We start from the raw sequence: 144,179 nt of genomic DNA, 5'->3' as shown, positions 1-144,179 counted from the left end.
TTAATAAACTTAAGAAGTAGGAGAATCTTCTCAACACATGAAGGAAGACTTCATCCTTCAGTTTATCACAAACATTCAACATCAACACATCTGGAGATACGTGGTTTTCACTAGACAGGAAGGGGAGGAAAAACTGTCATCTGAGAAGTAACTAAAGCTGTCAGACAAATGTAGCGGAGTAAAGAGTACAATATTTACCTCTGAGATGTAGTGGAGTAGAACTATAACGCTGTATAAAATAGAAATACTCAAGTGTAACTCAAGTACTTAGTTAGATTCCACCACTGTGTGTGTGTGTGTGTGTGTGTGTGTGTGTGTGTGTGTGTGTGTGTGTGTGTGTGTGTGTGTGTGTGTGTGTGTGTGTGTGTGTGTGTGTGTGTGTCAGTGAGTGAATAAGAACAGATGTCCTTCATTTCAGAGATTAACAGTTGAATCAACTGCTTTCTCAGCTGATGATACGCTTTTGAAAATGCAGCTTTATCATGAGTGCACACATGGATCCTTTACAACCAAATCTCTAAGTTGCGAGTTGGAATGGAATCAGCTTGACTCAACTTGTTTCTGAAGGTTTAATTGTGCTTTGACTGCTTTATTGCCGCCTGAGCTCCAGGTACTTGGCTCCCCTTAATTCTCTCAAGTGGTGTGTTGACAGTGAAAACAAGCCGGGGGAACAAGCGCCAGGAGGGATCCAAGGATCTGATTGCACCGCCCGCCTCGAGCCCCCCTAGTCGGCTCAGGCGACAATGAGGGTTTGAAGGGAAAGATGGACGATCATACAAAGAGTTTGGAGTTTTGCCAATGTGTAAGTGCACATGAGGTTTCTTTAAATATGCCCATTGGAATGTCGCCGCAGAGCATTTTCACTTTTATGAGAAAGCGTGGTTTGATTTGATTGGATAGAGTTTGGACTTGTGCCAGTGTGACAGTAATACTTTTAATTTTGAAATGATTTACAAGTAGATAATTCTACACAGAAACTCACACATGTACATGCATGTTTAAATGTGAGGAGGGGGGGGGGTTGTATTGTATTTAAATAATGATTATATTCTATATTTTTGTAATTGTCAACAAATCCACACGCGAGAGCACAATTTGAATTTGCTCAGCGAGTCACTCTGGCATTCAGTAATGATGCTCATTAACTATGCCCCTGTAGCCGAGCTGCACCAATCACATCGGTGTATCTGATATAGGCGGGCCAGAGGTGAGCTAAACAGATGACGACAGTTTCTTCTACCAGTTAGCTCCGCTGGTAGCTAAGCGTATGGGGCTCTGGGCACGTCACCCCGTGTATTGTTGTGACTGGTCGTAGTGTTATCCAATTGCGTGCAGTGATATTTTCAAATGCATGCTTGGTGCCGCCCATCGAGTTGGACCATTTTCATTACTCAGTGCCGGACCCTTAATCTTTCGGATTTGGGTCTGGATTTCCAGGCTACAAAAAAACCAAAACCAACTACGATTTGTTTCCAAAGTTAGATGTCTCAGTGGTGGTATTGAAAGTACATTAACTTAAGTACTGTACTTTAGTACAAATCTGAGGTACTTGTACTTAACATTAGCATTTGCATATTCTGCAACTGTATACTTGTACTACATCTCAGAGGTAAATATTGTACTCTTTACTCCGCTACATTTGTCTGACAGCTTTAGTTACTTCTCAGATGACTCAGTTTTTCCTCCCCTTCCTGTCCAGTTAAAACCCTGTATCTCCAGATGTGTTGATGTTGAATGTTTGTGATAAACTGAAGGATGAAGTGTTCCTTCATGTGTTGAGAAGATTCTCCTACTGCTTAAGCTAATAAATAAAGTCTTTAAAAAGCCTCTCGGATCAGCTGATAAAATGCATCGTCACAAAGCTGAAAACAGGGCTGTTATTCTGACACCATGAAAAGTTTTAAAACTTTTTAGAGCTACGTGGTTCTCACAGGACAGCGACGCTACAAACATATGATGATCTTACAGAAGATGATGCATTGCTGTAGATTAAACTATCCTACAGTGTGACCCTCAAACAATGTATCCAGTGATTTACAGATGTATCTTTCACCATGTACTGTAAGTCTATGGGAAAAGTGTTTTTGGGCCAGAGGGCATCATAATTCCACTGTTTGGCCGCTATGTTTAATTGGCTTCAAAGCCTGGCGCACTTCCTGGGGGCCTGGTTGACTCTGGATTGGCTCCTTCTATTTGTGATGATTTCTCCAACACTCAAATCACAGATTTCTCAAAGAGAGACTGATCATTTTTTTTAAATCCCTTTATTATTTTGAGAAATAAAGAACCTGCGGTGTATCGCCACTCCAAAATTCACAGAATCAGTCCGATAATGCCAAGTTAGTACGCCGGTCAAAACAAGGTCACAATCGTACCCGTTGCATCATCTTTTAATTTGTAATAAAGGGTGCTCCAAAGCACCGTAAAACACAACCCAGATGGAGGACCGGTGACGCCAAGACCTGCAGGGAAATCTAATGATCACTTAGTAAAGACATTTTATTTTGACAGCAGGGAAGCTATAGGAGAGGTTAGGAAGAAGGGGAGGGAATGGGTGAGGAATTAAAGGTTAGGGTGAAGGTGGGGGGGAGAAAGCAAGATAGAGAGGTGGTAGAGGGGAGGTAATAGGGAAAGGAAAAGGGGAAGGGGGGAGAAGCCAAAAGCTCTTAGGGAACAAAGAAGCACTTATACAACCAGCAGCAGCAACAGCTGAAAACATCTTTAAGCTGAGCCGAGCTGGCTAAGAGTTTGGTGTGTGTTTGGTTGTGTGTGTGTGTGTGTGTGTGTGTGTGTGTGTGTGTGTGTGTGTGTGTGTGTGTGTGTGTGTGTGTGTGTGTGTGTGTGTGTACTCTTTGTGCATTTTTCTATTAATGTTTTAAATATTAACAAATGTAATGTGTGTATATGTAACATGTATTTTGCACTGTTGAATCCTATCATTCCAAACTGAGGTAACATCAGTTTTACAACAAGTAGTACATGTAGTTTGTTCTGATGGTGCTGCTGGAAGAAAAGGCCACTGGGTCATCACAATCAAACTGGTTCACCTTTGAATATTATTGTTATTATTTTATCTTGTCTTAATTTTTGTCTAAGGAAGTGTACCTAAGCAGCCTGTTCTCATGAACCATACGTTCATATAGCTACGAAAAGTTAAGCACTGTAATTCGTACACTAACATTCGTAACCCTAACCCTAACACCTAACCCCCTAACCTTAACTTAACTAGTCGTTTTGATGCCTAAACTTAACTTTTGTCGCTGCATGACTCACTTTTTGTGGCCTAAACTTAACTGTAATGTCCACCAAAACGACCAGAAGCTCACGGTGCTCTGTACCCGGCTTAAAGTCACCTATTGTCGGGTTAAGCGAACCACCAACTACCGCTGATACGACGGAGCACCATGCGGAGCACTGTAGCCGGGGTCGCAGAGCATTGTAGCGGCTAAACACATCTTCCAACTGCCGCTGATACAGCCGAGCTGTGACAGAGGTCTGTAGCCGGCATCACAGAGCTCTGTAGTGGCTCAAACAACTAGCAACTGACGTGCAGATAGCAACTTCCCAAATTGGGAGATTTCAGTAATTTCAGTACGGACCCGAAGAAGAAGATACATAATAAAAACTGTTAATCTCAACAACAAGAAAATATTCATCCTGAGGAACTTTCATGATAGTGTGCATATTAGAATATAACACCTGATGATGGTGCAAGAGGAAAACTCATAAATTGCCAAAATTGAAATCCTCTGGGGAGCATGAATGTGTCAGGTACATTTCATGACAAAGTCCCTAATAACTTTGGTCACTTTGGCCTGTTGGTGGTGGTATAACAGTAGGATTCTTCCTCTGGAGACCAGGAACATTCATGTCTACAAGACTGAAGGGAATCTATAAACTAAAATCCTTCCTCTCTCCCCCCCTCCTCTGCATCTCCATACCTCTACCACTCCTCCTCTCCTATCTACTTCCTTCCTTAACTTCTTCACACTCCCTTCCTCTCCTCCTCCTCCCATCTTGCCCTCCCTTATCTCCCACCCTTTCCTCCATGCCAGCTGTTGTTTTGAAGGGTCTGCAGGTCAGGACCCAGTCAGGACCTCGACAGTCTTCAGCCCGGATAAATGCAGGCATTGTGAAGGGAGGAGAAAGATCACTTGTGTGTATTATACAGAGATCATATTAAATGTTTTGTTTATCCGTAATATCTTTGTAATTTTTTTTCTTTTAGATTTCATTTTGCTTTACAGTTAGTTTTTGTTTTTAGTTCAGTTGATGCTTTAACTTTTGTGAGCAATTTGTTAGAGTGCAACCCAAACCAATCAGTAACTATTCATGAATTCTTTATGGGATGGAAGAGGCAATAGCATTTCCAGGGAGTGTTGTTTGTCCCATTCATCCAAAGATGAACTTCATGGTTTCCTCTGTGGATCCGCATTGGCTACAAGCTCATTAATAGTGTTTGATTTCAATTCAAACCTGATTTCTTTTTAGTTCTGACAGAATTATAAAAATTTTCATATTTCATATTTTTCATATTTATTCTCATTATCTGCCCAAGATCTTCCTCGTTGTTGTAATGAGATCTTAAGAACAGATGTTAAAAAATGAAACACCACGCTGTGATTTACATTTTGTACGTCATTGTAATCTGCAGGTGCCTTTATCATGCCAAGTGTTAATAGACTACGATTACACCTTGTATTCACACTGCTGTGGCGTTTCAGAGCCCCTAAACCAGTGACATTTGAAAACACTGAGGCCAACGTTTCTGATTGGAAATCTGATTGGGACTTATCGGTCATGACGTCTCGTTCTCTGAGACTAGGGCTGTGTCTCATTCCGCATACTTCCGTCAGTACACGGCTAATGTGCACTGACCACTTACTGCCCTAATGCCCACTTTCGATGGTTAGTATTGTCCCAAAAGGAGCACTTATGTTAAAGGTCCGATGGCATGAAAATTTCACTTTATGAGGTTTTTTAACATTAATATGCATTTCCCCCAGCCTGCCTATGGTCCCAATAGGCGTAAACCGACCCCTGGGTATCCTGCTCTGCCTTTGAGAAAAGATCTGGAATCTTCTCCTTATGAGGTCATAAGGAGCAAGGTTACCTCCCCTTTCTCTGCTTTGCCCACCCAGAGAATTTGACCCACCCATGAGAGAGAGAGACATCATGGCTTTCAAACGAGCAAAGTGGCAGTTGGTCAAGGCCACACCCCCACCCTCCACCTTTCCCCCCCCTCTCTCCTCCTCAATAGCTACAGACACAGAAATGGCACATCCTAAGGAAAGCTCATTGTGGGACTGGCTCTAGTGGCTGTAATTCTGCTCCAAGGCTGAATATCGCTAAATAGACTTCAGATACAGTATTAGGGGACCACTAAGGTCTATATAAAAGAGACTTCAGATACAGTATTAGGGGACCACTAAGGTCTATATAAAAGAGACTTCAGATACAGTATTAGGGGACCACTAAGGTCTATATAAAAGAGACTTCAGATACAATATTAGGGGACCACTAAGGTCTATATAAAAGCATCCAAAGAGCACCATGTCATGGGACCTTTAAAACACCGGAAATGAGGAGCGGTCAGCTTGGCTCGCCGCCTCTCAAAATCTGACGAAAATCTATTAAACTGACCTATGGCAATCAAAAAAACAGACAGATACAGCAACTGTATGGCCTATTTCGGCTTAAAATGTTTTCAGAAACACGTTTCGGTGAACTATTTTCGTAAAATACGAGATCGTATTCTGAACAAGCCGCCATTATGCTTGGTTGTGAAATCCGGGAGAAGCCAGACCCACTTGACGCTTTCGTCCAATCAGCTGCTGGTCCCTCCCTTTTCCGCTTTGTAGTCAAGATGGCGCCCGTTTAGTGCGCGTAGTGTCCATTGTTCCACACTGAACTTTTTGACCGTTTTTAGGGGGTCATCCGGGTACTTTCAGTGCACTGACTTTTTGCGTTATCTACACTATATACTTAAAACTAAGTGTTTGAAGTGTACAAGTAGGTGGTTTGAGACACAGCCTAGGTACTAATGTTATCAAGGCAACTACCAGCAACGGGAGGAGTAAACATGCTGCCTCCTGCTTACCCCGGCATGCGCATGCCCAGTATATGAGAATGTTCACGAGATATGCGGTTTGGGTGTGAATGCTTTTGGCACAAAAATCTGCTTTAAAACCAAAACATAGCAATGTAAATGTAGCCTCAGTGTGGTCATCTGGTGGAAAGGACAGATAGAGCTGGGTGTCAGAAGCATAGCAGTGGTAAGAACAGCAGTTCTCTGTCCTCTCTGAAAACATACGGTTTATTTTCTTAAAGCTAAAGCTGAGTGGCCCTGACAGACAGACTATGACTAAATCCTGGAGAGACACTTTCGGCTTCCAGGGCCTTGACTCAATGTGAGCTTTGTCCTCAGCGTCTGGGAGGGGAAGGTGAGTCTGGGCTGCCTGAATCTTGACCTTTGAACCTGCAGGTCACATGTCCCTGGAAGCCATTTCTGAGGCCCAAAACGACACAGCGCAGCTGGGAGGTCTCCATCTCAAACAGTAGTGAGAGTACAGAATTGTTACAAAAGCGTTCCTTGGAGGTCTAAAACTGAACAGCTCAAAGTTTTAGTTTCACATGGTCCCAACATTCCCGCCCATCCACCCTCTGCTCCACACTTTCTTCTTCTTTACACAGGCCACATATCCTAATGAGACAGTGGCAGCACAACTATCCTCAAAAAAATCCCATAGTTGCTAAACCTGAACAATACACCACCAAAATGTTGCTCTTCCATCCTTTTTTAAACATCTCATGTTCCGATTGAAACCCTGAACATTAGTATCTGCGGTGTTGGGAAAGTTAACTTTCTACATGAACTAGTTCAAAGTTCAGTTCACAAATTTTAAAATGAACTAGTTCAGTTCATAGTTCATACTTCAACATTTTGAACTAAGTTCACAGTTCCAAAAAATGAACTAGTTCATAGTTCTTTTTTTCCATATGTTGCTGCGAGCAATTATTTTTCAAAATTATTGCCACAGCCCATCCTCACCGACCTTGTCCTAAAACTTGTTTAAATTATCACACGAAGCCTCCTTGCTGCTTCGTCTCCTCCACGCTGCTTTTTGTTTTGATGACTCATGCGGCGGTGAGACACTGGTGGCTGGTGTTGCCAGATTGGGTGTTTTTTCCGCTACATATGAAGGCCTGTTTACGGTGCGTTTTAGCCAGGTTTTGGCCTGGAAGGCTCTATAGAAATCTTGCACCCTATTGGACGAAGTTAAACTGAGGAGGGTGCTGTTCACAGACACCAGAATGAACAAGTTTAGAGTAACGTTCATCAGGCAGTAATACGGTACGTTCAGTTCACGTTCACCCCAAAATATGAACGAGTTCATGAACTATTGTTCAATGAACGCGTTCAGGCACAACACTGAGTATCTGACAATTGAAGTGCATTCAAGTGTGTCAGTTTTTTAGTATGGTAAAATATTTCAACATCCACAGATCCACAGACATTCATGGTTGACAGATGATTATTCCCAATATCTGTTAAAATAATTAATATTGAAGGAAAACATCTATATACGTAACAGCTGATTTTAAACTTTCCATGGTTTTGCTGTTTTTTATTTGAAATGTATAAAATCATTAAGCGTTCCTCTGCCAGTGTTGCTTCTCCTTTTCTTGATCTGGAAGCTTTTGTCTCCGTTGAGCAGAGACAGGTGAGTTTGGTGTGTTTGGCCTTTGACATACACAGAGCTCACAGGTCCCCAGAGGCCCGGAGCTACGCAGTGCAAGTGAACGGACCACAATCCTGCACACTGACCATTACGCAAGCGATGACATCTACACAACTACGCTTAGTTACATTCCACTGCTGCCCGTCAGTCAGGCAAAGGGAGCTAACCCTCGACCTTTAACCCTTAGACAGAAGTCACATGTCCTCATAAGCTAAAGTCCGCCGAAAGAGATTTACTCGTGTCCACAGACACCTGCCTCTGGTAAAGTTTGGTGAATTCATAAAAAAACAGAACTTAAATATATGGCAGAAGGGTTTGACACATCTTTTGTTTTTTAGCAACTAATAGGTTGATTTCATTTCTTCATTAAAACTTAAATACTCTGAAAGTAAGACCTGTTATTTCAGTCATTTTTTCACAAAACAAACCACAGATTTCCTCACAAAAGTATTTCTTCACCTTTACTGATTAAGACACCCAGAGCTGCCCACTGAGATTGTCTTTTGTATGTTTACATGACAAGCAGCCTCTTGCAGCTGTTAAAATAATTAGTGTCCTCTCTCAGTAGCAAAAGACAGACATAATGTGAAAGTTCACATCCGGTTTCCAACCAATAATGACCACTGTTTAATTTTCGCCATGACGTTTTAGAAGCCAAATTGAACCAGACTTTGTTGTTTAGGTATGAGGACTTGTTGGTCCCACTGTTGGCCATGTAAGTGGCTCCACTGTATTAGCTATGATTGCTCAAAATGCACATATGACACATGCACATAAAACCTTTGAGTTTTGAGGCCTGCTTAGAGCAGAAATTACGGAGCACAACAGATCTGATGTCTGGGTGGTCGCAGCATCACAGGTAGGAAGTGACCAGCAGCTCAACGAGCTGTTAAGTCGAGCCACGGGGCTCTAAGTGAACAATGAACAAAACCAAATCCCTCTCAAATCCTCATAATGTTTCACTTCTGTGATGTAACCTTTACGTTCTGACTGGCCTTTCAGTCAGGATATGGCCAAGTCAAGCAGCAAAGCCACACCACTGTGCCCAGTGAGTTAAGTCTAAGCCCCATTCACTCTCAAACTGTAGGCTCAAAAGTCTGTGATAGAAACTTCCTCTCTCTCTGCATCTGTGTACTCACAGAGTTAAGGTGCTTTCAGACCAACAAGTCTGATGTAGGATGTTTATTCCTACCCTCTAAAACGACCCATAGGAGCGTTTTCCATACTCATATCTAAAAAAGAGAATGTAAACGGTGATAGGTTTCAAACACTTTGTGAAAAGGTTGCAGTTTGGTTATAGCCTAGAAATCTAGGCGCACCTTAGCGGCAGCAAATGTAATGTGCAGCCAGGGTCAGTCTAGCAACTCTCCGTTGGCTTGCGAGCTGGAAAAACCAAACTCTAGTCAGGCCATCGTGTATAGAGTCGGTGGGCGGGGCTTAACATAATGACGGCAGAGATGCGACGGTTCCGCGTGAATTCCCTGCTACTTGAAAACAAAAAAGATGGCTGCTGCTGCTGGCGAACTGCGGTCTTTCTGGCCGCGATTCTGGAAGACTTGGAGTTCAGCTTCTCTTTGAGAAAAGAACAAAGAACGGCACTGAAGTCATTATTTAAAAAAGGAAGATGTGTTCGGAGTTTTGCCAGCAAAAGTTTAATCTATCAACTAGCACTGCTCTGGTTGGTTGCTATCCTATTGCATGCAGAGGGAATTTGAAAGACAACCGTTTATCCCGCCCCTCGGATTGAGCTCTGCCAATGGTGAGTTCCCAGACCCAATATCTTGATGTGGGTGTTGCTTGTCAGGCTAGTTTGGTTATGTTTTGGCAGAAAAACTACTTAGTTAAGATAAAAAAAAACAATTGTGGTTTGATATTCAAATAAGATGTTGCGTCACTTCCAGTTACACACGTGACGCTGAACGTGACATAACTTTGTTGCGTTTTTTTTCAATAAAGTTAAAACCTGCCATTTAGTTTTATTTTACAGGACACAGACCCCGGTCTCCTGGGTGAAAGTCCTGTGTTTTGCTTCTCTTCTACTCAACACTCTACCATATACAGTACATAAAGGACATGGAACTTTCTGTTATACTGGTTTTGCACATGCCGATACCAATACCTTTTGCACTAGGGGTGGGTGCAAAAAATAGATAGATTAAAATAGATCTTCATTTGAATGATACGATATTGATTCATAAACTCCCAAGATTAATCTTTCAAGAGGCTTTCATTTTGAAGCTGGAGTGAAGATATTGGTATCATATGAAACTAAGGAATCCATGTCATACTAGGAGAAGAGAGGAAAAATCATTTTAAGGCTGTATGGCTTTGGGTATATTAGTCTCACACTGCCAGACCTTACTTCTTGTAGTAAGGTATCTCTGGCTCGACCAGATATACATTCCAGGATAGGAGAAAAAAAAACGCTCTGCATTGTTTGCATTTCTTCCAGGATGGGAGAAAAATGTGCTCTGGTTTATTGGCATTTCTTTAAACCAATCACAATCCTTTTGGGCGGCGCTACGTCCTGTACGGAACAACGGCGCCTATGCAAAGTAGCCTTTGCTGATGAAGTTGTTTTGGTGGAACGTGTGTACGTTCAAAAGTTGCTTTAGTCGTGCAACAGAAAACTCAGATTGGACAGATAGTCTAGCTAGCTGTCTGGATTTACCCTGCAGAGATCTGAGGAGCAGTTAACCATAGTCCTCACAAATCCACCAGAGTTTAAAATGCCAACACACAGAAAGCCCAAGGTAAGCGACATCCAGTCTAAATGAGTGACATCCGGCAGAATTTCCGGCGGCACCGGAGCAATCCTGGAAGTGGAACGTCGTAGATATAGACTAGGCGGCACAAAGCTCTTGTTTTGGGGGAACATTTGCACCCCGCAAAATAAAACGCCACATACAATATTAAATGAAGTAAACTGTTCACACAATACAGTAACGTGAGCAATTTAAATTAGTTGGATACATCATTTAAACATCGTTAAACATCATTTGCTCTTACCTGTGTACTTCATCCACATAAATCCTTCCACAATCGATGTGAAGAGTAAATGCCAAAAACATATTCTTTCTAAATCTTTACAATCATTCACCAAAAGGACCAAGCAGGCCTGCCTTGTTGCGTGATCCAAATTTTCTTCAAAACGTACCATTTTCAGCATATAGCCTGCTAGCTTGCAAGTTTGTTGTTGTTTCCAAACCCCATTGTGCAACCCTGTGTTGTAAAATGACAAATAAATAAACCTTGCGATCTTAATGTTTCATGTTCAGCTAACTAATATTATTAACATAGTTAATTAGCTAAGAACAAATCATGAAAGTTAGCTGCTAACTCAGCAGCACAGCTGCTGTTATGTTTAATCTGGAACAATGTAGGAAGAATAATGCTGAAACACTGTTAACAACACTTGGTACTTGGTGATATATGTTTCTCATTGCTCTGAATAACTGCCAAATATAGATGATGTGACATCATGTTGAGACATAAACATCAGGTTTTGTTGTCAGTCTTTTAGAGTCAAACACTAAGATGGCAAGTTAGCATTTAACTCAAAGCCACGGTGCCAAAGTACAGCCTGTAGTGAACGGTTCTTGAATCCTCTGGTTTTCTCACCATGTCCTATGCTTTCACCTCACTACTATCCCGCAGTGCAAGCACTCTGAGGCACGTCAGCTTCTGCCTGATGACCATGAAACCAGTATAGACGTCTTTGCTGATGCTGAAACACAAGACTGACATCCTGCTGTGAATAATGTGCTAATTAGATTTGGCCTCTGGTTGTTGCCGTAATCAAATCTATCCGGTGCTGCAGGCCGAGAGGCTGAAACCTGATCCGAAATCCAAAATATGCAATCTGTTTCCTCTCAAGTCCTGGCACGCTGCGCTGTCTGTGCACCCTGTGTGTGTGTGTGTGTGTGTGTGTGTGTGTGTGTGTGTGTGTGTGTGTGTGTGTGTGTGTGTGTGTGTGTGTGTGCGTGTAAAAAAGTATACTGAACATGTGTATTTATTACTGTGTGCATATGGGTCTGTGCTCCTTCCTTTCCTACTGTACTCTATACTGCACAGATGAACTCCACCCATCTTTACTCTGTTTTGTTCTCCTCTACTTTGTCCATTAGAAAACTTTATTTAGCTTGAGTCTTCTCTGCTATGTCTCTCTCTCAGCTCTACACTACTATATTGGTCTGCTTGGCTTTGATCACTTTTGTTTTGTTCTGCTCTACCAATCCTGTCTCCTAAAATAATTACTTTCCCATACAACTAAATTTCATTCTCAATTACTTTTCGAGTAGTCCCGCTTTGCCAGACCTATCTACACAGCGCTGTGGAGTAAGGTCAGGCCTGGTCATGACAGGCAGCGTCTGCAAATGCCGTGCAACGACGAATGCTGTGCAACGAGTAACCACTAACATAGCTCAAGCACGGTGTTTGTCGTTCAACTGGTCATGACTGTTTTCCCAAGATGGCGCCTGCCTGTATACGTGAACGGTACTGTCTTTTTAATAAACTGTCTGTAAACATACAAAGTTCTCAATGCTTCGGTTTACATGTAGGGACCCTCGTTATGCTACCGTAGAAGTGTGGTGCTATTTTGAGCCTTGTTAGTGGTGTAGAAATAGCGATTTCTTTTTAATTTACCCGTGCCCCGACGACTAGCATTATAAGCTAATTAGCGGTTTGCGCTCAAATTGGTCATTCGATTAGCATGAAAACATATCCCAGAGAACGGTCGACTCGGTACACGTGTTATTAACCCCTAGGTTCATTTTGCGCCGGATTTGTCCTTTAATTAGCTAAGAACAAATCATGAAACTTTGCTGCTAACTAATATAATCACAGGAGCTGGGTGTTCGGCGAAATATGATAGGTTATTTGCGGGGGAATTTTTCCTTTACAAATGACAGACATGGCTGATTCATGCGAATAGGACTTAAGTAAGTAAGTTAAAGCTTTGTTGCGTAACTTTTTGATATTAATGAACGTCCGTTACATTCAAGCCATTGCCAAATGAGTTGCTACAAAGCTAATTAAGACTATCCGCGCCACAAAACTCTCTCTGGATTTCTCAGTATGTTCAGGAGATTGTGTCGTCTGGTGACTTTCCCACGCAGAAGCTCGAGTGAACATGATGACCTCTTCTGATGAGTCCATCATGTTTTTTAAATCCTCGGTGTCCTCCTTGGCTACTAGCAACTGCGTGGAGGATGGGTGGGGGCGCTAAGCGATCACAGAAGGCTTGTATCATGTGGACACGCAGACAGTTTTGTTGTCATTACTTAGAATTCTTAATGGGGCGACAGAAACTACGCACTAGCTACATATGTTATGTACGTGACGTAAGTGAAGTCCCGTTTGAAAATAAAAGTAAAAGCCAAGTTTTTTTTCAGTCAACAAACGTCACGTTCAGCATCACATGCACTTCAGGAAGTCAAGTAACGTCTGATTTTAACCCAAAACCACAATATTTAAACTAAACATAACCAAGTGTGACTATTTCACAACATTAAAGATGTGTTTAAAATCGCAACCTTTACGTTAAAAAACGCATAATGTTCTCTGGTTTATATATGAGGTCATATTTCCGCCACCGCTCGTATGTGGCTCGTATTAGAGGGTAGGGAACAAATGACCCCTACCGTTTTATGGTTCGGAGGACTTGACGGTAAGTTTAAATAAGTAAATGTTGACTTTTGATTTCAACTGGGACAAGAACAGCAGCATCCTGGGTGAAAGTCCCGTGATTGTTTGACCCATCTATTCACCCTAACCTCCTCCCTGGGTGGACTTTGAACGCAGACTTTGATTAGAAACATATAAAGGTGGTGCTCATTTTAATTGCTTACATCTTCGAATCTGCAAAGTAACACAAATTTACATCAAGTAAAAAGTACAATATTGGCATCCAAAATGTAGTGGAGTATAAAGTAGCATATAAAGGAAGTACCCAAGTAAAGTAGTACCTTATCTTATTCAAGAACTTAGTAGAGAGTAAACTGGCGTACAGGAGACAACTCTAGTCTTCTCTCTCACCATGCCTTCAGACTCTGTCACAGCCTCCAGCTGACTGTGCTGTGGATCCACCTGTTCCCTGTGCTCAGAGCTGCTTCCTGATCCGGATGTGGGAACGTGAGAATATGGATGACTCCGCAAGGAAAGCAAGTTGTTTTTTTGTAACCGAAGAGTCGGTCTTATTATCCTCCGGATGGGTTTTGTTGTGGAATGTGGCAGGGCTGAAATATCCCGGAACAAAGGACGTGCTCACTGCTTGTGTTTTTGTTGGCTTCGTTTTCTGGTGTTTTGGGGCTTTGTGCCTAGTGGGCACACAAACTCACACACACGCACGCACGCGCACACACAAAAAACACACACACACACAAAAACAGATATAGAGAAGGATTCCACAAACAGCCCTTTCCTCTGCTGTTGCATAACTGTTAGTTCTGAGATCTGTTACTATTACAGGGGTCCGTTTCAGAAAGCAGGTTTAGGGAAAACTCTGAGTTTGTTAACCCTGAGATGAGGAAAATTTGGGTTTTCCGTTTCAGAAAGAGAGGTAACTTAACCTCAGAGTCAGTTACTATGGTAACTGAGCCTGTGAACCTAACCTGGTCGGGAGCAGGTTTTCTTCTCTCAGTCTCTTCCCTCTGACGCAGTGCTCTTTCATTTCCTCATTCATTCATTCATTCATTCAGTCTGTATAGGGCGCATTTTAATGCAGTTTGTTATCGGCATGAATAAAAAAACAGTATAGGTTTATTAACCGTGTCAGGCATTTTCTTTTGTCAATGATCCCGCTGATGAAGAAGCTGTATTACTTCGCAGGGTGTTAGAGATACGTCGGGAGATGATATTAAAGCCCCGATGCATTTTTAATTTCCAGATAACTTCCTATTTGAGCGGTATCGTTTTTCTTCCCAGTCTATCAGTCATGTAGCCTACATAACCTTATCCGTCCTCATATCACGAACGTCACCCATCATGGACATGCTCTACATCCCAGCAGATTCTTTGTGTCACATTAAGTTTTTTGTATTTTTGCAGTTTTCTTTACAACATTGATGCGGAGCATTTTAGTAAAGCCACTGTATAGCAAAGCGCAGTCAGAAGAGATCGCTCTGAAGCGTGTGTTTAAACGTTTTTGCAGTGTTCCCTGGACACAAACCAGTAAGAGCCATTAAAAAGGAGTTCCACAGGACTGCAGGTGAATGATATGAATTATAATTATGTTAATGATGGTGCTGCAGCCTCAGAATGGGATTAGTAGGCCTAGGACTTTTTCGTCCGCAGGATTGCACCTAAACGATATAGATTATACCAATACCATTTCACCAGTAATATTATACTTATGATTAAATACGATATTAATACACTATATTGGAATTTACGCATTTACTCTTGCAGCAATTTTCTTCCTCGCAAATTCTCTCTCTTTTGCAGCAGCCGCTGTGTTGTTTTTTTAACAAAATATATGTTCAGACTCGCTGTATGTGCGCATGAGTATTTCTGCCGACCAGTTTGTTAGTGGTTGTTACCATGGTGAATCGTAGTATCGTGGCTCCATTCAGGCTGCCTTTTTATTGTGGTGGTGCATGCGCTTAACCCTGAGTGAACATACTATGAGTTGATTGAACCAAATCAGCTGTTCTGAAACCGCAAACTCAGAGTTTCCCATCTCAGGGTAAATCAACTCAGAGATCAGGGTTAGACTCAGAGTTTGTTAAACCTCCTTCCTGAAACGGACCCCTGAAGTCGCCTCATTCGGTCTTTTAACAGCCGAAAACACAAACACAGGCAGGGTGTCGTTGAGAAAATATTAAGGCTGTGTTCACACTTGCCGTCTTTTTTGACAAGAAAAAGTTGACTAGGGTGCTTTTGTAGTGAAAAAAAAGCTGCCAGTGTTTTTATTTCAAAAAGCAGCTGAGCGCATCTTTTGTTGCTAAAGCAACAGCTGCTGTATCCTAGCTAGAGCGCTATGCAGTGGCGAAGAAAAACTTCCTTTTAGGCAGAAACCTTGAGTGGTGCGGAAGACCCAGGCTCTTGGTAGGCGGTGTCTGACGGTGCCGGTTGGGGGTATGATGACCAGCGGCAATTATAGTCACAATAAAGATAATGGAACTAAGACTAGAAATAGTAGTTGTCGTAGAGAGATCTGGGAACACTGCGACATCTCTCCTGTACAAAGAAGTCTGTTGTAAGAAACGTGAGTCAGACGGTCGAACAGGTTACAGCTGTCGGCTTCTTTACCATGTCGGACCTCTCTGGCTTGTTGTTCCCAGATCTCAGCAGTGAAGAGTACAATGTTTTCATAACTGATGGAAATGATGGACAATAAATCAGCATAATCGTTATTACCCGACCATGTAGTCGAGTGTAAAGATGCTGTAGATAAGATATGACGAGTCTTTAGTGATTTGTTGGAAGTGCTCGGTCGAGAACCAGATGTTGCCAGGCCTTAAGACAGAGAGACGAAGAGGGACAGACAGAGGGCTGGAGAGGGAGTGGTGTTGCTGTTTTTTACACTGGTGGTGGTGGTGGTGGTGGTGGAGGGAGGAACAGATTATGCAGAAAACCACTTGCAGAGGAAGTGTGTTTTAATGCTGACAGCGTTCCTGCGGAGGCTGTTATGCTAATCTGCCCCCTAGAATGGCCGCAGTGGAATACACAATGTCGACCTACAGCACCGGCCAGCAGCGAGAGAGAGAGAGAAAGAGAGGAGCAGAAATAGAGAGAGGGGGATAGTGCAGTGGAAGCACACAGGAAGCAAACAGTTTTTTTTTTATCCCTCCAGTGCCAACGCTGCTGCACTCTTAATCCACTCATCTTTTTCTTCTTTTTTTAAGATTATTTTTTTGGGCATTTTAGGCCTTTATTGATAGGACAGCTTAGACATGAGAGGGGAGAGAGAGAGGGGGAATGACATGCAGCAAAGGGCCGCAGGTCGGAACTGAACCCCGCAGCCGCTGCGGCGAGGAATGAGCCTCTGTACATGGGGCTCACGCTCTACCAGGTGAGCTACCCAGGCGCCCCAACACTCTTGACGTCTTGTTTTCAGAGTGGACTGAATCCGCCCACCACACCACAGACACACACACACACACACACACACACCAGATTTTACAGCTGGATGAAGAGCTTCAATGGGAGCAGTGAGCGAGCGGCCAGACAATGGACGCGGCGTCCAGGCCGGCACGCCAGCCCAGGATTTCCTGGCTTACATCACTCACACACACACAAAAAAAAAGTCAGACCCTTCCGGCTGCACAATAAAGAATGAAACTCTTGTATGTACCAGGAAAAAAAAAAAAAGAGCATGTTGGTTAATCTCAGACAATCCAATCCAGACAAGTGGTGTTAGTATCAGTTGGCGGTGCAGATATCAGGTGGTTTGTTTGTGACTGTCATTGTGAGTTACTGGCATGGTCCGCCTGCCCGGGCAGCTCAGTCAGTCTGACACAACGCAGCTTAAAAAAGCTAACACGGGCGAAATGAGCGGTGCCTTCAAACGTGAGCGCCACCCCGACATCAAACGCTCTGAATCTGACCCGATCCTCCCTTTCACTGTCGCATGAGCCTGCATGGAAGCTGTCAGGCCTCGTTAGCGGAGAGACGCCCACCGCCAGCCTGTCTGCCGTCCCAACCGTCCGACCGCCTGACTGTCGGCTGGTCTGTGCAGCTCTCCGTCTGAAATCTCAAACCCTCTCTGTCTGACTGTCTGTCGCCGGCTTTCTGTTCGTCTGCTCCTCCGCACACAGCTTGTCCCTAAGGTTTTCGAAGGAGTGGGGCAAAGAGAGCATTAAGGTTAACTCCAGGGCTGTAAATACGGGGGAGCTACGTGAGAAGAAGAAAGAAAGAGAGAGAAGCTTTTCCCAGAAAGCTTCATTTAGGGGGAGCTCTAAAATATCGTAACTTGGTGCCACTGTTTTTCTGAATGAATGTATATTTTCCTGTATATGTAGGTTCCTGCAATAAATATAAGGCTAATGGTAGTCTATATCGACGACTTTCCACTTTCCACACCGGATGTCCTTGACCTTTTCGGCTGGATGTCCGTTACTTTCCTCTGTCTTTGTGTTGTAATTCTAAACTCCGGTGGACTTATGATAATTATGGTTAACTGCTCCTCAGATCTCTGCAGGGTAAGTCGAGAGAGCTAAACTATCTGTCTAATCAAAACTTTCTGTTGCACGACTAAAACAACTTTTTAACGTACATGTTCCACCAAAACAAGTTTCTTACGGAGGCTATTTTGCAGAGGCACCGTTGCTCCATCGGCACTAAGCACCGCCCATGACAATTGGGATTGGTTTAATGAAATGCCAATAAACCAGAGCACGTTTCTCTCCCATCCCAGAATGCTGTGTGGACTAGCCAAACCCTCCTCCACAGCGCTGTGGAGGAAGGTCTGGCAATGCGAAACTAGCTAATGGTAAAGCAATTCGGTGTTTCCCCTAAGTTGACTGCTTTAGCCTTGCGGATGGGTCAGCATCACCGATCTGTTTTAACCACACAGTTTATGGTTTTAACCGAATATTCTCTGGTCCGGCTCAGTTAAAAACACAATCCATAACACGTTAGCTTGTCGTTCCCTATCGAGCCTGTATGTAAGCGTTAGGCTACAGGCAACGTTTCACCCGACTTTAGCTAATAACACACTTGACTGGTCTGATGTTACAGACGTGAACTAACCATAGGCGGTTGCCTTGTTTATGGACTCAACGGCCGTGCATCGCTTCTGTTTATGGTGTGCAGAATGAATATAGGTGAAACACAATGGATATTTGGCGTTATTTTCGGCATTAAATAAAAGCTTTTTCTGGCCTGGCGGGGGAAAAAAAAAATCAACCTGCTGGTGGTGCTAGAGGAAAGGACAGAGGATCAACAAAGTCAGTTGGATTAATCCTCTGGGCACCATGAATATCTGAAACAAATTTCATGGCAGTCCAATTCAGTAGTAGTTGAGAAATTTTAGTCCAAAGTTGTGAACCGACATGGAGCTGCTAGCATGGCTAATAAAATACAGTTCTTACTAAGTGGAGTTTGTGTGCATCTTTCTGCATTCTGAATGTCGGAAACACCTCTTCAAGTGCTGCTCAATACATTATTAATTAAACTGTGACATATAATAAAGAAACTCACTGTTCCACCCACCTTTGATTTCCTGTAATCCCGCTCTGAGTCCTGTGATCTCCTGATGAGCGGAGCATCGGGGATTCCCTCATCCTTCCTGCCCCCCCTTCCTCTCTGCATCCCATCATCCTTTACTTCCTCCTCCTCTTTGCAGGGGGACATAAGCCTCTTATCGACAGGCTCCAGGGAAGCTGAGTGGCTCACAAAATGTTTTTAAAATGTTTCAAACTCATGGTTTTTGAAGGCAGCAATAGGTAGGAATATAGAGATGCTTTTTGGTTATTGTGTAAATTACACAATCCTTATATCTTTTCCCCCAAAATTTTGAGAAATAAAACTACAGTACAACCTGAAAGATATTCTTTGATAATCATATCAAAGGAACCACAACGACCATCTACCACTGCTGTTAAAGTTGAAAAGAAAACAGCCGTCCTCCTGGAGAATAAATCCAGCCTTACAGGTGGCTCAGTCTCGCCCCGGGGAGGTCGCCACTCTCCCTCGGAGAGTAACGGAGGCAGACAGAGGAGGTTTTTGTGCAAGAGGGAAACGAGAGAAGCCGCTGATTATCAGCACCAAAGGCAAAAGATCCCTTCATTCTTATAACCCCCGCGAGCAAGGCTCTGATGCCTAACATGCTCTTTTATCCCTCCTGATTTGAAACACAAAAGATCCTCATGAGCATGACTCTGACGGGGAGGTGGAGATCATCTTAAATCTCTCTCCTAATTGCTCGGTACAAAAACCGAAAATCTTCCGATTCATTTCAGTGGTGTCAAGTATTTTCACGTAAGCGCTGCCAACAATTTCAAGACAAAATTATCGGTGAAAAGTTTTTTCCACTGCTGAACGACTGAGACCACGACTGTTTACCTTTATTATGGCCTGAACGGAAACATCCTGCTCTGTAAATACAATGAAAACGTGAGGAAGAACAAGAGCTTGTTCACACTATATAACTTTTCGAAGTCGTCAGATGCTGTTCACACTACATAACTTGCCGCCTCGTTATCTGGATTCTTGAAGTCGTAGTGGTTTTCGCACTGCATGACTGACGGGCGACGGGGGTCACACATCAAGATCTTTCACCAGGAGGAATATGAGTATGTCTCGTCTCCAATCTATGTTTTGTCACGAAAACACAGTGACATGGAACAGGATGTGATATCATGAGCCTGACGTTTTGTTCACGCAATCCGCTGTTGGCGTTGGCACACGTGTTCACAAAATAGCCTGTTTCCTCTCGGTGCAACCACAACTTTGCAAAAGTAAAGCTTGATTTATTCTTCTGCGTAAAATCTACACCGTGGCTTAGTACATAGGTACGTGGAGATACAAACCCACGGCGGACCCTACACCGTAGCCTGGCGTGCTCCTCTCGAAAAATGTAACTACACATCGCGACGACGCACGTTGCTCGGCCGTAGCGGTAGCATTGCATTTCCTCCCGACTCATTTCCTGGTTCTCCTTCTCCATAAACAACATGAAATCAAGGAGAGGGTTAACTTTTCCTGCTACAGATTTCCCACCGTGGTCAGAAAGCACAGGGGAGACATTTTATTTCTTTTTGTTGGAGCTACTCGCTCCAAACCTAATCGCCTTCACTCTCTCACTCTCTCCCTCGCTCTACCACACATCCCCACACACACACACACACACACACACACACACATGCCGGCTCGACACACACCAATGCAGAAGTATAAACTTCAGGGCATTTACGCAGGCTACGGCGAAAGTTCTGCGTGGAGCCTCCACAGGACCATAAATCAAGCTTTACACATACAGGTTTCCACTTAGCCCGTGTCTTGATCTCTCATTGGCTGTAGCCCCCCCTCGACAGACTCCCCAACAGGTCCAGATATTTAGCCTGCTAGATATCTGGCACGCGTCTGCGATGCGTCGGCGTCTTTGAACAGTTCACACATAGCATTCGAGCGCCGATTTGCCTCCGTACTGGAGCTTTTGTCGGGGAGCTCCAAATGCTGTCATCGAGTGGAACGTGAAAAGTGTGTGGCTGTTAGAGACCAACAGGGGTCCCAAACAAAGAAATTGCAAATGATTGCTTCCGGGTCAAACCCATTTCTCTCTTTTTACGTTTTAATGCAGCAGATGTCTCGACTTCACTGACTCTATTCACTATTTTTGGCATTCATGTCATCAAAATGGTGTTGAAACTATTTTATGATCCTACACTTTGTCTCCATCACAATTTGTTTCCCAAATTAGCTTAAAGATAGTTTTCATCCTGTATTCATTTATCCTACCTTCACGTTGTACTTGTTATTTTTTTTATGAATTTGAATGGACTATATTTACAACCCAGGTTGTGAATAAAATGTCTTTGTCCTGAATAATAAACCTGCAGGCTTTGCTTAATGAGTGTTGTCTTCAGGTATTTATCAAACTGTGTAATCCTACTTCCTGGAACCTCGTACCCTCCACCCCCCAGGTGAGTGCGAGATGCCCAGCACAGCAAGTGGACATCCGCAGAACATCATCCAGAGAGGAGGGGGGGGGGGGGAGAGGGCAGTGACCCGTGCCTCCTTAAACGTCCAGAGGTCAGCCAAAACAGAGGTGTTGAATTCGCTGGGCTCCGACCTGCTGCCTGCTCAAAGGAAGTCATTGTACTGTGTGACTCTGGAAATCTCCATCCCTCTCGGTCTTCCTGTTTTCACTTTCACTCCAAGCTAATTGTTTTGAGGAAAGAAATTCAACGATGCAGACGACTCTACTGCATATTGAAGTCTGAAACTATGTTGAATGTGCTGCACTATTTTTTGCTCTTGATTCTGATGATTTTATTTCAGTAAATACTGTTACTGACACTATGAGAGCGCTGAGAGTGAACCAGAACAGTAAAGTTGCAGCCGGCCTGAAAAACAATGAGCTAAAACCAAGCGGCAACTTCCGGGTCTGAAAAGTGAAGCCAATGCTAAGGTGACTTAACCCTGCATTATATCTAATTTTCTTTATATCTAATCAGGGGGCAACTTCACTGGCCCTAAAAAGAAGTCTGCTTGTATCAGGGGCGTCGGACTGGGGGGGGAAAGGGGACTGAGTACCCAAAACGATGCTAGAATGAATAGCTGTGGATGCGGGGAGGGGCCCATAGAAAAAGGCCTTTCTACAGGGCCCAGAATTTTGTGCTACGCCCCTGGTTTGTATAAAAAGTCTATGGGAAAATGACCCTACTTCTCACTTGATGCATTACCTCAGTAAACATTTTCATAATGAGTTTATGTTCTCAATCGCTAGTTTCAAGTCTTCTTCAATACAGCATGATGTTCATTTTGTAAGTGATTGTCTCATCTATTTTAAAATAGACAACAAATCAGGAGATGCTTTAGGGACGTGGCTACACACCAGTGGTGGTGGAAAAGGTATTCAGATCCTTTACTTAAGTAAAAGTACTAATACCACAATGTAGAAATGTTACAAGTAGAACTCCTGCATTGAAAATGTTACTTAAGTAAAAGTATGTAAGTATCATCAGGAAAATGTACTTAAAGTATTAAAAGTAAAAGTACTCAGTGCTCAACTGCTGAAACTGGAAACGATCCAAACTGTTGTGTGTTTAATGGTCTAATCGTTTCAGCTCTACTTGTAGGCCGTTATACTGTATTGTTGTGTAGTTAAATTTATAATAAAACATCGTAATTTATAAACTACATGTGTTTTGTGTGCAAAAATCTTAATTTGTAAAAGAACTAGTAACTAAAGCTGTCAGATGAATGTAGTGGAGTAAAAAGTTTTAAAAAATTCTGACTTTTCAATCAGGACAGAGGCTTGGCAATGCTAGTCTCGCTTTGCAAGACCATGTGGCTAGTCCACACAGCATTCTGGGATGGGAGAAAAACGTGCTCTGGTTTATTGGCATTTCTTTAAACCAATCCCAATCGTCTTGGGTGGCGCTAAGCTCCACACGGTGCCTCTGTAAAATAGCCTCGGGAAGGAACTTGTTTTGGTGGAACGTGTGTACGTTCAAATGTTGTTTTAGTCGTGCAACAGCACATGGTTGATGAAGTTAGTATCTCTGCCCCCCCCCTCCATCCACAGACACTTTCACATACTCTCCCTCTCTCCTGCTGTCTCCTCTGAGCCAGGCTGGCCATATTAACTGCAGTTCAGCCTGCGATCTGCTTCACATTGAGAGGATCAAAGCCTGGAGGGGGGGAGAGCTGTGAGGCAGTAATGTGTTTCCACAGGGGAGTCCTCTCCCTGGGAAAGTGCAATAGGTTAGAATATCAATGAGACGTGCCTGAGAGCGTAACCGCTCACCTGTTGTCTGACTGCGGCTTTGGCACTGTGTCCGTGCGGTCAGGAGGCCGCCTCGGCTTCCTCTCAACTCGGTTTCCCAGCAAAACGTTTTGACACTGAATAAATCCTGAAAACATTAAAGTACAGTAAGTCTGCAGGCAGGAAGGCTGTAAGAAAGCTCTGACATGTTCATCATCACTGTTTTACATTTAGGCAGTGGTGGAAGAAGAATTTAGATCCTTTTTTTTATTATAAAGTTGCAGGTCTACGTTCATTTCTGCAGTTTACTGCTCTGAGATTTATTTTTGCAGGTCTGCCAATATACACGCTATGGAGAACGAAAAATGACTTAAGTAATAATAAATACACAGGAATAAAAATGAAATGAAAAATATGTAAATTGAAAAAATAAATGTTTAAATAAATACAGAAATAAATAAACAGAAAATAATGAATACATGTATAAAAAAATACTGAAAAAAGTAAATAAAAGAATAAATAAATGCTGAAATAACTACAGAAATAAATATAATAACGCATAAATGAATACAAGTTGATAATTATACATAAAATAAATAAATGTCGTACATTTATTTTTACATTTTTGTTGAACTACATTTATGTATTTTTGTATTTGTGTTTCTGTATGTTAATGATGTAGAAGGTCCTAACCTCAATCAGATTTTTATTTATATATTTAATTATTTACTTCTATAATTATTTATTACTCTGTTTATATCTGTGTTTATTTATGCATTTATTTTGTATCATTTATTATTTTTCATCCTCCACAAGATGCTGATACTGAAATATTAAAATGTATCTATTGGGCTCTGCTGTTGACTATTTCAAATTAGGCAGAACTCACTCACTCACTTTAAAAGCAAACGTAGTTCGGTTAAAGCCAAGATGTGTTTCTACTTTCGAATAACAAAAAAATGATCATAAGGACTTTGCTTATAAAAATGAATTTAATGATTTATGGGTCCAAAAAAACCTTCCATGACTGATTTACAGCTTACATTCATAACTCCTACTTAAATTTCCAAAGTCACATCTATAATCATTTACTTTCTCGTACATATTCAGTGGATACACTTACATTTTGTGACTTTTTAGTCAAAATCGAAAGCTTTCTGCATCAGGTAAAATAAACCAATCACAGCATGTCAGAGATAATCACCAACAATTTAGTGTTCAGTGTTACAGATTTGCCCTTTAAAGACTCTTGGGTCTGTGCTCAAAGCAAATCTGAGATAGGAAACAGAAAAGGGAACCATTCGGTTGATCCAGACTTTCTCCCCTACCTCCTCTATCTGTTTCTGTCTCAGCCACGTTCCCCCCCTCTCTCCCCTCTCTCTCTCCCTCTCCCACATATCGAGTGTCCGGGGGAGTAGAGGGAGGGGGGGGGGGGAATTCAAACAGGTGTCTGACTGTCCCAGCAGCATGTTGGTTGGTCTGCTACAGGTTTTACCTCGTGCTCCCAGCTGCTCTCTCATGCATGCACATACACACATATACATATACACACACACACACACACACACACACACACAACACACACACACACACACACACACACACACACACCATTTGTCCATCTGTCACAAGAATTTAAAGTAATCCATAAGAATTTTCAGATGTCATGGTAGGAAGGAGGTGTGTGTGTGTGTGTGTGTGTGTGTGTGTGTGTGTGTGTGTGTGTGTGTGTGTGTGTGTGTGTGTGCATTTTCATTGGGGTTGTAACCTGACCGCCCGGCCACCTGCAGCAGACTCTCTCTCTCTCTCTCTCTCTCTCTCTCTCTCTCTCTCTCTCTGTTATTGACATGTCTACTAAAGCAATGTACAGAATGTACAGGGGATAGACAAAATAATGTAAACACCTCATGGGAAAGACTTACACTGACATAACTTCATTTGAGATACATACACTACTGTTCAGAAGTTTGGAATCAGCTGCAAGAATAACGCCGGAAAATTAAATAGATAGTTCCAGTCCTTGATTGTGATTCACTGAGCCGCTTTCAAAGCCGTTGTAAAATATTACATAATATATGGTGTAATTATTACGTCAGGACGTGACAAGTATTTGAAGCTATTATTGGTTGCCTCGTCATTATTTAAATCTTTTCACAAATAACAGTTTCCACATCAAAACCGCGGCGGGCTCGTAGAGGATTTAGGAAAATGCACACAGAGACGGACACACACGTAGAGACATGACTGATGAGACAAAGGGAGGAAACTGTCAATGAACAGACAGAACTACACACACACACACACACTAAGCCAACACACACCTATACAGCCATCAGGTAGCACAGGAGGCAGATGTTGGTGTTCCCCACCTGGCCTCCTGTCAGTAACAGAGTGGCTTGCTGACTGATGGCTGATGGGAAATGAGCCTGTTGCATGCTGGGGAACAAGCTGATGACAGCCTGATCTGCCTGCCTGCTTTGATTGGCTGTTTCTTCCCTGCAGTCTGCCGTGTTAGGGCCCCTCACACTGGCAGTAGAAAAACATAGATTTCTCACTGTGTGAGTGTTTGTTGCGGCTGTAAGCAGTCCAACAAAGTGCTGCCGCAAGGGACTGAACACTGAGACATGCATAAACACACTGTGACGCGCTCAAGATTGTATTGCAATGATTTATTCCTCCACACGTAAAATACAACTAGCACTGCAGTTACCAAATGTAAAGTTACTTTTTGAGTCAAAATAAGTGCGTTCAACAGAAAGTGTTCGCTCCCAGGTTCACCCCCTCTCTGTCAAAGCCCATAAAACCCAGGTGAACAGATGGAGCAAACAAATATGTTATCACCACCCACCATATACCACCTACAATATAATAATCAATAAATAGTATAAATGAGACCATAAACAACATACAATATGTGGCTCCTACAGTGGTTGTAAACGCTTGTAGTATTAGCATCTTCCAACATTGTGCTAATTTGCTAAATAGCTCATCATTAAAAGAGTTGAATCATCTCTCTGAACAAATTACAAGATTGAAGCTCATTACAGTGTTGGGTAAAACCTAGTCTATGTCAACGACGTTTCACTTCCGGGATTGCTCTTACTGTATATCTGATTTCCCTCTTTTCGGTCGGAAGATCTCTGCAGGGTAAATCCAGACAGCTAGCTAGACTATCTGTCCAATCTGAGTTTCCTGTTGCACGACTAAAACAACTTTTGAACGTACACACGTTCCACCAAAACAAGTTCCTTCCCGAGGCTATTTAGCAGAGGCACCGTGGCTCCGTCCGACGCTTAGCGCCGCCCAAGACAATTGTGATTGGTTTAAATTTTTTTACAATAAACCAGGGCACATTTTCCTCCCATCCCAAAATGCTGTGTGGACTAGCCAGACTGGCAATGCGAGACTAGGTAAAACCAAATGTGCTTGGCTAATGTGTGTGTGTTTTTTTGCAGTGTGCAGCTCAGCCACCTGTGCCTCCATGTGAGGAGGGGAGGAGAAGTCTGGACGGTGCATGGCGGGAGAGAGGAGGAGGAGGAGGAGGAGGAGGGAGGAGGATGATGCCTTGGCCTCCGGATGTGTCCATTTCAAGACAATGATCTCCCCGAAAGCTGTCACAGACTGAAGACCTGCAAAAAACATCACACTGGGCCTCTCTGTCTCTCTCTGTTTTGATCCTCTCTCCTTCTTTCTGTCACAATTTTACCGGCAAATCTGAATAATCACTGACCACGAAAGGCAGGAGGCAAATAAATCGAACCAAACCAGCACACCATTTTCACATGTATTTCATGACCACAGCATCTTTTTTTAATAGTGTTTTTTTATTGACTTTTACTAGATTAGCACTTTACAACGCACATCATTATGCAATGCATTGCCATGCATTTATTATATTTATTCGTATTTGTACCTTGTCTGTGAACTGTCCTTTTATGTGCTACTCTTCTTGCCTCTTAATTGCCTCTCGAGGACAAATAGTTATTTGAATTGAAATGACAACATTGGTTAAGAAGTTCATTCTGTTACTAGTGCAGGTTATATATATATATATATATATATATATATATATATATATATATATATATACAGTACTGTGCAAACATTTTAGGCAGGTATGAAAAAATGCTGTAAACTAAGAATGCTTTCAAAAATGAAAGTGTTAATAGTTGAATGAACAGAAGAGAAATCTAAATCAAATCAATATTTGGTGTGACCACCCATTGCCTTCAAGACAGCATCAATTCTTCTAGGTACGCTTGCACAAAGTTTTTGAAGGAACTCGGCTGGTAGGTTGTTCCAAACATCTTGGAGAACTAACCACAGATCTTCTGTGGATGTAGGCTTCCTCAAATCCTTCTGTCTCTTCATGTGATCCCAGACAGACTGGATGATGCTGAGATCAGGGCTCTGTGGGGGCCATGCCATCACTTCCAGGACTTCTTGTTCTTCTTTACGCTAAAGATAGTTCTTAAAGACCTTGGCTGTATGTTTGGGGACGTTGTCCTGCTGCAGAATACATTTGGGACCAATCATACGCCTCCCTGATGGTATTGCATGATGGATAAGTATCTACCTGTAATTCTCAGCATTGAGGGCACCATTAATCCTGACCAAATCTCCAACACCATTTGCAGAAATGCAGCCCCAAACTTGCAAGGAACCTCCACCATGCTTCACTGTTGCCTGCAGACACTCATTATTGTACCGCTCTACAGCCCTTCGGCGAACAACCTGCCTTCTGCTATAGCCAAATATTTCAATCTTTTGACTCATCAGTCCAGAGCACCTGCTGCCATTTTTCTGCTCACCAGTTCCTATGTTTTCGTGTATAGTTGAGTTGCTTGGCCTTGTTTCAGTGTCGGAGGTATGGCTTTTTGGCCGCAACTCTTCCACGAAGACCACTTCTGGCCAGACTTCTCTGGACAGTAGATGGGTGTACCTGGGTCCCACTGGTTTCTGTCAGTTCTGAGCTGATGGCACTGCTGGACATCTTCAGATTTCGAAGGGAAATAAGCTTGATGTGTTTTTCATCTGCTGCACTAAGTTCCCTTGGCCGACCATTGGGTCTACGATCCTCAACGTTCCCTGACTTTTTGCAAGTGTACCTATAAGAATGATGAAGAAGATGCTGGTTTGAAGGCAAAGGGTAGTAACACCAAATATTGATGTGATTTAGATGTTTTTTTGGTCACTCACTTTGCATTTTGTAAATTGATAAAAATAAACAATCATTTATATTTTTGAAAGCATTCTTAGTTTACAGCATTTTTCCCAACATTTTCCCCTGGTCTAAGATGGTACGACTATTACATTATTCGTTTTCCATTTCTTGGCTATACATTTTTTTGTTTTTTTTTTTTTAGGAAGGGGTATTTTTTTTCTTTTAGGTTTGACATGTGAATGAGATGTGCAGGCATACGGGGCAAAGACCAGACGCCATAAAAACCGTCAGCAATTTCATGGGATTGATTTTTCTTTTGATCCGTTAAACACATGAGCTACATGGTACAGGAAATGGAACGAGACACCAGGGGGAAGAAAAGCCATGTACTGTACTGTGTTCCCGTGACCTGCAGCCACCAAAAAAACGGATGATGTAGAAGAAGTGATCGCCATTCAATGAAGATCTAAGTATTCAGACGCTTTACTGCAGTAAAAGTACTAATTCTACACTGTAAAAACAACTTTGTTACAGTTTATGTAATCATCAAAATTGTATTTCAGTAAAAGTATATAATCATGAAAATGTAGATAAAGTATTAAAAGTATAAAAATGTCCCCTGTGACTGTTATACTATTATATATTCTATCATTAGGTAATTAGGTAACACTTTACTTGAAGGTATCTACATAAGAGTGACATGACAGTGTCATGGACACATGAACCCTAACCCTAACCATAACCATAACCCTAAACATAACTCTAACCCTAACCATAACCATAATTTGTCATGACAATAACCGAATGACACTTCCTAAAAGAAGTGTTGTGTCATAAACGTTTATGACTTGTTTATAATGTTTATGACACGTTCATGACCGTTCATGTCCCTCTTATGTAGATACCTTCAACTAAAGTGTAACTGTGTTATTATTACTCAGCATTAATGTAAAAGCAGGATTTTACTGTTGGAGTTGGTTGAGCTGGAGCTCATTATAAAACTATTAACTAATGATTATTTTCCGGCCGGGAAGCTACGATACCCGTTAGCAGCATTAGCAGCACCTGTGAGTTGATCATGTGACAGCGAAAACGCGAAAGGCGGAGCAGTATGTCCTGTATGTCCCTTACCGGCTACCGTATTTCAAGATGGAGCATGAATATGGAGCATCTACCCCAGGTCATGCAAATGCAAATGTAAAATTTCAAGCTAAAAGGAATATTTGGAATTGATGGTGGTGGTAAATATTCATGAAAAAGGACAAGTTTGTGAACGGGCAACACAGACTTTGATAATGAACAACTAAACACGTTACACACTGGGTCTTTAAAAAAAAACTTGCAGTATATTTTATTTTCAAAGTCCTGTGTTAGTTTGAACCATCCACCACCTCAACCTAAATTTGGCATTCTTATTTTTCCTCGCCTTATTTTCTGCTTTGCTACCGTCATAATTACTACGTTACAGTCTCGTCAATTTTCATTTCTGATTCAAGCAGCAAGTAGGTGACGCTCTGCGCCGCCAACTCGATGACTGAATAGAAGACGGTTCAACAACCCAACAAGCGTTTGAATGAACATGACGCGTTTACCAGCTGTTGATCCAACGCGGCCCTTTTCCTCTGAGCATGAGATAGGCAGAAAAGAACACCTGGATACAACATCTGCATTTATAATGCATATCATTACAAATCAGCATTCAGACAATGACAAATATAGAGGTCCATGACAGTTTACTAAGTGTCTCACAAACACACTGTGGCAACCAAAGCATTTTAAACTGACAATAAAAGACAATGTTTTCAGGCTGGTCCTTTTAATGTAATTACAATAACGGTGCAGCCCATTCAGCCTGCAGGGGACCAAGACAAATTGTCCTGTCTGGTTGCTCTCACAGAGTATCCTGATGTCACCCAGCGTGCTTTGAATACTCTGTTACTGGACACACACACATATACAGTATATACACTGAACAAAATTATAAAGCAACACTATTGTTTTTGCCCCCAATTTTTCATGAGCTGAACTCAAAGATCTAAGACTTTTTCTATGTACATAAAAGGCTTATTTCTCTCAAATTTTGTTCACAAAACTGTCTAAATCTGTGTTAGTGAGCACTTCTCCTTTGCCGAGGTAATCCATCCACCTCACAGGTGTGGCATATATCAATATGCTGATTAGACAGCAGGATTATTGCACAGGTGTGCCTTAGGCTGGACACAATAAAAGGCCACTCTAAAATGTGCAGTTTTACTGTATTGGGGGGATCCGGGGGGGTCCGAAAACCAGTCAGTATCTGGTGTTAGGGTTCATCCCTCCCTCTCTCTCTCTCTCTCTCTTGACCTGATTGCAGTTTGTCTCATACCCGACTTGAGTGGGCAAATGCTCACATTCAATGGCGTCTGGCACTTTGGGGAGGTGTTCTCTTCACGGATGAACCCTAACCCTAACACCAGATAATGACTGGTTTTCAGACCCCCCCATACAGTAAAACTGCACATTTTAGAGTGATCTTTTATTGTGTCCAGCCTAAGACACACCTGTGCAATAATCCTGCTGTCTAATCAGCATCTTGATATATGCCACACCTGTGAGGTGGATGGATTATCTCGGCAAAGGAGAAGTGCTCGCTAACACAGATTTAGACAGATTTGTGAACAATATTTGAGAGAAATAGTTCTTTTGTGTACATAGAAAAAGTCTTAGATCTTTGAGTTCACCTCATGAAAAATGGGGTCAAAAACAAAAGTGTTGTGCTTATAATTTTGTTCAGTATATATATATATATACACACTCACCTAAAGGATTATTAGGAACACCTGTAAGATTTCTCATTAATGCAATTATCTAATCAACCAATCACATGGCAGCTGCTTCAATGCATTTAGGGGTGTCGTCCAGGTCTAGACAATCTCCTGAACTCCAAACTGAATGTCAGAATGGGAAAGAAAGGTGATCTAAGCAACTTTTAGTTGTGGCATGGCATGGTTTGAGTATTTCACAATCTGCTCTGTTACTGGGATTTTCACGCACAACCATTTCTCGGGTTTACAAAGAATGGTCTGAAAAAGGAAAAACATCCAGTAAGCTGCAGTCCTGGGGGGCAAACATGCCTTGTTGATGCTAGAGGTCAGAGGAGAATGGGCCGACTGATTCCAGCTGATACAAGATCAACTTTGTCTCAAATAACCTCTTGTTACAACCGAGGTATGCAGCAAAGCATTTGTGAAGCCACGACACGAACAACCTTGAGGCAGATGGGCTACACCAGCAGAAGACCCCACCGGGTACCACTCATCTCCACTAAAAATAGGAAAATTAGGCTACAATTTGCATGAGCGCACCAAAATTGGACAGTTGAAGACTGTAAAAATGTTGCCTGGTCTGATGAGTCTCGATTTCTGTTGAGACATTCAGATGGTAGAGTCAGAATTTGGCGTAAACAGAATGAGAACATGGATCCGTCATGCCTTGTTACCACTGGGCAGGCTGGTGGTGGGGGTGGTGGTGTAATGATATGGGGGATGTTTTCTTGGCACACTTTAGGCCCCGTAGTACCAATTGGGCATCATTTAAATGCCACTGCCTACTTGAGCATTGCACCTGACCATGTCCATCCCTTTATGACCACCATGGACCCATCCTATGATGGCTACTTCCAGCAGGATAATGCACCATGTCACAAAACTCTGATCATTTCAAATTGGTTTCTTGAACATGCCACTGAGTTCACTGTACTAAAATGGCCCCCACAGTCACCAGATCTCACCCCAATAGAATAGATCTTTGGGATGTGGTGGAACGGGAGCTTCGTGTCCTGGATGTGCATCCCACAAATCTCCATCAACTGCAAGATGCTATCCTCTCAATATGGGCCAACATTTCTAAAGAATGCTTCCAGCACCTTGTTGAATCAATGAAACAAAGAATTAAGACAGTTCTGAAGACGAAAGGGGGTAAAACACGGTATTAGTAGGGTGTTCCTAAATATATATATATATATATTCTCCTCACATCCTGTGTGGAGAAACTTCCTGAAGGACAACCATTACTGCGACATTCCGACGATCTGAGCTTCATGGCAGAGTGGCAACACATGAAAGCCCACTTGAAGTTTGCACACACACTCTTCAGAGGATCTGCAGAGAAGAATGGCAGAAAATCCAGGTGTGCAAAGCTCGTCGTACCGAAGACTTTTATGTGAACGATATTTGTGCAGGTTTTTTTTTTCCTTTTCCTTTTTTAAAAAAAAAAAAAAAATCCTGTTTCTGCTTTGTCATTATGGGGTATTGAGTGAAGACAACATGTGAACAAAGTAAAGGGGTTTCTGAATACCCCGGGGGGAATTCATACTGCTATATACTAAGATCAGACTCACATTTGTAAGATTTCATTAGTCAGACAAGCATCCGTACACACACCACACAACTGAAGGAGGGAAAGTGACAAATGAACAAACAGAAGCAAACTCTTCTGACATGCTTGTCTTTAAATCTCATTAAGATTGATGGTCATTTTCTTTTTATTCCTGGTTTGATATTTAGTCTGATCCCACGGAGTGGAACAAGATCTTTTCAAGCCAGTTTCAATCAGGGTTTTAATAGATTCTGATACTGAATTGGTGGCACTAACCTTGAAACTGTGGTGATTGTAAAGATCTGTAAACTGGATGTAAACTGCAACTCCAGTGGTTGGCGGATGCAACACCACACCGCACGGTGGAAATTCTGCATTTTCTTTTTTTGACTTTAAATTCAGCTCACGTGTGTAAAATATTTTTTTGAAACTTTTAATTTAGTACAAGTTTAGATTTACAAGTAAATCAATTTCGATACTTACTCTAGTTTTAATCCTTTTACCATCTTTACATTCTCTGCTCTGTGTTCTTAGATTTAGCGTGTGTTTTTATGTTTGCACCATTAGAGTAGCACTTTTAATTCCGCTGTATGTTCTTACAATGACAATAAAAAGTCAATTGTGATTCGGATTTTTGTTCTGCAAGTGCTCACGTCAAGTCAACAAGCTCTTGCACGTTGCACCATATTTACCTGCATAGGAACACACCTGTGCAATTTGCCAGCACAAACACTTTTATTTATGACAGACTGGGCTCACTGACCTCCACTGTGAAGATAAAGAGGGAACAAGCTGTCTTTGCGTGTGAAAAACTACAGGTTGCGCACACGCACACGCACACGCACACGCACACACACACACACACACACACATGGTAAAATATACACAAACTTCATCATTGCCAACAACGCCTGATCTTATTCTGAGCACAGAGACTTTGTTCCTACAATGCCCTGTAAATGCTGAATTTACATATATATATATATACATACATGATTTATTTACACACACACACACACACACACACACACACAGTATCCTACGGAGTCCCCTGTTAGTGCTGTTGCACCTGTTAGGGCGGTACAAATGACAGCTTTACCATTGTTATTGGTAGAAAGAAAGTGTGACCTAATTTTCAACCTTCACTTTCAACCTGAGCAGAGTCTAATCAGCCAGAATAACTGAAATCACACATCTGGATGATAAACCTGTCATTTGTCCTTAACAGGAGCAACACAGCTAACAAGAGACTTAGGAAGATGTCAATCAATCAGTCTAGACACACCCCACACAGTCCTGAGCAGAGGACCAATCAGCCAGGTTAACTGAAAACAGCTGTGTGGGTGCCTTTAAGGCTGTCGGGGGGGGGTCAACGGCAGTGAAATCTCAGCCGGGGGAATTCACGTTGACTGACTCAACGCTGTGTTGAGTTCAGAACAGCCTGCGTGTGTTTTTGAAAATGCATTCATCTTTGTATTAGCTGTGGATAAACACACACACTGACAACAGCAGAGTGAAGGGAAATGCACTGTTTAAAGGCCTCAGTGTGTTTCAAAAGACGTGCTTGTCCTCACGTCTCCACCTCCACACACTGAGGCCATAAACGCCTATTTTCTCAATCAGCTTCTGACTATGAGCAGTGGGCTCTTACATGAACACAGACTCTCCTGTTCAAGTTAGAACACTTACAGTTAAGCCTTTTTTTTTTACTTTAGCTTTGATTTGTTGTTTATCTAGTCATAAATATGTAACATTATAGACTTACAATAAGTGATTGTTTGTCCACTTGTTTTCAGGAGAAACAAACTGTAAACACAACATTAACATATTTAAAGTTGATATGCTGTAATGGAGTATTTCTAGACTGTGGTATTTCTACTTTTACTTAAGTAGTAAAGTACACTGCTAGGCTAACACCAATATCAATAATAATGTGAAACGAAAAAGGCAATTGGTTTGGTTTGCATGTGTGCATGTATGAGCTCATTGGTGACAGGAGGAAAATCTAACTTGAGGCTGAACCAATGACTGTTTTTGATACAGTCTATGGGCTGAAGCCTCATAGATATATACTGAACCCTGAGCTGATGCAGCACCAGCGAAGAGTAAGATCACCACCATGTGGTGAAGCTCAAGCTTTGGTCTGCTGTGAAAAAGGTCCATTGTGTCAGTTTCTTCCCCTTGTTTTTGTCTTCACAAGCAAAGAATGTTGAGACACTTCAACAACATTTAGTCAGTGTATCCACAGTGTTGCATGATGGGAGAATAATGTTGGAACTGGTATGATGAATTAGTTTTCCAGACCAGAAAAGTGTAAGTGACCCTTGATTAAATATTGAAGCCCAACGGTGCAATGTGGCTCTAAATGTTGAGTTGTTGTGTTTTTCATTGGGCCCTCTGCAGTCTACTCAGTGGTTAGATTGGAGATGTTTAAACTGTGATGGGTCAGTCTATAGTATGTTCAGCTGATATTCCCACAGTGCTAACACTAGACTAACCTTCTGTTTCTGTTGTGACGTTTGAAGAAGAGCTTTGCTAAAGCAACATGTCGCCTGTTAACTCCAGCTTGTTATAGGCTGCAGTATTGTGCACTTGACACTGCAATTCCTGTTTCAGTTGTCCCTATTTAAATCTGCAATCTACATTTTGATGCTAAACTTCTAGATTATTTTACCAATGACTGCTGATTTCTTCTTTTCAACTGTTGCTCAGAAGGGATTTTTGTCTCTTTCTGTTGGGACTTTCATTCTTTGTTTAGACTTTCATTCCATATATTCAAGTTTCATTCAATATGTTCAGATATCATTCAATATATTTAAGTTTCATTCAATATGTTCAGACTTTCATTCAATATATTTAAGTTTCATTCAATATATTCAGACTTTCATTTTATTTAAATATATATATATATATATATATATATATGTATGTACAAATGTACAGTACAGGCCAAAAGTTTGGACACACCTCATTCAATGCGTTTCGTTTATTTTCATGACTATTTACATTGTAGATTCTCACTGAAGGCATCAAAACTATGAATGAACACATGTGGAATTATGTACTTAACAAAAAAGTGTGAAATAACTGAAAACATGTCTTATATTTTAGATTCTTCAAAGTAGCCACCCTTTTTTTTCTGATATCGCTGCAAACCCTTGGTGTTCTCTCAATGAGCTTCATGAGGTAGTCACCTGAAATGGTTTTCACTTCACAGGCGTGCCTTGTCAGGGTTAATTAGTGGAATTTTTTGCCTTACTAATGGGGTTGGGACCATCAGTTGTGTTGTGCAGAAGTCAGGTTGATACACAGCCGACAGCCCTATTGGACAACTGTTAGAATTCATATTATGGCAAGAACCAATCAGCTAAGTAAAGAGAAACGAGTGGCCATCATTACTTTAACAAATGAAGGTCAGTCAGTCTGGAAAATTGTAAAAACTTTAAATGTGTCCCCAAGTGCAGTTGCAAAAACCATCAAGCGCTACAACGAAACTGGCTCACATGAGGACCGCCCCAGGAAAGGAAGACCAAGAGTCACCTCTGCTGCTGAGGATAAGTTCATCCGAGTCACCAGCCTCAGAAATCACAAGTTAACAGCAGCTCAGATTAGAGACCAGATGAATGCCACACAGAGTTCTAGCAGCAGACACATCTCTAGAACAACTGTTAAGAGGAGACTGCACGAATCAGGCCTTCATGGTCAAGTAGCTGCTAGGAAACCACTGCTAAGGAGAGGCAACAAGCAGAAGAGATTTGTTTGGGCCAAGAAACACAAGGAATGGACATTAGACCAGTGGAAATCTGTGCTTTGGTCTGATGAGTCCAAATTTGAGATCTTTTGTTCCAACCCCCGTGTCTTTGTGCGACACAGAAAAGGTGAACGGATGGATTCTACATGCCTGGTTCCCACCGTGAGGCATGGAGGAGGAGGTGTGATGGTGTGGGGGTGCTTTGCTGGTGACACTGTTGAAGGCATACTGAACCAGCATGGCTACCACAGCATCCTGCAGCGACATGCCATCCCATCCAGTTTGCGTTTAGTTGGACCATCATTTATTTTTCAACAGGACAATGACCCCAAACACACCTCCAGGCTGTGTAAGGGCTATTTGACCAAGAAGGAGAGTGATGGAGTGCTGCGCCAGATGACCTGGCCTCCACAGTCACCGGACCTGAACCCAATCGAGATGGTTTGGGGTGAGCTGGACCGCAGAGTGAAGGCAAAAGGGCCAACAAGTGCTAAGCATCTCTGGGAACTCCTTCAAGACTTTTGGAAAACCTTTTCAGGTGACTACCTCTTGAAGCTCATCAAGAGAATGCCAAGAGTGTGCAAAGCAGTAATTAGAGCAAAGGGTGGCTACTTTGAGGAATCTAAAATATAAGACATGTTTTCAGTTATTTCACACTTTTTTGTTAAGTACATAATTCCACGTGTTCATTCATAGTTTTGATGCCTTCAGTGAGAATCTACAATGTAAATAGTCATGAAAATAAAGGAAACTCATTGAATGAGGTGTGTCCAAACTGTGGCCTGTACTGTGTGTGTGTGTGTGTGTGTGTGTGTGTGTGTGTGTGTGTGTGTGTGTGTGTGTGTGTGTGTATATATATATATACGTATGCTATAGTTTTTCACCACCCATCACCCCCTCTCCCACCCTATCCACTCTATAGACTTTATCTCAGACTGACTGTCTAGACTTGTCTGTTTATGTTTTGTCGTCTGTCTTGCAATAAAATTAAATTTAAAAAAGACCATTCAGACATAGAGTAGTCCTCTCAGACATCTGACTGGACCTCATCCAGCAGTTGTGGCAGGAGATTGATAACTTTTTGAACAGGTATGTACATTGATATGATATACACTCACCTAAAGGATTATTAGGAACACCCTACTAATACCGTGTTTGACCCCGTTTCGCCTTCAGAACTGTCTTAATTCTTCGTGGCATTGATTCAACAAGGTGCTGGAAGCATTCTTTAGAAATGTTGGCCCATATTGAGAGGATAGCATCTTACAGTTGATGGAGATTTGTGGGATGCACATCCAGGACACGAAGCTCCCGTTCCACCACATCCCAAAGATCTATTCTATTGGGGTGAGATCTGGTGACTGTGGGGGCCATTTTAGTACAGTGAACTCAGTGGCATGTTCAAGAAACCAATTTGAAATGATTAGAGTTTTGTGACATGGTGCCTTATCCTGCTGGAAGTAGCCATCATAGGATGGGTCCATGGTGGTCATAAAGGGATGGACATGGTCAGGTGCAATGCTCAAGTAGGCAGTGGCATTTAAATGATGCCCAATTGGTACAACGGGGCCTAAAGTGTGCCAAGAAAACATCCCCCACATCATTACACCACCACCAGCCTGCCCAGTGGTAACAAGGCATGACGGATCCATGTTCTCATTCTGTTTACGCCAAATTCTGACTCTACCATCTGAACGTCTCAACAGAAATCAAGACTCATCAGACCAGGCAACATTTTTAGTCTTCAACTGTCCAATTTTGGTGCGCTCGTGCAAATTGTAGCCTAATTTTCCTATTTTTAGTGGAGATGAGTGGTACCCGGTGGGGTCTTCTACTGGTGTAGCCCATCTGCCTCAAGGTTGTTTGTGTTGTGGCTTCACAAATGCTTTGCTGCATACCTCGGTTGTAACGAGAGGTGATATGAGTCAAAGTTGATCTTGTATCAGCTGGAATCAGTCGGCCCATTCTCCTCTGACCTCCAGCATCAACAAGGCATTTTCACCCCCCAGGACTGCAGCTTACTGGATGTTTTTCCTTTTTCAGACCATTCTTTGTAAACCCGAGAAATGGTTGTGCGTGAAAATCCCAGTAACTGAGCAGATTGTAAATTACACAAACCAGCCCATCTGGCACCAACAACCATGCCACACTAAAAGTTGCTTAGATCACCTTTCTTTCCCATTCTGACATTCAGTTTGGAGTTCAGGAGATTGTCTAGACCTGGACCACACCCCTAAATGCATTGAAGCAGCTCCCATGTGATTGGTTGATTAGATAATTGCATTAATGAGAAATCTTACAGGTGTTCCTAATAATCCTTTAGGTGAGCGTACATCTGCAATATTCTGCTATAAACCAATACCTGTGCTCCACTCAAGAGAACCTACACTGGAAACCGTGTTCCCACTAGCGAAGCAGCGCTGAGTCAGGCTCCACCCGATGCTTGGTGTTGAAGGAAAACAAACCAACTCTCTTGAAACACTTCTTTACTTTATGCACATCTTTGCTGCATTTTTACCCTCAGTTATACACAACTCATACATAAACTAGTTCTTAAAATCACAAAACACCTAACACACAAACGATGAGGGGGAAAACAAAAAAGCCCATATCTTTTAATATGTCTTTAATACACCATGAACTATACAGTATGTATGAGCCCTCTTTGTAAAAATGACATCCAAAAAAAAAAAAATCTTTTTTTTTTTTTTTTTTGACAGAATGTTGAAGACACTCATTACTAAAATATTCAACCAATCGTCTTTTCTGAGGACAAACGGGCTAAAAAAAATGTTAGTGTAATATTGACATCACTTTCTAATTTGACATCACTCTGCGGTAAATATTGTAATCTCTGCTATTGACAGTAATTACAGAGCTCAGAAAGCATCTATCGGTCTCTTCTAGAGTTTATAAAGCCCAGAAGGAAAGTATTTAAAAATCTTTCACCCTTCAGTAAACCAAAACTCGACGGTACAAAAAAAAGCTTATACTTTTAACTCACAGCTGTTACAGATCCACTGCATATTCGTATTTTTCATCACATTCCCTTTCATCTCTCCATTTCTGTTATGAACACTGATCAGACTCTTGAAAAAACGGAAACTTTATAAAATGACATCAACCTCTATAAAATGCACACAAATTCTGGTACTTTTCCAAGGAGTAGAGGATCTAATTTAGGCTCTCTGCGATCACAATAACCTTTTTAGCAGCATTAACGATGCCTCCGATACAGATTTACATTCGCACAATATCACTTATAGTGTCCCGTAGGAAAACTATTTACTCCTTTTGTTATGCAACCTACAGACATTATGGAAATAGAATGTCTTCCAGGAATACAACGTCACAATTGGGCAATAATATCTTAATCAAATTGATTTGTTGTCTGTTCACAGTAACAAAACAACAACGGAGCGAACAAGAAGAAGAAAAACGATAGAAAGAATTCTGGGCCACTTGAACAGATATGTCAGCTTTGTGGAGAACATTAAAAGAAGAAAATCACAATCGGATACTCAATGATTTACACAGAACAGCATTTCAATGAGAAACGTCTGGAGATATTTTGGCTTAAAAAAAAAAAAGAAAAGAAAAAATACAAGATACAAGAAACAAAACCGTGAAACAAAAGTTCTCGTAAAAACCGACTGGATCCAGATTCGACGGAAAGGTCTTCTTCCATCTGTCTTGACAGCGATGACGGCATCAAAACTGGCTACAGTGAGCTCTCCTGGTCATGCAAACGTTTGATTGGACTTCTTTATTTTTTTTTTTCAAAGTCTTCGACACCAGATTTAGGAATAATCAAACTTGCAGAAAGCAGAGGAGACGTTTCAATAAATACATTCACTGGAGATGCAAACCAAGCATATGCAGGTGAAGTGAAGAAACGTGACAAGCTTTGACTAGTCCTCGGTTACACGTGGCTCTGGTCTACTGGATGTTAGTATTGGTTAGATGTTGGTAAGGGGGCTTGATGATTACAATACCCGACTGTATCTGACTTGACGTTTCTGGATTTCTCTCCCGGTATGTATTTGATGTATATAGTACAGATATCCCGAGCTGATCCTAAGAATTGGTATCTATATTTTAATAGATCGATATGGGCTAAATAATGCACAACAATCCAATCCTTTCTTGACGCTACTCTACTGTTCTGTCCACCTCAGGCTGCACTGCGCTATCGTAAACTAAAAAAAGAAATAAAAAGGAGTAAAAAAATGTAGTCGTAAACAAAAACTATATCCTTTAAGATAAACTCAAACGATATTGCATGGTTAAAAAATAAACAAAAAATGAAGGTAAAATAATTTTATCATAAGTTTTTTAGCTATAATAAGGAAAAAGGAGACGCCATACATTTCCTTTAAAGGCTCTGGGGACCTTATTTTAACGATCCAAGCGCACAGCTTGAAGCGCTTGGCGCAGGTGCGTTTAGGGCGTGTCCAAATCTACTTTTGCTAGTTTGACGGGGGAAAAAAAGGGTCCGTGCGCCGGGCGCATGGTTCAAAAGGGTTGTACTTATGGCGCTTTTCCATTACATGGTACCTGCTCGCCTCGACTCTACTTTTTTGGTTTTCCATTACGAAAAAAAGTACCTGGTACCTGCTAACAGATACTTTTTTTAGTACCTCCTCAGTCGAGGTTCCAAGCGAGCTGAGGCGAGCCGAAACGGTGACGTGAAACCCTGCAGGCTTCTGATTGGTCGGAAAGAATCGTCACTGATCACTGCATTGCACAGCGAGAGACGGCATTTTTAAATAGTTTAGCCAGCGGTGGTTTTTTGCTGCCGGAGGCTCCACGCAGAGCTTTCTCCATAGCATACAAGTGGCCTGATGTTTATACCTGTGCGCTGGTGTGTGCATGTGTGATGTGTGTGTGTGTGTGTGTGGCTGGTGAGCGAGGGAGAAGTGAGAGAGTGACGGTGATTATCTCCGCATAGGGTAGCGACTCTAGAGTCATATATATGTGAGAGAAACTAAGTGTCTCCCCTGTTCTTTCTGACCACGGTGGGAAATCTGGAGCAGTAAACGCTAACTATCTCTTTGATATCATGTTTACGGAGACGGAGAACCAGGAAATGAATCGAGGAAAAGCCATTAAAGCAACGCTACTAAGCCACGCCCACGGCAGTCGCTAGGATACTAAAATCTGCAATGGAAAACGGACGCACAGCGCGTCGAGGCGAGTAGAGTCGAGGCGAGTCAAGCAGGTACCATGTAATGGAAAAGCGCCATTAGTCTCTTCAATAACTCATAGGTGTGTTTTGGGCGTAACATGCAATAAACCAATCAGAGGGTCAGCTCCCGTTCCCTCTAAAAGCCAGGCGCGTTTGGACCTTGGCTCATTGCTATTATGATGGAGGATTTGCACCGTCATATTTGTATTTGTAATCTTTTGCATGTTTGGGTGTTGAAGAAAATCACATTCATACTCCTATCGCTAAACCTATCCTACATCTTACCTAGAAGGGAGGTACTTCTGAGTATCGACAGCTAGTCCTAATGTACACCGCCACGAGAGAACGGTTTCCGGTCAGTACGCGCGTCCGTAACAGAAGAAGGGGACATTCTTTGCCATTGTTGTGGGTACGAATGACTGAGCCCGCGGTCACTAATGAAGGTGATAACTGCTTTCCATCCTTTCACCTATCCACACATCACAAACAGCGCGTTTCACTGGAGGAGAAAACTTGGGAACACTTTACTTGAAAAAGGTATCTACATTAGAGTGACGTGACACTGTCATGAACACATGAATCCTAACTCTAACTCCAACCATAACTTGTCAAGACAAAAACCGAATGACACTGACAGAAGCGTTTTGTCATAAATGTTTATGACTTGTTTATGATGTTTATGACAGTGTCATGTCACTCTTATGTAGATACCTTCAAGTGACGTGTAACCAAATACTTTAACTGTTTCAGTTGGGAACCCAAAAATGCTAAAATACCACATTGGGGTAGTCCAGGTGACTCTGCTCCAGGGGGAGGAGGGGGGCTACTGAGAAGTGGAGGTTGATGTTAAGGTGTTAAAAAGGAAGGGGAGGAAGGGGGGGGCTGGTTGTTGCGTGTCATTCCAAGTCCTGACTGAAACCTCTGCAGTCCGTACCAGCCCAGCCCTCAAGTAAACTGGTACTCCTCTGAGTACTCCGTGTCCTCGGGAGCGTACTGGTTATCTCCGGCTGCGTACGGCGTGTCATCGGCGGGGGCGTACTGCTCATCGGCGGGGGCGTACTGCTCATCGGCGGGGGCGTACTGCTCATCCACGGGGGCGTACTGCTCGTCGGCTGCGGTGAACTGCTCCTGTCCGCCGGCGTACTGGTTGTCGCCCTCGTACGATTGCTCTGCTGCGTCTTGGTTCTCCGCAGTGTTCAGACCGGATTTCTTCACTCTATTAAAAGACACGTTAAGATTATTTTGAGACTCGCGGGTTTCTCCCAGAAAAGTAGTTTAGAGCGGGTTAAGTGTCTTTTTTCAACGAGGGCCCGACTGGGGCCAGTCACAGACTGATGGCAGCATTAATGTAGAGCCCAATAGTTTCTGTGATAACAGACTCATGGATGGAATCTCAAAATATAGAATATAAAAAAAGCTATAAGACAGATTCCATAGGGCCCTACATTAAGTCGGTGCTAAAAGCTTACTGGAGATTTTAAAAATCAAATTGAGCCGTCTTACTGCACCTGTAGTTTTAAAAAGTTCTTAAAAATACATTTTAAAATGTTTTTCGAGTGGTTTAGGCCGGCCACACACTGGCTGCGTGGCGTGAGCATGGCGTGTCAGCTGCAGAATATTTAGTTCTGTATTGACAGGTGCAACATTTGAAAATCGATAATTATTTTTTTGTTTTTTTAAATTACATTTATATATCTGCATTTATGTCAAAACCTAGAGACTTTCAAACATCATGTCATTTATTAAATGTATTTGTGTCAAAATGACATAAACATCTTTTCCTATTCTATTTTGCCTGGAAACTCTTCCAACACGCTTGCGTGTCATGTGAAAAATAGGCGTCGGTCCTATTTCTAGCATGCACGCGTTTTCGGCATAAAAATGGACACGCCACGCAGCTGACACGCTCACGCCACGCAGCCAGTGAGTGGCCGGCCTTAGGCCTGTTGGGGGGCAACTTAGGCCCGGGGGGCCACCAGGCTTGCAAAACACTGGCGGAAACCCTGGACTTTCTGTTTCTCTAAGGGCTGTTTGTTTGGTTTTCCACTCTTCTGATTCGTTAGTTCAAACTAGTCCTGCTTACCAGATGTACAGTGTGGGTATAAAGTCTGAGGCTACATCTACACTACTACATTTTGGTTTAAAAACACGTTTACGCCTCTACACTACTCTGGTGTTTGAGCCCCTGAAACGGAGACATTTGGAAACACTGCTGCCCCCCGTTTGGTTAGGAAAAACTCGGGGTTGCTTTGTAGTCTGGACGGGCACCAACGGAGACCTTTGGAACAGACACACATATCTCTGCTCGGGGCTTCTCAGGTGCTGCAAGCATATCACTCCGATATAAAAAGTGATTCACCTCTTTAAACCCAGTTAGAAGGGATGTGTGAACTTACTGGTTCTTATGTTTGGCACCACTGATATGAGACTGGTACTGCTCCACAGAGTTCAGCTCAATGGTGCACACGGTGCATTGGTAGCCCTTTAGTGTGGAAGCTGTGGACACACAGAAAAGGAGAGAGGTTCGTTTTCTTGTCCACACAGAAAAAAAAAAAGAATGAATGACTTATCCTCAGAAGGAGTGGCTCTGCACACACAACTACATGACCGGCTGTGGTCTGACCTGGTGCAGTGGAGGGGCCGTACGTCTCCATCAGTTTCAGCTTGGTCATCTGTTTTCTATGCTTCTTGCCCACGTAGTGCTGCTGGGCCATGAGCGGGTTGTTGAACGAGGCCTGGCAGATGGAGCAGAAACGGTCCGGGTTGTTGTTGTTGTTGCCGCCCGGCGCCGGCGCGCCGCTCGAATCGTCTGCTGGTTTCTTCTTCGGCTGGACTGTTGGTGGCGTTTGGGAGGCTACGGCTGGAGAGGAGATACAATAAACACAATTAGCACTAGGGGTGCAAGATATATCGACTCAATGTCGTTATCGCAATATCACGTTGCGCAATATTATATCGAGGGGTGCAAGATATATCGACTCAATATCGTTATCGCAATATATCCAACCAGTAGAACATGTCCTGTTCTCTTTATACATTTTATACTGTCCAACCAGTAAAACATGTCCTGTTCGTTTTATATATTTTATACTGTCCAACCAGTAGAACATGTCCTGTTCTCTTTATATATTTTATACTGTCCAACCAGTAGAACATGTCCTGTTCTCTTTATATATTTTATACTGTCCAACCAGTAAAACATGTCCTGTTCTCTTTATATATTTTATACTGTCCAACCAGTAGAACATGTCCTGTTCTCTTTATATATTTTATACTGTCCAACCAGTAAAACATGTCCTGTTCTCTTTATATATTTTATACTGTCCAACCAGTAGAACATGTCCTGTTCTCTTTATATATTTTATACTGTCCAACCAGTAGAACATGTCCTGTTCTCTTTATATATTTTCCAAATCCTTATATTTTTTTTTTTTTTTTTTTTCTATTTTCTTTTTTTTATTTCCTTTTGTATTACTTTATTCATGTTGGACCAGTCCAATATGACTGTCGGTTGAAATAAACCTTGTGTTGTATTTGTTATGAATCTATTTTGAAGCGTTTTCCCGTAACTTTTGTAATTTTCCATATGTTTAAAAATATCAAAATTAATATCGATATCGCAACATTCATAATTGACATCGCAAATATCACATTTTGTCAATATCGTGCAACCCTAATTAGCACCTTCAGAAGCAACAAGTTACAATGTAAATCATACATTCACGTAGGAAACAGAGCATGTGGAGTGGAGCGATGAGAATTTCTGCTCCTTGCTCACGGAGCGGTCTGCTCCCCCCTCGTTCCCTGCTCCCCCCTCGTTCCCTGCTCCCCCCTCGTTCCCTGCTCCCCCCTCGTTCCCTGCTCCCCCCTCGTTCCCTGCTCCCTCCTCGTTCCCTGCTCCCTCCTCGTTCCCTGCTCCCCCACTGTTGCTCCTCCGTCCCCCTCCTCCCTCGTTCCCCGTCCCTCCTCGCTCCCTGTTCCCTCCTCGTTCCTGCTCCCCCACTGAGCTCCCCCTCGTTCCTGGCCCCCCACTGAGCCGCTCCCTCGCCTTTCTCCCCACCGAAGCTGCCCCCTCGCTCCCTTTCCCCACTGGGCCGCCCCCTCGCTCCCCTGCCCCTCCCTCGCCCTTTTCCCCCACCGAGCTGCCCCCCTTGTTCCCCTGCCCCTCCCTCGCCCCTTTCCCCACCGAGCTGCTCACCCCGCCCCCTCCCTCCCCCCCTTTTCCCCCACTGAGCCGCCCACCCCCCCCCTTCCCCCCTCGTCCCTGCCCCCCTCGCTCGTCCCCGCTCCCCTCGTTCCCTGCCCCTCCTCGTTCCCTGCCCCCCTCGCCTCGTTCCCTACCCCCTCGTTCCCCTGCCCCTCCCTCGTTCCCCTGCTCCCCTCGCCCCTGCCCCTCGCCCCTTGCTCCTCCCTCGCTCCCTGCCCCCTCGCTCCCTGCCCCTCGCTCCTGCCCTCCCCGCTCCCGCCCCCTCGTTCCCTGCTCCCCACTGGGCTGCTCCTCCCTCGTCCCTGCTCCTCCTCGTTCCCTGCCCTCCCTCGTTCCCTGCTCCCTCCCGCTCCCTGCCCCCACCGAGCTGCTCACCCCCGCTTCCCTGCCCCCCTCGTCCCCTGCTCCCCTCGTTCCCTGCTCCCCTCGCCCCGCTCCCTGCTCCCCTCGTCCTGCCCCCCCGTTCCCCCTCCCCCCTCGTTCCCTGCTCCCCCACTGAAAGCTGCTCCCTCCTCGTTCCCTGCTCCCTCCTCGTTCCCTGCTCCCTCCTCGTTCCCTGCTCCCCCCCTGCTCCTGTCTCCCCGCCCTTGCTCCCCGCCCTCGTTCCCCCGCACCCCGCTGAAAGCGGCCCCGCGCCACCTCCCCGATATCGCCTCGCCCATCTCTGATTTCACCCCGCTCCACTTACAGTATATTGCTCACCTCTCGCTCCAAAAGAAATAATAGAGCTGCATTGTATTGATCAGATCAACGGCACCCACCCTCCATTCATTCATTCATTCATGCCCGGGACCTCCGCCAGCATAAAGTCTGCTGGACGACTGGCACTGTGTGGCATGGAGAGAGAGGGCGGGAACCGTTCGTCTGCATGTACTCAGTGCTGCAGTAACACAGAGGCGGGCTCGGGCGAAATTGGAGTGGGGGAGATAAGGGCGATGCTCCAACTTTAAAAAAATTCGCTCTTGCGCTCCATGCAAAATCCTCGCACTCATACATGGGGGGAAAAAAATACACAAAATCGTACAAATAGACGTACACACCTGGGGCCTGGGGGCCAACGGTTTTCAGCCTTAGGTTCTTGGCGTGAACTTTGCCCTGGTAGTGAGACTCGGCCATCACAGCAGAGGAGAAGGTCATGTTACAGACATGACACACCTTCGACCGGTCGGTGTCTCCGTTGTTACAGTCCTGTTTACAAAGACACACACAGCCACATTAATCATTAATGGCTACAAGAGTCTGGTTAAAAAAAAAAAAAAAAGGATTACTTGTCTGAACATCTGTTGTGCGACAAAATAATCGCAAAAGGTCCACTAACGGGCTTCATCTGGGGAAAAGGCTTTTTCAAATTGCATCGACTAAGAGATGCAGCTAACAGATACACCGGTTTATCTTTGTAGTAATTTAACATTAAACTACATTTAACCCTTTTGTTGTCTTCCTGTCAACCTTGCAAAAAACTATTTTTTTGATGCCATTTTTTCACAGTTTGTTTTTGCTTTTTCCAACGTTTTAAATTGTTACATTTTTCTTCTACACATTTTCAGCGCTTATTTCTACGTCCCATATTTTCTGATATAAAACAAAAATTGAAAACGGGTCAATGTGACCTGAAGTCATCACAAGGGTTAATATGCACCACACAGACTCAGTTAGCTTTCATCATCATCATCATCAGTATACATCAATCCATTTTTATTGACGTGTCACACCGAGATATCATTGCCCAATAAAATAATGACAGCAAAAACTTAGATTTGGACTCTGAGACCAAGTTAATCTTGGATTTGAGTTTTTTTATTTAACGCTTACAACAGCCAAGCGGCATCCCTCCTCCTGTGCTGCGTGTGTAAGCTCAATGTGATCCGAGTGCATGTGAAGCGAACAAGACGGTGAATGAGCGTCGGCCTGTTGCTCACAGAAATGAATGGGTGTATTCCAGGATAGGCTATGTGGGTTGTGTTTTGAATTAATGACGCGTTAGTGAACTCACTGGCACACACAGTCAACGGCAGGCTGGTGAGGCAGGAGGCCCAGTGTGTGCAGGGAAAATGCGGCACAAAAAGCAGCGGGAGCATTCAGGGTTGGACATAAAGTGTAATCAGAATAGGTTTACATGGTTTAATAAAAATAAAAATAAAAAACACCATATTTTTGTTGTACTACACATTGCTGCAGCTCCTCTTTTCACCCTGTGTGTTGAGCTCTCTGTTTTAGCTACAGAGTGAGGCATCTCTCTTCTGTTCCATTTTGGTTGGGAGTCGAACATGTGCAGTAGCTAGGTAAGGACTACTAACCAGTCAGAAGCAGAGTATTAGGGCGTGCCCTGACAGTAGCTAGGTAAGGACTACTAGCCAGTCAGAAGCAGAGTATGAGGGCATGCCCTGACAGTAGCTAGGTAAGGACTACTAGCCAGTCAGAAGCAGAGTATGAGGGCGTGCCATGCTAGCAGCTAGGTGAGCATTATAACGTGTGTTACAAAGTGACCAGGTTTGTCTCTGAAGTAAAGGCTGGACTACAATAGAGCTGGGTTTGTGAATAGTTGTTTTCTGTTGGAAGTTTTAGATGGTAAGTTCTTGGCCATCTTTGGGGGCTTTTTCACTTTGTTAACCTATAACGTGCACAAAAAAGAACACTATAAAGGAAGGGAAAAAGCCAAAAAGCATAATATGAGCACCTTTGCTACATGTCATTCTCTCTCTCTCCCTTCATGTCTAAGCTATCCTATAGAAATAAAGACCTAAAATGCCCCAAAAAAAAATAAATAAATAAATAAATAAAAATAAAAAATATCCCGGGAGATCCAACTGCTCACCGTTTTACTCACACTATCGGACGACGACCTGAACTTTTTCAGCGCTGGCTCCTTCTCAGTTCGGATGGAAAGGTAACGCCGCACTTTGTTGGCATGTTTCTTGCTCTGAAAAGACACGAGCACAACAAACAAAACAAAACAAACAAACATCAACGATCCCGATCCACTGCATGAACATTTTTTGATGACTGGTCACACAGGAAAGATGACTGTGCTGCTTTTGAACGGAAAGTGGACAATACGTGAGGAATTGTGTCCTGAACAAGAAAACACAGCTTCATTATGGCTGCACCTCCTACACCTGATCAAATGATTAATGGATTAGTTAAACAACAATATATTTAATTAGTCTAACTTGTGATTGGGACATCATTGGTGCTAACATTTTATAGACCGAAAAGATAAAGTATGAAAACAGGGTACAATTTTGTACCGGCACCGAGACACGGGTATCATCTCAGCCCTGATACAAAAAAAGATTTCCAGCCCTAGTACTCAGTAACTACTTGTTTTTGAAACTTTTTGTCTAGAGTATTCATAAAGATCTCTGTCCACACTGAACTGTCTGAACAGGAAAACAGTTTAATGTCTTCTTCGTCTTCCTCTCGGCTGATTAAACCTCCGCTCCGTCCTATTGTGCTGTCTGTGATCTAACAGCCAAAATCGCACTTTAGTTATTTTCATTTACATATTTTTCTGTTTCTTTTGTCTTGAGAATAAAGTCATGATTTGATAGAATCTCATAAATATTACATACACCTAGTAAAATATAAAAGCATTAATGTGATGTAACGTGCATTACCCAGTCCCTCCAGAAAAACACGATTATGCGATCGCATAATTCAATGCATAATCAGCCAAAGTCCGCATATTTATGCGGGGGCGCATTTTTTCAAATACTTCGCACTTTCGCCGCATAAATTGCCGATTTCCGCGCAAAATATGCGGGGCTTGCATGATTTCATAATCCCCGCATTTTCGTTGCAAAAAAGTCACGTATATCGTAGCAGAAAGTTGAAAGATTTTGCGTTTACTTCACACAAGAGCAGCCATTTTCCCCTGTTGCCATGGGAACGTTATGAAGTGTCGTAATTATGCGACGTGAACATCATCGAAAAGCAGGTGTTGGGGGAATCATAGACATAATATTAGGTCTATTGGGGAAAATCACTTTTTGAATTTTTGCAAGTTCCTGCATAAAACTGTATAAATATCCCACATATTCCATCGCATTTTTTAAGAAAACGTGCCGCATAATCAAGGATTTTTGCACGCAACAATCACCAAAAATTCCGCATTTTTCTGGAAGGACTGATTAGGGCTGCATGATATGAAGAAAATATCTAACTGCTCTTTATTTAAAATTCTTATACTGCACTGTACATTTTATTTTTTGTCTTTTAATGCTTTGAAATGGTTAATTGTTTTCTAACGGTTTTTTAATGTTTCATGTAAAGCACTTTGAATTGCCTTGTTGCTGAAATGTGCTATACAAATAAAGCTGCCTTGCTTTGCCTTGCCTAATTGCGATTATTTTTGACTGATATTGCGATAGGATTCACGATATTGGAGGGAATGAACATTTTTGTATCATTAGTCTCATTTTCCTTAAAATTAAAAAAGTTCAAACGATTATTGTGTGATTTTTGCGAGGATCTGTAGCACACAAAAGGATAGGATAGGATTTGTAGGCCGGGACATCTCTGCAGCACCACAATACTTCATTCAGAATGGTTTGACACATATTTTGCCTTTAACAAATATTTCATTTGGATATTGCACTAGTCCATATTGCGATTTCGATAAAAAAACGCTTATAATTGTGCAGTATTCCCCCATATCTCCAAGTGTAGTAGCACCGTTAAAAATAAGTAAAGTCCCCTGGCATTGAAAAAGCAGCAGCAGACCAAGGGCTCACTGACCTGATAATGAGTTAACTTCTGAGACTCCGAAATGAGGACAGCACTGCAGACTTTACACTGGGAGTCAGAAAACAGGTCACCGTGCTCCTTTATCAGCTTATTTACTGCAGAGAGAAACAGCACATTTCAAATCAGGTCGCATCTTCTGGGAAAATTTAATTTTAACACAACTTAAAAAAAAAAAAAAAAAAGCCCCTTTTAAACAGCTTTCTTTCTCGTAGTAATTCCTGCTCGGTGAACGTAAGACGCTCCCCTTGTGCACATTTTAACAACACATGCAAGTACGCTGACAAAGGCCTGCGCACAAATCTGTAAACCCCAGACACAGACGCAATGTTTTGGGCCTAATTCGGAGTTTGAGTCATTGATCTTTGCTCAAACTATGTATTTATTGTAGGGATGCACCGAATATTCGGCCACCGAAAATTTTCGGCCGAAAATGGCCCAAAAGGGCATTTTCGGTTTTCGGCCGAAATACTTTTATCACCGAAACAATACGGCCGAAATGTTGTGATGACGTAAACAGAAACCGCGACCTGCACGTGTGTCAGTATCCGTTCCACCTGCAAAGCGTCTCCTAAGCAAAGAGGTTGAGACGGACCACGGAGTGAAAACAATGAGAAGTGCTCTTAGAGTCTGTCAGCACACGTTTCAGTGAGATCTATTCGGATCCTCTGCACTTCATCACGACTGGACTTGATCCGCGTTATAAACGCCATTACTTGGATCGGCGGAAATAAAGCAGGGCGCACGAGAAATGATCCAGGCACGCGATGGATGCGGAGAACCCGCGTGGAGACGGAGACGGAGCGCCCGCGCGCAGGAGATCAGAGCGCAGAAAAAAGACTTGTCTCGCTGCACCAGATGGGGGGCATGCACCCTCGTTGTCTGATATGTTCAGTGAAATCCTGCAAGAAAGTGCCTCACTTATTAATAATAATAATAATAATAATAATAACAATAATAGGTAAGCTATTCTGTTCTTAGGCTACTGTATACTGTGACTATCAGATTGTAGCCATATTTCTGCTAGATATTTTTTTAATTAAACTTTAATATTAATTTATACAATTGCAATGCCTTGATTTTAGTAAAGTTAGTACACAGTCATAGCCATAAATGCAATGGTACTAATAATTGGCTTAATTTCTTTCGGTGTTTCGGTTTCGGTTTTCGGTCTTGGTTTCCTCTTTTTTCGGTTTTGGCCAAGAATTTTCATTTCGGTGCATCACTAATTTATTGTGATGCGTCAACTCAAAGACGTGACAAAAAAATAACTGGTGATATATCAGACGGATTGATTAAGCCAAGTACTAAGTCAGGGGATTACATTTGGTTGTCTGTCAAAGTTTTAAAGCTTTTGTCATTCAGACAAAAGTGTCCATAAGGAGTGCATTAAATAAGATTAACAAAGAGTCGACAACAAGACAACAAAATGCAGTTTAGCATCTAACCAGAAGTAGAAAAAGCAGTAAAGTGCAGAGTAATGTACAGAATAAAAATGTAGAACAACCAGTAAGAGTATGAATACATTAGATATATATACTGTATGAACATGGTTGGGTAGAACACTCCTGTTAAAGGAACATGCCGGGACACAGGGATTTTAGCATAGTCACCGTAACCCCCAGAGTTAGATAAGTCCATACATACCCTTCTCATCTCCGTGCGTGTTGTAACTCTGTCTGACGCCCCCACCGCTAGCTTAGCCTAGCACAGATCCTGGAGGTAACCAGCTCCATCTAGTCTACTGCTCCCAATAAGTGACAAAATAACACCAACATGTTCCTATTTACATGTTGTGATTTGTATAGTCGCAGGGTGTACGAATAACAAGGTCACATGAGACACAGCCGTCTTCTAACCGTATATAAACTGGGAACTATATTCTCAGAAAGGCGAAGCACTGCTACTTCTGCTACTTGGGCGGAGTGATTTGCTCGCAGCACCTGAAGCCCTGTGGTGAGGAGCAGGGAGTTCGCCTGGAGTTCGCTCAGAGTTGGAGTAATAGAGCCAACAATTACTAGATAGTAAAAGCATAGTGACCTTGTTTTTTGTACATGCTGTGACTATACAAATCATAACATGTAAATAGGAACATGTTGGCCTCATTTTGTCACTTATTGGGAGCAGTAGGCTGGTTGGAACCGGTTACCTCCAGGATCTGTGCTAGGCTAAGCTAGCGCTGGGGTCGTCAGACAGAGTTACAACACACCCGGAGATGAGAAGGGTATGTATGGACTTATCTAACTCTGGGGGTTACACTGAATAAGCTAAAGTCCCGATAAGTCGACGTGTTCCTTTAAGATTTGACACTATAAATTAGATAAAATTTAATTGAAAGTGAATATAAGTATATAAAAATGACAGGACCTAGACAGAGACACAATGCTCTTTTTATGTTAGAGAGGCTAGTGGTAACAAAGTTATGATATTAAGAAGCGTTCTCTGCTCTCCCACAGGCTGCAGCAGCGATGCACTTCTGACACATCTCATTTTGTTTTTGTATTAATGGTATTTTAAATGTCTCTATTTTTTTGGGGGGGATTTCTTTATTTAAAAAAAAGGGACAACGCACATTAATCAACTTGAGCACAAAGTCCAACATGTAAATGTGCCAGATTTAGCCATGCAGGCTCATTTTCATCTACAGTCCCTAGCAGGTTGAAGGCTTAAAACAATAGATACACTACAATAAAAACAACAAATACACATAAACCAAGAAAGACATAGACAAGTAAATGACACAACCACTATCCCAGATCATGACTACTGGCAGGTTGATGGCATGAGAAAAACATAACACCAGTATCATACACATTAGACACAGGTAAGGGTGCATAGACACACATTAGGACGCATCAACAACACATAAGCACACACACAGACACTGCTGTAGCGATAAAGACAAACACATTATTCTGGATTACGGCGGCATATTTGTGAAGCACTTTGGTCCATACCAGTTGTTGGGTTTCATGTCAGAAAAAAATAAATTAAATTAAATTACACTTCTGTATGGACTGTATGTTTCCACACACTCTTTAGGTTTAAATCTACATTTGCCTGATTACACCTACAGACTTTTACTGAAGGAACATTTTCAAAGCAGGACTTTTATTTGTATCGGAGTATCTTTACAGTGTGGTATTAGTACACTTAGACATCAGTACAATTAGCTAGTATGACTTTAGTATGCAAATACAAACAGGGGATTCGCATTTACCCATTTAACAACGGCGTTCCAGCCTAACAAAGCAGACGGCACCACAAACGCATATATAACAACGATATAAGACACATTTGCTTTTTAAAATTATAGACACTTCATACGAAGTTTAGCAACAAGGCTGTCCATTCAAAAGTTCAAACGTAGCATGCGTCTTGTGTTACTGACGCTAAGTAGCTAACGTTACAAAGGCAAGACCAGGATTATAGACCTTATTAATGGAATTCCATTGCTAGGCAACAGCCTGGCCCCTTGTTAACTCCATGTCAGTTGATGTCATTCACATAACCCTGCTACACTGCAACAGGAAATTAACTCAAACCATTTAGAATGTTTACAACTGCCTTGTGTTACTGACGCTAGCTAAAAGTACAGAGACGCAAGACCAGGGTTATAGGTTAAGTGCAACCTGATGACCTAAAAACACGCATGTCTGTTGACCGAAATCTAAAAAGATGCCTCCCAGTCTCCACTGGTGCACAGGTGGAGGTATTAATCACGATCCGGCTGCACAAACATCGGATGTAGACATGCTCTCCTCGACCTTGGAGCTGAAACGGCTACAGCTAGCTTGGCTAGTTTAGCATTGTTTAGCAAACCTGCTCCGTTCACCCTGCAATGCCGGGCTAACGTTAGCTGGCTAGCTAGCTCGCAGGAAGCTAACGGCAACGTTGGCAAATAAAGCTTGATTAACCGCGACTGTGACTGAGTGCACTGACGCAGTCTTGTTTAGAAATAGACGTGAAATTATTAACAAAAAAAAGGTCATACCCTCCGCCGGCCCCGAAGGCAAGTAAGGAAAATCCTCCGTCTGCATCGCGACGGCCATGGTTTTCACTCAAAAAACAGAGACGCTGTAATGCGCATGCGCAACTGACAGGCAGAGAGGAGGGAGGGTTCAAATAACGAGCTCTCACTCACTATCTATCCAGCCATAGATATACCAGCACAGATGTTGTATTGTTTATAGACAATTGAAATAGTTATTTTGTATCTTTTCCTTTATTGTCCATATTATTCATGTTGATTTGTTATTGTATCATCCTGTTTATGATGTATGTGTATGTTGTGTGTGATGTCTTTAATAATAAATAATAATAATAATAATCAATACTTTTTAATTAACAATAAAAACAAATTCATAATGCAGTATTTAATCTTTATATATGAAATACCCTTACAGATTATATATATATATATATATATATATATATATATATATATATATATATATATATATATATATATATATATATTCTGAATAAAAAGAACGTAACAAAATACACAAGTTCTAAAGAATAATTAAAAAGCACATCTAGTATCACACATGCATGCCATACATATCAACCAGTTATAATGAAAGTATTTATATTAAACGCTTCTCTTTCAAAATGTGACGAAGACGAAGAAATGACCCCATCCATCTACAATGAGATGTAAAGGCATACAATACATCCATGTCCCCTATACTACACTCACGGTCTGTGTCAGCCATGGTGTCAGCTCCTTCAGACAGAAGTATAAAATGCAAAACAAAAGTTTGCATGCACAAACAAATAATGCAATAGTGTTCAAGTACTCAAAACTGTACTTTAATAGGCTTAATCTACTCAGTCTGCCACTACAAATAAAATATCCAAATTTCTAATGCAGAAATCGCATTGATTGGCCTGATGTTGTCACGTGGCTCTTCATGTCCCTCCTCGTTAGTATAGTGGACAGTATCTCCGCCTGTCATTCCCCGGCCAGTCGCATATAGGTGTAGAAGACTTTCTCGTAAACAAGGGAAAGATGGTTTCCTGAGCGGAAGCCTCTCCAAAAGAACAGGGTTCGAATCCCTCCTTACCCAAAAAAATTGTCCTGTATTTAGTTCAGAATATTATGCTACAGCATGTCTGTATTACACAAAACAATTATATATAAAGTTTTTAACCGTTTAATGTTAAATTTAATTCAATATGTTTCTGAAAAATGATGTGGAAACAATATGATAAGACCTTGTGATTTTAAGGTCATGACAATAATACTTTTACATGCTGCTAGTGGTAAAAGTTAAATTGAACTTAATAGTATACTACCATATAATGATACAAAATTCCAAAGCAATGTATATATTTATACGTATAATTTTATTTCATTTTCTATCACTTTTACTTCCTCAATCAAATGACAGTCATAGTAATGCTCCCAAGATATTTCATAAAGAACAACCTCATTTGTAAACACACAATAAAAACTGACATTGACACATTGCTTATTTATATAATTCAAATGTTATATATAAAACAAATTAACAACTAAATATGGGTATACATTTACGGAATAATTTATTAAAATATTACACATTTACACACGTAGAGGGAACACTAGAGTGCATGTAAAGGTGCTGAGAGACTATGTGAGGATGATGATGATGATGATGATGATGATGATGATGATGATGATGATGATGAATGAATCAGACCAGACGTCCAGTAAAGGTGAATACAGTTAAATTAAACTAAAGATCACAATTGCTTGGCTATGAAAACAGAAGAAACAATGCACAGTGGTGTGTCTTGTGTGCGTGAGTGCGTGCGTGCGTGCGTGTACGTGCGAGAGGATATATTTGTCGTTTGGTGGGTTAGCAGTCCATTTGTCTGTCTTCTCTTTGAATTTTTGTGTCTCTCAGCCTCATAGAAGTCCAACAGTTTGAACCCCCAGGTCATCTCCTTCCCCATGCCCTGTGCCTTGTAGGGGAAGAACACTCTGGAGGGGCAGTAGATGTATTTCCCTGGTACCCCGGGGAAGCTGTCATGTACAGTATGTGAGGGCTGTCAGGGCCCTGCTTTAGGGGTTGATGACAGAACCTGCACAGGCGACCTGTTGGAAGCTGCACTGCTGACTTCCTGTTCGCCCTCTCCTCTGACTCCATCTACGACTTCAGCTGACTGTAGGCTAAACAGTTCCTGGTCATCTTTTTCTGCTGCAGCTGCTGATGCGGCTGCTGCTGCTGCTTGATGATGATGATGATGATGATGATGATGATGATGATGATGATGATGATGATATGATGATGATGATGATGATGTTGTTGTTGTTGAACCAGGATGTCTGACCCAATCCGCTCCACTGTAGACCGGCTCAGAGACTCCTCCTAGTGCGGAGCAACAGGTGGAGGGGTTGAGAATGGCACAATCATATATTTATTATATAGTTTCTTACCAAACTCGGACAAAACATGCATCAAAAATTGTTTGTGGATTGTGTGAAGAGTTGTTTGAAATAAATTCAGTTAAAAAAACAGTTCAATTTGTTACATTTATTATATATTATATTCCCCCATAGTCTTGACATTTTGCATAGAGTAACTGATTACTAATTCAACCTTATTAAGCCTATTAAGCCTGACCATTAACTGGTCTGTAGGAGGATGGTAGGTAGGTAATTTGAATGACCTGTATCCATGAAAGACTGCCTCTGGTAGCAGCTGTGTGCTGGGACCGCTGGGACCGGGAAACTGCTTCAGAGCCCTGCTGAAAGACCACTCCAGCTGTGTGATCAGCACCACTCCAACTGGATCTTCACTGGTCTCCTGCAATACAGCATCACATATAGTGATTTAGTCAGTCTAAGCCTACAGATCAAAATATTTTGCATTAATTTGCTATTGGGTCATATTACTCTCAAATGCAATTATACACATGTTCACTGTGTAAATCCCTACATGCTAAATAGAGCAACCAACAATCACAATAACCTGTCACACATAAGATACATAATAGATATGTGACATTTTTTTAAAAGTTGTAAGCTAAATGAGGAACAATTCAATTTCCTCACAATTTTAAACACATTTACACTGCAAGTGTCAGACTGAGCAGAATATGGAGCATGCAGGAGACAGACTGGGGCAACAGCCTCCCCGTGTAAGAAAGGAGGCATGGCAGAGTGCGGCCGGGGGGTGGGGTGAGGAAAGGGCATTAGAGTGCGGGGAAAGGCGACGGCACAGTGAAATATCAAATGAGATAAGGGCAACAATCACACTTTAATCAACCATGGCCTGAGCATGACAGGCTGGGTGGAGAGTACAGCCTCTTTTCTTTTTACCTGCACTTGTACAGCAGTTCCTAATAGTTTTGCTTTTGTATATCTTTTTTTTTTTGTACAAGCTTTCTTTATGTATATTTCCTATGGCTAGTATGTACACACAATGACAAGATACATGTTTTGTTGAAAATATTTTTGTTGACATCAATAGTATTCAGCTGCCTCGATATAAAATGTTAGACTTCGGACAATATTTCATAGTGGGCAACTATCACACTTTCAGATTACACTGTCATTAGACAGGATGTCTTTGCATTTTGACTGTGTTGGTCTAAGCAATAATTAATAATGATTGTTTTGATGCCACTTAGTTATTCATTGATGGATTTATTTACATTTGAAACAGGATTTCATTATTTTGATTGAGTAATCACCTTTTATAGGTCACATAGATTATTGGAATGCTGAATGTGCCATGTGGTGTGAGAGCTGTACTTAGAGTTTTGACAATTGTAAATTTGGTTCAGTAAATGTGCCAAAGAGATTGAGAAAAACTGTAACCTGGATTACCTGAGAGTCTGTGGCCACCACAGCAGCAGGGCAGTGATCCTCGGTCTCCATAGCTACAGCAGCTGGGATGTTGGGTTGTACCCTGTGCTTGTCACAATTTAACACAACATGACGACAGCCTGGCTCCACATGCTGAAGTCCACATATCATCTGAGCTGAGGAGCTAGAAGGGGCTGGCAGCGGGGCCTTCAGCCTGGCTGTAAGAAGATTTTGGTCACAAAAACATTCAGGGCATTCATGATGGTTTAAAGTAAGAAGCAACAAATAATAACCTTTCACAGAAGCAACAATCCCAGAGGAGTCATCAGGCTCGGCAGGTCTGGAAACCGTCGCTGTTGGCTCTGTCCTGTGTGCTGTAAAAACAATTCAGAGTCATTTTCCTCACACAGTCAAGTTAGTTTATTCTTCACAATGTGTCTTTATATGTTTTCTCTCTAACAAACTGTGAATACAGACTGAAAACACCATATTTCCTTAAATTATGAATCATTATTTATTTGTCATGAAAAAAACAATGCTTTTAAGAAAACAGGTAAAGCACAGAAACAATATCAATATATAGTAAGCACACAATCAAAGATGTGGTTTGTTGTGCCTATTGAATATATAAATTTAAAATGCCAAATCCTTGAATGACAGCCTGAGAAAAAAAAACCTGTTGGTGGAGACACAGCCGTGGCTCTTTAGACTGCTGCTGCTGGCCCTGAAAGCACAGCTGACATTAGACTATTATCATGACCAGTAGGAGTAAGAGTTTAAAAATACTCTGGTTATTAAACTAGATCCACCTACTTAGTTCAGTGTCAAATTTAGACTGAGAGAGATTAAGCATCCCCCTCTCCATCGCCACGAGATGACTGTAATGGTAACATTTATTGTGTGTCAGAATATAATTATACTATTATCATAGATCGATAGATAGATAGATAGATAGATAGATAGATAGATAGATAGATAGATAGATAGATAAATAGACAGATAGATAGATAGATAGATAGTAAGACAGACATAGATAGATAGATAGATAGGTAGGTAGATAGGTAGGTTAGATAGATAGATAGATAGACATATAGATAAATAGACAGATAGATAGATAGATAGATAGATAGATAGATAGACAGATAGATAGATAGATATTATAGATAGATAGATAGATAGATAGATAGATAGATAGATGAACAAAATGTTTCACCTATTAATCTTAACAATTTAATATTCTGTTTGGCATAGCAATAAAACCCCATTCCAGACATGCTGTAGTATTTAACGTTACCTATTCAAAATGTACACTTAGCGTTGCGAAATAGGAAGTATTTATGTCTCAGTGATATGATTTTTAAATACAAAAAATGTAGAAGCATGCAGCAAGAGAAAAAAATGAAAATCAGACAGGTCTTCCACAAAGTAACCTTATTACAATTGGTAAACATTACTAAAAAACGCTAAAATATAACGTTATGCATAACGTTAATGTATTAACCTTAATGTTAGCTAACATCATACCATTAACTAAAAACAGTTAGAACCTGTCAATCATAAAACAATAACACTAAACGTAACGTAACACTTTCCCATATAAACAAAGGAGACACATACATTTACTACTTACTTTTGATAAGTTTACCAGCTTCTTAGACGACAGAACAGTGATTAAAACGCCGTACATACCGATATAAAACCTCCGTGGATTATATTCTCTACTGCTGCTGCTGCTGATGATGATGTGAAGGCTGTCACTGTAAACAGGAAACAAAGAAGAAAAGAGTCTCTCCTTAACTTTATCCACAGGGGGAAACAGCGCCCCCGAAATCCAGCTTGTGGCCACAAATATATGACAGCCGTAGTTTAAGACTTACCATAGAGAATGAATGGTAAAAGTTAAGAGAATTAAGCCCTACGATTCCCCGACGGGGAGTAACTTTTCGTTTTTAACTAACAACTAATAATATTCACTACGATTGTGATATAGCTCAATGCTGAGCTGCACATTTGATAGAGAAAAGAAATAGCGACAAAATCAGGAGCTTGTGGTCAAGAGTGAGATGGATCAACGAGGCAAAAACATGCCATATTAACGTGCTGCTTAGATGTGCATTGGTTGTGCAAAATGGTGGTTATTAAAAATTATATTATAAATTACGAACGATTAACGACCCTTGGAGAAAGTAGAAAAAAAATAACTTCAATAAATAAATAAATGAAGGCATTTATAAATACGGAAAAACATGCAATAAATGAATAAAATAGAATAAACAAATACGTAAACATATAATCATGTTTAATATATTTATGCATTTTTGTTCACCTACACTCATTTTATTTTTCATTTCTGTGTCTGTACGTTAACGAGGTAGGAGGGACGTCAGGCTGCCCGGTAGTCCTCCATTACGGTTGTAATTATTAGAATACGGTAGTCTGTGATGTCTGTGTATCACGAGCTAATCTTTTATAATCACCCTTGGCCATCTAATGTTAACATCAAGGTATGAACGTTTAAAATATTTTCTGAAATGTTTTGGTGGCTTCAAGTACCTACAAATTGAAATGTAGCCTACTTCAAATTTCAAGTTATTTATTGCACGTGAACAATTACAAGGATCTTGGATCTTCTCGAGCGATCTCGATTCACCAAAGTCCCTCTAGTGGACAACATTCATTACAGCAAGGTGTTCTTTCTGCTGGGCTTTTGGCCTGTCGCACCTTCAACGGTGCCTGTGGTGGACTGTGCATGGCAGGGGCGTCCTCTTCCCTGAGGCAGGCCTAACCCTGACCGCATACCACAAGGTTTTGCTGCAGGGTCTTCAGCTGGGGACCACCGCTCATTGACGTTTCGCCCCTTAGCCCAGAACGTCTCCTGGTGGCGGGGCAGAGAACAGGGACGTCTCCCTGACACCCCCTGCAGCAAAACCTAATTAGATGTTACTCCCCAAGTTTTGTCTCGTCGTTTCAGCCACAGCCAGTGGCTTGCTTTCTCAGCTTCCTCAACGAGCTCTTTAGTGGATCTGCTCAGTGTGGCTCCACGTAGTCCCAGGTCCTTGATTAGACGTGATGTTGATCTGCCCACAAAGCCTCTGGCTCCCACCTCCACCGGGTACAGCCTCACACTCCATCCACTTTCTCTGCACTCCGCGACCAGATCTGCATATACTTCGCCTTCTTTCTCTGGCTGCTTCCAGACCCTCCTCCCATGGCACTGTCAGCTCGATCAGTACCTATTGCTGACTTCACAGCTGGAGACCACAGCACCACGTCTGGTCTTAAGGTGGTGCTGCATATCTCCTGTGGGAACTGGAGCTGCTTAACCAGGTCCACTTCCATCTTCCACACCGCCCCTGGTGTTAATAGCTTGGCGGGTGGTCTCTTGCTGGTATTCCTTGCGGGTTCCCCCTGCCTGAGGAAGTGGATCCTGCATCGGCTCTCTGATGGACTCTGGATGTTTGCTTCCTGCCGACTTTTCTCCAGCAAGAACAAATGACAGCCCTAGTGACGAGAGTTACCATAGAGAATGAATGTTAAAGCCTATAGGGGCCTCCGCGGATCACCGGTTCGAGACCGGGCCGAAGCGTTATTTGTTTTTCTTGTTTACACTTTATAACACATCAGAACAACTAGCTAAACTTCATATATCATTTTTGATATAAGAATGATTCTTCTTCTTCTTAATTATGTACTGTTCAAATAATTGTACATAATTGAAATAAATTAGACGTAGCCTGTAAAAACCAAAACGGAATTTCAGATGCGGCGCGTAGCATCGCTGCAGCACCTCTTGGTGGAGTTATGTAGGCCTATGTTTAAACACTTCACGGATCATGACCACATACGGTGTGCCAAATGCTTCTGTCAGCCCCAGGACCCTTTTGTTTGCACCCCTAAAAAATAATTGTTAGAGAAGGGGAAAAAAAGTCCGTGTTTGACGAACTCCCGCGAGATCAGATTGTGAGCCACAGCGGACATCCACTAAAAGTGCGCATCCAGCCGAACAGGTAGGTACCACAACATGACCACATTAAGCTAGTATGTTGGAGAAGTGGTCGTAACTTGCCTTCAGAGTCGGCGAAGCTGTTTGAAACCTAAATGGGAATGCTTTATTCTTTTCAAACTGGTCCATTAAACTAAGCCCTCACATCAAGATATATGAATGAGCTGTATTTGGCTTTGCTGAGAGTCTTTTACAGCCATGCCTGACACATGCCAGCTAGCTTTAGCCTAGGTAAGTTAGGTTCAGAGTTCTACAATGCCCTATAACCTCTTTAATGTAAAATTTATGTTTTTTTGTTCATATTACTCTCTCTGTATTTACTGTATTAATTATGTTATTGTGTTCTTACTAAAGCAAATGCGTTTTTTAAGGGTAAAAAAGGTTTAGAGTTCTGCATCAAGTGAAAATAATGATTGAAATGATGTTATTATCACATTTCCCCCCTTCCCTGTTTCTGCATACTGTGGTAGACTACCCAGATAGCAATTTATCTTTGGCCCAAATGTGGCCCAAATGTGTCTGCTATCTGGGTACCTATAAGTCTTGGCATTGTAGAAATGTGGATTTACTAAATACTGATCCTAAGAGCCCAATTCATGTGTGATTATATTGCCTCATAGTAACGATTTCACAGTGTCTCCACAGCATTATTTTGATTATTTGACTTAATAATACTATATGAAGTAATCTATTGTGATTAAAAGGATTTTTGCTTCAGGAAAATCACAGCATAGTAAAACTAAACCCAGAATCTTAGACGCCTAGATCATACAGGAAACTAAATCTGAGCCATTTTCAGAAATTAGTGCTTGTTGGTCATGTGTCAAAATCGCATAAATCTCTAGTTTTCAAAAGTTATTGATACTGCATATTGGAAATGTCTGCTTTTCCATAGATGGATATCCGATTTTCTTTTCAGAAAAAACCTGCCAGTTTCAATTGAGACAGTAAGGTCAAAATGAGGTGACTTCGTTGCCCACAGTATCCCTAATACTTAACTAGAATAATGTCATAAATGGATATGGATCAATATATACCTCGATAATAAAGACTCTTTTTTTTCTTTTTTTTTTATATTTGTCTTTTGGTTGACAGCACACAGACAGAGGAGAGAGGAGGATAGAGAGGGAGAGAAAGCAAGATGGCGTTGGAACAGAGAGAGAGACAGAGCAAGAGCCAGACGAGACAGTGGACAGGTAACGTTATTAAGACCACATAGTTATAATCCCATGCCAGTTTCTACTTGCCTTCTTTCATGGCAGACGACTCCACAATGATTTCACATAACTAAACAGTGTGATATTTTATTATTCAATGTGGATTCTCCCCAGCCTCCTCTTACATGTACATTTACAACATATGTCAGTGGACTTGATTCTTTGATCAGTGAATCTTTTAAGGTCTTGATATTCTTCTTTTTTTTAACCAAGCACTTTAAGATGTGCTGGGTTTTGGGGGTGAGTTGAGCCAATATTAAAATTAGGTTTTTTATTTTTTTTTATTTAACCTTTATTTATCCAGGTAAACTGTTTAAGAACAACTTCTCATTTACAAACATGACCTGAAACATGACCTGAAAGGTGACTTTTAAATGTGTGTCACATTTGATAAAGACTTTTGAAAAAAAATCCAAAACTTAAATGGCTAGGCCGATTTTAGCTATTTTTATTTTCTTGTTAATACATGTTTTTAATTGTTTTAATGTTTTATGTAAAGCACTTTGAATTGCCTTGTTGCGCAAATGTGCTATACAAATAAAGCTCCCTTTGCCTTGTGGTCAAACATAAGAGGTAAATGACCAACAAGGTGTATAAAGTTTCTGCAAGCTAACTTAAACATGTCTTCACAGACTAATATGAGATAAAACACTGTGCACCGTCGTCTTTATGCTGCACTCAATAGTGAAAATGGGCTCTCCTTAAATGGGAAACGACGCCACCAAAATCCCGCTTGTGGCCAAAAATATATTGCACCCGTAGTGACAACAACTACTGTAGAGAATGAATGGCAAACAAATATCTTATCTCTTTAGTTGCATGTCAAATGTAACACTACAGTAGACTAGTGACTGTGAAGGTGAGCACAACTAGAAAAATGAAATTTGATCAAGTGATTTTCATGTCCCTCCTCGTTAGTATAGTGGACAGTATCTCCGCCTGTCACGCGGAAGACCGGGGTTCGATTCCCCGACGGGGAGTTCCTTTTATTTTTTTTATGGCAGTATAATATAAGTATAAAGTACTGCAGAATAGTTGCCCACTGCTGCAAATTACTCACCAACTCACAAAACTGTCTTATTTTCTTTTTTTGCAGTACACTTTCTACTTAAGTCTTCAGTTATCGTCTCCAGAGCACATATCATACAGCTCCCAGCCCTGGAGGACGTCGATAGCACTCACTGCCTCAGAAAAGCCACCAGCATCTGTAAGGAATCCACACACACCCATGCCACCGTCTATTTAAATGCCTTTCATGTAGCAGACGTTATAATGCCTTCTATGAAATAGCTTTCTCCCTAGAGCTGTAACGATAACTGCACTGTTAAGTGCCCCCCATAATCTGTCTCTGCCCAACTACAGCTACAACACAGAGACCGCTGCTTTGACTAACCGTGTAATCAGTGTACATGGACAAACACATTCATCCATAATGTGTTTTCATGTTATGTGTTCTGTTAGTACTGTCTGTGGTGTTAATGCTGCATTGCACTTCTAAGCTATTTGCACTATTTAAATACTGCCGAAAACTGTTTATGTTATATCTTTACTGCCACTTTATTGCCATTTACTCACTTTTTTACTATTCACACTGTGTTAATAAAATTTTGCCGGGTAGTTTACTGTATATGTGACTTTATGTATTATGTTATAACATTACTGTTGCTTTATTGCTATTTCCCCCCCTATTTTTTACGTTGTTTTTTGTATTTACCTTATTAATTTATTTTATAGCAGGGGGTTGCAATCCTAATCTCGTTGTACTTGTACAATGACAATAACGATATTGTATCCTAATATTATTTAATTTACCATCTATCTTTCTGTCTGTCTATTTATCTGTCTGATTGTCTGCTATCGCCATTATGTGCTATCTATGTGCTATCGCTAGCTAATTTTCACAGTCTGTGAAGGCAGCATTGACCGATAGTCCCTGAAGGCAGCGTGTCGGACGCGCCTTACGTAATAATCACGTGATTGCGTCAACAGAAACAAACATGGCGCCGCGAAAGTGAGATAAAGTGATGTGAGTGTTTCTACCGTGATTATCGTTAGGTTCATTGTTGTTTTATGTAGCTGTGGAACAAATAAACACACAAATAGCTCATGCATTTTTAAGTACACGGTAAATTATTCAGAAAGTCGAAATTACGAACTTTATTTGCTGTTTTTAGGGTCTCGTGTGGTCAGAATGTTTGCATGTCAACCGATGTTCTCGCGCCGTGTAAGATACTTTAACTAAAGATATTTTGCTTCAAATACACTTTGAATATGACTTTCTCACTCAGCCCATTTGTTTTAACTTTAAGTCCCAGGTTAGATAGAAGAAGGCATAATTTATCTCCAGGTAACCAACGCCACTGCTGAGAGTGGGCGAGAGGGCGCTCGGTTATTAGCTGTGCTGCAGTTTGGGGTACAAGTTTAACATGTTGCATATTAAAGCTGTGGTAAAAAGTTTATTTTAGGCGTCGTTGGGCACAAATTCCATAATCTTTCAGCATAGTGTTCTGAGATAAAACTGGACTTCTGCACCTCTTCTTGGCTCTGTTATCATGCTTTAGATAATCTAACAGTGACTGGAGACTTTGGTCAGTCACAGGTAATTTTAGAAAGAAATAGAAAGGCTTTTTGACCATGGACAATGAGGAGAGAGGGAGAGCTGCAGGAAGAGGTCTCACTCTACTTCAAATTCTGGCGTTTTTTGTTGTTGCTTGTACCCACTGCAGAGGAGACGTTATGTCTAGTCTTATAAATACAGAAAGGTCGGGACTTGTTTTTGATAGTCTAGAGCAGTGGACTAAAGGCACAATGGATTGGTTCAATCCTGTAACGGACAAGACACTGGTTTAATCTTGGTATGTGTGAATGAGCTGAAATGCCACTTAAAAAGAGATTTGTTCCCTTCTTTTCCAAACTAGTGGCTAGTTTAGAGACTATTTAACAACAGCCATGAATTGGCTGATATGCCACAAATCCAGCATTTGCACACAAAAAGTAAAAAAAATAAATAAAAATAGGCAGGTGAGCTACTTGAGATTTCCACCTTTTTGCTGGCAAGATGGGAAACCAGCAGGGATTTTATTGAAATTGCTAGATAATGTGGTTTTCAGTTGTAACTCTTGAAGCTTTTTTTATGTTTCTGTTGGACCTAGTTTCTCAGGAGAGGACCAGGATGGCTCTAAGGAAGCAAATACTCAAGGATGCCAGCGACGTTCCCTCTGGAAGCCAACAGATTGGCGAAAACACACAGGAGGACGAGGCTCTCGACGACAGAGACGACAATGTAAAGAAATTTGAACGTTAGCTAGAATGAGCCGAGATGAATACACGTTTGTACGTCTGAATCCAGCGTCACTGAAGCTGTGTCTTATTCTAAAGCATGTGTAGCTCGGGCTTTAGTCAGTTTTCATTTGCTATCCAAACAGCAGTTTTTCCCTAGACAGCTTTGTTTTTTTTCTTTCAGGACTTCTCATCATCACTTCAGTCGTCTTCATCAAGACAAAAACGCAAGAGGGAGAGGGTAAACAAATCCAAACCCAAAGGTACATAACTAACATGACATTTAATTCAATTTATTTTATTTATAGTATCAATTTATAACACGAGTTATCTCGAGACACTTTACAGATGGAGTAGGTCTAGACCACACTCTATAAGGCTACGTTCACACCGCAAGTCTTAATGCCTGATTCTGATTTTTTGCTCAGATCCGATTTTTTGTTTGGCTGTTCACATTACCTTTTAAAATGTGTCCTATATCAGATTCCAGTGTGAACTGTTTGCGGTTTTGAACTGACCCGCATGCGCAAAAGAACACTAACAATGACATCAGACGCAGCACGCTGTTGCACTAAAGTTAGGGAGGTTATGGAGGAAATCAGCATTTTCGCTTTTATTTATTTATTTTTATTTTATTTTTATTAAAATGTTTGTGTAATGGCAGCCATAACATTAATGCGCAGATGCTGAGGAGGAGAAGACTGAAGAGAAAGAGAGACAACTTTGCGGGGTTATGGCTGTAAATTCACTACAGAGGTCTGTGTGACCGGACGGCCAATTTGCACGTCAGGACCGCTACGGGCCTCCACCACTCTAGCTTCGCCCTACGCGCCACGCTCACCTCCCGGTGGTGCGGCGACTTGGGCCGGTTGGTGCGCCCGACCCGAGGACCGGGATCCCACCTCAGCCGGCACACCGCGTTTCACTTTCATTGCACCCGCAGGCGACCACTTGCGGCGGTTAAACTCCTTGGTCCGTGTTTACAGACGGGGGGTTGCTGACATCACCTTTTACATGAGTCGATCCCCGCCCTCAAGCGTGCGCGCACGGTTGGGGAACACTGAGGACAGTCCTCCCCGGTTAACAGCCGCACTGGAAGCAGGGGGCCCGCCCCTCCCGCGGGGAGTGGCGCCAGCGAGGGTTTTGAGGTAAAAGTCACATCAAATCCGCCTTGGCTGTTTACACCTCGCGATTGCGTGAAAAAATCAGATCTGGGTCGGATTCAGGACCACATGTGGAAGTGGCCTGAATCTGATCTGAAAAAATCAGATCTGGGCTAGATTTGAGTGTTCACACTACTTCTGAAGAAGCCTGACCTGGTCACTTGACCCCAAAAAAATCGGATTTGGGCCACTTTGGCCTGCAGTCTGAACGTAGCCTAATTTACAAAGCCCCAACAATTCTAATAATTCCCCCAAGAGCAAGCAGAGCGACAGTGGCGAGGAAAAACTCCCTCTTGGAAGAAACCTGGGACAGACCCAGGCTCTTGGTAGGCGGTGTCTGACGGTGCCGGTTGAAGGGGATGAAAGGGTATGGTAGTAAAAACAGAGATTGCAATAGTAGACTTCAAAATTTTAATGGTAGTTGGCGAATGTCACATCAATGCGCTGCAGGGCGTTACAGGATGTAGCGTGGCACAGCAGAGCATGGATGGACGTAGCAGGAAGCTGTAGGGTTCAGCAGGACGCAGCATGACACTGCAGGGCACCGCAGAGCTTGGCAGGGAGTGCAGGGTACCAAATTAATTAGGGTACCAAATTATTACAAAACATTTAATTTTAATGTTTTGTTTTTGGTTTGTGTAGTGTAAACACTCTTTAAGATGGAGTAATACAATATCAGAATCATAAATATAATGAACATAATGAACAATAAATGCAGAAAAAAGCAAACAGTGCTGGAGTAAGGTCTGGCTACAGCGCTTATCTATTCTGGGATAGAGGAAAAAACGCTCTGGTTTGTTTGTATTTCTTTAAACCAATCACAACCGTCCTGGGCGGCGCTAAGCCCCTGATGCAGCAACTGTGCCCCTGCAAAATAAGTAGCGGAGATCAGATCCAGAACTATGTTTAATAAAAACGTGATCCGATTTTTCACATTAATGTGTAATAGCATTATTCATTGGCGCTACTGTAACTACGTTTGAGATAAGTTATTGACGCCATCAAAACTGTCAAGATTATTTAAAACGTAAGGTCTAAAACATGTTACAAATAAATGTTTCTAAAGCTTTAATCTACACTAATTAAGATGATGTCTCATACAGTGGCTTGCATAAGTTTACACACCTACGCTAAAGTTGACTAAAAATAAGAATAAAAAAAATCTTTTGGAAATTGATCTAAATGCCTTAATTAAAAAAATTCTGAAATATCTAACCTTTAAGGACACCAATTTTCTTTGTGAATGAGTAATGTATCGTAAATAAATAAATGTTCTTCCTTAAAACACAGGGGGCATAAGTGAGTACACCCCTATTTTAAATTCCCATAGAAGGCAGGCAGATTTTTATTTTTAAAGGCTAGTTATTTTATGGATCCAGGATACTATGCATCCTGATAAATTAAAATCCCCACATCATCACATACCCTTCACCATACCTAGAGATTGGCATGGTTTTATTTCAGTTAGCCTAATAGCTGGTTTGATTTGCATTGAGAGATGATCTTATGGAAAGTACCCCATGTCAATCGTGATCCATGAAATAACTGGCCTTTTAAAAATAAAAATCTGCCTGCCTCTATGGGAATTTAACATAGGGGTGAGTATACTTATGCACCCTGTATTTTAAGGAAGAAGATTTATTTATTTACGATACATTATTCATTCACAAAGAAAATTGGTGTCCTTAAGGTTAGATTTTTCCTCATTTTTTTAATTAAGGCATCTATCTATAAATTGCAGGAACGTCTGTCTGTGTGTTATGTGCATATCTCTCGAACCGTTAGATCGATGGATTTCAAACTTGACAGGTGTCTTGCTATGGGTACGAGTAAGTGCAGTGCCAATTTTGACATTTGGATTAGAAATGCAAAAGATATCGTTAATCATTATAGGTAAAAGAAGCACACTTTGGCTTTTTCCTCTCTAGCCGCTGGCCTCTCACCCTGAGGACCAGCAGCAGAGCTTTGGCAGCTAAAATGTGGCATGCACCTCAGACCCACACTCTTTTCCTGCTATTTTTTTAAATTGCTGTGAGCTGGCAGAACATAATGTAGCCTAATCTCTGAGATTATTCCTTCAGAGCGCTGTGCAATGCAAGTTGAACCGGGCAGACACATCAGTTTTCATCAGACTCACCCTTTATTAACTATTTAATAATTAAGTCTACTGCTAACTTACAACACTAATAACATTACTGTCGCCAAAATACCCCGCGAATCAAATCCATACTACACTGTTAACAGTCAAGCCACTAAACCTGAATGGAAATGAGCACCTCTGCTGAAGTGTTAAATTCGTTAACAAGCATACAACATGAGACAATGTCTCTCTCTCTCTCTCTCTATCTATCTCGGACACACACATACGGTCCGGTTCTGGTGGTTGATAAACGCAGATATGTGCTGATTAGCTCTCATAAAGGGCAGGGTGGGTAGCACACTGCCATGAGTCCATGAGGCTAATGTCTGGTTACTCCACATTTTCATTGTGATATTTTGTGATTATATTCTGAATCTGCCCTGTTCTCTGTCAGGTAAATACAGTATACAATGTCTTCCTCTGATGTAGACGTAGCCTACACAGTAAGTCAGTAGTAGGGTATACAGGGGAGGTGCATATGAAGTGGTTTGGGGTCCTTCTGTAAGTAATTTTGGGGTACAATTTGGTTTTGAAGAATTCTAAAATCAGCAATACCACAGGCCAAGCAATCGGCCCGTTCCAAACAGGCACATTGTATACATTGTATACATGGTGTGTATACTTATGCAAACCACTGTATATACAACCCTCACTTTTTGGCTTTAAGTAAAAGTGTCACTGTTGTTCTCAGAGATGACAGAGGAGGAGATGATGGACTGGGCTCTGCGTCTGAGTGAACAGGAAGCCAGCGCCTCTGCGTTAAGACAGCAGCAGGAGGAAGAGGCCATGAAGAAAGCCATCCAAGAGAGTGTGAGTACACCCTTCATGATGGTTTTGAAACTGTGTTTAATTGTATTGTCATTTTGGAGGATGCAGAATTGGGTCAATGGGACAATCTGAACCACAGTAATGTCAAAAAACATAAATTGATAGTGCAAAATGTAATATATTGTTACTGTCACTTTTCTTATAAGGCATGGGTCGGGCTCGGGTCGGGGACAGATATTTAGAAATTATGGTCGGATCACATCAGCACGATGAGGCATTTGTTGTAAAATGGTGCTGCAGCACTTTAAGAGAGGTGTGTGTGTGTGTGTGTGTGTGTGTGTGTGTGTGTGTGTGTGTGTGTGTGTGTGTGTGTGTGTGTGTGTGTGTGTGTGTGTGTGTGTGTGTGTGTGGTAAGTGGGCAGAAGAGAGAAAGAGGAAGCAGACGTGTTGTATGCAACCGGAGCAGACTTGGTAGAATAAGTTTTGTACATAGTGTGTCCGAGATAAACCCCAGACTGAAAGCCAAGTTCATTCATTTGCTCACCAGAAACAGGATTTTAAGCCTGACGTTATTCATTTTAGAACGAGCCTCGCCTGGTTTTCTGACCACAGTTGGGAAAAGAAGTGATCAGGAAAGGTTAACACATTAAACATTTTAACAGCTCATCTGTTGACATTTCCGAATGCCTTCCTACTGTTGCTTAATAAAAGCGGGCTTTCCACACAAAAACCGTAGCCTACATGTGTCATTAGTATGAGGAAAAAAAGAGATTTTAACTGTCGGACGCGGGCCGGGCTCGGACAGAAAAATGCGGCCCGATCCGCACTCTATTTTCTTACTTCTATTTGGGATAACATGTGTTAAGGTTTTGAATTTCAGTTCCCATAATGCTTTGTGGGATGCTAGCAGGAAGTATAATAACAATTGTAACTACTATTTATTACTATGACTATTTGCTGTCCCTGTTTGTAACTGTGGCTATAAAAACAACTATGTTACTGTGTTATTTTATTTTGAGTTATGACTCAGAGAAATTGCGATCTTTGACACTAAATGCATCAGTCTGGTTGAAAGAGTTAATACAGTATCTAATGAATTAACCCAGAAGCCATTCGTTTGCTTTTCTCTTGCAGATGGTCAGCCCGACACAACCGTGCCGGCCGGCCCAAAGCCAGAGCCTGCTCACCGCTGCCGAAGCTTCACTCAGGCTCTGCTCTCGACGGAAACTCTTGTACTCAAACGGGAAGACCGCGTCTGCCATCCATCAGGGAGCATCGGAGGATGTCTGCACACCAGAGAAGGGCCTGAACCGAAGTGAGTAACCACGAGACCAGTGAGTCAGTTGAGTTGTTAAATTCTTGTGCTAAGCTCTGCGTTGTGCTTTGTTTTGTTGTTAATCTTTCTGCTTCTGTGATGTTTTGTGCTAAGTTTAGTTTTGCTTGTCTTGTCTAGGGCTGGGTATCGTTCAAAATCTTTCGATCCGGTGCCAATTTCGATACCTCAGTTTCGATGCCGGTTCCTAACGATACTTTTTTCGATACCATAGTTTTTAAATATCCAATCAACAAAAATACGTTAAACACAAAGCTTTTATTTTCCACCTTAATTGTGAATCAAAACAGTTATCAAAATTAAAAAGTTGTGGTAAAACTGCTCACTCAGAGTAACATCATTAAAAGTGCCTTGCCTTGCAAGCTCAGCCTGTCAGTCAGTCATCAGGGCAGAGGAACCACCGTTGTGCCTGCTTGTCTAGTGAAGTGTAACGTCAACAGCACCACGACCGCTTTCGGCTCGCCATTAATATCATATCGCAGCAAGGACAGATCGCTTGCGCTTACGTGCTCAGACGTTTTTCTTTTTTGGAACCGAAATTTGGCACCGAAAGATAAATACATTTTTTTTTCGGTGACATAAAAGTATCGATGTTCGGTACCCAGCCCTAGTCTTGTCTTCCTTTTTTTTTTTTTCCTTTGTATTTAAAAAATCCCTTTTTTTAACATCGAGGGCAGGAGACTAGAGATGAAAAATAGCCTTTTTGCTAATTCTGGCATTTTTAATCCATGTAAAATCATGCGTGTTATTTGCACTGTCCCCTTTCATAAATAAACTGAATTGAATTGAAATATCCTACAATGTTTAGTTTCCCTCTGCACCAACACTGACAAGTAAGAAAGTAAAAATATATCAAAGGGAAAATCTATTATTTGGCGTCAGTAGGGCTGACACCTTCTGGTCGGTTGGTCGATATATACTACCAAATTGTCATTGGTTGGACAATCGCTGTTGTTACTTTTACAAGGCGGTGGGTCGAACAAACTCGTCCCGCTCCTCCTTCACTGTGATTGGACAGCTGTGCAAAAAGTGACACTGATGAGTGCAGCATTTTACCCAAAGTTAAACATATTTACATTTTCGGCAACCAGAAAAAAACACCAAACATGCAACGCTCAGTAAGAATTCAAAATATACATTGACCTCAGGAAAAAAAAACACTTTGGTAAACACACGACACTAGAGTGCACTGTGGCCGATTGAGTTAATCTACAGAGGTGTTCTTTCCCCCACTTACCAATCGATTCTTTTTATTTTTTATGATTTATTGTATTATATGTCAAAGGACACACACACACACACACACACACACACACACACACGGGGAGATAACAATACCATTAGATAAATTAAAATAAAATTGAATTTGAAAGAAGGAGGGGGAAAAAAACAATGATAGAAAGTTTGAAAGAAAGAAGACACTTCCCATTGTAGGGTTGTAAGTATTATTGTTACATCAAAAAATTGCAATATAGGTAATAAGTTTACATGCACATAAAGCACCATTCATACCCATACACATGAACATAACATATGCACATACAAATGCGTACACATACATATATATATATATATATATATATATATATATATATATATATATATATATACACACACACACACACACACACACACACACACACACACACACACACACACACACACACCTATATAAGTATTTGTTTGGTAATAAAAAAATCTATTTGTTTATGAGTTGGTAATATTTCAGTCGACCAAGACTTTCTTTGGTTGACTGCAGCCCTGCCGCAATAAAATCCAACGTAAGACATGCTCTGCTGTATTCCCAGGAGCAAAAGGAACTGGAGATGAAAGTAATAACTGGAATAAAAAGCGGAAAAGGAAAGAAGGAAGTCCTCTGCTGGAGATGCCAGACTCTCAGGCTTCACCCTGCAGCTCCGAGTGCATCTCCGTGCCTCTGGACTCACCTCTGGTTCGTCCAAAACATTTCTGTCTTGTCTTTCCTTTTGATCTGTTGATTATTATTTTTTTGGTTACTTGAATAATTATTTAGTCTATAAAATGTCAGAAAACCCTGCTGGTCACAGTTTCCAAGAGCCCAAGCTGATGCCTTCAAATCCCAAACCCAAAGATATTCCGTTTAGCAACTGATGAGTATTTTCATTGTCTATTAATCTATCGATGATAAAAAATAGTGAAAAATAGCATCACCGCAATTTCTTTAAATGTGTGTAACAAAACCGAAGAAAGAGAGAGAATATTGGACTGACATTCATCACACAAACACCACTCCAAATGAATGATAATGTATGCAATTTGTCTTCTCTCAACAATAAATCAGAGCTCTGACTCGACCCAGATCGAAGACTGTCGGCTCCAGAAATCCCCCGTCTTCCCCTCCGCTGGCTACAGAGCCGAGGTTCACGTCCCCCGGCTGAGCCAGAACCTGCTGGAAACCTACAGAACCTCAGGGTTTGTGTTGTGCTCTCAGGACAGCTGTACCTCGACTCAAAAGTCTCCGCCTGCTCAACCCAAGAACCCGACGTCTCCCAAAAGCCCCAAACGCTCCAATAACCTCACTCTGTCCAAGAGCCCTGTCTTCTCAGAGACTGATCAGGGAGAGGATGAAGAGACTGGGCAGGCTCCCGAGTATTTTATAAGTCCGGTGTTTGGCAGGAATACTCAGCACGAGACGTCTCCAAGTGCCTGCCAACCCCAGGTCAGTGTCTGTAACTCAGGGTTCACGCGCTCTTCTCAGGAGAGTTTAACCTCCTCTGTGAGGTTGGCGTCCTGTCGGCCTAAAAGTCCGGTATTCCCAAGAAGCCCTGGCCTTCCCCGGATCTCCCCTCCCCCTGAAAGATCAGCAACCTGTGAAAGTCCTGTATTCTCAGAGGCTGACGGAGGACAGACGGAGCAGAGTCGTGGGTATTGTACAAGCCCAGTGTTCGGCATGACTGGACGACGACAAAAGAGTCACCTCGATGAGCTGAAACTCTCTGGGAGTCCTTTCGCTGTAGAGCTCATAGGTTCAGACAGTGACGGGGATTCAACCATTACCAGGGATCCATCTCAGAGTCTGGCGCAGGTGAGTTCAGGTGTCAAACAAAGTCCTTATCCAGCATCTGGATTTATGCGTCTTACATTGATATTTGAGAGTCCAGTAATGATCCCTCGGCTACATTTTTGTTGTATTTTTTTACATGAACACAACACAAAAACAAACATTATGTAAAAAAAAGATTGTGACCAAGAAATGTACCGAATGGGACATTTTACAGTGTAAAAATAAACGTTATCAGCTGACATGTTTGGCAATACTAATATAACTCCAAAAAGCTGATATTAAGGCCTACTTGATTTATTAGTGTAACTCTAATCTTGTCTAGGAAGCATCACTTGTTTCTGCGTATATATATATATATATATATATATATATATATATATATATATATATATATATATATATATATATATATATAAAATACTGAGACTTATTTATTTATTTTATTTATATATATATATATATATATATATATATATATATATATATATATATATATCGTTTGTTATTTAAACGACGTGGGCGCTGGAGGGGAAATTGACAACTGCGTCGGTCTTAAACTAGCAAAGACACTTGAGTCGGGCTTTGCGCTGCGCTGGGTGCAAAATATGGCCCAAAGTTTTAATTATTTACTATGAGCAAACTGAACTAATGCTATAATTATACATCATATACTGATGTTCTCTTTTGGTTTGTGGAACCAAAAACTAATGCAGGGCTTGTGTTGATGTCAACAAATTGAAAACTTTAGAAATAGCAAGCAAAAAGTGTTTTTTCTATATATATATATATATATATATATATATATATATGTGTGTGTGTGTATTTTTCTCCTGCAGTAATCCAGTTGTAACACTCAGATATCCTTTCTAATTACCTGTTTATTTTCTCTGTTCTTTCTGCTTTTAAATACAGGGCAGCAAGACTGATCAGAATCAAGACGCCAGCTTTAAGAAGCCATCTGAGTCAGGTACAGTGATAACATTAACAGTTTGTTGTCAGGAGAAGTGTGATCAGAGCCTGTTGATCAGTGGGTCTCTGGGTGTTTTCTGGTTTTAGATGATGCAGAGGAGGAGCTGAATGAAATATCCAAAGACTGGAACTCAGCCGCGACAGAGCTGACCAGCGATATGGTGCTCCACTGGTCTGACGAGGACGAGGACGTCACGGTACAAAGACTTTCTCACTGTTGCGAGACCAGAATATGTTCAACGCAAGAATTTCAATCCTGCAAAATATTTAGGGCCCTATCTTGCACCCAGCGCAGCGCAAAGCAAATCCCAATGCAAGTGTCTTTGCTAGTTTAAGACCGACGCAGTTGTCAATTCCCCGTCCAGCGCCCACGTCGTTTAAATAGCAAATGCACCTGCGCCCTCCTATCTGTGCGCCCATGGCCGTGCTGGTCTTACAGGGAGGTGTGTTCAGGTGCATTCTAGGAGTATTGCTATCTTGAGGCAGCGGGAAGTGATCGCACCATTGACCAACAAAAACCTGGTCTAAAGTCAATAACGAAGCATCTCATTGTTATTTTAACAGAGCATCAGTAAAATGCTCCTAGGCTCGTGCACAGCGCGCGCACACTATGCTTGTTACACACAGGGACACACAGCAGCACACAAACATGCAAAAGATGACAAATAAAAAATATTACGGTGCAAATCTGCCATCATGATAGCAATGAGCCAAGGTCCAAACGCGCCTGGCTTTTAAAGGGAATGGGAGATGATCTCTGATTGGTTTATTGCATGTTACGTCCAAAACACACCTATGAATTAATGAAGACACTAAGTACAACCCTTTTTTTTACTGTGCGCACGGACCCTTTTTTCCGCCGTCAAACTAGCAAAAGTGGATTTGTACAAGCCCTAAACGTACCTCGCCAGGCGCTTCACGCCGCGCGCTTAGATCGTTAAAATAGGGCCCTTAGTTTTATTTAATTTAAGGAATAACACTGATGATATTCTGTTATTATTCTTATTCACAAATCCCTTGTTTGATAAAAACTACAGTGACCAGTTGTTTTAGAAAATCATGAACCTTTTAAAAAAGAAAAATGAAACTATATATTTGTGAGGTGTTTCTAAAGATGCATGTCTTCAGTAGGAACCAATGGGCTTGCAGCTGAGAGCCAAAGACAGGAAGTTGAAAAGCATTGAGAGACAGACTTACACATTGTTGGTTTGTTTGAGTGTATGAGACTTGCATCAGCCTTATCATTTTAGGGACATATTGATGAATCTTTGTAAAGAATTAAAGACATCGCTGGGAACTGTAGTTTTTAACTCACCATTTCCTCCTATTTGACTTAACTTTTGTATAAGGATGTTTAAAAATGTGAATTTATATTTTGTCCTCATGATCCAACTGTAGTTCTCGTTTTATTTACAGTTCAAACTGTAGTTTTCTTTGTAGCATTGGCGCTTCCTATTGTGTGTCATCGTGTACATATGTAGTTAATTCACTATGTTAGAAATAGAAGTAAAATGAATGTTCTGTTTTTATCAGGGGAATTGTATTTTCTGTCTATCTTCACCGTTCCTCCCTCCATCTGTTGCAGCCAGTGGGCTCTCCCAGCCCTGTCTTCCCAGAGGAGAGGCCTGTTCATCAGGCAGGCAGCCAGGCTGCCTCCCTGAACCACGGGACTGCAGCTTCTCCAGAGATGACCTGCAGGTAGAGAAAACACCAACAACATCTTACGATCAGAGTTTCTGTATCAGATAACTGGCTGATAACAGGGAGACTTTTCCACAGTACATTTTTTGATTTATTGGTAAATAACAAGTTGTGAGTTCCATGATTGCAATGGCTAACTTACACTCTTCCCTCCTCCTAATACAACACTGTAAAAATACAGTAACAATCCTGCATTGAAAGTGTTACTGGAGTAAAAGTATGTAAGTGTCATCAGAAAGAAAATATTTTAGGTATTAAAAGTAAAAAAGTGTCCACTGCGACTGTTTTACTGTAATATATTATATCATTGGATTAGTATTACTCACCAGCCCAGCATGACACCTTCACAATGTTTGTTTTGTCCAACCAACAGTCCAAACATCAACGTTGTTAAAATACATTAAAATTATTTAGAGGAAAGCAAATCTTCACATTTGTGAAGCTGGAAGCATGAAATGTTTGAACATGGAAAATAACATGAACAATTGTGGAAATGGGTACCAATTCATTTTCTGTCGATCGATTAATTGACTAACCTTTTGAGCTGTTGGTGTACTTCTAACAAAACATCATATTTTATAAACTCTTAATATGTTTTTATGCAAAAATCTTAAGTATATTAAGTAAAGCTGTTGGATAAATGTAAAACAAACGATATTTCCCTTTTGAAATGTAGAGGAGTACAAGTATAAAGAGGCATGAAAAGAAAATACTTAACTAAAGTACAAGTACCTCAAATTTTTACGTAAGTACAGAACTTGAGTAAATGTACTCAGTTACATTTGACCGCTGCATACTTGTCTATTTAAGGAGTTGAAGGACGTCTCTTTGCTGAGTGCAACTCTCTGTATGTTTCCACACTCAGACCTTCTAACTCTTCCACATCCACCGGCCGACAGCAGCCTTCCCCCACAGAGCGAGAACCACAGCCAATCAGCAGTCAGGGAGCGGCCAGCACGGCGTCTGCCCCGCCTGGGGAGCCTGCAGGCGGGCCGACGGTGCACTACTACTGGGGGGTTCCCTTCTGTCCACGAGGCCTGGACCCAGACAAATACACACAGGTGAAGATTTTTTTCATCTTATTATATTTAACAAATACTTATTCAGTTACAAAGTATTCTGCAGGCTAGTTCCACTTACTGTTTAGAACATTGATTGAACGGTTTTGCTGATCAATTAAGTCATTTATCAAGTAAAAATGCTTCGTTAATCATCTCTGGTTGCCGCTTCTAAAACGTGAGGATTTATTGTTTTTGTCTGTTTTAATGTAACAGTAACCTGAACATCTTTTGGACTGTTGGTCGGACAAAACAAGCTAGGAGAGCAATGGTTTTCCATCGTTTGAGCTTTGACCGGAGCTCTTTTAATGAAGGAATCATCACATAGTGGACCCGTGTGCTGAAATGTACTAACGTGCAAGTGGCACGGTATTTAAGCGTTTCAAGGGTTATAAAATAAAAAAAATACACCCCTCATTCACATAACAGTAGTGCATGGAAATGCACATTAATTAGCATTAAAATGTGTGCTACATTTGGATATAGATAACTCGATAATACAAACAATAAAAATGCAAGAAATGTCATACTGATCACTTTTTCATCTGTCTGTCCATCCATCCATCCATCTGTCCGTCTTTGTCCCTGCGTTCAGGTGATCTTGGCTCAGATGGAGGTGTATGAGAAGAGTCTGAAGCAGGCTCAGAGGTGTCTGCTGAGGAAGGCTGAGTGGGGGGAGGCCATCCTGCCGCAGCCGGAGGTACCAAAATGACTTTAACATGAGTCTGTAACTGGTGGATCTATGGCCTTTATTGTTTTTTGTATTATATTGTATTGTATTTTATAAACTGATATGTTTTTTTATTTAAGTAACTATATCAGTGAAATAAACACAGGGAAGTAAAATTTACAATAAAATTAATGAATGGAGTAGAAGTATAAAGTGCAAGTACATTAAAATGGTACTTAAGTAGTGGAGCAAATGTACTTAGTTACTCTATTATTGCTTCACCAGCAGCCAATGAAGAGAAGTCGGATTATCATAACAGACAAAGTAGTAACTCATAGTAGTACTAACGTGATTCTTTTTGAAATCTTTAATCCTAAACATCTTCACAATCACAACAAGATTGTACAATGTTGAAAACCCATTTTCTTCATCATAGACGGTGAAATATACGTATGTACTGTATGTAGTTCTCCCTGCTGTGAGCATGGGCATAACATTAGCATAAACCAATCTGTTGTAGCAGTAAATTCATTGTAAATCATTTACCAAGCATTATCCATTTACTTCCTAGAAATCTCCTTCACCTGAGTCGCCTGCTGGATCACCTCAACAGTTTGTTCTTCGAAGGTAAAACCTGCAAGAACTTTTCCAGCTCTTCTTCTTCTTCAATGGATAAATGTCTTGTTAGCCTCCTGTTAGCCTTCAACACAGAAACATAAAGTAAGAAAGGGAGGTTGCTCTTGCCAGTCTCAAGCCAGAAAGTTTGTGCTTAAGGAATACATTTTAAAAATCTGCAGTGATAATCAAGATTACAAACACTTTGGGCCCTATTTTAACGATGGAAGCGCCTGGCGCAGGTGCGTTTAGGGTGAATCCAGTTTTGCTGGTTGTACTTAGTGTCTCCATTAATCAAAGGTGCGTTTTGAGCGTAACATGTAGTAAACCAATCAGAGGGTCATCTCCCATTCCCTTTAAAAGCCAGGCGTGTTTGTACCTTGGCTCATTTCTATTATGATGGCAGATTTGGTGAGCAGGAAGGAGAGATTTTCAGGAGAAGAAACTGATCTGCTCGTGCATGAAGTGAAAGCGCGCACGAGCAGATCATAAATGGCATGAACACTATGCCACCAAAACTCTACGAGGTGAAGCAGGCGTTAAAATAACAATGAAATGCTGCGTTATTGACTTTAGACCAGGTTTTTGTTGGTCGATGGCACGACCACTTCCCGCTGCCTCAATATAGCAATACGCCAAGAATGCACCTGAACACACCTCCCTGTAAGACCAGCACGTCCATGGGCGCACAGATGGGCGCAGGTTCGTTTGTTATTTAAACGACGCGATATATATATATTTTTATTAATATATATATATATATATATATATATATATAATGTTATATATTCTACAAATCAAGAGGGAAAGTAAGACAAATATAACACGTACACACTTAAAAAAGAACAAAATTTAAATAAAAAACCAAAGGGAAATGGGTAGGCTATCCACACATTAAATACATTTATTAAATAGATCAATGATAAATACTCAATAGTTTTTACCTCGTCCACAATATTAATTGTGTACAGCTGTAAGCAGCTACAGCAGTATTTCTTCTGTTGCAGTCTGGGTAAATACTGACCAACAGAAACCACAAATCGAATTGTTTAATTTTGCATGCTAGCATTTTAAGCCCTCTTAATCACACCATTTTCCAGTTTTAACACACTTCAGGGTCCAAAACTTTCTGTACAGCGCAGGCTTTGTCTGCATCAACAGTAATGATGTCTTTTTGCCACTAGAGGTCAGTAGTTAATTACAATCAGTAGATAGGACTATACCGCACGCTTGACCATGGAGTTATTGGTTAGATTTGAAGCAGTTTATTTTTCAAAAAGAAAAGCTTAAAATTCCTACAATTAAGAAGCTGGATATTTGGCACATTTGCCTAAAAAGGAATAAAACGATTAATCAATTATCAAAATAGTTGCCAATTTAGCATATTTTCTGCACACAAATGAGATTAAATGAGATTTCTCCGTTTTTTATTTTTGTTCCGTTCAGACATGTAATCTTTCTTGATACGTGCTGTTTATTTATTTAAATACATTTTCAGGCGTGGCCTCAGACTAAGAGGCAAACCGCTGTCTGAAGCAGCTGATTCTCCTCCAGCTGAGGCAAAGGATGATGAAGACAAAAAGGAGGAAGAGGAGGAAAGAGAGAGCAAAAAAGAAGAGAAGAATGAGGACAGGGAAGAAGAAGGACAGGATACCGATGACTGTGAGGTTTGTCCAGGTACTGAAGCTCCACGTTTTTTTGGACTTATTATCATTATTATAGTTATTGAGGTCATCATACCTTTCAAGTCTCACAAATTGGGCGTGAGACAAACGCATTTCAACCCATTCACCACACCACACCTTGTATTTCTCACGCAGAGAAATTACCAGGATAACGCCCACCAAGTTGCAAGTTGCAAGAGTCGTGTGCTCTATGACTTTATATACTACATGTACATAGCGGAAACCCTGTTGTGCGTCTGTCCTATTTCTGATACTGTGGCGGCAGAAATCAACATAGAGGAAACACTGGGTAGCTTTTGCGCCTCCCGGCCCCCATTGTGAAAACCTTTGGCCTAGGCTATTTCATTATATTTTATCCAGACAATGCATAGTATTAATTATTACACACACACACACGCACACACAAAAAGAAATGCTGAATTAAATTTAAGAAAATCCTGCTGCCAAAATCTCACTCTGAACTCTGTTCAAAACTTGAGAGCCCTGGATCGTTGTTGTGAAATGTATTTATGTTTTCTCAACGCGCCTTGTCCACATCAACTTGAGTTTTCTGAATCTGGTTATTTAGCTTAAAATATTAGAAAGCAAAGAGTTTTATATTTTCTAAGCAACCAAGAGCAGATCAGCAGATGATTGCTGTATTAAATTCTCACTAGGCGAAGAAACTGCCTTCTTTTGTGATACAGTTGAATGAAAAACAAAAGTGCTCACAGTGAGTGTGTTTTCTGGTTTGTCACAACAGAAACCCAACTGAGTGACGACGACGACAGGACGCAAGATCTGATGATGGTGACTGACGCTGGAGCAGAGGTGAGTTTAAATACTCCATGTTTATATCTGCAGTCAGTGCTCCAATACAGTAGATCACAAAGGAAATGAGTTCTATGAGGTGGTCTTACAAGTGGACAGAAATCACAGGATGTTAAATTCTGTTTTAAGTAGTATTTAATAGTTTTACCAATGACTTTATTTCTGATTGTTCTTCCATTAGATCAGTGGTTTTCAAATCTACAGTGACACAGGAGATAAAATAGCAAACACAGAAACATAACTGAGATGTTCAGATTTGGTTCATTCACAAGCCCAAAAATATGACGCGGCCGAGTTTACCTGGCAGGTGTCTTTGATGTGCTTTCACACGTGTTTCAAGATAAGATTAACTTCATTGATGCGGGACAGGAACGTGTCACCACAGCGGGTAGAATCGTATAGAATAAATCGACCATAAACGTCAACTATTTTTATCACTTCTTCTTTTTTATGTTGACATTTTCTCCTGTTTTGGATTTCAGTTGGACTGTAAAATGAGTCCAGAGCTGCCAGAGGTCGAGATGATTCTCCCAAATGATTCTCCAGCTGAACGGGAGCTGCAGCCGGAGGAGGAGATGGAGGTGGACGGTAAGACTGCCCGCCTAACGAATAGAACAGAAAGCTGTGTTGGTAGTACTGATGTCCTGATCAGCTTTTTTAACCCCCGATCTGATTTTTTTAAATAATGAATATCTGCTGATACCAAGTCCCGATCCGACACTTGTAATAGATAGATAATAGAGCTGCACACTGTTGTTGTTGTTGTCTAACTGTGTGTCAATCACTGCTCACACACACACATTCATTCTCCCTTGTGGGGTAGGGGCTTAGGAGACTGTTTTGGGCTTTAGCGGAAAGGGGGGAGGGACTGAGAAGTTGTTGATGTTCAAATTTTTTGGCTAAGTCCTGGATCTTCACAATCCTACCTACAGCACCTTTTAAGCTTAATACAGTTAACTTAGTGCAGCAAATTAGTCTTTTCTCTCAACACCTGGCTGGCAAGCTACAAAACAATCTCTGGACGGACACTGGTGAGTGACTGCGCCTTCCTGGTTTGGCGGCATCCAGGCAGTCTGGTGGTGTGTCTGTGGCGCAGGGCGTTTGTGATTAAAGATGGTGATCACTACAAGCTGATGTAAATGATCAGAGTAAGGTAATCGGGGTAAATGCTGATCACCGATCAGTTAAAAAATGCCAAAATCGGCTCTGATCCGGTACTGTGATCAGGATCGGGACATCCCTCATTTGTAGTTTTGTATCTGTTCTGACACAAATTTCACCGGTCTGGTTGTGTGCTAGCTGGAGTTGTAGAAATGATCATTAGGAAATAATCTAAAAAACGAGTTTATGTAACGGTTTTCAGCCCCAGTGGTCAGAAAGACGAAGGGAAACATCCCTGTTAACAGCAGCAATGTTAGAGGACAACACGTGAGAGAAGAGGAGGTAGAGGAGGACGGCGAGGATCCAGATGTGGAGGAGATAGAGGATCGAGGGCTGAAAAGGTCGACGTCTCCTGAACTGGAACCAGCCGGTGTTCCTCAGAGCCCCAAAACCAAAGTGGACTGTCCCATCTGTCAGGGCTCTTACCCGGTGATGGTGATCGAGATGCACGCTGCGTACTGCGATGGGGAGGTGGCCGTCGTGGACCAGAGGAGACAGGAGAAAAACTGCTTCCAAGGTGACAGAAACTTTCTTTTGTTTAAGACTTCGGCCTCTAGTTTTACGGCTGTAAACTGCAAGGTTTGATTTTAGCATTGGTGGGGAAAGTTTTTGTCAAATGACCAAAATTATAAAAATTTTAATTTAAAGTAGCTATATGTAACTTTCAGTTTGTGTTGATACCGCTTTGGAAAAAAGTGGTGTTTTTACCACACCTGCTGTCGTAAAGGTCTTTTCTTTACGGTGCTGTATTAGCCACTGTTAGCCTAGAAATCTAGACGCACCCTAGCGGCAGTGATGTGGGTCTGGCCTGTCAGGCTAAGCCACTGTGTTAATGAGTAAGAGATACAGGGAGGTCGTACAGTTGTGATGAATGTCTGCTCAGACAGAAAATCATTCATTTACAATAAAAGAATACGTTACAGTTAGATCGTTGCATTTCAAGTGTTGCTACAGTATTTTAGCCTAATTTAGATGTATGGTGAGCTAAACCGCGTATCACTGTCACTGTGTCACGAGCCACAGCATTAAGAGATTGTTGTAGCAACCAACATAATAATAACTTCATGAGACCCACGGACGCTTTACAAAAGTAACGTAACAGGTGGACAAGGAAAAAGAAAATAGTAAGCCAACACAAACCCGGATTAAAAGGAATAAAACGTCCACTCTAAATGGAAGAGGGATGTCATTTAATGTTGGCTACTGACGTACAACCACATTGAGCTATCTAAAGTTATTTTATGAATGAAATAGACATATTACATACCTGAGGGCCATTTCGGGGTGGGTTTTGAATCATTTACAATCCCATAGTTGTCTCTGTTGATAGCTCGATCGGGTGTGACTCGCGCTCTCACCTTTTGTCTTTCACTTTCCCTTTTAGCTTTTAGTTCATTTAATTTCCTTCTTTCTGTGATGGTCCTGCCCCAGCGTAGGGTGAGCTGTCTCTGTGATGTTGAAAAACATTTCTAAAGCCAATAAATTGCTGTTTTGGACGAAAAGGAAAATTAGTTTAAATAATGTCAGTGTTGTTGTGTTGCTGGTTTAAAATGACTCCTTCTTTTCCACTGTGTAGTGTCATTGAAGTCTCTCAGGAAGAGAACAAGGAGAGCAGAGGCGACTGCTGAAGAGACCAACGGACCCTCCAACACTTGCATTAAGTAGGTACAACCGGTCGTATTCAACAGGAACAGCTCAGTGTTTTTGGACAGGTTGTTGTTTTAATATGGTTTTATTTTCCACAACAGTTATGAGAAATGTTTCATCTGTCAAAAAGCTGTTCCGCTGAAAGACTACAGCCAACACACCGAGTTCTGCCTCCAACGGCAGAAGTCAAAGACTGCAGCAGTAAGCCTCTTCACACTCAGTAATATACACCAGTAGGGATGTAACAGTATGAAAATTGAACCTCATGGTTATAATGACCAAAATTATCACGGTTTTCGGTATTTTTTTTTGTTCAATATGTTCAGAAAGCACTGATAGGGCTACACAAGCTGAAATAGTTTCAAAAAGTGTAACGGTGTCATTATATTACAAAAATAAAGGCAAAACCTTATCAAGAGTGCAACTTTTAACATCGAATGTCCCTGAGCGCTGTCATCTCCTCCTTCCGCCATGATTCCAACTTCAAGAAACGCACGTTGTAGGCTACGCAGTGCACCTGGGCGGCAACTTCAGGAGACTCCGATGAAGCTGGGAAGGATTAAACACACTGTTTCCACACCGTGGTAATCCACCGTGATAATATTTGAATTAATTGAATTAATAATGATATTTTAAATGAAAACGGTAATTGTTATCGTCAACATTTTCATCGTGGTTTACCGTTATACCGGTAAACCACGTTGCATCCCTACACACCAATAAAAGTGAACACGTCCGCTATGAGTCAGATTTAAATCTACAGACACAAGGTTAAAAACAAGTCAGTTGAATTGACTCTTGGTGATACAAAAACATGCAACTAAACCCTTTTCACGTTTATGCTCTCACTTTTTGGATGTGATCTGTTTTGTTGATGACAAACAATAATTGATTTATATTTCTGATGTCCCAGAAGGGAAATCTGCTGTCCGCTCTGGAGCAAACCGAGAGCAGAGGTCCAGGTGAGTCTAAGTTTTTATTTTTTTGGTGTAACAAATGGCGCTTTTCCATTACATGGTACCTACTCGCCTCGCCTCTACTCGCCTTTTTTGGTTTTCCATTACGAAAAAAAGTACCTGGTACCTGCTAACAGGTACTTTTTTTAGTACCTCCTCAGTCGAGGTTCCAAGCGAGCTGGGGCGAGCCGAAAATGTGACGTGAAAACCTGCAGGCTGCTGATTGGTCGGAAAGAATCGTCACTGATCACTGCATTGCACAGCAAGAGACGGCATTTTTAAATAGTTTAGCCAGCGGTGTTTTTTTGCTGCCGGAGGCTCCACGCAAGTGGCCTGATGTTTATACTTGTGCGCTGGTGTGTGTCGAGTCGCCGTGTGTGTGTGTGTGTGTGTGGGGGGAGCTGGTGAGCGAGGGAGAAGTGAGAGAGTGACGGCGATTTATCTCCGCAGTGAGTAGTGACTCTAGAGTCATATATAGTGAGAGAAACAAAGTGTCTGCCCTGTTCTTTCTGACCACGGTGGGAAAGCAGTAAACGTTAACTATCTTGTTGATTTCATGTTGTTTACGGAGAAGGAGAACCAGGAAATGAGTCCGGGGGGGGGGGGGAAATGCAACGCTATCAAGCCACTCCTACGGCAGTCGCTATGACGACCAGCCACGCTGAGGCGGTACTAAAATCTGCAATTGAAAAGGGACGCACAGTGCGTCGAGGCGAGTCGAGCAGGTACCATGTAATGGAAAAATGCCAAAAGTCTGCAGTGATCCTAGCTGCTCTGTCAATCTGTACTTAGACACGGTGGCGCTTTGAGCGAAATGCTAACATGCTGATGTTTAGCATGTATAACGTTTACCATTTTCACTTTCTTAGTTTAGCGTGTTAGCGTGCTAACAAAAGGGATTTTTACTTTAGTTCCTCTGGTTCCATACTAAAAGGGCTACGTGTTAGATGAAAGAAGCAGGTGTGGCCAGCTGAACTCGCCTAAAGCCCAAATCTTAGACAGAGCTCAGACGTAACGCTGAGCAGACTTTTGAACCATCGTGTTCGATTAATTGTATGGAACGGTTAGTCAACCAATCAATCGATCGATTGACAGAAAATTAATCTGCAACTTGAGTCTTGATCATTGATTAATCATTTCAGTTACTCGTTAAGCAAAAACACTAGAGATTCTGTTTTTATTATCTACTTTTCTCTATTTAATGTCATTAAAAGTTGAACTATCTTTATGGTATCTTTATCTAACAGGCTTATTTCACTCTTTTCTGTCATTTTATAGACTAAATGGTTAATAGTTATTTACAAAACAATCATTTGATTAATTAATATGGAACATGGTCATTAGTTGCAGTCCTTCTTTGTGCCAGTTGGAATTGTGTTGTTATAGTCGAAGAAAAAATGTAGACTAGTAATGTTGATTAACCCTTGATTTTCCCCTTAGATAACTACAGAGTTCTGATTCTGGTTTCAGGTAAAAGTTCCTCAGACACAATGAGATCACCAGATCAACACCCAGACTTGTTTATGATGCCTCAGAATAAAAATATAGTAGTAGTAGACTCAGTTTTCAAAACCTCTCGTCAGTCACTTTCATTGCTTCATATTTGTACTGACTTGTTGTTGTGTGTTCACAGAGGCCGGGCCGTCTGGATCCAAACTCCAGCCAGGGTAAAGACATCTTAGAAATACTGTGACATTATGATTTAATGTTAAAATACTCATTTATTTATCTTTGTGTTCTTTTATTAAACATGTAATAAAATGCACCTTGGCAACGCAAAGTTTAAATGTGACTTCCTGTCAAAAACTACTGAATGTTTAAGTCTAGCTGCAGAAAAACTAAATGGAGTGCTTTTTGTTGACGTTAGCAAATGTCATCGTCAAAACTTCTGGTTTCACAGTAAAGCCCTTTAAAATAATACGTTTGTTGTAAAAATACATGCTGGAATTTGAGAATTATCAGCAGTAGATTTAAGCACAATTAGCTTATTGCTGCAAATGAACAGAGCGGAAGAAAAACTTATTTAATGTGCATTAGTGACGTCTGACTGATCTGATTCAACACTAGTCTCGCATTGCCAGACCTTCCTCCACAGTGCTGCGGATGAGGGTCTGGCTAGTCCACACAGCATTCTGGGATGGTAGAAAAACATGCTCTGGTTTATTGTCATTTCTTTAAACCAATCACAATCGCCTTGGGGGGGACGCGGTGGTTAGCACTGTCGCCTCACAGCAAGAAGGTTGTGGGTTCGTACCCCGGTTGGCCCGGCCTTTCTGTGTGGAGTTTGCATGTTCTCCCCGTGTCTGTGTGGGTTCTCTCCGGGTACTCCGGCTTCCTCCCGCCGACCAAAGACATGCGGGCTAGGTGGTGTCCCTAAATTGTCCGTAGGTGTGCATGTGTGAGTGAGTGGTTGTTTGTCTATGTGTGGCCCTGCGATGGACTGGCGACCTGTCCAGGGTGTACCCCGCCTTTCGCCCGACGTATGCTGGGATTGGCTCCAGCCCCCCCACGACCCTGTGCGCGGGATAAGTGGTTGACGATGGATGGATGGACAATCGCCTTGGGCTGTGCTAAGCAGTGCCTCTGCAAAATAGCCTCGGGAAGGAACTAGTTTTGATTGAACAACAAAAGTAGTTTTAGGGGCCATCCACACGGAGACGCTTTTTGATGCAAATGCACGTTTTGCATCGTTTGGGCCGATCGTCCAAACGGATCCTGTAAACGCACTGCCTGAAAACGCACTTATTTGAAACCTGGTCTCAGGGTGAAAAAATTCAGCCTGGAATATGAAGTAGCGCGTTGAGTCATTTACAAATGGATTCGTTTGGACAAAACTATTCTTGAAACGAATCCAGGGAAGACGGGTAAAAAAAAGATAGTTTTGGTTCGTGTGGACGTGGCCTTAGTCGTGCAACAGAAAACTCCGATTGGACAGGTAGTCTAGCTAGCTGTCTGGATTTACCCTGCAGAGATCTGAGGAGCAGTTAACCATAGTCCTCACAAATCCACCAGAGTTGTGGCCGGGTTGGTTCAGTGGGTAGAGCAGGCACACATATACTGAGAGGTCTATCCCTCAACGCAGAGGTCCAGGGTTCGAATCCGACCTGTGACCATTTCCTGCGTGTCTTCCCCCTCTCTCTGCCCTCTCTCACCTAGCTGTCCTGTCAAATTAAAGTCAGAAAAGCCCCTAAAAATAATCTTAAGAAAAGAAATTCCACCGGAGTTTAATATTCCAACACAAACAACGGGTAAGGTGCTGAAATGAAGCATCCGTACAAATTTCCGGCGGCACCGGAGCAATGAAACGTCGTGGATATAGACTAATTCAACACAAACAGGAGGGAGTCAAACACGTTTAGTACATTATCAGATGAAAACACCAGGCAAATTATCTTTTTATTTACCAATGAAAATCATTTAGGTCCAGTTTGGACAAATGTTTTCTAATTTAACGAGCCTTTTATGTATTTGTCTTCTTGTGTGTTTGTTCAATTTTAGAGAGGTCATTGATCTGCGGGATGATGATGATGAAGAGGACGAGGAAGGCGGCGTTTCAACACTAAGGATCAGTAACTCTCCCATCAGGTCCTTCACTCCGATCTCAGAGGCCAGCGGCTGCCTTATCGACTTCAAGAAACAGCATCGAGCCAAGACGCTGCGCCAAAGACGGAGATGAGGACGACGTCCTGCAGACTGGCGCTGCTGACTGAAATCCTGGAACCAGAGCCTTAACTAAAGACCCCGTCAGGTTGGATGTGACATTACCGTTAGAAAAGACTCGTTCTGAAACACCTTCCTGGTGTCACATATTTATGCAGGTAAACAAGGACCAACTGAGCACTTGAATGTTCAAAGGAAACCACATTCTGACTCTTTTGTGCCACTAAATGTTACGTTTGTTTCTGTTGAAGGTGTTTCAGACTACCTCTTTATGCATTGAACATTTTCTTTTTTGTAACTTTAGTTTAATGTCCGTCTAATGTCTCAACCCTGTCTCAAGTGTAAATCAAATTCATACAAACATTTCACTGGCTCTCTTGAAGTGTGAAAAGTGAAGTTGTTAGTAGTCGTGCTACCTGAGAGGCTACAGAACTGATCCGCCGGTCCACAACTGGGGTCTGAAATATCTCAACAACTACTGGATGGACTGCCATTAAACTTTCAATAACATTCATGTTTTCCATCAGATAAATCCACCTGACTTTGGTGATCCTCGGATCTCTTCTCTAGTGCCACCTGCAGGTCAAAACATTTGACTGAATTCAGCCTTGTGTGTACTTAAATGCCAACACAACATGCCAAATATTAGCTTGCTGACCTGCTAAGTATTAGCATGTGGAAATGCTTACATGAAACATGCTAATGTTAGCATGTAAATGTACTAAATTGTCATCATGCTAATGTTAAATGTTAAACATCAGGATGTTACACTAAAATGTTACAAACCTCATAATATTGGAAATGTGCGATGCTAACTGTACACATGTTCACATGCTAGCTTGTCCGTGCTGATTTTAGCATTTTAGCTAACGATTAGCTCATGCAAATATTACAAGCTATGTGATTCTACCCTGACTCCGGACCTCTGAATCACATCTGATTGATTGGTGGACAAACAACCAGCCAATCAGAGCGCTGTATGTCATCTTCTTGTGTCAGAGCCAGAAAAATGGAAACAAAAATGGCAATAATTTCGAGCTTCAACAAAAAAGTATTTAAATTATCAATTCATCTACAGATTATCTTCTCGATTAATCAGTTTTTGTTTTTGTCTTTAAAATGTCAAAAAGAAATGGTAAATGTTGTAATTTCCTACCAAGAGTCCAAAGATATTAATTTAACAATCATATCATGACAAAGAAGAGCAGAAAAATCTGACATTTCAGAAGCTGGGACCTGGGAAAGTGTCACATTTTTGCGAATAATTGATTATCTAAGTAGTTGCCAACTTATTTTCCAACTGATGTATTAGTTGAAGTATTGTTCCAGCTCTTTATGTTTGAGATGGATGTAGCTTGAAATTATTCCTTCATTCAACATCAGACTGAATAATTAAGTGAACACAGAATAGCAATACAATCTGATTTATAAGGCTAGCTCAAATGTAGCTTTCTAACATGCAAATATCAGATCTTAAGGCACCTTAACATTTAGCATGTTAACAAACCAGCATTAGTGTTCAGGTCAAAGCACAGCTGAGACTCTGAGATGTCCTTAATTGGCCACCGTACGGAGGATAAACCCTTTTTTATTTACATTACAGTACGGCCTTTCTTCTGGCACCACCCTCAGGACAAACATGACTTTTTTTAGAGCTAAGAATAAAGTTGTCTCTCCACTTTCCATTTATCCAACAGGTACAGGTTCTGGTCTGCTAGGAGACACTTACAAATGAGGAGAAATGTCTTTTGTTCAATGCACATCTCCAATTGGATCAGAGAAAATAAAAACTCTCCAGATTTGATACAGTCTAATGTTAGCATTTGTTAGCATATTAAATGGGAATCAAACCCACCTGCTGTGAGATCTCACGTCACCTGTTCTCACTACGACTCCAGCATGCAGGATGCTGAAGCAAGTGCAATGAAGCAATACTGAAACCTCAGAATTTCCCTTTAAGATCATAAACCGCCTGGTGAGGGTCAGAGCTTTGAAAGTGGACGTAACCGGTTTGTGTAATGATCACATTTTCACCCAAGCAACTCAGAAATGTTGTCACTGTACTGTAAAATAATTCTTTTTTCATTTAGAATAGTTCAGTTGAGTGTTTTTTTCTTAACTGTGGACCATTTTTATCAATCAAAAATATTTTCTGCAAAGTTGATAGAAATATCATTTGCTTGTTCTATTTTGTATTTGACTGCTCAATGCTCAGAGTATCGACCATGAATACTGTATTAACATTTTAGAGTTACATTTCCTAGTTGTCTGATTTGATGAAGTAAAGTCACTGTAACGCACTAAACACGTTGGTTCATTGATAGAAGAGATCTGCAGGTGAACTATGCATTTTTTTCTAATGTTGTCCTTCCCCTTTCATACAGATATATTGTTTTTCAATCCTTGTCAGCGTGCGACTGACTGCGGTCTTTACTTTTTGGTTTCATTTCCTGTGAGACCTAGAAGGAGTGCACGGTTTGTAAGATCTTCTCACGATGTTGGTTAGCACCAACCGGGCCGAAGTTTAGGAGGGAAAACTGTTACCTAATTTAAGTTCAAATGAAGTAAAGTAGTATCTTTATACTCTATGGCCAAAAGTACACAGAAACTTAAATGTGATTCTGACACCATGGGCATTAATGTGCTGCCATAACAGCAGTGGTGGAGGAAGTATTCAGACCCTTTACTTAAAGAAGACGTCTAATACCACACAGTAAAAATACTCCATTACAAGTAGAAGTAAAAGATGCGTTATCAGTCCTGTGACTGTTATACCATATGTTATATTAGAAAGATTATTATGGCTCATGCATTAATGTAAAAGCAGGATTTATCTGCTGATTATTTTCTCCATTAATCGATTGATTGACAGATTGTTTTTTAGAAATTCAGAAAAACAGTGACGCTTACTTTCACAATGTTTTTGCAAGTGGATGGAAACAAGCATCCATTCACATTTTTGAATGTTCGCTTTGTGTTAAATTTGGATGAAAACTTGACTGTAGCTTTAAGATTTATCTACACTTGGACTAAAAAGCTATGTAGCCTTTTAAAAAGAAAATAACTAAAAGAAGTATAAAGTAAAAGAAATAAAGATATAAAATCCATCATCCTCAGCAGATGAGTTGATGTTTCAATTTGTGCATTTAAAGGGCTTCATGTCGGCTTAAAAACTGGCCAAACTCAATCTTTTATTCATCAAGTGATCCAGAATAGGACAACACAACTGTTAGGTTTATAACAAGTTAAAGGTGCCCTGCTACATGTATCTCATGACTTTGTGGTAATGTCTGAACTTCTACCATGGACTCTGTAACATCTTTTGTGGAAAAAATGCCTTGGTTACCTTGTTTCAAGCCATTCTAGCGTGGTATAGAAAGCTCGATTTGTGCCAGTTCTCATTAATGTTCAACGAATATTTTTTAAATGTGTTGATTTTTATTTCAAAGTTACTGTCTCCAGACAAGTACAAATCAGAAAACAGAGTGGCTGAAAGAGGATGGGATAATGGAAAAGAGCTTAGAGTTTATGCAAGAGTGCAGAAAAAAAACACAAAAATGGCCAAAAGGAAAACAAATTACATTTTGTATATATGGGTGAAAGACGAATATGGATTTAAAATTTGTAAATAAATGAAAGTGTAAAAAAAAAAGCCAATTCAAGCACTTTCTATTTTTATTATTGTTCTATATACATCACAACAACAGAAATTAAATTTAGAAATGCAATTCAATTTTTTTTTATGAAAGCATATGATTTATTCCATGAAAATGTCCTTCCTGGGACACGAGAATGGATTTAAAAATGATTTTTATGTCTACCTTTTTAGCATATAAATGTTTAGGCAAATTTGTAACACCATTAATATGATATATCTGGGTATTTATAATTAAATGGACTCATCGTTTGATTTTGGTCATGCAATATTCCATGCCAAAAACAGAAACATTATTAAAGATGTCTTAAAATGCTTCACAGTAAAGGTGATCAGGTTTGTATTGTATACTCAACTCAGGAAACCATGATTGTGTAATATACCATGAAAATCTGAGCTAGATTACTTGACTGTGTCATTGTTACTCAGGATGACATCCCGTTAGCCAGCAATGACATAATGCAAAAATGCCTTAACAGATTAAAGAAATGCATATTATGCTATTAATATAATCAAACAACATCAAGGCAATGCTTGAAAAGTGACAAATGTTAATAAAAAATCTATTTTCATTAACATGTCCAATCAGGATAACAGAGGACATGTCCTGGGTAACAGAAGATCTTCCTTATCTCTCTCTCTCTCTTTAAAGGTTTGTGCTAAGTGGCTCTCCATATTTGTATATACAGATTCATTTCTTAATATTATTAATATGGAAACTAATATGGAAAATCTATTATATAATGTTTGTTTGACAATATGTCTTAGTGGAGAAGAACACAGGCAATGAGTGAATGAGACAGACATGAGGTCGGCGATGACATCAAGTAGAGATGAAACCAGTGATGACATGAGGTAGGAGTTCTGTTAGTTAGGCCACACAAAACTAAATGTCCAGAATGGTATGAAGTTCTGTTGACCAACGTATTCACTGTGTCCTTTTTGGGGAAAAATAGTGCAGACAGAGATGGAAAATATAACAATTAGCCAAAATTGCTGCTGCATATCCCTTTGACACTGGGTAGTTGCGCCCCTGTGTGTAGCAGGGCACCTTTAACTTGTTATAAACATAACAGTTGTTATAAGCATTGCCCTATTCTGGATCACTTGATGAATTATGGATTGAGTTTGGCCAGTTTTTAAGCCAACATGAAGCCCTTTAAGTGCACAAATTGAAACATCAACTCATCTGCTGAGTATGATGGATTTTATCTTTTACTTTGTACTTCTTTTAGTTATTTAAAAAAAAAAAGAGGCTACATAGCTTTTTAGTCCAAGTGTAGATACATCTTGAAGCTACAGTCAAGTTTTCATCCAAATTTAACACAAAGCGAACATTCAAAAATGTGAATGGATGCTTGTTTCCATCCACTTGCAAAAACATTGTGAAACTAAGAGTCACTGTTTTTCTGAATTTCTAAAAAACAGTCAATCAATCGATTAATGGAGAAAATAATCAGCAGATTAATCCTGCTTTTACATTAATGCATGAGTCATAATAATCTATCGAATATAACATATGGTATAACAGTCACAGGACTGATGATAATAATTTTTTTACTTAAGTAACATTTTCAGTGCAGGACTTCTACTTGTAAAAGAGTATTTTTACTGACGTCTTTATCTTTAGACGTCTTCTTTAAGTAAAGGGTCTGAATACTTCCTCCACCACTGCTGTTATGGCAGCACATTAAACTAAAGTTACAAAAAAGAAAATGTTCAATACATAAAGAGGTAGTCTGAAACACCTTCAACAGAAACAAACGTAACATTTAGTGGCACAAAAGAGTCAGAATGTGGTTTCCTTTGAACATTCAAGTGCTCCGTTGGTCATTGTTTACCTGCATAAATATGTGACACCAGGAAGGTGTTTCAGAACGAGTCTTTTCTAACGGTAATGTCACATCCAACCTGACGGGGTCTTTAGTTAAGGCTCTGGTTCCAGGATTTCAGTCAGCAGCGCCAGTCTGGCGTAGGACCGTCCTCATCTCCGTCTTTGGCGCAGCGTCTTGGCTCGATGCGGTTTCTTGAAGTCGATAAGGCAGCCGCTGGCCTCTGAGATCGGAGTGAAGGATCTGATGGGAGAGTTACTGATCCTTAGTGTTGAAACGCCGCCTTCCTCGTCCTCTTCATCATCATCATCATCATCATCATCCCGCAGATCAATGACCTCTCTAAAAGTGAACAAACACACAAACGCACAAGAACACAAATACAGGCTCGTTAAATTAGAAAACATTTGTCCAAACTGGACCTAAATGATTTAATTGGTAAATAAAAAGATCCTTTGCCTGGTGTTTTCATCTGATAATGTACTAAACGTGTTTGACTCCCTCCTGTTTGTGTTGAATTAGTCTATATCCACGACATTTCATTTCTGGGATTGCTCCGGTGCCGCCGGAAATTCCTCCGGATGTCTCATATCGGCCGGATGTCCGGCCGATGATTCAATTCTGCGTGATTTTTTAAAATAGACATATAAATCAGAGTTTGCAAATCACTTCCTAGACAAAGTTTAGATTTTGACATATATTTATCACACACAAGTTTTAATGAAATGTTTTGTCTACTGAGGTTTTTATTTTGTAGTCATTCCATGCTTTTAAGCCTTAAACCTGCTCGTGAAAGTCCCCTTCTCTCCCAGTGATCTTCCATGTCAGAGGCTCAGTCATGTTTAAAGGGGGAGAATTGGTTCTTACAACATGAAACATGAGGTGGTCAGATGTCATGTGATAAAGTAGATGAACAGCCTATATGTGTTTTGCCTAATTATTTTATGTATGTCTTATTAGATCATGTGTATAATAAATAGGTCAAAGACGTGGCGTGTCAATTCTGGTGTCCAAAGCATATTCAAATTGTTAAAAATAAAAATATATTTTAAAAGAGTGCATTATATTGCTTTACTCCCCCCTCTTTACTCACTTGTATGAGTATTTATTGCAAGACATGAAAATGTTAAGAGCCATTGAGCTCCAAAGTACCAAACTGTCCCTTCTGGGTAATGTCCCGATTTAAAATCTAAGTATAGAAATATGATAAAAAATGTCAAAAGAATTAATAAAAGCATTATTTTTTACTTGGGCATAATTGTGTGGATGTTTGCAATTATACCTACAAATATAACCCAATACTGAGCTTATTTACTATTCTACACAACAAATACTTTTGTCCAAACATTTGTATTTCCCCAATGTCCCTCCTGGGTAACAGACATTCAAATGCATACATTACCCACAATGCATTTGCCTAGTCATGTAAAATGATATTACATCATAAAGAAGATTTTGGAGGACCCCAAAACATCTGGAGAGTTTAGTAATTCTCTCTTTAAAAAGTTGATATTTTGCTTTTTCGGGTACTGGTGCAAACGTGTCTTTCTGGATAACGCTAATAAAACATATTTAATGTTTTGATATTTAAAAAATGCCTATTTCATGTGAAATCTGGCATTAATGCTTTAAAGGCTAAGATCTATTTTAGCTGAGTAGGTCATGTTTGACAGAGTTTTGGTGGGAAAATCATCTTTTTGTCCTTCCTGGATAAGGAACCCAGGACATGTCCTCTGTTATCCAGATTGAACATGTTAATGAAAATAGATTTTTTATTAGCATTTGTCACTTTTCAAGCATTGCCTTGATGTTGTTTGATTATATTAATAACATATGTATTTCTTTAATCTGTTATGGAATTTTTGCATTATGTCATTCACAGAGGCCGGGCCGTCTGGATCCAAACTCCAGCCAGGGTAAAGACATCTTAGAAACACTGTGACATTAGGATTTGAGTTACAAGACTCGTTTATTTATCTCTGTGGACATTTTGATCCAGAATCTCTCAAAGTGACGTTGGTCGGTCGGTCGGTCGTTCGGTCGGTCGGTCGGTCTCGTAACTCAACCGTCACATTTAAGCTGTCGTGGGAATCAGGTTACATAGACTTTAACTATCTATGAATGTAGTTTATAATGTATGTAGGGAAAAAACACAAAAGCAACACACATTGTTAACATTTTAAACTGGTGTAAAGAAGTTTTATGTCATTTTAAATTCAATAAATTTGGTTTCTTGTCTGTTGATCAGATCAAAGTTTGAAGACATCAGTTTGGGCTCTTGGAGCTTGGGATGAGCATTTATTTATTTTCGCCATTTTTGTGCTTAACGATTGAAAGATTTAGGGACCCTAAACCATTTAGAAAAACTAAATGGAGTGATTTTTGTTGATGTAAGCAAATGCCATCGTCAAAACTTCTGGTTTCACAGTAAAGGCTTTAAAATAAAAATACATTTGTTGTAAAAATACATGCTGGAACTTGAGAAGTATCAGCAGTAGATTTATGCACAATTAGCTTATCGCTGCAAATGAACAGAGCGGAAGAAAAACTTATTTAATGTGCATTAGTGACCAGGGCCGGATTGGGACTCATTTTCATGCCTGGATTTTCATGCCTTAGACCGGCCCACTTTACTTCAGGAATGACTATATTAAAAAAATGTAATCAAAACCTTAGTATATAAGTCTGCAATAGCGCCCTGTTCTCTACATCCTTGTAATTCAGTGTATTTTGTAAAATATCACTATTTCCAAGTGTTGCTTCACAATGTAGATTTATTAGAAAAGTTAACATCTTAACAACAGCCCAATGATGTTGAACAATATCAGAATCTGTTTCTGTGCAAATAAGTAATCACAGATTAAATAAAGAACAAGATACATTGTATTGCACTTTCTAATGACATCTATTTTTTCCTTTGAATATTTCATACAACTTTCATAATGAGTCACAAGTAATATGTGGGCATAAAAAGTGATTATATTGTAGCTAATCTGATCATGTTTGCTTGTTCACACACTGTGATACAACAGCTTACAGTAGATGTGCCATCCACACTGACAGCAGCTATCCCTAATGCACACTACTGGCTCTGCTTCTGACACTAAATCACATTTTATAAATTGTCATAATTCTCAGCACAAATCTCTCCTTTTTACAAAGCTTTCTGATCAAGTCAAGTCAGTGTCATTATGGTAGTTCCGAATCATCTGGCATCATTAATTATCCCAGGGCATTTTTCATATAGAGCAGGTCAACACCACACTCTTATTAATTCTTATAATACTCAGTCAATGATCAACCCTACCTGCCCAAACTGGAGTTCTGGGCTCATATAGCTGCTGCTTGGTAACCTTACTGGCTCTTCATTGTCACTGTTAGCAGCAAACTGGACTAGTAGGCCTACTAGCTGCTGCTGCGGAGCTACAAGAACAAGTTTGATTCATATACATAAACGCTGGTTTGCAGTCACTTCTCCTAACTAACTTAGCTTACCCGTCTCAACGTCTTCATTTGGCGTTTTGCTAAAAATAGAAAAAGTTCATCTGGCCGCGTCACTTTCTAGAGCTCTCCTTTTTTTAAATTGACGCCTTTTCAGTGCCGTTTTGCGCTTTCTATTACCCGTTTAAAACCGCTTCTTTTTGCTCGCGGTGGCATCCTCCAACAAGCACCAGTGACTTGTGTACGCTGACGTATTTTTTATTTTATTTTTCAGCAAGGTGCTGCCGTCGGAGGACTCCGAACATAAATAGGTCATCATTAACAAGGCTGCACTCTGCGAGTGGGCTGCAAGAAAAAATAAATACTGTAAATACAAAAAGTGGGCTGCGAGTGCAGGCAGCATAGGGACAGCATCCATAATATTGAACTATGATTTCAACCCAGTGCCATACCTGAACACCGGCCCTCACAACCAAACAACCAGACCGGCCCACCGGGAATTCTCAGGTGATCAGGGACATCCGGAGGAATTTCCGGCGGCACCGGAGCAATCCCAGAAATGAAACGTCGTGGATATAGACTAATTCAACACAAACAGGAGGGAGTCAAACACGTTTAGTACATTATCAGATGAAAACACCAGGTAAATGATCTTTTTATTTACCAATTAAATCATTTAGGTCCAGTTTGGACAAATGTTTTCTAATTTAGTCTTCTTGTGTGTTTGTTCACAGCATCGAGCCAAGACGCTGCGCCAAAGACGGAGATGAGGACGACGTCCTGCAGACTGGCGCTGCTGACTGAAATCCTGGAACCAGAGCCTTAACTAAAGACCCCGTCAGGTTGGATGTGACATTACCGTTAGAAAAGACTCGTTCTGAAACACCTTCCTGATGTCACATATTTATGCATGTAAACAATGACCAACTGAGCACTTGAATGTTCAAAGGAAACCACATTCTGACTCTTTTGTGCCACTAAATGTTACGTTTGTTTCTGTTGAAGGTGTTTCAGACTACCTCTTTATGCATTTTCTTTTTTGTAACTTTAGTTTAATGTCCGTCTAATGTCTCAACCCTGTCTCAAGTGTAAATCAAATTCATACAAACATTTCACTGGCTCACTTGAAGTGTGAAAAGTGAAGTTGTTAGTAGCCGTGCTACCTGAGAGGCTACAGAACTGATCCGCCGGTCCACAACTGGGGTCTGAAATATCTCAACAACTACTGGATGGACTGCCATTAAACTTTCAATAACATTCATGTTTTCCATCAGATAAATCCACCTGACTTTGGTGATCCTCGGATCTCTTCTCTAGTGCCACCTGCAGGTCAAAACATTTGACAGTTTATGACCTAAAACCGCTAAAGCTACTGACTGAATTTAGCCTTGTGTGTACTTAAATGCCAACACAACATGCCAAATATTAGCTTGCTGACCTGAAGTGTTAGCAAGGCTTACATGAACCATGCTGATCTTAGCATTTAAATTAAATTAAATTGTCATCATGCTAATGTTAAATGTTAAACATCAGCATGCTACACTAAAAATGTGTTACAAACCTCATAATATTGGAAATGTGCGATGCTAACTGTACACATGTTCACATGCTAGCTTGTCCGTGCTGATTTTAGCATTTTAGCTAACATTTAGCTCATGCAAATATTACAAGCTATGTGATTCTACCCTGATTCGGGACCTCTGAATCACATCTGATTGATTGGTGGACAAACAACCAGCCAATCAGAGCGCTGTATGTCATCTTCTTGTGTCAGAGCCAGAAAAATTGAAACAAAAATGGCAATAATTTCGAGCTTCAACTATCGAGTATTTAAATTATCAATTCATCTAGAGATTATCTTCTCGATTAATCAGTTTTTGTCTTTAAAATGTCAAAAAGAAATAGTAAACATTGTAATTTCCTACCAAGAGTCCAAAGATATTAATTTAACAATCATATCATGACAAAGAAGAGCAGAAGAATCTGACATTTCAGAAGCTGGGACCTGGGAAAGTGTCACATTTTTGCGAATAATTGATTATCTAAGTAGTTGCCAAATCATTTTCCAACTGATGTATTAGTTGACGTATTGTTTCTGCTCTTTATGTTTGAGATGGATGCAGCTGTGCAGCTTGAAATTATTCCTTCAGTCAACATCGGACGGAATAATTAGGTGAACACAAAATGGCAATACAATCTGATTCATAATTTAGCTCAAATGTAGCTTTCTAACATGCAAATATCAGATCTTATGGCACCTTAACATTTAGCATGTTTACAAACCAGCATTAGTGTTCAGGTCAAAGCACAGCTAAGACTCTGAGATGTCCTTAATTGGCAACCGTACAGAGGATAAACCCTTTTTTATTTACATTACAGTATGGCCTTTCTTCTGGCACCACCCTCAGGACAAACATGACTTTTTTTAGAGCTAAGAATAAAGTTGTCTCTCCACTTTCCATTTATCCAACAGGTACAGGTTCTGGTCTGCTAGGAGACACTTACAAATGAGGAGAAATGTCTTTTGTTCAATGCATATCTCCAGTTGGATCAGAGAAAATAAAAACTCTCCAGATTTGATGCAGTCGAATGTTAGCATTTGTTAGCATATTAAATGGGAATCAAACCCACCTGCTGTGAGATCTCACGTCACCTGTTCTCACTACGACTCCAGCATGCAGGATGCTGAAGCAAGTGCAATGAAGCAATACTGAAACCTCAGAATTTCCCTTTAAGATCATAAACCGCCTGCTGAGGGTCAGAGCTTTGAAAGTGAACGTAACCGGTTTGTGTAATGATCACATTTTCACCCAAGCAACTCAAAAATGTCGTCACTGTACTGTAAAATAATTCTTTTTTCATTTAGAATAGTTCAGTTGAGTGTTTTTTTTCTTAACTGTGGACCATTTTTATCAATCAAAATATTTCCTGCAAAGTTGATAGAAATATCATTTGCTTTGTTCTTTTTTTGTATTTGACTGCTCAATGCTCAGAGTATCGACCATGAATACTGTATTAACATTTTAGAGTTACATTTCCTAGTTGTCTGATTTGATGAAGTAAAGTCACTGTAACACACTAAACACACGTTGGTTCATTGATAGAAGAGATCTGCACGTGAACTATGCATTTTTTTCTAATGTTGTCCTTCCCCTTTCATACAGATACATTGTTTTTCAATCCTTTGCGTTAGCGTGCGACTGACTGCGGTCTTTACTTTTTGGTTTCATTTCCTGTGAGACCTAGAAGGAGTGCTCACGATGTTCGGTAGCACCAACCAAGCCGAAGTTTAGGAGGGAAAACGGTTAGCTATTTTAAGTTCAAATGAAGTAAAGTAGTATCTTTATACTCTATGGCCAAAAGTACACAGAAACTTAAATGTGATTCTGACACCATGGGCATTAATGTGCTGCCATAACAGCAGTGGTGGAGGAAGTATTCAGACCCTTTACTTAAAGAAGACGTCTAATACCTCCATTACAAGTAGAAGTCCTGCATTGAAAATGTTACTTAAGTAAAAAATGCGTTATTATCATCAGTCCTGTGACTGTTATACCATATGTTATATTAGAAAGATTATTATGACTCATGCATTAATGTAAAAGCAGGATTAATCTGCTGATTATTTTCTCCATTAATCGATTGATTGACAGATTGGTTTTTAGAAATTCTGAAAAACAGTGACGCTTACTTTCACAATGTTTTTGCAAGTGGATGGAAACAAGCATCCATTCACATTTTTGAATGTTTGCTTTGTGTTAAATTTGGATGAAAACTTGACTGTAGCTTTAAGATGTACCTACACTTGGACTAAAAAGCTATGTAGCCTTTTAAAAAGAAAATAACTAAAAGAAATATAAAGTAAAAGAAATGAAGATAAAAAATCCATCATCGTCAGCAGATGAGTTTATGTTTCAATTTGTGCACTCGAAGGGCTTCATGTCGGCTTAAAAACTGGCCAAACTCAATCTTTTATTCATCAAGTGATCCAGAATAGGACAACACAACTGTTAGGTTTATAACAAGTTAAAGGTGCCCTGCTACATGTATCTCATGACTTTGTGGTAATGTCTGAACTTCTACCATGGACTCTGTAACATCTTTTGTGGAAAAAATGCCTTGGTTACCTTGTTTCAAGCCATTCTAGTGTGGTATAGAAAGCCTGCAGGAAGACTCAGCTCGATTTGTGCCAGTTCTCATTAATTTTCAACAAATATTTTTGATTTTTATTTCAAAGTTACTGTCTCCAGACAAGTACAAATCAGAAAACAGAGTGACTGAAAGAGGATGGGATAATGGACAACAGCTTAGAGTTTAGGCAAGAGTGCAGAAAAAAACCACACAAAAATGTCCAAAAGGAAAACAAATTACATTTTGTATAATGGGTCAAAGACGAATATGGATTTAAAATGTAAATAATTGAAAGTGTCAAAAAAGGCCAATTTAAGCACTTTCTATTTTTATTAGTGTTCTATATACATCACAGCAACAGAAATTTAATTTATAAATGCACTTTAATTTTTTTGATGAATCATATGATTTATTCCATGAAAAATGTCCTTTCTGGGACATGAGAATGGATTTAAAAATTATTTCAATGTCTACCTTTTTAGCATATAAATGTTTAGACATATCCACAGCTAACCAAACAGGCACTGCTCAGAAAAACTACATTTTTAACACCATTAATATGATATATCTGGGTATTTATAATTAAATGGGCTCATCGTTTGATTTTGGTCACGCAATATTCCATATCAAAAACAGAAAAATTATTAAAGATGTCTTAAAATGCTTTACAGTAAAGGTAATCAGGTTTGTATTGTATACTCAACTCAGGAAACCATGATTGTGTAATATACCATGAAAATCTGAGCTAGATTACTTGACTGTGTCATTGTTACTCAGGATGACATCCCGTTAGCCAGCAATGACATAATGCAAAAATGCCATAACAGATTAAAGAAATACATATGTTATTAATATAATCAAACAACATCAAGGCAATGCTTGAAAAGTGACAAATGCTAATAAAAAAACTATTTTCATTAACAAGTCCAATCTGGATAACAGAGGACATGTCCTGGGTAACAGAAGATCTTCCTTATCCAGGAAGGACAAAAAGATGATTTTCCCACCAAAACTCTGTCAAACATGACCTACTCAGCTAAAATAGATCTTAGCCTTTAAAACATTAATGCCAGATTTCACATGAAATAGGCATTTTTTTAAATATCAAAACATTAAATATGTTTTATTAGCGTTATCCAGAAAGACACATGATGTTTGGACATAGTGCACCAGTAACTGAAAAAGCAAAACATCAACTTTTTAATGAGAGAATTACTAAACTCTCCAGATGTTTTGGGGTCCTCCAAAATCTTCTTTATGATGTAATATCATTTTACATGACTAGCCAAATGCATTGTGGGTAATGTATGTGTTTGAATGTCTGTTACCCAGGAGGGACATTGGGGAAATCCAAAAGTTTGGACAAAAGTATTTATTGTGTAGAATACTAAATAAGCACAGTATTGGTATTATATAGGTATAATTGCAAACATCCACACAATTATGCCCAAGTAGAAAAATAATGCTTTTATTAATTTTTTTGACATTTTTTATCACATTTCTATACTTAGATTTTGAGTCGGGACGTTACCCAGAAGGGACAGTTTGGTACTTTGGAGCTCAATGGCTCTTAACATTTTCATGTCTTGCAAATACATATACAAGTGAGTAAAGAGGGGGGAGTAAAGCAATATAATGCACTGTTTTAAAATGTATTTTTATTTTTAACATTATGAATATGCTTTGGACACCAGAATTGACATGCCACGTCTTTAACCTATATTTTGATGTTTAAGTGCAGAACTTTTATAGGCTACATGTAATAGAGTAGTTCTACTTTTACATGATTAAAAGGTCTTAGTACTTCTGCTGATTGGAACCATAAACTATAGCTACAAACACGTTTGTCATTTTAAAAGTAGTTTCAAGCACACTGCACTAAACATACCCTTTTTATTGGTTTGTCTGTTTAAACAGCCTGGAACAAACCGGTTGTGGACGTTTTTCCAGTCGAGGAAGGATTTCCTGTCAGGAGTGATGTCATATCAGTTTACTTCTTATACTTTACTGTTCAAGTATCTTTCATAGTAAAACGTGTATTTTTTCTTTCCACATCACACACATGATGTTTTTTTTTAACAAAACAGAAACAAGCTTAAAAGGTGCCCTGCCACACAAAACAGTTTTTACTTGCATTTTTTAAAATATGTTAGGTCCATATGTGTTGTGTTATGTTGTGAATGTGAAAATGAACTGCTACCTCCTCATCTCTGGTCACTGAAAAGAAATAAGCAGAGAAATCAGGCCAATTACAAAAGCTGGTCAGTCTGACGTGGTGTTGCCTGGCTCATTACTGTTCATGAGCTCGCCCAGTTGCGCTGGGTAAAGCTGCACTGTAAATTTTAAATTGTAAATTTTATTCTAGTCTTTTATCTGTTTTTCATTTTTTTAATCGTTTTTAACTGCTCTTTAATGTTTTATGTAAAGCACTTTGAATTGCCATGTTGCTGAAATGTGCTTTACAAATAAAGCTGCCTTGCTTTGCCTTGTCTAAAGGATGCTGATAGCCGGGCTGTCATTGGCTAGCTGTTAGCCAATCAGAGTCAAGCAGCTTAGCTCGTTGAACATTAATGAGAACTGGCACAAATCGAGCTGAGTCTTCCTGCAGGCTTTCTATACCACACTACCACACTTGAAACAAGGTAACCAAGGCATTTTTTCCACAAAAGATGTTACAGAGTCCATGGTAGAAGTTCAGACATTACCACAAAGTCATGAAATACATGTAGCAGGGCACCTTTAACTTGTTATAAACATAACAGTTGTATTGTCCTATTCAGTTTTTAAGCCGACACGAAGCCCTTTGAGTGCACAAAGTGAAACATAAACTCATCTGCTGACAATGATGGATTTTATATCTTTATTTCTTTTACTTTATACTTCTTTTAGTTATTTTCTTTTTAAAAGGCTCCATAGCTTTTTAGTTCAAGTGTAGATACATCTTGAAGCTACAGTCAAGTTTTCATCCAAATTTAACACAAAGCAAACATTCAAAAATGTGAATGGATGCTTGTTTCCATCCACTTGCAAAAACATTGTGAAACTAAGAGTCACTGTTTTTCTGAATTTCTAAAAGCCAATCTGTCAATCAATCGATTAATGTAGAAAATAATCACTTCTACTTGTAAAGGGGTATTTTTACTGTGTGGTATTAGACGTCTTCTTTAAGTAAAGGGTCTGAATACTTCCTCCACCACTGCTGTTATGGCAGCACATTAATGCCCATGGTGTCAGAATCACATTTAAGTTTCTGTGTACTTTTGGCCATAGAGTATAAAGATACTACTTTACTTCATTTGAACTTAAATTAGCTAACAGTTTTCCCTCCTAAACTTCTGCTTGGTTGGTGCTAACCAACATCGTGAGAAGATCTTACAAACCGTGCACTCCTTCTAGGTCTCACAGGAAATGAAAGTAACACGTAAAGACCGCAGTCAGTTGCACGCTGACATGGATCGGAAAAACAATATATCTGTGTTGAAAGGGGAAGGACAACATTAGAAAAAAATGCATAGTTCACCTGCAGATCTCTTCTATCAATGAACCAACGTGTGTTTAGTGCGTTACAGTGACTTTACTTCATCAAATCAGACAACTAGGAAATGTAACTCTAAAATGTTAATACAGTATTCATGGTCGATACTCTGAGCATTGAGCAGTCAAATACAAAAAAAGAACAAAGCAAATGATATTTCTATCAACTTTTCAGGAAATATTTTGATTGATAAAAATGGCCCACAGTTAAGAAAAAAAACACTCAACTGAACTATTCTAAATGAAACAAAATTATTTTACAGTATTAGCAACATTTTTGAGTTGCTTGGGTGCAAATGTGATCATTACACAAACCGGTTACGTTCACTTTCAAAGCTCTGACCCTCACCAGGCGGTTTATGATCTTAAAGGGAAATTCTGAGGTTTCAGTATTGCTTCATTGCACTTGCTTCAGCATCTTGCATGCTGGAGTCGTAGTGAGAACAGGTGAGGTGAGATCTCACAGCAGGTGGGTTTGATTCCCATTTAATATGCTAACAAATGCTAACATTAGACTGTATCAAATCTTTTTAAGTATCAAGTTTTTATTTTCTCTGATCCAATTGGAGATGGAGGTTGAGACATTAGACAGACATTAAACTAAAGTTACAAAAAAGAAAATGTTCAATGCACAAAGAGGTAGTCTGAAACACCTTCAACAGAAACAAACGTAACATTTAGTGGCACAAAAGAGTCAGAATGTGGTTTCCTTTGAACATTCAAGTGCTCCGTTGGTCATTGTTTACCTGCATAAATATGTGACATCAGGAAGGTGTTTCAGAACGAGTCTTTTCTAACGGTAATGTCACATCCAACCTGACGGGGTCTTTAGTTAAGGCTCTGGTTCCAGGATTTCAGTCAGCAGCGCCAGTCTGCAGGACATCATCATCATCATCCCGCAGATCAATGACCTCTCTAAAAGTGAACAAACAAGAACAAATACATAAAACTGAGAGACGTCACTTTGAGAGATTCTGGATCAAAATGTCCACAGAGATAAATAAACGAGTCTTGTAACTCAAATCCTAATGTCACAGTGTTTCTAAGATGTCTTTACCCTGGCTGGAGTTTAATGTTAAAACATTAATGCCAGATTTCACATGAAATAGGCATCTTTTTAAATATCAAAACATTAAATATGTTTTATTAGCGTTATCCAGAAAGACACATGATGTTTGGACATAGTGCACTAGTAACTGAAAAAGCAAAACATCAACTTTTTAAAGAGAGAATTACTAAACTCTCCACATCTTTTGGGGTCCTCCAAAATCTTCTTTATGATGTAATATCATTTTACATGACTAGGCAAATGCATTGTGGGTAATGTATGCGTTTGAATGTCTGTTACCCAGGAGGGACATTGGGGAAATACAAAAGTATTTGTTGTGTAGAATAGTAAATAAGCTCAGTATTGGATTATATTTGTAGGTATAATTGCAAACATCCACACAATTATGCCCAAGTAGAAAAATAATGTTTTTATTAATTCTTTTGACATTTTTTATCATATTTCTATACTTAGATTTTAAATCGGGACATTACCTAGAAGGGACAGTTTGGTACTTTGGAGCTCAATGGCTCTTAACATTTTCATGTCTTGCAATAAATACTCATACAAGTGAGTAAAGAGGGGGGAGTAAAGCAATATAATGCACTCTTTTAAAATATATTTTTATTTTTAACAATTTGAATATGCTTTGGACACCAGAATTGACATGCCACGTCTTTGACCTATTTATTATACACATGATCTAATAAGACATACATAAAATAATTAGGCAAAACACATATAGGCTGTTCATCTACTTTATCACAGGACGTCTGACCACCTCATGTTTCATGTTGTAAGAACCAATTCTCCCCCTTTAAACATGACTGAGCCTCTGACATGGAAGATCACTGGGAGAGAAGGGGACTTTCACGAGCAGGTTTAAGGCTTAAAAGCATGGAATGACTACAAAATAAAAACCTCAGTAGACAAAACATTTCATTAAAACTTGTGTGTGATAAATATATGTCAAAATCTAAACTTTGTCTAGGAAGTGATTTGCAAACTCTGATTTATATGTATATTTTTAAAAATCATGAATGGAAATATACATAAAACAATTGTTGCATCGATAATCAGTTTAGAATCGAATCGTTGGCCTCTGAATCAAATCGTGAGGTGCCAAGAGATTCCCACCCCTAGTCCTCATCAATCCACCGGAGGTTAAAATTCCAACACAAAGAAAGAGGAAGGTGACGGACATCCGGAGCGTTAACTGAGCAATCCCAGAAATGAAACGTCGTGGATATAGACTAATTCAACACAAACAGGAGGGAGTCAAACACGTTTAGTACATTATCAGATGAAAACACCAGGCAAAGGATCTTTTTATTTACCAATGAAAATCATTTATGTCCAGTTTGGACAAATGTTTTCTAATTTAACGAGCCTTTTATGTATTTGTCTTCTTGTGTGTTTGTTCACTTTTAGAGAGGTCATTGATCTGCGGGATGATGATGATGATGATGATGAAGAGGACGAGGAAGGCGGCGTTTCAACACTAAGGATCAGTAACTCTCCCATCAGATCCTTCACTCCGATCTCAGAGGCCAGCGGCTGCCTTATCGACTTCAAGAAACCGCATCGAGCCAAGACGCTGCGCCAAAGACGGAGATGAGGACGACGTCCTGCAGACTGGCGCTGCTGACTGAAATCCTGGAACCAGAGCCTTAACTAAAGACCCCGTCAGGTTGGATGTGACATTACCGTTAGAAAAGACTCGTTCTGAAACACCTTCCTGATGTCACATATTTATGCAGGTAAACAATGACCAACTGAGCACTTGAATGTTCAAAGGAAACCACATTCTGACTCTTTTGTGCCACTAAATGTTACGTTTGTTTCTGTTGAAGGTGTTTCAGACTACCTCTTTATGTATTGAACATTTTCTTTTTTGTAACTTTAGTTTAATGTCCGTCTAATGTCTCAACCTCCATCTCCAATTGGATCAGAGAAAATAAAAACTTGATACTTAAAAAGATTTGATGCAGTCTAATGTTAGCATTTGTTAGCATATTAAATGGGAATCAAACCCACCTGCTGTGAGATCTCACCTCACCTGTTCTCACTACGACTCCAGCATGCAAGATGCTGAAGCAAGTGCAATGAAGCAATACTGAAACCTCAGAATTTCCCTTTAAGATCATAAACCGCCTGGTGAGGGTCAGAGCTTTGAAAGTGAACGTAACCGGTTTGTGTAATGATCACATTTGCACCCAAGCAACTCAAAAATGTTGTTAATACTGTAAAAAAATTTTTCATTTAGAACAGTTAATTTGAGTATTTTTCTTAACTGTGGACCATTTTTATCAATCAAAATATTTCCTGCAAAGTTGATAGAAATATCATTTGCTTGTTCTTTTTTTGTATTTGACTGCTCAATGCTCAGAGTATCGACCATGAATACTGTATTAACACTTTAGAGTTACATTTCCTAGTTGTCTGATTTGATGAAGTAAAGTCACTGTAACGCACTAAACACACGTTGGTTCATTGATAGAAGAGATCTGCAGGTGAACTATGCATTTTTTTCTGATGTTGTCCTTCCCCTTTCATACAGATACATTGTTTTTCGATCCTTTGCGTTAGCGTGCGACTGACTGCGGTCTTTACTTTTTGGTTTCATTTCCTGTGAGACCTAGAAGGAGTGCACAGTGTGTAAGATCTTCTCACGATGTTGGTTAGCACCAACCAAGCCGAAGTTTAGGAGGGAAAACGGTTAGCTAATTTAAGTTCAAATGAAGTAAAGTAGTATCTTTATACTCTATGGCCAAAAGTACACAGAAACTTAAATGTAATTCTGACACCATGGGCATTAATGTGCTGCCATAACAGCAGTGGTGGAGGAAGTATTCAGACCCTTTACTTAAAGAAGACGTCTAATACCACACAGTAAAAATACTCCATTACAAGTAGAAGTCCTGCATTGAAAATGTTACTTAAGTAAAAAATGCGTTATTATCATCAGTCCTGTGACTGTTATACCATATGTTATATTAGAAAGATTATTATGACTCATGCATTAATGTAAAAGCAAGATTAATCTGCTGATTATTTTCTCCATTAATCGATTGATTGACAGATTGTTTTTTAGAAATTCTGAAAAACAGTGACTCTTAGTTTCACAATGTTTTTGCAAGTGGATGGAAACAAGCATCCATTCACATTTTTGAATGTTCGCTTTGTGTTAAATTTGGATGAAAACTTGACTGTAGCTTCAAGATTGATCTACACTTGGACTAAAAAGCTATGTAGCCTTTTAAAAAGAAAATAACTAAAAGAAATATAAAGTAAAAGAAATAAAGATATAAAATCCATCATCGTCAGCAGATGAGTTGATGTTTCACTTTGTGCACTCAAAGGGCTTCATGTCGGCTTAAAAACTGAATAGGACAATACAACTGTTATGTTTATAACAAGTTAAAGGTGCCCTGCTACATGTATTTCATTACTTTGTGGTAATGTCTGAACTTCTACCATGGACTCTGTAACATTTTTTTTCCCAGCGCAACTGGGCGAGCTCATGAACAGTAATGAGCCAGGCAACACCACGTCAGACTGACCAGCTTTTGTAATTGGCCTGATTTCTCTGCTTATTTCTTTTCAGTGACCAGAGATGAGGAGGTAGCAGTTCATTTTCACATTCACAACATAACACAACACATATGGACCTAACATATTTTAAAAAATGCAAGTAAAAACTGTTTTGTGTGGCAGGGCACCTTTTAAGCTTGTTTCTGTTTTGTTAAAAAAAAACATCATGTGTGTGATGTGGAAAGAAAAAACCCATTTATTTTTTATATGTTTTACTATGAAAGATACTTGAACAGTAAAGTATCAGAAGTAAACTGATATGACATCACTCCTGACAGGAAATCCTTCCTCGACTGGAAAAACGTCCACAACCGGTTTGTTCCAGGCTGTTTAAACAGACAAACCAATAAAAAGGGTATGTTTAGTGCAGTGTGCTTGAAACCACTTTTAAAATGACAAACGTGTTTGTAGCTATAGTTTATGGTTCCAATCAGCAGAAGTACTAAGACCTTTTAATCATGTAAAAGTAGAACTACTCTATTACATGTAGCCTATAAAAGTTCTGCACTTAAACATCAAAATATGGGTCAAAGACGTGGCATGTCAATTCTGGTGTCCAAAGCATATTCATAATGTTCAAAATAAAAATACATTTTAAAACAGTGCATTATATTGCTTTACTCCCCCCTCTTTACTCACTTGTATGAGTATTTATTGCAAGACATGAAAATGTTAAGAGCCATTGAGCTCCAAAGTACCAAACTGTCCCTTCTGGGTAACGTCCCGACTCAAAATCTAAGTATAGAAATGTGATAAAAAATGTCAAAAGAATTAATAAAAGCATTATTTTTCTACTTGGGCATAATTGTGTGGATGTTTGCCATAATACCTACAAATATAATCCAATACTGAGCTTATTTACTATTTTACACAACAAATACTTTTGTCCAAACTTTTGGATTTCCCCAATGTCCCTCCTGGGTAACAGACATTCAAACACATACATTACCCACAATGCATTTGGTTAGTCATGTAAAATGATATTACATCATAAAGAAGATTTTGGAGGACCCCAAAACATCTGGAGAGTTTAGTAATTCTCTCTTTAAAAAGTTGATGTTTTGCTTTTTCAGTTACTGGTGCACTATGTCCAAACATCATATTTAATGTTTTGATATTTAAAAAAATGCCTATTTCATGTGAAATCTGGCATTAATGTTTTAAAGGCTAAGATCTATTTTAGCTGAGTAGGTCATGTTTGACAGAGTTTTGGTGGGAAAATCATCTTTTTGTCCTTCCTGGATAAGGAAGATCTTCTGTTACCCAGGACATGTCCTCTGTTATCCAGATTGGACTTGTTAATGAAAATAGTTTTTTTATTAGCATTTGTCACTTTTCAAGCATTGCCTTGATGTTGTTTGATTATATTAATAACATATGTATTTCTTTAATCTGTTATGGCATTTTTGCATTATGTCATTGCTGGCTAACGGGATGTCATCCTGAGTAACAATGACACAGTCAAGTAATCTAGCTCAGATTTTCATGGTATATTACACAATCATGGTTTCCTGAGTTGAGTATACAATACAAACCTGATCACCTTTACTGTAAAGCATTTTAAGACATCTTTAATAATTTTTCTGTTTTTGATATGGAATATTGTGTGACCAAAATCAAACGATGAGACCATTTAATTATAAATACCCAGATATATCATATTAATGGTGTTAAAAATGTAGTTTTTTTTTGAGCAGTGCCTGTTTGGTTAGCTGTGGATATGTCTAAACATTCATATGCTAAAAAGGTAGACATTGAAATAATTTTTAAATCCATTCTCGAAGGACATTTTTCATGTAATAAATCCTATGATTCATCAAAAAAATTAAAGTGCATTTATAAATTAAATTTCTGTTGTTGTGATGTATATAGAACACTAATAAAAATAGAAAGTGCTTAAATTGGCCTTTTTTGACACTTTCAATTATTTACATTTTAAATCCATATTCGTCTTTGAACCATTATACAAAATGTAATTTGTTTTCCTTTTGGACATTTTTGTGTGTTTTTTTTCTGCACTCTTGCCTAAACTCTAAGCTGTTGTCCATTATCCCATCCTCTTCCAGTCACTCTGTTTTCTGATTTGTACTTGTCTGGAGACAGTAACTTTGAAATAAAAATCAAAAATATTTGTTGAAAATTAATGAGAACTGGCACAAATCGAGCTGAGTCTTCCTGCAGGCTTCTATACCACACTAGAATGGCTTGAAACAAGGTAACCAAGGCATTTTTTCCACAAATGATGTTACAGAGTCCATGGTAGAAGTTCAGACATTACCACAAAGTCATGAAATACATGTAGCAGGGCACCTTTAACTTGTTATAAACCTAACAGTTGTATTGTCCTATTCTGGATCACTTGATGAATAAAAGATTGAGTTTGGCCAGTTTTTAAGCCCTTCGAGTGCACAAATTGAAACATAAACTCATCTGCTGACGATGATGGATTTTTTATCTTCATTTCTTTTACTTTTTACTTCTTTTAGTTATTTTCTTTTTAAAAGGCTACATAGCTTTTTAGTCCAAGTGTAGATCAATCTTGAAGCTACAGTCAAGTTTTCATCCAAATTTAACACAAAGCGAACATTCAAAAATGTGAATGGATGCTTGTTTCCATCCACCTGCAACAACATTGTGAAACTAAGCGTCACTGTTTTTCAGAATTTCTAAAAACCAATCTGTCAATCAATCGATTAATGGAGAAAATAATCAGCAGATTAATCTTGCTTTTACATTAATGCATGAGTCATAATAATCTTTCTAATATAACATATGGTATAACAGTCACAGGACTGGTGATAATAACAAATTTTTTACTTAAGTAACATTTTTAATGCAGGACTTCTACTTGTAATGGAGTATTTTTACTGTGTGGTATTAGACGTCTTCTTTAAGTAAAGGGTCTGAATACTTCCTCCACCACTGCTGTTATGGCAGCACATTAATGCCCATGGTGTCGGAATCACATTTAAGTTTCTGTGTACTTTTGGCCATAGAGTATAAAGATACTACTTTACTTCATTTGAACTTAAATTAGCTAACCATTTTCCCTCCTAAACTTCGGCTTGGTTGGTGCTAACCAACATCGTGAGAAGATCTTACACACTGTGCACTCCTTCTAGGTCTCACAGGAAATGAAACCAAAAAGTAAAGACCGCAGTCAGTCGCACGCTAACGCAAAGGATCGGAAAACAATATATCTGTATGAAAGGGGAAGGACAACATTAGAAAAAAAATGCATAGTTCACGTGCAGATCTCTTCTATCAATGAACCAACGTGTGTTTAGTGCGTTACAGTGACTTTACTTCATCAAATCAGACAACTAGGAAATGTAACTAAAATGTTAATACAGTATTCATGGCCGATACTCTGAGCATTGAGCAGTCAAATACAAAAAAAGAACAAAGCAACTGATATTTCTATCAACTTTGCACAAAATATTTTTGATTGATAAAAATGGTCCACAGTTAAGAAAAATACTCAAATTAACTGTTCTAAATGAAACAATTCTTTTACAGTATTAACAACATTTCTGAGTTGCTTGGGTGCAAATGTGATCATTACAGAAACTGGTTACGTCTTTTTTCAAGCTCTGACCCTCACCAGGCGGTTTATGATCTTAAAGGGAAATTCTGAGGTTTCAGTATTGCTTCATTGCACTTGCTTCAGCATCCTGCATGCTGGAGTCGTAGTGAGAACAGGTGAGGTGAGATCTCACAGCAGGTGGGTTTGATTCCCGTTTAATATGCTAACAAATGCTAACATTAGACTGTATCAAATCTTTTTAAGTATCAAGTTTTTATTTTCTCTGATCCAATTGGAGATGGAGGTTGAGACATTAGACGGACATTAAACTAAAGTTACAAAAAAGAAAATGTTCAATACATAAAGAGGTAGTCTGAAACACCTTCAACAGAAACAAACGTAACATTTAGTGGCACAAAAGAGTCAGAATGTGGTTTCCTTTGAACATTCAAGTGCTCAGTTGGTCATTGTTTACCTGCATAAATATGTGACACCAGGAAGGTGTTTCAGAACGAGTCTTTTCTAACGGTAATGTCACATCCAACCTGACGGGGTCTTTAGTTAAGGCTCTGGTTCCAGGATTTCAGTCAGCAGCGCCAGTCTGCAGGACGTCGTCCTCATCTCCGTCTTTGGCGCAGCGTCTTGGCTCGATGCTGTTTCTTGAAGTCGATAAGGCAGCCGCTGGCCTCTGAGATCGGAGTGAAGGACCTGATGGGAGAGTTACTGATCCTTAGTGTTGAAACGCCGCCTTCCTCGTCCTCTTCATCATCATCATCATCATCATCATCATCATCATCATCATCATCATCATCATCATCATCCCGCAGATCAATGACCTCTCTAAAATTGAACAAACACACAAGAAGACAAATACATAAAAGGCTCGTTAAATTAGAAAACATTTGTCCAAACTGGACCTAAATGATTTTCATTGGTAAATAAAAAGATCCTTTGCCTGGTGTTTTCATCTGATAATGTACTAAACGTGTTTGACTCCCTCCTGTTTGTGTTGAATTAGTCTATATCCACGACGTTTCATTTCTGGGATTGCTCTGGTGCCGCCGGAAATTCCTCCGGATGTCTCATATCGGCCGGATGTCCGGCCAACGATTCGATTCTAAACCAATTATCAACAATTCTATTTATGTACATTACATTTTAAAATATACATATAAATCAGAGTTTTCTAATCACTTCCTAGACAAAGCAGCTAGACAAAGTTTAGATTTTGACATATATTTATCACACACAAGTTTTAATGAAATGTTTTGTCTACTGAGGTTTTTATTTTGTAGTCATTCCATGCTTTTAAGCCTTAAACCTGCTCGTGAAAGTCCCCTTCTCTCCCAGTGATCTTCCATGTCAGAGGCTCAGTCATGTTTAAAGGGGGAGAATTGGTTCTTACAACATGAAACATGAGGTGGTCAGACGTCATGTGATAAAGTAGCCTAGTTGAACAGCCTGTAGCCTATTTGTTTTGCCTAATCATTTTATGTATTTCTTATTAGATCATTTATATATACTTAATGTACCAGAAGTAAAATTATTCATTCTGAAGAATGGCCCATTTTAGAATAAATATTTACTCGTACTCTCTCTTACTAGGTTTTAAAAGGAAATTCGGTAACTCGCAGCTCTAAATGAATTTCGAAGCAGCGACAATGAATCCTATTTTAAGATGGATGTAATTTGGGGTGAACTGATCCTGGAACAGAAGCCGACAGACTGCGCTCATCGTGCGCCTTTACGCGCAGACAGTATACTGCCGCTGCACACTAAACGAGCTCTCCTTCTGCTTCCCCTGGACTTCACCATGACCACGGCACGGTGTCCTCTCGGCGAAGCTCGGCCGTGGTTGGTGGTGTCGGGTTTTTTTTCTCCGTGGAATCGGTCCGTTTCGGATCCGTACCGCCGCGTGTAAAACATGACCGCCGCACCCGACATCCTCCGCGCCTGTCGGCTCCGAAAACAAACGCACAGCTCGCCTCTTCACGTTGCCACATAATTGCTGCAGATGAAGTTCAAGTTCAATACTTTATTGCCATTGTAGCATGTGTAGATTGACGACAGAAGGATGAATCTGGTGCCACATATTTTAATGTTCAAAAAACTCCATTTCTGTAATTAACAGAAGAAAGACCATATAAGTTGTACTGTAGTGTCACAAGTCAAATGGCGGCCGACGTTAACAGACGCTTTTGCAAAACTAAAACACAATAATAAAACCAAAATGTCCCTCAGCACATTCTCAATTGAACACAAAATACCCTGCATCATTACAGCTGCCCCCAGTTACATGCTATACAGTGATTCTAAACACATCAATTTAACAGATTATATTAACAACATTTAATAACATCTGGCACTGAATAACAAAAAGGAACCCAATCATAAATGCTCACACAACACGCCAGCCCAACATATACACACGGACTTCACCAGCAAGCTAACAGCAGTGCTAACGTTTGCGATGCTAACGTTTTAAACTATCACAACACACGTCAAGAAGGCTACTTGCTAAATTAACAACACTACATATTATCATGTTTTGATTCATACTGTTATTTACCTGTAATTAACAGAAGAAAGACCATATAAATTGTACTGTAGTGTCACAAGTCTAATGGCGGCCGACGTTAACAGACGCTTTTGCAAAACTAAAACAAACTCACGTTAGTTCTGGGGCCTGTTTCACAAAACCAAGATAAGGGATTAAACCGGGATTTCCCAGTTATCCTGGATGAATTAAGCCTTGATTCGGTTTCACGAAAGCGGAGGCACATAAATCACCATGGAGATTTATTCTGTACAGCTAGCCTGCTCCTGACCAGGCTAACAGCCAGGATTTATTTAATCCTGGAGCCTTTTCTGATCACCCAGCACTGGTTTTACCCTATTGTTATTATCAGCCTGGATTAAAATACAACAGGTGCATATTGCTGTTTATTTAAGTACTGTTATTATTTAAAGTTGTGACCATTATTTTTTTTATTTATAATTATTCATGTGACAGTCATTGTTACTGTTATGAAGACTGCTGTTCATATTAGAAGTTTGATGAATATATTATGGCAGTTGTTGAGATAATTAGAAAAGTCTGATAACATTTCAAATGTGTTTTAAATGAAGTATGTTACTAAGGGCAATACATACAATGCTGTACATTTCTATAGTTGACCAATGCACCTTGAATCATTTTCGTTGATTCATTTTTTTTTAATTCTTTAACCTATAAGCATCATGTTTGTTCCTCTTTCATGTGCATTGTATTTGGCATTCTTAGCACACAATTTATGTTGTCCAGTAAACTGGGAATATAATTTGGGAGGATTGTACAATTTAAGAACATATCCTAATTGTACAATCCTCCTAAATTATAGTCTTAGTTCACTGGACCAGTAACTATCTGGTGATGTAGGCTACTGTACATTCATGTAACAACAGGGAGAGGACACCTCAATGGTTTTTGTCCTTATATTTGGGGGGAAATAACTGATGAATATACTCTGTTCCATTCATGTTTACAGTGTGCATGGAATTTATCACTTAATTATCTTCATAGCTTCTAGATTTTAGAGTCCAATGCCTTCAGTGTCTTTATTTTCTATGTCCATATATACAGGGAGCAAGGCATATAATATGTAGAGAAGGAAACTCTGCCTCTATAAAAAATAAAAAAAATGAAACGTGAGAAAAAGCGTGGCAGATAATAGCGGACCGACTGAATGATAGTCTAAAAATTATGAACTACTGCTCTTAACTGAAACCATTCAATGAGTCACTGTCATTTGCAAAAACGAACAGTTGTACACTTTGCATTAAAAGCGAGCAGTGGAAGTTAATGACTTAGGAAACTTATATTTTAGCCCATGCGAGAGAGGGAGGAACAGAGTGAAAGAGATATTTACGCATCACATTCTAGCGTTGAAGAAAATTGATCTTCATTGTAAATTTCCTGAGTAACATTATCTTCTGCTTACTTTTAAGGCAAAGAGTACAACTGTTAATTTGTGAAAATGATTAGTAGGCTAATCCTTGAATGGAATGATTATGACGGTTTCAGTTCAGAGCAGTGGTCAGTTAACGTATATATTTAGGCTACAATTACGCATTCAGTCGGTCCGTGATCGTCTGCCTCGCTTTCTCTCGCTGTTTCTTTTCTTTTTATACAAATAATGTGTTTCACGTCATCATACTTCCACAAGAAGCTGCTGCTCACTCTGTATAAAGTATGTACAACGCGTATTCTCCATTTTGGCATCAGTAAATCTGTGATCGACCTCGCGGTCTTTTGAGGAAAGCCGTGGACGCGCATCTATCTGAATTACTTCAGCCTGGCTCGACCTAGTCGCTCCTCCTCAGCCTGGCTCGGCCTTCGTGAAACGCACCAAGCCAGGATGCACCGATTAGACTAGGTCAAGCCTCGCTTTATCAGTTATCCTGGATTTATATATTCTGCTTTTGTGAAACAGGCCCCTGGTCCTAGCGTTCATCCTGCCATTTATTGGTCAATGTCGCCGCCTAGTGGCGAGGAGTGCAACTGACTTACACACTGCTGGACAGTCTTTCTTGCTGTAACTACATGCATTTTAAAATAAAAAAAATAATGAATAGGCGAGAAACTAAACTGTTCTAAATTGTATGGGGGTCCTATGAACAACGTATATTCAATATTAACATAATAACCTCAAAAACTGGCGCCACACCATGTCAACATAGTTGATTGGAATTTGTCTTGGTGCTAATCAGGTTAAAAAAGACAATGCATACACAGTAACATACAGTAGGTTACATAAAGGACAATCACATAGACAATCATTCAGACCAGTACAAAGCTGTAAAGACCTTGTGCTATTGCAACTTCCCATAAAGTGTATTGTGCAGTCTATAAAGTGCATTTGAATAAGGTGCATTTAGTCCAGGTTTACTCTGCAAGGTGCCTGAGCATTAAAGAGCCTAATAGTGGCAGGCTGGGGGGCGGGGGGGGTAAGTACTGTTACAGAGGCGGGATGTTTTTCCTCTGAGACTTTGAACTCTCTTTCCAGAGGGCAGTAGTTGGAACAGGGACCTGGCAGGGTGGGAAGGGTCATCTAGTACTTTCTGCGCTTTATGGCTGGTCCGCGTGGCGTAGATAGAGGCTACAGATGGGATGGCATGTCCTATAATTTTGGATGCTGTGTGCACCACCTTCTTCTATTGCTTCCTCTCTGAGGAGGTGGAGTTATGATGAAGGAGGTAGAGCTGATAAAGTGGGTACAAACACAAACTGACATCTCACTCTTTTCTCATTCATAAAGGCAGTTGACTCCTGTCAGTCTGAGCAGCGCAGAACAACGGTGAGTTACTTGATTTCATCTTCTTTTTTTGCATTACATGTTAGATGTGCTGTTTAAATATAAGATAAGAATAAGTTGTTGATCAGGTCGGTTCCCAACATTTCTAATGAAAATAAAAGCCAAAGCTCATAAAACCACAAACCACTTCTGAATTCCTGCTTGAAGTTTTAGAACACCCCAATTTTTCTAGTTTTTTATTGAAATTTTAGTAGTTCACGTGCAATGAATAACTTGAAATGGTACAAAGGTAAGTGGTGAATTGCCTGAGGTTAAAAAAAAAGTAAGGTTCCCCAAAACTGAACTCTGACAGGAAGAGGTCTGGCAGACCCAAAGCCACAACAGAATCAGAAGATAAGTTTCTGAGAGTCAACTCTCAGAAACTTGTCTTCTGATTCTGTTGTGGCTTTGGGTCTGCCAGACCTCTTCCTGTCAGAGTTTCCCCCAGCTTTCTTTGATGGTGAAGAATACTGTACTCACTGACACCTTGACTTTCTTCAAAATGTCTCTGTAGGAGACCAACATTCTTAAGTGTTATGATGGTCTGTCTCTCTTCCATTGTTAATTGCCTTTTCCCCGCCATTTTTATGGCAACCCACTACTTTCTGCAGTACAATACTGTTCAGATAATGCTCACGAGGGTATGGTACTACAGTGTGTTCCAACAATACTTTTATACAAACAGAGGGGGTTGTAAGTAATCCAGACAAGTTGGAACACCTGTGGGAATTGGTAGCACCAACTTTCAAAGCTTGATCAACCTCCATTGCTGCAGAACAGCTTTACATTGTTAACCCATTTCTTGTTCCCTGAAAAAGGCCTTTTTGTAAAATACTGAAATGTACATTATTTTTTTTTAACCTCCGACAGTTCATGACTTACCTTTCATACCATTTTAAGCTATTCATTGGACTTGAACTGCTAAAATTTCAATAAAAAATAAAAAAATTGGGGTGTTCCAAAACTTTAGACTAATTTTTATCACATTTTTATCCTTTTCCTTTTTTCTTGAAATTTCGAACAGCATATCTACTCCATTTCACCCTGAGACCCTCTGCTTTCGTTGTAAAGGACCCCGAGAGTGCCACCGAACCCCATTTGAAACCGTAAGATGTATTTTGTCCTGTATTGCTGTGACTTTAACAGTAATATTGGCTTATTTTTATCAGCTTATGAACCAACTGGTCTGATGTGTTACCTGGCTAAACCGGAAATGGTTGTTTGTTTTTTTAAAGTGGGTCACATTAAAAAGTTACACTTTTTTTCAGGTTACAAATTAGATTTGGGATACAAGTTATTTTAAAGATGACATTTCAACTGATTTAAATGTGAAAGAAAAGATTAGACAGCAGCTGAAGTAAGCTGATGTTTTCTCTTTTCATGCCCTACTGTGTCGGCACAATGGTTGGATTTACTTATGTGTAAAGTTTACTTTGGTTTTGCATTTGTTAGATTTATTTAGTTTAGTGTGTTTGGATAGGTCTGACGATGAAGAGCAGGTGACAGTGGAAAAGGACTAATTCCCCTTTTGTCTGTCACTTGACCTTCCTGTTTGATGACTTAGTAGAGTGAAGCCACGTGATCTTGACAAAAAATTCTCAAAGATTTCTTTACTTTTGTGCATAATAGTTACTGTTATTTAGCTTCCAGGATACTAATTAGCTTGCATTGGTTTAAACTCTGAAATCTTCCATTAACAATTACCTGCATAATAATGGTCCAATAACGGTTAGTTTATTTTATTTATTAGGGACCATGTACAAATGAAAAACACATTTTGTCAGCATCACGTTAGAAAAAAAATAATTTGAGATTTAAAGCTCTTAATGGAACTGCAGCTCTTTATGTCAATCTTAACCAGTGGATTCGGTATTTGGCAGAACCCCAAAAATCTGGATTTGGTGCATCCCAAGTTTTAGGTTCATAATTGTATTTTTACTAGAACATGTTTACATACTTTAATGTTTAAAAAAACACTTGATTGCTCTGCAGTTGTATTCACCCTCTGCATGCAACGCTCCGCTCTCTCACAAAACAGTTGAGTGTTTTAGTAGCCAAGTGACGAGTGTTTAGTTGAACGTTTAGGTGAAATCAAAGGTAGATAGCTACTATTAACCTTCTGAATGCCTCTTAATTAGTAAGCTATTCATTCATTGAATCCCAGTTCCTGCTTTCTCTCAGGTCAGTTGGCTAGCATTTGGCAGCTAAGTTACACCTCCCATGAGTTTTGACTGTTAGCTAAATGAATGCTAACAAAATATATTTGTTAAAAAGACAACTTTTGCCAGCAGTTACTCACAGAAGTGGGTAACAGTTTATCTTAAACATAAACAGAAAACAACACCGTTCCAGATAGCTATTTATTATGTGCTCAACCAAAGCCAGTCTACGGAAAGCCGTTCCACTCCCTATTCAGCCAAATTGTACCAAATTTGGTTGCAGTTCCACCAGAGTTCCACTGGGGGTGATCGCGGTCCAGTGCAAAATGAATGGGACTCTATGGAGCTAGACGGCTAAATGTGGCTCTTTCGCCTGATTGTCGTTGAGAAACCTCAGATTTGATTGTAGTTTTGCAAGTTCAACATGGGTTATAGGTCGAAAGTTGAATGAACGAGTACTTATGTCCTTTTGATTTCTTACAGGGTGAGTCGTTGTAGCCCATAACATGCTAGCATTATGCTAATGAATGCTGATTGGTCAGTGGAGATCCCGCTTGACAGCATCCGAAGCGGAGCCTGAATGTCAGAGTGAATATTTCGGTGTGGTCTTTAAAACATTAGCAAACCTCTTTCTAGCACGTGTATTAACAGGGAGAGTCTAACCTGTCAGCTGTGTTGTCGATGCCTCGAGAGAACAAAGGAAGCGAATCAGAGCTTGCCGTAAAGCAGTATCTCTGGCCGTATATGTGTATGACGTCATTGACATTTTAAAAGGCTTTTTAGAACAAAAAAGCAACTTTAAAAAAAGCTAACACCCAGCAGTGTGTATTTTCTTTGCCTCCCCTTTCGAATGCAACATTCAAATTACTAGACAAAAACTTATATCCTGTGAGAAGTGGGTTTTGAGGGGTATAGCTCCATAGAGTCCCATTCATTCTGCACTGGCCTGTGAGCGCCCCCTATATGGAACTCTGGTGGATCTGCAACCAGTTCAGAACCCGGAAGTAACGAGAACTTCCTATATTAGAAATTCTTTGGCTCAACGTTAGCAGCTAACCACACAAGCTACAAGCTAAGCAGTACTGTATACTCTACTCAACTTTAAGATTAATTAAGATACATTAAGAAGGACAGAAAGAGTGTTTGAGACATTTCCGTATGCAACACCGGTTGGTCTGTAGGTAAACCACTTTGATCCAGACTGAAATATCTCAACGATTGGTTGGATTGCCATGATATTTCGTACAGGCATCCATGGTCCCCAGATGAAGAATCTTATTGACTTTGGTGATCCTCTTCACTTTGTCTCTAGTGCCACCATCAGCTGAAAATATTTATTTGTCCTTCAGTTTATGACCAAATGCATGCAAAAACTAATTCCCATCAGTCTCGAATATACTTTGTGTTTAGTGCTAATTACTAAATGTTAGCATGCTAACACGCTAACCTAACGTGTTGAACACGGAAAACATTATACTTGCTTAACATCAGCATGGTATCCTCATTAGGAGCATGTTAGGTTGGTGGCAGAAGCCTCAGTAGTGGAGATCTGAGACTATCTGCATGGCTTCATGGAATTAGACAATATTTTTGTAGTTTTTGTGAACTAACCCTTTAATATCTTCTGTCCAGATAAGCAGCACAGAGGCAAACACCAGGAACAGCACACAGATTTCCAAGAAGGCCAAAATGAGCGGAGATAACCCGGCCCCGTACCTGGATGGCATCCCTCCAGACACGCTCCGTAAGGTACGTGTCACCTGAGCAGCTGCTGTTGTTGTTGTTTGTTTAAATTCTGCCAACCACCAGTGTAGATGAGCCAGTCTGTATTCCCCACACAGTATGAAACTCACTGTAAAAAAAGGCCCCATTTTATCCACAAATGCTGAAGACTGACAGTTAACTCTGAAAGAAAAATCCAAATCACAAATTCTGTAAAAACTGTAATTGAAGAGCAGTTTGAGAAGATGTCAGATATGATGTGTGAGTTTTTAAATTGGGCAACATGTGCTAAATTCAAAAAAGAAACAAAGTAGTTTTTATTAAGGAGGGTTCAGTTTTAGAGGTTGATTGCCATTGTCCTGGGGCATCGGTCAGAATGCATGAGTGAGCCACAGAGAAGTGCAGTCAATTCAATGAAGATTTTTTCAACAAAAGGTGATGAAGCAAATGATAATGGATAACATAACAGAACAGACACACATGGGTTGGAGAATCTGGGAAGAAACAAATAGAAATTAGAACTTAACAATGTCAGTATTCTACTATCTCTATCATAAAGTAACTATATCAATAAAGCTGTCATTCAAATATCAAACATGTTCTCAAGAAATATGGTGCAAAGTAAAATTCATCTTACCAGCTCTTTTTATAGCTGTATTCTATTTATTGATGTATGTGTGTTACATGTTAGATAAATAGTGCTGTAGAAGTCTGGTTCAATGTCATGTGGATTATGTGTCAATATGCCTGTATTGTACAACAAAAAGCCTCTCAGGGACATTAACGTTTTCTAAGTCTAAATTGGCTAACAGATTTGTTGTTGAGATGTACATAATTCTTAAAAAAAAAAAAAAACATCCGGAAACACGTGTGATGTTTTGAATATGCAGAAAGTTTTGAACAGTGGAGGAGAATAATAATTTCCTTTACATAAATAAAGACATTTGCACCATAAATGTACGCATGAAAAAGTACCATGACGCATGAAAAGAAGTGTTTGATGCTCAAGATTTTATGAGGGAGGACCCCCAGACCCCTCTGTTATAATGTCCCCCCACAATATCTTTTTTTAAACTAAACCTACTTTAAACCTACCCCTTGCATTTATGTCAGAAAGGTCCATTTTGTCCATGATATTTTTTGTCTGTCTGCAGGTGCAGCAGTACCTGAAGCCATTCCAGCTGTCTAAGGAGAAGCTGAAGGAGGTTTCTGCCCGGCTTTACAAGGATATGCTTCTAGGTTTGGAGAGAGACCCTCCCTACGATGCGGCCGTCAAGATGCTGCCCACCTTCGTCAGGGCCACACCAGACAGGACGGGTAAGTTCATATTATTAACCGGTTGCAGTTCCACTCTGGTTCCATATGAGGGCGCTCACGGCCAGTGCAGAAAGAATAGGACTCTATGGAGCTATACCCCTCAAAATCCACTTTTCTCAGGATATAACTTTTTGTCTAGTAATTTGAATGTTGCATTTGAAAGGGGAGGCTAAGAAAATACACACAGCTGGGTGTTAGATTTTTTTTAAAGTTTCTTTTTTATTTCTAAAAAGCCTTTTAAAATGTCAATGACATCATACACATATACGACCAGAGATACTGCTTTACGGCAAGCTCTGAGTCGCTTCCTTTGTTCTCTCGAGGCATCGACATCACAGCTGACAGGTTAGGCTCTCCCTGTTAATACATGTGCTAGAAATAGGTTTGGTTTGCTAATCTTTTAACAAATTTAGCCGTTTAGCTCCATAGAGTCCCATTCATTTAGCATTGGACCGTGATCACCCCCCAATGGAACTCAAACACTGAAATTTTTTTATAATAATAATAAAAAATAATTTACTTGATTGTAATGTGTACATCGGTCCCACATGATCAGAATGTGGCTAACATTACACTGTCTATTAAAATTGTGTTAATTTAACATATCATTTTTCCGTTACAGTAGCATGAATTTATTGTGTAATGTTAAGAAATTTAATCATGTTCAGGATACCGGATGTTAGACTAACTGCTATACGAATTTATTGTGTAATGTTAAGTAATTTCATCATGGTCAGGATACCTGATTTTGGACTGTAACTGTAACTTGATTGCTTAAAGCTAGTATTATGTAAAGGTATTCTTCAACTTTAAGGCAATTTCATCATGTCCCTGGTACCCTAGTGGGGTCTCTAAATCTAACATGATTTGTTAAAGTTAACTCTATCCAAATGTATTGCAGCCAGCGGTTCCTTTTTGTGTGTGTAGGAAAACAAAGTTGTATGTTGAAATGATTTGCATTGACAAAAAGGCAGTTCTTTGAGTTCTAAAACTTACGTACATTTTTTTACCTAAAACGAATGACTTCATGCAGTAGCCATAAACAGAGCACATTTCACAGAGGGATAAAAAATCTTAAGCTCTACATCAACAGCAGTGGATTCAACAACACAACTATGCAAACCACAATGTTTTCAAATCGTAATTTTCTGCATACAGTGCAATGGTTTTAAATATAAAGTAACCTCGCACTAACCATCTTCACAGTGTAACAATAGGAGCATATACTGTACATACTGTACTTTGAAACATATCTTCATAGTGGACTTCGAACAGCAAAGAAATTATAGTACTCTTTTCACAATAGATTTAAAAGTGCAACTACAAAATACTGTGAACTGTTATCACAAACAGTGGTCTCCCGAGAGCAAATAAAAAAAGACTAACACCATTTCCCTGAAATAGTCTAAATCAAACATGGCACAAAGTGAATAAGGCAAAATAAGAGCTAGTGCTTTGTTGCTAAGTTTACACTTACACTTTTTTTTCAACCTGGGTCCTATTTTCCTACAGAGAGAGACCTTTCTGTTAAAGAGTAAGATCCTAAACAGTACTTTTAGTGTGGTGGGTTTGGTGATGGTCATTTCTGGGCTGTTTCAAAAAGGTCTCTCTCTGTAATGTTGTACAAAAATTTGAATATTAATCTGAGACTGTCAGCGGCAACAACAGCACTTGGACATAAATTGAAGGTGCGCAATTGTCCTATAATTTACATTGAAGCTTGTTTGGCAGCTGCCCACTGCAGCCATCTCGCTTTATACTGGACCAATGTCAAAAGATTGTTGTTCCCATCAGTAATAAGAACATAGGAAAATAGGGTCCACGTTGAAAAACCCAAAGTTAACCTTTAAATTGTGCACTCTGTTTTCAAAGTAGTTTTACAAATGATGAAAAATATTAACCCTGTGTAAAAAAGCAAAAAAAATAATAATCCTGAGGAATAAACACAAAGAGCATGTTTTTCTCCCATCCCGGAAATAGCCAGACCTTCTTCTGCAGCAGTGTGGAGGAGGGCAATGCGTGACTAATGTGCACCTACACCCCTTGATCAGCCAATCTGCTTCCTTCCTCCCGGCAGACCGCGGCGACTTCCTGGCGTTGGATCTCGGTGGAACAAACTTGCGAGTAATTCACGTCCGTGTGGTGGAGGGGAATCCGCAAGTGCTGTACAGTGAGAGCACTACCATCACGACGGAAATTAAGGAAGGAACTGGAGAAGCGGTGAGTCATGCAGCTTAATAAAAAAAGAAAGTCAAATCAGCTGTCACTATTTCAAAATGTTAACTTGGCTGTTGCTGAGTTTGTGTGTCTGAACAAAGATCATTTGTGATGGAAGAAACTCCGTTTTCTAACGCCGCTGTACAATCGGTGTGTTTTTGTAGTGTTTTGTTTAGATTACCTGATAGAGTAAGGTGAATTTGAGTCCCATTCTTCAGTATAAGTTAGGTATCTTGCAGCTTGAGTATTCAAGTTGAAGCATGAAAATGTGTGTGTCTGTCTGTCCAGTTGTTCGACCTCATCGCCGCCTGTCTCGGTGATTTCCTCGTCTCTCGGGATCTGAATGGACAAACTCTTCCTCTGGGCTTCACCTTCTCCTTCCCCTGCGAACAAAGAGAAATAGACGAGGTGTCTCTCGCGCACACACACACACACACACACACACACTACACATTTTAATCTTGGTTAGGGTCAACCAAACCTTCCAGAAAAAAGTACGATTTAGGATAAGAATAGGAAAATGTTTTCGCATGATGAAATAATATCAGCTTATTCTTTAAAAAAATGTAGTCTTGTGTATTAAATGTTCTCTCTACACAGAGCATCCTGATCCGCTGGACCAAAGGCTTCAAATGCTCCGGAGTGGAGGGCAGAGATGTGGTGCAGTTACTGAAAGAGGCCATTCGCAGGAGAGGGGTCAGTCTAAAATACTGAGGCTCATATGGTGATTTAAAAAAAAAAGACATGAAGCAATATGATGGACACAAGAGTGAAATGTGAAGTCATATTAAGAGCTGCAATGATGAGTCAGTAAATCAGATAATGAATTGGCAGCTATTTTGATAATCAATTAATCGTCATTTTTCACACTAAACGTCGTCTGGTTCCAGCTTCTCAAATGTTTTCTATCATTGTAAACCAGTGGTGGAATGTTAGAAAATACATTTACTCAAGTACTGTACTTCCACTACACTTCAGAGAGAAATATTCTACTTTTTACTTCTGTTAAAGTAGCTCAGTCTGATACTGTTAGCTACTGAGGTGGTTTAACCCAGAGTAGTCTTGCTTTGCCAGCCCATCCACACGCTGTGGAGCGGATGAGGGTCTGGCTAGTCCACACAGCATTCTGGGATGGGAGAAAAACGTGCTCTGGTTTATTGGCATTTCTTTAAACCAATCAGAATCGTCATGGGCGGTGCTAAACTCCTCACGGAGCTGCTGTAAAATAGTTGTGTGAGAGAAAACTCAGATTGGACAGATAGTCTAGCTAGCTGTCTGGATTTACCCTGCAGAGATCTGAGGAGCAGTTAACCATAGTCCTCACAAATCCACCAGAGTTTAAAATTACAACACAGAGGAAGAGGAAGGTAACAGACATCGGCGAAAAGACACACAGCCGGCGGAATTTCCTGCGGCACCGGAGCAATCCCGGAAGTGGAACGTCGTGGATATAGACTACATGCAGCCAAACCTATGTTTGTTTCCCAGAATGCAATTATAAGTCATTGCTTTGTGCTGTAAAGTGGTCATTTATCTTTTTGGATGTTTTTTCCGTGATATTTCTGGATGTATTGAAGCTGATTGTTGTTGTTTGTTGTCTTGTTTCTGATTAAAAGCATTGTGACACTCAACAATGTGTGTGTAGGCAGGTTATTTGGTATACAGATTATAAAAAGAAAGCACATAAACATACCTCTCTCTCTCTCTCTCTCTCTCTGCAGGACTATGATATACACTCAGTTGCCATGGTGAACGACACAGTGGGCACGATGATGAGCTGCGGCTACGACCAACGCTGCGAGATCGGCATGATCATCGGTAAACATTTATTTGAACAAGTACAACAAAGTGAACAAAGTACACCTTCAGGATGTCTTTAGATACTCCGTTACAAGTACAAGTCCTGCATTTAAAATCTTACTTACTTAAAGTACAAAAGTATTTGCATCAAAATATACTTAAATTAAAAGTAACTGTTATGCAGAATGGCCCATTTCAGATGCATACAGTATATATTACTGGATTTGAATCAGGGATCCATCCATGTGTATCATAATTTATTCGTTATATTTTGTAATAATAATCTGAAAGTTATGTATGTAGTGGGGTAGAAGTATAAAGTAGCATAAACTTGAAATGCTCAAGTATCTCAGAAATGTACTGAAGAGCAGTAGGCTACTTGAGTTTATGCGCTTAATTACATTCCCCCATATAACATATGTATCTTTACATATGAACATTCTACCCAGACCTCAAATGTTCAATTAAAACTAAACTGAAACCCATTAATGGGCTCCGAACTCATCGTTATAGACAGCACTGACAAACTGGAGAAGTGTTTTTGTAAAAGGCAGTGTTGGGCAAGTTACTTTTAAAAAGTAATTAGTTATAGATACTAGTTACTTCTTCCAAAAAATAACTAAATTAGTTACTCAGTTACAAATTCTGAAAGTAACTACTTACTTCAGAAAGTAACTATTGCGTTACTTTCTAGTACATTTTTAAATGCTAGAATGTGACCCCACTTTCACCTACCCCTCTTTAACGGAACTTAAAATACACGTGCATGTTCAATTATTTATGATAAATCTGAATATTATAATGAAATGGACACTTAATACAATACATTATTAACAGAAACAATGTATACACATTTAAACTATTTTAATGTTGCTGTGGGACAAAGTGAGACTAACCTCCAATCAAATGCCATGTATGTAGCTGTTATGTTTATATAGTGGATTGATACAAATAACACAACACCTCAACAGGCCACAATTGGGCAAAATTAAATTATGCTTGTTAAGAACTATACCAAAAATAAATAACAAATATATACACTCTTTGTAGTAAAAATAAGGTAAGTGGCCTGATCTTTATACTTGTGCGGTATGTGTGCGTCGAGCCGGTGTGTGTTTTGTTTACTCAGTCTTTGCCTCTCGGCTCAGACTCAGAGATCTAGTCTGATGAAAAAAACAGCTTCAAATATAGTAACGTGCGGCATTTTTTGGCAGTAACAGCGTTAAAAATTTAAGTTAATAGGAATAATATCTGCATTATCAATTATTCTCAACAGTATGTCATGTGGCACGCTTCTTATGTTTAGATAAGGAGGGTAGATCTAATATCTTTGTTTATCAAATACTTGAGTTTTTTAAGTGGCCTTCAACAAACTCCATTTCCCATAAGCCCCGCACCTTCAGGGGTCAAATAGCACAGATAAACGTCATGGATGTAGATGAAACTGAAGCTGTATCTCTGTATTGTCATGACATAACCACAGCGCTGGGAAAACGTGATATTCGCTTTACGTTTAGGGGCTTCCACAGTTTGGCTGTCTGTGGATTTAAAACTAAAGAGACAAACACTCGGTTTGCCGGGAGTGGTGGGCGGATCGATCCAAATATCGATAATATCCATACCAACGTTATGGAAATCTGATCGATACTTTAGTTTTAGTTTCTCTCCAGTACGTTCCATCAGAGAGGCGACCTGGCTGTCTGTGTCTGTGCTGCTCCTGTCACAGCACCGAGCAGGCCCACTTGGCTCCTCCTCCCTCCTCTTGTGATTTGATGTTGCACCGTCACGTGACTCAGCGGCGCCAGGCAAACAAGCAGCCAGGCCCGTCGGTGTTTGGTGGCAGCCAGCAGCACACACACACAAGCAGGACAGAGACGGAGAAGAAGAACGGCAGAGAGGAAGAGGAGCTCTGTGGGGCTAGATTTTCAGGCCGAAAACTCAACAACGGCAAGCTGTATAATTTGTGAAAAGGCTGTACGATACAGTGATAACACAACAAATTTATAAAATTTGACAATTCTGTCCTGGGTTTTAACTTAGCCTAACAATAATCCAAAGAAAAAATCCCAAAACTTCTTAAAGGTCATGAAAATTCAGATTTAGCAATTTGATGATGCAAGGTATTGTTGTCGTATCGATATCGGCGATATTGGCCCTATATTTACTTGGTATCGGATCGATACAAAATTTTGCAGTATCGCACACCACTATTTGCCAGGCTACATGTGAAGTAGATGAGCCTACCTGTCCCTTGGCTCCGCTGCCACTTCGCAACGTCTTCTGACCAGCCCAGTCCTTGGTCCCGCACAGTCAGCCAGGCCAGTTCATTTGTAGACATTTAAGACGCGGACATTAACATTAACACAACTGGATGGGGAAAAATAAATCCCCTCGACTGTCCTCTCAGTCTCCCCGCCACACCCACCTCAGCCTGACAACCAATAGGAAGATAGGAACGACACAAAGTAATCTTTATTGTTGAAACAACAAAGGTTTCAACTGAAAATAACAACGGCTGCAGTGGAGCTGATTTATCTGCAGATATGGAAGAAAAAAAAAACTTGAGTGACAGAATGAAAGAAATGCTGAATGAGAGATTTCATTGAGTTACAGAAGCGAGACAGGAAGTGACATCAGGACAGAGAAGAAAGCGACAAAGCGACTTACAATTGCTACATATGTCAGAGGTCACACACCTCTGGAGCAACTAGGGGTTAAGTGTCTTGCTCAGGGACACATTGGTTGATGTATCGCAGTGGGCATTGAACCCAGATCTCCCACACCAAAGGTATGTGTTGTAACCACTGCGCCATCACTACACTGCAAAGCAGCCAAAAAAAGGAAGACAGACTTTCACTCAAAGAGAATCTAAAAGCGTCTGACAATAAACAGGATAAAACATGTGTCGGTATCGGTGAAAGTAGAGATATTTCACTGGATAAGTGAGAGCTTGTACCTGATAAAAAGTCAGAGGAGTCAGTACGATTCATCCTGAGGGGAACATGAAAACTCTACAGAATTACAACCCACCGCTAGCGTGGCTATGAAAAGCAGATAGATGGTTTTGAGTTTTGCTTCTCACTAGTGCTGTCAAACAATTAAAATATTGAATCGCATTAATGTCATAGTTAACTCGCAATTAATCGCACATTTTTTTCTATTCTAAATGTCCCTTCATTTCTTTTTGTCCCATTATTTATTTTATTTTTTTCTCATTTTAGTGCTCTTATCAACATGGAAAAGTGGATCAGCTTGCTTTGTGCAAATGTTTTTTTTTATTGAAAACAACATTGGCATATAGCCTACTGTAGTGTTCAATTTCACACTAACATTCTCACCTGGACCCATTTAACTATGGCTGGCTGCAGTAAGTTTGTTCTTAGTTGTAGTATCCATGTTCTTCTGTCTGAAGTAAGACTGGACATGCTGCGATGATAGCTCAGTTCACAACAACAAAACACACAGATCACTTTGGTCTTGTCAATGGAACCATTTGGTAACTTTTTAAAAGTAAACTTTCCATTCAGAATCTTATTGGCATCCTTTTCGGCGTCTCGCGCTCGCCATCCACTCAAAACGTAACGTTAGCCTCTTTGGCCGGCTCGCCAGCCCAAACAAGTGTGTGCGGCGTGCCTGTTTAGTTTCCGGTCTAGCTAGATCCGGTGTGGTGTTGTAGTTTTTCTAACGTTACTAGTTGTTACAACAGCATGTGAAAAAAACTACAAAGTTTGCTAGGCCAAAAAGAACGTTAATCTCGCAATAATAAAATTGACGCCGTTAAAATGGGTTTGCGTTAACGCCGTTAATAATGCGTTTAACTGAAAGCACTACTTCTCACCCCTTTTCAAACGGATACATTCCTAAAAAATGAACGAGACTAAGAATAACCAACTTCCAGTGTTATTATTATTATTATTGTTATAATTTCACACTACTACAATCTCCCCTTCTCGCTTCTCTTCTCCTTTAGGGACGGGAACCAACGCCTGCTACATGGAGGAGATAAAGAACATGAAGCGCGTGGCGGGCGAGGACGGGCAGATGTGCATCAACACGGAGTGGGGGGGCTTCGGAGACGACGGCTCCCTGAAAGACATCCAGACGGAGTTTGACGTGGAGGTGGACAAGACGTCTGACAACCGCGGTGTCCATATGTACGTAGGACGGATCATTGGGAAAATGTCTTCAGTGTAAAATTACAACAACTTTAATAATTACATACAGTAGATGACAAATATTGTCTGCTTCCAGCTTCTCACATTTGAGGATTGGCTGCTTTTCTCCACATTTTGGACTTTTGGAAAACATCTTGTAGACTAAATAATCAATTAACAACAAAAAATATTTTCGGAGCAACAAGTCAGTTCAGAGCTGACTTGTTGGTTTCAGACGTGTCATGTGTACACAATAGGGCTGTAGTCAAGTCCACCTTTGTCGAGTCCAAGACCAGGACTAGTCGAGTCCAAGTCGAGACCGAGTCCAAATGAGAGACCGTCAAGAAGGAGAAAGAAAGTATTAAATTAGGCCATATTATTTACTTTAAGTATAACCATTTTCCTCAAATCACATATAGCTGAAGTGCAACTTCACATTTTAGATGTTTTTTTCTTTTTATTCTGGTGTAACAAGAACCTTCTGGACTGCCGATAAAAAATGTAACAAATAACAAAGCAACACAGGTGTCACTAAAAAACTGACATGTTCTCATTCTTGAAGTTATTACATGTCCTGAAGAATCCATAGTACAAAGTGCTTGTTGACATTGTGTCTGTGGCCAAAATGAAAATGATTGAAGCCTGATGATTTAAGGTATATACCAGGCGTATACCAGGAGAACAATGTTAATGCCCGTTCTAGATGGAGTTTTTAATTAAACTAATACCTATTTTCTGAACAAGCTCGCGTCATTAATGGTTTTGTTTTGAAGGAGGAAGTTACTTTAGAGAAAAAGCATATAGTGCTAGACTCGGTCGAACAACTAGAATATTTGGCGAGTCCGAGACAAGTCTGAGTCCAAATAGGCTACCAACGTGTCCAAGAACACAGAAAAGCGTCTCGAGTACTACAGCCCTGGTACACCAACACCAGAATACCCATAGTGGTTATTCTTGACACACTGACTTTAAAAATGGTGTCACTAATGCTTGTCAATTTCAATTTTTACAGATTTCTCGGAAAAGATACCCAAGGTTCTTCTTTTTTTAACAGACGGCCTTTGCACACCCACAATAAATAAATAAAATGTATTTATTTTCTCCTGTAGCTTTGAGAAGATGATCAGCGGCATGTATTTGGGACCTTAACCCAAGGTTCTTCTTTTTTTAACCCTTGTGTTGTCTTCGGGTCAAATTTGACCCGTTATCAAAATTTCTATATCAGAAATCAGAGTTTCCTGTTAACTACCTAATTTTAATTACCCAAAAATAACACCGCTGATTCCATACAATGCGCTTTGCAAGTACAACAAATGATCGGATCTCTACTTACATTGAATTGTGGGTTTTTTATTCAGTTTCTTAGCATTTGAAAAAAAAATTGAAATGTTTCGAAACAGTATTCCCGACTGAACGGTAACATATTCCCTTCCTTCCTTTAATATTTCTCTAAATAATTCATAATTTCTGGGTTTTTTAACAAAAAAATTAGGTATAGTTGAATATGACTTCCAAAAATAAGTAGAAAACTAGTTATAAGTTGGTGTTAGTGGTGTTTATACATGGTGGTGAAAAGATTAAGCTAATTGTCAAAAAAAGTGAAGAAAAAAAACATTTAAAAAAAGCGCCAAAAGAGACAAACGTGAGAAAAAGTGTGGATTCCCACGACGACAAGTGCATGGTTGAATGGAAGACAATGCAAGGGTTACGGATGACGAATAAACAACACAGAAACACAGTTCTTACTTTTATTTTAATTAAATGTATTTATTTTATTTTCTCCTGTAGCTTTGAGAAGATGATCAGCGGCATGTATTTGGGAGAAATCGTTCGGCTGCTGCTGGTGAGGCTGGCGGAGGACAAGCTGCTGTTTAAGGGACGGACATCGGAGGCGCTGCGGACCCCGTTTACATTTGAGACCAAGTTCATCTCTGAGATTGAGGAGTGAGTGTCCGATGACGCTTTAGAAATCAATCGTTCACCTTGTCTTTTGTTTCCAAACGGTGGTCTTGAGTTGTAAACTTTCTGATCTGGCACTGACAAATGATCGTTAAAGGGAAACTCATTTGTTTTCAACTTTTGTCAACTCTGTAATAAATAGGGCGTGTGTGTGTGTGTGTGTGTGTGTGTGTGTGTGTGTGTGTGTGTGTGTGTGTGTGTGTGTGTGTGTGTGTGTGTGTGTAATTTGCTGCAGTTTGGACAGCATTGGATAGTATATATTATACACAGTAAGTCAGTAGTAGGCTTTACAGTGGGGTTGCATATTAAGAGCTTTGGGGTCCTTCTGTAAGTAATTTTGGGGTACAAGGGCAATGGAGAAAGCTTGAAGCAGCATTACCACAGGCCAAGGAATCGGCCCTTTCCAAACAGGCACATTTTGAACGGGCAGTGTACTAGTTTATATTGATTCTAATAACATTTTAATAACAGATTCTTGAGATCCCTTTATTGCCCTCCCCCAGAGGAAATCAATGGAACGGTGGGCGCAAAGCGAATTTGCCTCCTATCATGTGTAGGCAGCTTTAAAAACGACAGCTGGCTGCCAATACCAACATGTTTTAACACAATGTAGCGCCTCTCTAGCATGGCTGGCTATAGTGAGAGGTGGCTAGCCTGAGTTCTTTAAAGCATCTGTCCAATTAATCAAAGAACAGACACTGTACTAGTGTATATTGATTGTAATAACATTTTAAGGCACAGATTTTTGAGATCCCTTTATCTGCATTGGAAGTCCGAACCAGGCCTTTATTTCAGATGATTATATCTACAGCAGACCGCAAACCTGAACACCAACACCTGTATGTCTGTACTTCCTGTCTGTGTCTCTGGTTCAGGCAGGACAGCGGTCTGGTAAACACCCTGAGGATTCTGACCGACTTGGGATTGGAATGGGAATCGGTCGACTGCGCCATCGTACGTCTGGTCTGCGAAACCATCTCCTCGCGCTCCGCCAATCTCTGTGCCGCTGCCCTGGCAACCATCGCCAACCGTATCCGTACCAACCGCGGGCTGGACCATCTGGAGACCACCGTGGGGGTGGACGGGACAGTCTACAGAGAACACCCCAAGTAAGCACTGAGGAAAATACAGAGGCAGTGAGAACGACATTTTGTCAAGATTTTTCTTTAAAGTCTGCGTGTAAAAGTGCACCTTTAAAAAGTTAAGAGTTGAAAGTTAAATCACAAATGATGTGTTTGGTTGCACTTTATGGGTAACACTTTACTTAAACCCCTAGAGGTCGCCCCAAACCCCCTATTTATCATTCATTATAATTATGATAATAATAATAATAATCTTTATTGATACAGCACTTTTCAAAAGAAAGTTATAAAGTGCTTTAAGCCAACCTACACGATTAGCGATTTGCTCTGCGCGCACCGCTAGGTAGGGCGCAGAGCAGAGCGCTGCGCGGGTATTCATCATCAAGGGTAATCTAATGCCCATTGCTAGGTAACGACATGCTGTTATCTCATTGGTTGCGCTTTTCGAAAGATCAGCGGCAATTATGTCAAAGTTGAAATAATTTGAACTTTGAGCGCAGCGCAAAAGCAGCAAATCCGAGCGGTGCGCGACGGCAGGGGTAGTGCAGGTTTTTTTTTTTTTTTTTTTTAATTCTTTCTCAATTTGGTGAAGATTATAAACCATATGTATCTGTACACATCAACACACTTCCTGTCTTTCTTAGAAGAACTGCACGACCACATACCATGAATCATTGCTTAAACTTCTCCTTCCTTCAGTTTTATTTCCTTCCGTGAGTTTAAGGACACATTTCTGCAGAAGATGTTGCATTCAAAGCATGTTTTCATGATAATGACAGTGTGCGATATACAGTATGCTACTTTCTCTTTCTGCGCTGAATATTTTCTCTTTTCTAGGGGTGTGAATCTTCACTGTTCTCACGATTCGATTATCCTGTAAACGATTTGTATCAATTAGATAGCCTGACCGCCTCAACATTATTATATATTGCTACACATGGTTTTCATCAACAGATTCAAGTGGTCAGATGAATATGAACTCCTCTTTTTATTGCATCTGCTCTTAAAAACGACATTTCCTGAATGTAGCGGAGTCTGAACACAGCAGACGACAGACAAAAATGACGAAAAAAAGCAGCAAACTGGAAAATCAACAAGTACCATCAGTGGGCAATAATCGATTATAGTCTGTCACTACATCGATGCAGAGTCGTTCAGGTCCGCATCGCGATGCATCGATGCAATGGTTCATTTCATCGTCTTTCCCGTTCACTCTCTCACCTGCCTTCCTTCTTCTCCTCCCTCCTCCCGTAGGTTCAGCGAGAAGCTCCAGGCGACATGATATAACCCTGCATGAAATAATTTTTCATTTAGCATCTTTTTAGGACATTAGGGCCTACCTGTCAATTAAACAATATACTGTAGATAAAAAAGGCTTTCAGCCAAATGTGTCTGCATACAACCTTCACTCTCCACTCAGTCAGAGAACAATGTTCAAACCATGAAGCTTTGTTTACATTTCACTTTCCTTCAGTTTTATTTCCTTTCATGAGTTTGTGATGATATTGCATTTAAAACATGTTCTCATGATATTGACCTGCGCAATATACTTTTCTTTCTCTTTCTGCGCTCAATATTTTTCTCTCGTTTTCCCGTTGACTCCCTCTTCTCTTCTCCTCCCTCCTCCCGTAGGTTCAGCATGAGGCTGCAGGAGACGGTGTGCCTCCTCGCCCCCCTGTGTGACATCACCTTCCACGTCACGGAGGAAGCCAGCGGGAAGGGCGCTGCCATGGTGGCGGCCGTGGCTCAGCGGCTGGCCGCTGAGCCGGCTGGCCAGTGAATTCCTGACTCCACTCCAACATAACTAATCACATAACTAATAGCATAATAAGTTAAGTCATAGAATAAAAGTTACGTTTAAAACATGAATAAATAAGAAGCTAGAGCTAAAAGATATACCACCCAGACTACCTCTACTCATAAATAAAACAAAAACGTTGTACTGTTACAAACTCAACTTGAATGGCGTTTGAACATTAAAGGTTCCCTGTGGAGTTTTAGACCTCTACGGTGCTGTTTTTCAAAAAGTCAACATTTGGGCAACGTTCATTGGTTGAAAGTGTCATTGGTCATTTTCACATAGCCTTCATACCTAAACTATACTGAACAAATCTAAACTATACTTGGATTTTTACATTTACAATTATTTTTGTATAAATGTAATGAAGTACTTTGATTTCTTTGGTATTTAATTTACTGGATTACAAATATTTTAATAAATTGCTATTTTCTGGGAGATGTATTATATTCTGTGATTGAAATTTATTAATTCCATATCGCCTCCCCCAAACCTGCCACACATTAGAAGAAGTGACATGAGCCTCATTTATATATATTTCAACCATTTAAAAGGTCCAATGTGTGGGAATTTCTCCAATCTAGCGTTGAGATCATATATCGCAATCAACTCTCTCGCACCACCCAGTTCAAAGTAGGTATTACAGCTACGGTAGCCTTCACGCTTCAAAAAGCCAGTTTCTTGCTCTTTTCAATCTCCTTTTTCTTTTTCTGGGCGAGGAAGAAGAAGACTCCTGTTCCTGAAATTTGGATTTTGAATACGTGTGGTCCTCTATGTTTCCTTCTTCAAACTTGCCGGGGCCGGGAAGCTACGATACCCATTAGCAGCATTAGCAGCAGCTGTGAGTTGATCATGTGACGGCGAAAAACATGAAAGGTGGCGCAGTATGGTCCGTGTAGCGCTTATCAGTTCAATTTTCTAAGCACAAACGGACATTTGGAAAAACAGAAAAATGGGTTCAAATATCAAATTTTCCTGTTTTTCCAATTTTCTGTTTTCTGTTTCTGGTCTCTGCAAGATTAGGAATGTTTGAGATTTCTCTTGGCACAGCTACCGTTGAACGGAGGTTCAGTTGAAAACCCCAAAACAGCTAAAACTATATCGCTGCTTTAGAAATGTATTAACCCAAAAACAGCTGAAACTATATCACTGCTTTAGAAATGTATTAACCCAAAAAAAGCTAAAACTATATCACTGCTTTAGAAATGTATTAAAACAGCTAAAACTATATCACTGCTTTAGAAATGTATTAACCCAAAAACAGCTAAAACTATATCACTGCTTTAGAAATGTATTAACCCAAAAACAGCTAAAACTATATTTTTGCTTAAAAATGTAATGCTAAAAGTTATGTTAGTGATATTGCTATAAACATGCTTTAGAGAAATGTTAGTGTGAATTGTTTTATGACTGTCTGCTAGAGTATGAGGCTATTGCTGCAAAGAGGAGAGTTCATGTATGTGAAACATATGCACTCGTAGATCATCCTGTCTTGTACCTGCATTTGTCTGGAGAGGGGAGTTGGGCAGTCACAGTCACACAGTCTAAATGTATCATCGCTTGCGCAATGCATAGGGCCATGTTCACATGGAGCTGGTCCTGAACTGAGCTGTTAGATTGAGTAATGCACAGATACATGGTCACATGTTAAATTTCCTTTACGTGTCTTCCCACTTGTATCTGCATTAAGATCGCATTAGCATTTTGTGCTTAGGAGCATTTTGAGGAATTTTTTACATTGAGCCTTTTCTGTCAGGGACTTGGTGCATTTTTCATTTTCTTTCTATTTAGCTTATTTGCTCTTTTTTTTTTTAAACTTTTTGCTTCAAATAAAATAAAAATACCTGAGTTCGTGTTGAACAAGGGAACCAAAAAACCTCGTAAATCTTTTGTGCCTTTTTGGAAGACTTTTTCCTTTTTCTCTCTTTCCTCCACCCCGGCCGTACGGGCGGGGGACACCCCTACGGGGGCATCTTGGACTCCTCTTTAACCTCCCGTGGTGAGTTGCAACCCGGCAGGGATCAACCTTGACAAGCAGACCTCCTGTAAACTCTCAGAGGGGTGCATTTCCAGCGGAGTGGAACCTTCTGTGACCAACAGAGAAGCAGCCTTCAACTGGGAGTAATTAATTAAGATTATTTGGTTATAAAGATCCCCTCAGGGCAGTATTTTTACATACACAGGGGGTTAAAAGCCCGTGAGTTGGGGACATCTAGGGTGTTAATCAAAGCCTCTTGCCTCGCCTCCGGGTTTCCTGACCCGGAGGCGAGGGCCCTTTAATACGGGCGTGCGTGTCCTTCTAATAAACCAAAAATCAGGGAAGTATCTGAAATAACTCCTTTTAATATAGGCCTAACTATCCGCTCTGCTGACAGTAACTGGTGTTGCTGTACGGCAGAAGAGGGCATACGAAGCCTCAATAACTGTCCCATCGCTCATCACTACCAGAAGACTTACAATTTTCAGACAGGTTGCTCAGGTATTTTCAAAGGGGTAAGCTTCGCTTCAGAACTCGAACCTCCTACGGCGCCATTTTGATGCTACAAAGCGATCATCTCCTGTTAGCATTCCACTGACTGCCATTCATTTTGACGTCACTTTGACTGCGAATAACTTTACATCTGAAGCGTTTAAAGACTCTATTTGTCCATTGTTTATTTCTAAAGAAACACGACAATGTATAAAAGGCTCCATTACCTTGTAGCTCACGTTATGGCTCCGTAGCAGACGCTTTTATAAAAACAGGCTAACGATTGGGTCACATAGTAGAGGAATTACCATACAGTACAGGAGAAGCTCGCAGGCAGTTTCGAATTACATTAGCTGTTTAGGTTTAATTACTAATGTTAACTAGCATGTTAGTGATCAATAACTAGCCTGTACCTATGTTATCTCCTTACATATACCTACGCTCTCTCAGTTGGAGGCTGCTCAGTAATGCTCAGCGCTCACCAGAAAAGTGCTTCTAACATCGTTCACTGGTCTCCGTCAAGGATGTATTTTAGGTCTCCGTCCAAAGCAACATGTTGGTCCAGTTTATATACTGTCTATGGATATTTTATTGTGTAACTTCTCAGTTGAAGCTTAGGAGGAAGTTGTAGTACACGAGCTTTTATTTTGAAGGGGGAAAACGGAAGTGGAGAAAGCGTTGAACTTTGTGACGTTTTTGACTGTGTGGGGTTGAAAAATAAAGTGAGACGTGCAGTGCCGTCTTGGTTCCGGCATTGGAAGCCCGTTTCTTCATTTTAGAGTCAAACGGTGAGTCTGGACAATATAAGAAACGCTCGGTTACACTTCTAATATCCTTCACTGGTCTCCGTCTCTCCGTCCAGAGCAACGGCATCTGTTGGTCCAGTTTATATACTGTCCATATCGTGTACCAACACCCGTCGGCGGCGGTTGGCGGGCAGCAACGAGCGAGAGAAGGTTGGAAGTTGAAATACGACTGCACGCCGCTAGAGGACAATGTTGGTCAGTCTAAATAGTTATGTGCACCAATATTAACCAGGTCACTTTTGAAGGGCTTCAGCCCCAAATGTTTTTATTGTAGCCCCGAATGTCATTAGCCTAGTTGTTTTAAGCAACACAAAGTTTTAGTTCCCGTGTTGCCGTGACGTGACATTAACAGCCATCAGTAATGGTTTAATACCAGGACCTCTAAGTGGAATGCAGCCATCATTAATGGTTTAATACCAGGGTCTCTCCTAAGTGGAATACAGCCATCAGTAATGGTTTAATACCAGGGTCTCTCCTAAGTGGAATGCAGCCATCATGACATGTCAACATGTCTGCCATGAAATAGGTCTATTACTGTGTGTGTGTGTGTGTGTGTGTGTGTGTGTGTGTGTGTGTGTGTGTGTGTGTGTGTGTGTGTGAGCGCGCGCGCGTTTTACTATATTCGTGGGGTCCAAAAACCGGGGAATAGATAGTATACTTGTGGGGTCTGCACATCCTTGTGGGGCCCAAAATGCTGCACCCCACAAGTTTAAAGGGCTGTTTGAGGGTTAAGACTTGGTTTTAGGATTAGGGATAGAATTAGGTTAGGGTGAGGGTAAGGGTTAAGGTTAGGCATTTAGTTGTGATGGTTAAGGTTAGGGTAAGGGGCGATGACGGTCCCCACAAAGAGTGTGTGTGTGTGTGTGTGTGAGAGAGAGAGATGGGGACAGGCGACAGCATCCTGTGTTAAAAGTTTTTTTATAATAATCAGTCAGTGTTTGGAGAATTAGGCTATATGATGCTTCTTAGCAGGTGAATTATTATCAGCAACATGGATTTAAGTTGTAGGCTATACAGTGAAGTAAAATGTTACCTTTCAGTAGTTTATCACGATATGTCTGGATTAATGTTAGCCTACTGTTACAGTAATGTCAACTGTATGCTTTTGTATGCCAGTGTCAAGTTTCAAATGTACCTGTAGGCGGTTATGTTTAGAGTGAGGTAGGATGTTTTAAGTTAAAGCATATTATCATTCAAAAAGTCAATATATTTCAGTGTTTAAGATATTGGGAAATATATTAATATATTGAATTGTGAGTGCTCTCCTGCCAGTCAGCCCTGCACTACATCAGGTTAGTCACATTGAGTCCCTTCCTAGCTGTTGCATGTTGCCATGCTCACATGTAACATTTTATTAATCTAATTTCCTCCTGATGTTCTTTTTCATGTCTATAGTTCCAAGTAGCATGTGATTCCCGGCAGCAGTTTGCTCCTGTGGTTGGGCTTTAGCCGGGACACTAAGGACACTATCTTCACCTCAGCAGCTCTGTGAGTATAGCAAACCACAAAGTCCAGCGTGCTTCATTTTTTACACTCAAAACTGTGAAAGTATATTGTGCTCATCTATATAGATCTTTTTCTCTAACTCTTACCACAGCCATCAATATTCATCCCTATCCCTCCCCCTACTAATGTCCCCTCTTCAGCTTATTTTCCCACACTTGTTTTCTGAATCTGGTGCCTTGTTTTGTTTAGATGCAGTAAGCTGAACATTACATTACATCAGGTCAGTCACAGTGAGCCACTACTTAGCAGTGTCAGCGAGCTTTGACTCTCTCTCCTCCATAACTTATGAATCCCACAGATTGTAGATCTCGCTGTTATTATTTAAAAAAATAAATAAAACTTTAACTCTTTTTTTATGCACATTGTGTTGTGTTCTTTATATGCTTCTCCTTTGTCTCCTTGCTTACAGTTTTGTGATACATCATAATATATTAAACAGTAACATCTGTATCATCGCCTATACTGTGGCTATACACAGCCCTAACGCTGTGGTGTTTTAAAATTGGGTACCATATGCAGGGCTTAAAGTATTCCGGCACCGTGCCGGATCTCCGGCGTGCGGCCGTAAGGAAAAAAAAATTATAATTGGGAACTTTCATGCCGTTTATCATTTTCGAGTTTATTGATTTCACCTACCAATCATATGAGAGGAACACAGCTCTAACTAACGCAGGGCTGAAGTAAGAGCTGGGCAATATATCAATATTATATCAATATTGTGACATGAGACTAGATATCGTGTTAGATTTTGGATATCGTAATATGGCATAAGTGTTGTCTTTTCCTGGTTTTAAAGGCTGCATTACAGTAAAGTGATGTCATTTTCTGAACTTACCAGACTGTTGTAACTGTTCTATTATTTGCCTTTACCCACTTAGTCGTTATATCC

At 40.3% G+C, this 144,179-nt stretch overlaps 3 protein-coding genes, 1 long non-coding RNA gene and 1 other non-coding gene across 6 annotated transcripts; 4 read left to right on the top strand and 1 right to left on the bottom strand.

Moving 5' to 3' along the window:
* Positions 1-42,365: 42,365 nt before the first annotated feature.
* On the bottom strand, positions 42,366-54,633 carry znf346 (zinc finger protein 346). 2 transcript variants are annotated; one of them, XM_039778044.1, is made up of 7 exons: positions 54,522-54,633; positions 50,522-50,625; positions 48,600-48,704; positions 46,825-46,972; positions 44,201-44,437; positions 43,974-44,073; positions 42,366-42,793 (listed from the first exon to the last, which is right to left on the bottom strand). In XM_039778044.1, the coding sequence occupies exons 1-7, from the start codon at positions 54,577-54,579 to the stop codon at positions 42,523-42,525; spliced, it is 1,023 nt and encodes a 340-aa protein (XP_039633978.1). In that variant the 5' UTR covers positions 54,580-54,633; the 3' UTR covers positions 42,366-42,522. The 2 variants fall into 2 exon arrangements, with proteins under 2 accessions (XP_039633978.1, XP_039633980.1); XM_039778046.1 differs by having other exon boundaries at positions 48,612-48,704.
* A 7,698-nt stretch (positions 54,634-62,331) lies between these two features.
* Positions 62,332-63,460, top strand: LOC120543653. The gene is made up of 3 exons (XR_005636378.1): positions 62,332-62,562; positions 63,227-63,294; positions 63,427-63,460. It is a non-coding gene; the product is annotated as an uncharacterized LOC120543653 (long non-coding RNA).
* Positions 63,461-64,456: 996 nt separating this feature from the next.
* trnad-guc lies at positions 64,457-64,528 on the top strand. Its single transcript has one exon. It is a non-coding gene; the product is annotated as a tRNA-Asp (tRNA).
* A 1,095-nt stretch (positions 64,529-65,623) lies between these two features.
* uimc1 (ubiquitin interaction motif containing 1) lies at positions 65,624-92,511 on the top strand. Its single transcript, XM_039776791.1, has 23 exons — positions 65,624-65,772; positions 66,701-66,831; positions 67,012-67,090; positions 70,822-70,940; positions 72,033-72,213; positions 74,040-74,182; positions 74,552-75,295; positions 76,187-76,241; positions 76,331-76,440; positions 77,805-77,941; positions 78,810-79,005; positions 79,598-79,702; positions 80,244-80,299; positions 81,786-81,964; positions 82,715-82,782; positions 83,265-83,370; positions 84,146-84,460; positions 85,520-85,604; positions 85,692-85,791; positions 86,504-86,552; positions 87,987-88,016; positions 88,180-88,213; positions 90,045-92,511. Exons 1-23 carry the CDS (start codon positions 65,748-65,750, stop codon positions 90,220-90,222), a joined length of 3,225 nt encoding a protein of 1,074 aa, XP_039632725.1. The 5' UTR covers positions 65,624-65,747; the 3' UTR covers positions 90,223-92,511.
* Positions 92,512-97,583: 5,072 nt separating this feature from the next.
* Positions 97,584-139,108, top strand: LOC120543650 (hexokinase-2-like). The gene is made up of 13 exons (XM_039776792.1): positions 97,584-97,609; positions 120,265-120,303; positions 121,325-121,406; positions 124,092-124,208; positions 125,336-125,498; positions 127,576-127,718; positions 128,004-128,123; positions 128,316-128,411; positions 129,437-129,533; positions 133,486-133,669; positions 135,458-135,613; positions 136,504-136,737; positions 138,343-139,108. Exons 4-13 carry the CDS (start codon positions 124,149-124,151, stop codon positions 138,488-138,490), a joined length of 1,401 nt encoding a protein of 466 aa, XP_039632726.1. The 5' UTR covers positions 97,584-97,609; positions 120,265-120,303; positions 121,325-121,406; positions 124,092-124,148; the 3' UTR covers positions 138,491-139,108.
* Positions 139,109-144,179: the final 5,071 nt, after the last annotated feature.

This window comes from Perca fluviatilis, chromosome 16 (genome assembly GCF_010015445.1).
Source record: "Perca fluviatilis chromosome 16, GENO_Pfluv_1.0, whole genome shotgun sequence".
NCBI classification, from domain to species: Eukaryota; Metazoa; Chordata; class Actinopteri; order Perciformes; family Percidae; genus Perca; species Perca fluviatilis.
This window is presented reverse-complemented; position numbering and strand designations above follow the sequence as displayed.

Bases quoted from the DNA above. Each gene is read 5' to 3' on its own strand.
- LOC120543650 (XM_039776792.1), top strand. From the start codon at position 124,149: ATGAGCGGAGATAACCCGGCCCCGTACCTGGATGGCATCCCTCCAGAC. The intron at 127,719-128,003 runs GTGAGTCATGCA...CTGTCTGTCCAG, and splicing joins AGGAAGGAACTGGAGAAGCG to TTGTTCGACCTCATCGCCGC. The intron at 133,670-135,457 runs GTACGTAGGACG...TTTCTCCTGTAG, and splicing joins GACAACCGCGGTGTCCATAT to CTTTGAGAAGATGATCAGCG.
- uimc1 (XM_039776791.1), top strand. From the start codon at position 65,748: ATGTCAACCGATGTTCTCGCGCCGT. The intron at 79,703-80,243 runs GTACCAAAATGA...TTTACTTCCTAG, and splicing joins CCATCCTGCCGCAGCCGGAG to AAATCTCCTTCACCTGAGTC. The intron at 84,461-85,519 runs GTGACAGAAACT...TCCACTGTGTAG, and splicing joins GGAGAAAAACTGCTTCCAAG to TGTCATTGAAGTCTCTCAGG.
- znf346 (XM_039778044.1), bottom strand. From the start codon at position 54,579: ATGGCCGTCGCGATGCAGACGGAGGATTTTCCTTACTTGCCTTCGGGG. The intron at 46,973-48,599 runs GTGAGCAGTTGG...CTTTGTAAACAG, and splicing joins CCGATAGTGTGAGTAAAACG to GACTGTAACAACGGAGACAC. The intron at 44,438-46,824 runs GTGTGTACGTCT...TCTCCTCTCCAG, and splicing joins CGTTGGCCCCCAGGCCCCAG to CCGTAGCCTCCCAAACGCCA.